The following is a 141,083-nucleotide window of genomic DNA, read 5'->3' on the forward strand; positions in this document are numbered from 1 at the left end:
GTAGATTTTTGGGTGATTTGTCAAGCACTGTATATATATATATATATATATGTGTATGTATGTGTATGTATATGTATGTGTATGTATATATATGTGTGTGTGTGTATGTGTATATATATGTGTATGTATGTGTATGTATGTGTGTGTGTGTGTATGTATGTATGTATATATATATGTATGTATGTATATATGTGTGTGTGTGTATGTGTATATATATATGTATGTATGTATGTATGTGTATGTATGTATGTATATATATATGTATGTATGTATGTATATGTGTGTGTGTGTGTGTATATATGTGTGTGTGTGTGTGTGTGTGTGTGTGTGTGTATATATATGTGTATGTGTGTGTGTGTGTGTGTGTGTGTGTGTGTGTGTATGTATGTGTGTGTGTGTGTGTGTGTGTGTGTGTGTGTGTGTGTATATATATATACACAGATTGATTTTACCAGATGGAGGTCTGGGAAAAACGAGACAGCACACAGCCAGGGAAATCCAAAGATATTGTATTCAAGATAAATACATGGCACTGCATCCAACGTTTCGGTCATCAAAGTGTGACCTTCCTCAGGGACGTGCAGTGTGTGAATGCTAGTGCACCACCTTATATACCCACATCTATCAAACCATAATTAAAAAATAATCATGCTCCATCTGGTAAAATCAATCTGTGTATGTGCATATATGAGATAAGCATCAGTGGATCATTTGTTTACAGTGTGCCAACTGCCCTCTGTATGTATGTATGTATATATATATATATATATATGTATATGTATATATGTATATAATACATTCATACAGTGGCAGGACGGCCTCGCGGCGGGGTCAGTAGGACGCTAGACACGATGGGAAACGTTCAACTATAGTGGTTTATTAGCCACAACCAAAATAAGTACGGGTGCACTGTCCCTTTAAGAAACTACTTTCTTGAAATTAAAGCCTATTCCCGTTAGGGAAACTAACTCACTTCTTGAGCCCTTACTAACAGGGCAGCAGCTAATCCGGTTATGCCCAAAACATATGCTACACAAAGGATAACCAATAAGTATAAGAATAAAGTCTTATCTGTTTTGCAGCTCCAACAGCAACACGGTTCCAGGGAGCAGGCTGTGTCCAGCCTCGCAGCAATCTTTATCCTGGGTTGGGGTCCCAGCTGGTCCCAGCAGCAAAGCTCCTCGCAGGACTGGGGGACCAGAGCAACAGCTATGGCTTCCTAGCCGGGAGAAGTCTCTCCACCCTCACATGGAAAAACAAGCTCACCTTGTGTGAGCAACTTCCTACTTTTTAAAGCACTTGTTTCACTGATGAGTTCAGCCCCTGTTTAATCAGTCTTCAGCTGCTGCTCTTTCTCTGAGGAGATTAACGCTCTGTGTACTGGCTGCAGCGTCTCTCCATTCACTGTTCCAGCCTACTGAGTCAGTGACTCTGTCACAATACATACATACATACATACATACATACATACATACATACACACACACACACACTTGTGTGATAAAGAAAGTACACCCTCTTTGAATTCTATGGTTTTACATATCAGGACATAATAACAATCATCTGTTCCTTAGCAGGCCTTAAAATTAGTTAAATACAACCTCAGATGAACAACAACACATGACATATTACACCGTGTCATGATTTATTTAACAAAAATAAAGCCAAAATGGAGAAGCCATGTGTGAAAAACTAAGTTCACCCTTACTGCTTCCATGGGAATTAAGATGCTAAGTAGCAGACAGGTGCTGCTAATCAAAAGGGGTGGACTCACCCCTCATCTCTCGCCCATTCCCCCGGGATGCTTGCCCCAACTTCCCAACACTGGGACCCAAGCTCCACTAATCTACCCATGGTCACCCCACTGCCCCACCCCACTGACGGTTACCCCAACCCCCCACTCCACCCCAGGAGAAGGGGAATGAGATAGGACACCGGGAAACGGGGAGTGGGGGGAGAGGGGTGAGAGTGATGGGACACCAGGGAGAGGGGGTGAGATGGGACACTGGAGAGAGAGGGGTTGAGATGGGACACTGGAGAGAGAGGGGTTGAGATGGGACACGGGGGTGAGATGGGACACGGGGGGAGAGATGGGACACTGGGGAGAGAGGGGGTGAGATGCGACACCGGAGAGAGGGGGAGGGGGGTGGGTGAGAGAGATGGGACACCGGGGAGAGAGGGGGTGAGATGGGACACCGGGGAGAGAAGGGGTGAGATGGGACACTGGAGAGAGAGGGGGTGAGATGGGACACGGGGTGAGATGGGACACGGGGGTGAGATGGGACACTGGGGAGAGAGGGGGTGAGATGGGACACGAGGGGGCGAGATGGGACACGAGGGGTGAGATGGGATACTGGGGAGAGGGGTTGAGATGGGACACGAGGGGGCAAGATGGGACACTGGGAGAGAGGGGGTGAGATGGGACACTGGGGAGAGAGGGGGTGATATGGGACACTAGGGAGAGAGGGGGTGATATGGGACACTAGGGAGAGAGGGGGTGAGATGGGACACTGGGGAGAGAGGGGGTGAGATGGGACACGAGGGGGCGAGATGGGACACGAGGGGGCGAGATGGGACATGAGGGGGCGAGATGGGACACTGGGGAGAGAGGGGGTGAGATGTGACACGAGGGGGTGAGATGGGACACAAAGGGGCGAGATGGGACACGAGGGGGCGAGATGGGACACAAGGGGGCGAGATGGGACACTGGGGAGAGAGGGGACACGAGGGGGCAAGATGGGACACTGGGGAGAGAGGGGGTGAGATGGGACACGAGGGGGTGAGATGGGACACAAAGGGGCGAGATGGGACACGAGGGGGCAAGATGGGACACAAGGGGGCAAGATGGGACACTGGGGAGAGAGGGGACACGAGGGGGCAAGATGGGACACTGGGGAGAGGGGGTGAGATGGGACACGGGGGTGAGATGGGACACGGGAGAGAGGGAGAGGGGGGGAGAGATGGGACACGGGGGAGCGAGGGCGAGGGGGGGAGAGATGGGACACGGGGGAGAGAGGGAGAGGGGGGGAGAGATGGGACACGGGGGAGAGGGAGAGGGGGGGAGAGATGGGACACGGGGGAGAGGGAGAGGGGGGGAGAGAGGGGGGGAGAGAGGGGGGGAGATGGGACACCGGGGAGAGGGGGGTGGGTGAGAGAGATGGGACACCGGGGAGAGAGGGGGTGAGATGGGACACTGGGGAGAGAAGGGGTGAGATGGACACTAGGAGAGAGGGGGTGAGATGGGACACTGGGGAGAGAGGGGTGAGATGGGACACAGGGGTGAGATGGGACACGGGGGTGAGATAGGACACTGGTGAGAGAGGGGGTGAGATGGGACACGAGGGGGCAAGATGGGACACGAGGGGGCAAGATGGGACACTGGGGAGAGAGGGGGTGAGATGGGACACGAGGGGGCGAGATGAGACACGAGGGGGCAAGATGGGACACTGGGGAGAGAGGGGATGAGATGGGACACTGGGGAGAGAGGGGGGATGAGATGGGACACTGGAGAGAGAGAGGGGATGAGATGGGACACCGGGGAGAGGGGGGTGAGAGAGATGGGACACTGGGGAGAGAGGGGGTGAGATGGGACACTGGGGAGAGAGGGGGCGAGATGGGACACGAGGGGGCGAGATGGGACACGAGGGGGCGAGATGGGACACGAGGGGGCGAGATGGGACACTGGGGAGAGAGGGGGTGAGATGGGACACCGGGGAGAGGGGTGGGGGGTGAGAGAGATGGGACACTGGGGAGAGAGGGGGTGAGATGGGACACTGGGGAGAGAGGGGGTGAGATGGGACACCGGGGAGAGGGGGGGGTGAGAGAGATGGGACACTGGGGAGAGAGGGGGTGAGATGGGACACTGGGGAGAGAGGGGTGAGATGGGACACTGGGGAGAGAGGGACTGAGATGGGACACTGGGGAGAGGGGGTGAGATGGGACACTGGGGAGAGGGGGTGAGATGGGACACTGGGGAGAGGGGGTGAGATGGGACACTGGGGAGAGAGGGGGCGAGATGGGACACTGGGGAGAGAGAGGATGATATGGGACACTGGGGAGAGAGGGGGTGACATGGGACACTGGGGAGTGAGGGGATGAGATGGGACACTGGGCCACCCCCCCCCCCCCCTGTGTCTGCCCACCTCGTTAACCTGTGCCTGCCGAGCTCGTTACCTTGTGCCTGCCCACATCGTTACCTTGTGCCTGCCCCCCCTCGTTACCCTGTGCCTGCCCACATCGTTACCTTGTGCCTGCCCCCCCTCGTTACCCTGTGCCTGCCCCCCCCTAGTTACCCTGTGCCTACCCCCCCTCGTTACCCTGTGCCTGCCCCCCTCCTTACCCTGTGCCTGCCTGTGACGGGGGAGGGGTGCCAACCATGTAATAAAGGGGTCATCCCCATTAGGCACCCCCTTCCACCGTCTGGGAACTGAGGGGTTAACCAGAAATGTACTGATAATACATATGTTCCCCTGCTTCACAACCAAAAGGTACGTCCCTTGGTTATCCTATTCCCACATTTAGAGGGAATTAATGTATGATTATTCCCCTGGCTCATGGCAAACTGTTGTATTTGCTAGATGTGTATATTGTTACAATTCTTGGAGTGGCATCCCCGGTTGGGGTCAAGTGAGCGGCTAACCGCTAAGGCAATGAAGGGGTTAACCACCCGTGCCAGGTTTATTGTGGGTAGCAGGGGTGGGTGAAGGGGTATTTGGCCCTTGGTGGGTGTTTAGGCCTTGCGAGGGGACTGCGGGTGGAGTTAACCCCTTCATTACCTTAGCGGTTAATACTGCTAAGGTAATGAAGGGGTTAACCCCTCCCGCTACCCACCCGCAAGGTCTAAACACCCATCCTTGGGGCTAATACCCCCTTCACCCACAATAAAAACACTACACACTACAGCCCCACTACCCACCTCCTAGGCCCCCAATAAACATTACTATATCAAATACACTCCCCTCATCCCGTCCCCTAACACATGCAGTACAGTAATGGGCAAAATTACTATTATCCATATATGGATAATAATGCATTTGCCCATTTAAAATAAAATAAGCAGAATTAATAAATTAAATACATCTTGCACTCACCCCTGCCAGGCACCCACGATGAAGGCCGTCCTCATCCTCACCCTGTCCCTGCCCTCCGGTGCTGAAAAAAATACACAAGAATAGAAAGAGCCAATCTAATGTCCCCTAACCCCTTAATCACCTTAGCGGTTAGTAACCGCTAGAGTAATTAATGGGTTAACCCACCCTCACCCACTACCCACCCAGGAGTCCTAACCACCCTTCTCCAGATATGGATAATAGATTATTTGCCCATTATTAAACACATAAACCAGCATAAAGTAAATAAAAACCGTTCTACTTACCACAGCAATATGATGGATGTCCACGTCAGAATACAGCAGGTGTCCTCCGTTGCCACAAAAATACATAGCAAATACATTCTAATGTCCCCTAACGCCTTAATTACCTTATTGGTTAATAACCGCGAAAGTAACTAAGGAGTTAACCCAACCTGCCCCGATACCCACCCACAAGGCCTAACCACCCACCCCAGGCAACTACCCTACCATATGGGCATGATTAACCAATATACAAAGAAATGGTTAAGGATTACCAAAACATGCAAAAATAAAAACATCACATTGCAAAAATAAACACAACACATCTCAAAATCCAAACACCACATAGCAAAATCAAAATCCAAACACCACATAGCAAAATCAAAATCAAAACATCAAATATCAAAGCAAAATTAAAACATTACAGTGCCAAATATGAAACACAGCAGATCTCCAAATAAAATCATGATATAGCCAATTGTAAAACCCACCAAATCCCAAAATCAAAACATCACATAGCCAATTAAATATCTAACAAATGCTTTTTAATAGTGGCTTCTTTTTGGTAGTTAGATTTTGGTTGAAGATGTTACTTTGAACATTTATTTCAGAAGTGTTTGGTTTTGGGATTTTTATAGTGAATTGTGTAATTGATTTTAGATTGGATTAATTGATGGTAATTTATTTCGGTTTACTTCTTACTTTGTTTTTATTTTATTATTGTTTGGATGGCATTGTATATTTTTTGTATTTGTTTCTTTTAGTTTGAACATTGATTGGCATAGTGTATGCACAGATTAATTGCATCATGCACACACTGTTACAATTCAATTGTTTGATTGGCATTTGTTAGATATTTAATTGGCTATGGGATGTTTTGATTTTGATTTGCTATATGATGTTTTGATTTTGCTATGTGGTGTTTTGATTTTGCAATGTTTTGATTTTGGCATGTTTTGTTAATCCTTAACCATTTCTTTGAATATTGGTTAATCATGCCCATATTATATATTATATATATATAAAATATATATATATATATATATATATATATATATATATATATATATATATATATATATATATATATATATGAACAACAAGAAAAGAAAGCGCCCGATCCTAGTGCAGCATGAAAAAATACAATTTAATAAAAATGAATATGAATAAAACCAACAAATGCGAACTCACAAACACAGGATAAATAAATGCATATAATGAGTATACTCATTCGCCAACCGCCCACGTTGTGCCTTGGATGGCGCGCCCTCTCTCTGTCTGTCTGGGTTTTCTCAGCTCTGCTGAACCGACATCCAGCAGGGGATACAGGAAAAAGCTCACCACAATGTGACCCGGAAGTCCTCCACAATGTTAGTGTATCCGGATATGAGGTCTGTAGTCCGTGACCCCGCGATGCAGGGGCTGATCAGAGAAGTCTCTCTGCACTCCCAAAGGCAGTCCGTAATGAGGTGGGCAGTGAGGATAGAGTCAAAATATATATCACAGTGTGACAGCAGCTAAAAAACGCTCTTCTCTACGCGTTTCTTCACATAAAGTGATTTCATCAGGAGATATCTGACCAGTCTATGTCAGAACATATTTATAGTGATGAGTCAATCAACCACTTGGTAGCTTAATTAGTATAAACACATGTGTGATGACAATTAAAGGAACAAACATTAATTGAAGACAATGAGTGTCCTGTTCATAGTGCACAACACCTTGCAATATCAATTAGTTATATAATTAAAAATTGGCAGATCCATAATGTTATCAAATGCCTAAAACAAGTGTAAACATGTAGTATATATAAACAATATTGCATGAATATACTATTATGATAAAATTCATTCAGGACTGCATTCAATATATTTATGGGTGTGTGAGTACTAAGAAATAATCACCAATTTATACATACACCCAATAATGATTACTGAGAACTCAATTGGATATCCTTATTAGTGGGAATACTTGCAGCCCTGAATGTTCTCATCTATGTCAGATTGATGAATGCACAGATAAAACAATGATGTGTTCTTATTTAGAATCCTAATTGTCTGGATTCCCTAACCAACCTGTGTCAGTATATATGGGACCTCAGACATGGGCTAATAGGATCTGTAGCATGATAATTAATGAATATTCATTTAGAAGAAATGAATAACCTGGAGGAAATAATTGGGGATAAAATATATATATATATATATATATATATATATATATATATATATTATATATATATATACATACCGGCACCCCATAACGGGGCCTGTATCTCGGGAAGCACCCCCTGCACATCTACACTATGAATAACATTTTATTTAAAAATATTTTTTTTCTAGCAAAATTTGTGCAGAGAGAGTGGCGGATCTCTCTGCTGCAGGCAGTTGTCGCCACGGAGCCCTTTACGGCAGGCAGACTGTCTCGCCACCGGCTACTCGCAACCAGAACAGGTTGCTCTCACAGGTATTCGGACCATCCTGCATACCGTGAGAGCAACTCACCAAAAACATGGCGAGTTCAAACCCCTGCCGAAAGTGCTTTTTTGCCGCTTACTGCACGACCCCCATAGTGTATAGTACAGCACCCCAAACGCACCTCAACAAACATGACATTCGTTATCACTCAATATGCCGTTTTGTCTCACTATTAACGCCCACCATTGGCATATGATAATTGGAAAAGGTTGGCTATCCCTTGAGTCCTGACGAAACATAATTCTGTCCTCTCTCTGGTTTTCTGGACAATTTACCCAATTATCTGAGCAGGCTTCTCACCCCTGCTTTACTAAGCAGTTATGTTCTGGGATCAACCTCCAGAAACCTGCTTATAGTCCCAAGGTTCAATGATGAATCAGGCCGTTCTTCCTTCTTGTATCGATCCCCCAGTGCCGGAATAATTTACCCGAGTCTCTCAAATCCGCCTCCCAAGTCCCTTCAAGACCGCAGCTGCTTCCTACTTTAAACACGCTTGTAACTGTGACTTGTAATGCGGTCACCTTAACCGTGTGCCTGGGACATGCATGAAAAATGAGAGCACCTCTCAATGGTAAAGTATAGACAACGCGACAGAAGAAAGACAGCACGTGAGGCAGAGAGTGGGTGGTCTGTCCCAGGAGCCGAGCCGGAACAACGGCCTGACCGGAAATCAGGCGCCAACCTTGGAGATCGTATCCCTGCGGCCGCCACCTCCCCAAGTCAACAGCCTGTCCCGGGGGCCCCTGCCCATCGCGCGTCACTCACCTTGAGCTTCTTGTTGAGTTTGCAGCAGTATCTGTAGAGCAGCGCAAGGTTCAGAGGCCCAAAATCTGCGTAGAAGCTGAGAATACAAAGACGCGTCACAGCGTAACTATAACATCTCTTACCACAGAGAGACGCAAAGCCTCACAGCGTTACTATATCATCTCTTACCTCCGAGAGACGCAAAGCCTCACAGCGTTACTATATCATCTCTTACCACAGAGAGACGCAAAGCCTCACAGCGTAACTATAACATCTCTAACCGCCGAGAGACGCAAAGCCTCACAGCGTTACTATAACATCTTACCTCCGAGAGACGCAAAGCCTCACAGCGTTACTATAACATCTCTTACCTCCGAGAGACGCAAAGCCTCACAGCGTTACTATAACATCTCTTACCTCCGAGAGACGCAAAGCCTCACAGCGTTACTATATCATCTCTTACCTCCGAGAGACGCAAAGCCTCACAGCGTTACTATAACATCTCTTACCTCAGAGAGACACAAAGCCTCACAGCGTTACTATAACATCTCTTACCACCAAGAGACGCAAAGCCTCACAGCGTTACTATAACATCTCTTACCTCCTAGAGACGCAAAGCCTCACAGCGTTAGGCTAAGGCCCCGCTCCCTCAGTCAGCGCGCCCGCACTGCAGACAGGCGGCGCGCTGACAGGCACAGACCGCGATATGCGGTCTGTAGGGAGCCGTGAGCCGGAGCGGGTGGCAGTGGGAGGGGGGGGGCGTGGTTTGAACGGAGGGACCCGCTACTCCCCCCTCCCTCCACGGGCTCGGGCTCCCGGGCTGCAGGAGGGAGCTGCTGCGGGCTGCTGGAAGGTAAGCAGCTCCCTCCCCTTTCCCCCACAAATGCCCTCCTCACACACACACACACACACACACACACACACACACACACCACCCCCTACCTTGTGTAGGAAGCTGTCTGACAGCTCACGCCCCCGCCGCTGATAGGCTCATCAGCGCACCACGTGACGCGTCACCGCTCGGGATCACTATTTTCTTGCATCCCCTGGCGGCTGACACGTCACAGCACGTTGTGAGCCGTGCAGCAAGGGGGGACTGGGACCGGCTCAGAAGGATTCCCCTGCTGGTGGGAAACGCTCACACGGCCGCCCGCGCCGCCGGGCGCAGCAGGTCCCAGCCCGTATTATAACATCTCTTACCTCAGAGAGACGCAAAGCCTCACAGCGTTACTATAACATCTCTTACCTCCGAGACGCAAAGCCTCACAGAGTTACTATAACATCTCTTACCTCCGAGAGACGCAAAGCCTCACAGCGTTACTATAACATCACTTACCTCAGAGAGACGCAAAGCCTCACAGCGTTACTATAACATCTCTTACCTCAGAGAGACGCAAAGCCTCACAGCGTTACTATAACATCTCTTACCTCAGAGAGACGCAAAGCCTCACAGCTTTACTATAACATCTCTTACCTCCGAGAGATGCAAAGCCTCACAGCGTTACTATAACATCTCTTACCTCCGAGAGACGCAAAGCCTCACAGCGTTACTATAACATCACTTACCTCCGAGAGACGCAAAGCCTCACAGCGTTACTATAACATCTGTTACCTACCAGAGACGCAAAGCCTCACAGCGTTACTATAACATCTCTTACCTCCGAGAGACGCAAAGCCTCACAGCGTTACTATAACATCTCTTACCTCCGAGAGACGCAAAGCCTCACAGCGTAACTATAACATCTCTTACCACAGAGAGACGCAAAGCCTCACAGCGTTACTATAATATCTCTTACCTCCGAGAGACGCAAAGCCTCACAGCTTTACTATAACATCTCTTACCGCCGAGAGACGCAAAGCCTCACAGCGTAACTATAACATCTCTTACCGCCGAGAGACGCAAAGCCTCACAGCGTTACTATAACATCTCTTACCGCCGAGAGATGCAAAGCCTCACAGCGTTACTATAACATCTCTTACCTCAGAGAGACGCAAAGCCTCACAGCGTTACTATAATATCTCTTACCTCCGAGAGATGCAAAGCCTCACAGCGTTACTATAACATCTGTTACCTCAGAGAGACGCAAAGCCTCACAGCGTAACTATAATATCTCTTACCGCCGAGAGACGCAAAGCCTCACAGCGTTACTATAACATCTCTTACCGCCGAGAGACACAAAGCCTCACAGCGTTACTATAACATCTCTTACCTCCGAGACGCAAAGCCTCACAGCGTTACTATAACATCTCTTACCGCCGAGAGACGCAAAGCCTCACAGCGTTACTATAACATCTCTTACCGCCGAGAGACGCAAAGCCTCACAGCGTTACTATAACATCTCTTACCTCAGAGACGCAAAGCCTCACAGCGTTACTATAACATCTCTTACCTCCGAGAGACGCAAAGCCTCACAGCGTTACTATAACATCTCTTACCTCCGAGAGAAGCAAAGCCTCACAGCGTTACTATAACATCTCTTACCGCCGAGAGACGCAAAGCCTCACAGCGTTACTATAACATCTCTTACCTCCGAGAGACGCAAAGCCTCACAGCGTTACTATAACATCTCTTACCTCCGAGAGACGCAAAGCCTCACAGCGTTACTATAACATCTCTTACCTCCGAGAGACGCAAAGCCTCACAGCGTTACTATAACATCTCTTACCGCCGAGAGACGCAAAGCCTCACAGCGTTACAATAACATCTCTTACCTCGGAGAGACGCAAAGCCTCACAGCGTTACTATAACATCTCTTACCGCCGAGAGATGCAAAGCCTCACAGCGTTACTATAACATCTCTTACCTCAGAGAGACGCAAAGCCTCACAGCGTTACTATAACATCTCTTACCACCAAGAGACGCAAAGCCTCACAGCGTTACTATAACATCTCTTACCTCCGAGAGACGCAAAGCCTCACAGCGTTACTATAATATCTCTTACCTCCGAGAGACGCAAAGCCTCACAGCGTTACTATAACATCTCTTACCTCAGAGAGACGCAAAGCCTCACAGCGTTACTATAACATCTCTTACCGCCGAGAGACGCAAAGCCTCACAGCGTAACTATAACATCTCTTACCTCCGAGAGACGCAAAGCCTCACAGCGTTACTATAACATCTCTTACCGCCGAGAGACGCAAAGCCTCACAGCGTTACTATAACATCTCTTACCGCCGAGAGACGCAAAGCCTCACAGCGTTACTATAACATCTCTTACCTCCGACAGACGCAAAGCCTCACAGCGTTACTATAACATCTCTTACCGCCGAGAGACGCAAAGCCTCACAGCGTTACTATAACATCTCTTACCGCCGAGAGACGCAAAGCCTCACAGCGTTACTATAACATCTCTTACCTCAGAGAGACGCAAAGCCTCACAGCGTTACTATAACATCTGTTACCTCAGAGAGACGCAAAGCCTCACAGCGTTACTATAACATCTCTTACCTCAGAGAGACGCAAAGCCTCACAGCGTTACTATAACATCTGTTACCTACCAGAGACGCAAAGCCTCACAGCGTTACTATAACATCTCTTACCTCCGACAGACGCAAAGCCTCACAGCGTTACTATAACATCTCTTACCTCAGAGAGACGCAAAGCCTCACAGCGTTACTATAACATCTCTTACCACCGAGAGACGCAAAGCCTCACAGCGTAACTATAATATCTCTTACCTCCGAGAGACGCAAAGCCTCACAGCGTTACTATAACATCTCTTACCTCCGAGACGCAAAGCCTCACAGCGTTACTATAACATCTCTTACCTCAGAGAGACGCAAAGCCTCACAGCGTTACTATAACATCTCTTACCTCAGAGAGACGCAAAGCCTCACAGCGTTACTATAACATCTCTTACCTCAGAGAGACGCAAAGCCTCACAGCGTTACTATAACATCTCTTACCTCAGAGAGACGCAAAGCCTCACAGCGTTACTATAACATCTCTTACCTCCGAGACGCAAAGCCTCACAGCGTTACTATAACATCTCTTACCTCAGAGAGACGCAAAGCCTCACAGCGTTACTATAACATCTCTTACCTCCGAGAGACGCAAAGCCTCACAGCGTTACTATAACATCTCTTACCGCCGAGAGACGCAAAGCCTCACAGCGTTACTATAACATCTCTTACCTCAGAGAGACGCAAAGCCTCACCGCGTTACTATAACATCTCTTACCTCAGAGAGACGCAAAGCCTCACAGCGTTACTATAACATCTCTTACCTCAGAGAGACGCAAAGCCTCACAGCGTTACTATAACATCTCTTACCTCCGAGAGACGCAAAGCCTCACAGCGTTACTATAACATCTCTTACCTCCGAGAGACGCAAAGCCTCACAGCGTTACTATAACATCTCTTACCTCAGAGAGACGCAAAGCCTCACAGCGTTACTATAACATCTCTTACCTCCGAGAGACGCAAAGCCTCACAGCGTTACTATAACATCTCTTACCTCCGACAGACGCAAAGCCTCACAGCGTTACTATAACATCTCTTACCTCAGAGAGACGCAAAGCCTCACAGCGTTACTATAACATCTCTTACCACCGAGAGACGCAAAGCCTCACAGCGTTACTATAACATCTCTTACCTCCGAGAGACGCAAAGCCTCACAGCGTTACTATAACATCTGTTACCTCAGAGAGACGCAAAGCCTCACAGCGTTACTATAACATCTCTTACCACCGAGAGACGCAAAGCCTCACAGCGTTACTATAACATCTCTTACCTCCGAGAGACGCAAAGCCTCACAGCGTTACTATAACATCTCTTACCACCGAGAGACGCAAAGCCTCACAGCGTTACTATAACATCTCTTACCGCCGAGACACGCAAAGCCTCACAGCGTTACTATAACATCTCTTACCTCCGAGAGACGCAAAGCCTCACAGCGTTACTATAACATCTCTTACCACCGAGAGACGCAAAGCCTCACAGTGTTACTATAACATCTCTTACCGCCGAGAGACGCAAAGCCTCACAGCGTAACTATAATATCTCTTACCTCCGAGAGACGCAAAGCCTCACAGCGTTACTATAACATCTCTTACCTCAGAGAGACGCAAAGCCTCACAGCGTTACTATAACATCTCTTACCTCAGAGAGACGCAAAGCCTCACAGCGTTACTATAACATCTCTTACCGCCGAGAGACGCAAAGCCTCACAGCGTTACTATAACATCTCTTACCTCCGAGAGACGCAAAGCCTCACAGCGTTACTATAACATCTCTTACCTCCGAGAGACGCAAAGCCTCACAGCGTTACTATAACATCTCTTACCTCAGAGAGACGCAAAGCCTCACAGCGTTACTATAACATCTCTTACCTCAGAGAGACGCAAAGCCTCACAGCGTTACTATAACATCTCTTAGCTCAGAGAGACGCAAAGCCTCACAGCGTTACTATAACATCTCCTACCTCCGAGAGACGCAAAGCCTCACAGCGTTACTATAACATCTCTTACCGCCGAGAGACGCAAAGCCTCACAGCGTTACTATAACATCTCTTACCTCCGACAGACGCAAAGCCTCACAGCGTTACTATAACATCTCTTACCACCGAGAGACGCAAAGCCTCACAGCGTTACTATAACATCTCTTACCTCCGAGAGACGCAAAGCCTCACAGCGTTACTATAACATCTCTTAACTCAGAGAGACGCAAAGCCTCACAGCGTTACTATAACATCTCTTAACTCAGAGAGATGCAAAGCCTCACAGCGTTACTATAACATCTCTTACCTCCGAGACGCAAAGCCTCACAGCGTTACTATAACATCTCTTACCTCAGAGAGACGCAAAGCCTCACAGCGTTACTATAACATCTCTTACCTCCGAGAGACGCAAAGCCTCACAGCGTTACTATAACATCTCTTACCTCAGAGAGACGCAAAGCCTCACAGCGTTACTATAACATCTCTTACCTCAGAGAGACGCAAAGCCTCACAGCGTTACTATAACATCTCTTACCTCAGAGAGACGCAAAGCCTCACAGCGTTACTATAACATCTGTTACCTCGGAGAGACGCAAAGCCTCACAGCGTTACTATAACATCTCTTACCTCAGAGAGACGCAAAGCCTCACAGCGTTACTATAACATCTCTTACCTCAGAGAGACGCAAAGCCTCACAGCGTTACTATAACATCTCTTACCTCCGAGAGACGCAAAGCCTCACAGCGTTACTATAACATCTCTTACCTCCGAGAGACGCAAAGCCTCACAGCGTTACTATAACATCTCTTACCTCAGAGAGACGCAAAGCCTCACAGCGTTACTATAACATCTCTTACCTCAGAGAGACGCAAAGCCTCACAGCGTTACTATAACATCTCTTACCTCAGAGAGACGCAAAGCCTCACAGCGTTACTATAACATCTGTTACCTCGGAGAGACGCAAAGCCTCACAGCGTTACTATAACATCTCTTACCTCCGAGAGACGCAAAGCCTCACAGCGTTACTATAACATCTCTTACCTCCGACAGACGCAAAGCCTCACAGCGTTACTATAACATCTCTTACCTCAGAGAGACGCAAAGCCTCACAGCGTTACTATAACATCTCTTACCTCAGAGAGACGCAAAGCCTCACAGCGTTACTATAACATCTGTTACCTCAGAGAGACGCAAAGCCTCACAGCGTTACTATAACATCTCTTACCTCCGAGAGACGCAAAGCCTCACAGCGTTACTATAACATCTCTTACCACCGAGAGACGCAAAGCCTCACAGTGTTACTATAACATCTCTTACCGCCGAGAGACGCAAAGCCTCACAGCGTAACTATAATATCTCTTACCTCCGAGAGACGCAAAGCCTCACAGCGTTACTATAACATCTCTTACCTCAGAGAGACGCAAAGCCTCACAGCGTTACTATAACATCTCTTACCTCAGAGAGACGCAAAGCCTCACAGCGTTACTATAACATCTCTTACCGCCGAGAGACGCAAAGCCTCACAGCGTTACTATAACATCTCTTACCTCCGAGAGACGCAAAGCCTCACAGCGTTACTATAACATCTCTTACCTCCGAGAGACGCAAAGCCTCACAGCGTTACTATAACATCTCTTACCTCAGAGAGACGCAAAGCCTCACAGCGTTACTATAACATCTCTTACCTCAGAGAGACGCAAAGCCTCACAGCGTTACTATAACATCTCTTAGCTCAGAGAGACGCAAAGCCTCACAGCGTTACTATAACATCTCCTACCTCCGAGAGACGCAAAGCCTCACAGCGTTACTATAACATCTCTTACCGCCGAGAGACGCAAAGCCTCACAGCGTTACTATAACATCTGTTACCTCGGAGAGACGCAAAGCCTCACAGCGTTACTATAACATCTCTTACCTCCGACAGACGCAAAGCCTCACAGCGTTACTATAACATCTCTTACCACCGAGAGACGCAAAGCCTCACAGCGTTACTATAACATCTCTTACCTCCGAGAGACGCAAAGCCTCACAGCGTTACTATAACATCTCTTAACTCAGAGAGACGCAAAGCCTCACAGCGTTACTATAACATCTCTTAACTCAGAGAGATGCAAAGCCTCACAGCGTTACTATAACATCTCTTAACTCCGAGAGACGCAAAGCCTCACAGCGTTACTATAACATCTGTTACCTCCGAGAGACGCAAAGCCTCACAGCGTTACTATAACATCTCTTACCTCCGAGAGACGCAAAGCCTCACAGCGTTACTATAACATCTCTTACCGCCGAGAGACGCAAAGCCTCACAGCGTTACTATAACATCTGTTACCGCCGAGAGACGCAAAGCCTCACAGCGTTACTATAACATCTCTTACCGCCGAGAGACGCAAAGCCTCACAGCGTTACTATAACATCTCTTACCTCTGAGAGACGCAAAGCCTCACAGCGTTACTATAACATCTGTTACCTCGGAGAGACGCAAAGCCTCACAGCGTTACTATAACATCTCTTACCTCCGACAGACGCAAAGCCTCACAGCGTTACTATAACATCTCTTACCGTCGAGAGACGCAAAGCCTCACAGCGTTACTATAACATCTCTTACCGCCGAGAGACGCAAAGCCTCACAGCGTAACTATAATATCTCTTACCACCGAGAGACGCAAAGCCTCACAGCGTTACTATAACATCTCTTAGCTCAGAGAGACGCAAAGCCTCACAGCTTTACTATAACATCTCTTACCGCCGAGAGACGCAAAGCCTCACAGCGTTACTATAACATCTCTTACCTCCGAGAGACGCAAAGCCTCACAGCGTTACTATAACATCTCTTACCTCCGACAGACGCAAAGCCTCACAGCGTTACTATAACATCTCTTACCGTCGAGAGACGCAAAGCCTCACAGCGTTACTATAACATCTCTTACCTCCGAGAGACGCAAAGCCTCACAGCGTTACTATAACATCTCTTACCTCAGAGAGACGCAAAGCCTCACAGCGTTACTATAACATCTCTTACCTCAGAGAGACGCAAAGCCTCACAGCGTTACTATAACATCTCTTACCTCAGAGAGACGCAAAGCCTCACAGCGTAACTATAACATCTGTTACCTCGGAGAGACGCAAAGCCTCACAGCGTTACTATAACATCTCTTACCTCAGAGAGACGCAAAGCCTCACAGCGTAACTATAACATCTGTTACCTCAGAGAGACGCAAAGCCTCACAGCGTTACTATAACATCTGTTACCTCGGAGAGACGCAAAGCCTCACAGCGTTACTATAACATCTCTTACCTCAGAGAGACGCAAAGCCTCACAGCGTTACTATAACATCTCTTACCTCAGAGAGACGCAAAGCCTCACAGCGTTACTATAACATCTCTTACCACCGAGAGACGCAAAGCCTCACAGCGTTACTATAACATCTCTTACCTCAGAGAGACGCAAAGCCTCACAGCGTTACTATAACATCTCTTACCTCAGAGAGACGCAAAGCCTCACAGCGTTACTATAACATCTCTTACCTCAGAGAGACGCAAAGCCTCACAGCGTTACTATAACATCTGTTACCTCGGAGAGACGCAAAGCCTCACAGCGTTACTATAACATCTCTTACCTCCGAGAGACGCAAAGCCTCACAGCGTTACTATAACATCTCTTACCTCCGACAGACGCAAAGCCTCACAGCGTTACTATAACATCTCTTACCTCAGAGAGACGCAAAGCCTCACAGCGTTACTATAACATCTCTTACCACCGAGAGACGCAAAGCCTCACAGCGTTACTATAACATCTCTTACCTCCGAGAGACGCAAAGCCTCACAGCGTTACTATAACATCTCTTACCGCCGAGAGACGCAAAGCCTCACAGCGTTACTATAACATCTCTTACCGCTGAGACGCAAAGCCTCACAGCGTTACTATAACATCTCTTACCTCCGAGAGACGCAAAGCCTCACAGCGTTACTATAACATCTGTTACCTCAGAGAGACGCAAAGCCTCACAGCGTTACTATAACATCTCTTACCTCCGAGAGACGCAAAGCCTCACAGCGTTACTATAACATCTCTTACCTCCGACAGACGCAAAGCCTCACAGCGTTACTATAACATCTCTTACCTCCGAGAGACGCAAAGCCTCACAGCGTTACTATAACATCTCTTACCTCAGAGAGACGCAAAGCCTCACAGCGTTACTATAACATCTCTTACCTCCGAGAGACGCAAAGCCTCACAGCGTTACTATAACATCACTTACCTCCGAGAGACGCAAAGCCTCACAGCGTTACTATAACATCTCTTACCTCAGAGAGACGCAAAGCCTCACAGCGTTACTATAACATCTCTTACCTCAGAGAGACGCAAAGCCTCACAGCGTTACTATAACATCTCTTACCGCCGAGAGACGCAAAGCCTCACAGCGTTACTATAACATCTCTTACCTCCGAGAAACGCAAAGCCTCACAGCGTTACTATAACATCTCTTACCTCCGAGAGACGCAAAGCCTCACAGCGTTACTATAACATCTCTTACCTCAGAGAGACGCAAAGCCTCACAGCGTTACTATAACATCTCTTACCTCAGAGAGACGCAAAGCCTCACAGCGTTACTATAACATCTCTTAGCTCAGAGAGACGCAAAGCCTCACAGCGTTACTATAACATCTCCTACCTCCGAGAGACGCAAAGCCTCACAGCGTTACTATAACATCTCTTACCGCCGAGAGACGCAAAGCCTCACAGCGTTACTATAACATCTGTTACCTCGGAGAGACGCAAAGCCTCACAGCGTTACTATAACATCTCTTACCTCCGACAGACGCAAAGCCTCACAGCGTTACTATAACATCTCTTACCACCGAGAGACGCAAAGCCTCACAGCGTTACTATAACATCTCTTACCTCCGAGAGACGCAAAGCCTCACAGCGTTACTATAACATCTCTTAACTCAGAGAGATGCAAAGCCTCACAGCGTTACTATAACATCTCTTAACTCCGAGAGACGCAAAGCCTCACAGCGTTACTATAACATCTGTTACCTCCGAGAGACGCAAAGCCTCACAGCGTTACTATAACATCTCTTACCTCTGAGAGACGCAAAGCCTCACAGCGTTACTATAACATCTGTTACCTCGGAGAGACGCAAAGCCTCACAGCGTTACTATAACATCTCTTACCTCCGACAGACGCAAAGCCTCACAGCGTTACTATAACATCTCTTACCGTCGAGAGACGCAAAGCCTCACAGCGTTACTATAACATCTCTTACCGCCGAGAGACGCAAAGCCTCACAGCGTAACTATAATATCTCTTACCACCGAGAGACGCAAAGCCTCACAGCGTTACTATAACATCTCTTAGCTCAGAGAGACGCAAAGCCTCACAGCTTTACTATAACATCTCTTACCGCCGAGAGACGCAAAGCCTCACAGCGTTACTATAACATCTCTTACCTCCGAGAGACGCAAAGCCTCACAGCGTTACTATAACATCTCTTACCTCAGAGAGACGCAAAGCCTCACAGCGTTACTATAACATCTCTTACCACAGAGAGACGCAAAGCCTCACAGCGTTACTATAACATCTGTTACCTCCGAGAGACGCAAAGCCTCACAGCGTTACTATAACATCTCTTACCTCCGAGAGACGCAAAGCCTCACAGCGTTACTATAACATCTCTTACCTCAGAGAGACGCAAAGCCTCACAGCTTTACTATAACATCTCTTACCGCCGAGAGACGCAAAGCCTCACAGCGTAACTATAATATCTCTTACCACCGAGAGACGCAAAGCCTCACAGCGCAACTATAATATCTCTTACCACCGAGAGACGCAAAGCCTCACAGCGCAACTATAACATCTCTTATCACCGAGAGACGCAAAGCCTCACAGCGTAACTATAACATCTCTTACCTCCGAGAGACGCAAAGCCTCACAGCGTTACTATAACATCTCTTACCTCAGAGAGACGCAAAGCCTCACAGCGTTACTATAACATCTCTTACCACCGAGAGACGCAAAGCCTCACAGCGTTACTATAACATCTCTTACCTCAGAGAGACGCAAAGCCTCACAGCGTTACTATAACATCTCTTACCTCCGACAGACGCAAAGCCTCACAGCGTTACTATAACATCTCTTACCGCCGAGAGACGCAAAGCCTCACAGCGTTACTATAACATCTCTTACCGCCGAGAGACGCAAAGCCTCACAGAGTTACTATATCATCTGTTACCTCAGAGAGACGCAAAGCCTCACAGCGTTACTATAACATCTCTTACCGCCGAGAGACGCAAAGCCTCACAGCGTTACTATAACATCTCTTACCTCCGAGAGACGCAAAGCCTCACAGCGTTACTATAACATCTGTTACCTCAGAGAGACGCAAAGCCTCACAGCGTTACTATAACATCTCTTACCTCCGAGAGACGCAAAGCCTCACAGCGTTACTATAACATCACTTACCGCCGAGAGACGCAAAGCCTCACAGCGTTACTATAACATCTCTTACCTCAGAGAGACGCAAAGCCTCACAGCGTTACTATAACATCTCTTACCTCCGAGAGACGCAAAGCCTCACAGCGTTACTATAACATCTCTTACCTCCGAGAGACGCAAAGCCTCACAGCGTTACTATAACATCTCTTACCTCCGAGAGACGCAAAGCCTCACAGCGTTACTATAACATCTCTTACCTCAGAGAGACGCAAAGCCTCACAGCGTTACTATAACATCTGTTACCTCAGAGAGACGCAAAGCCTCACAGCGTTACTATAACATCTCTTACCTCCGAGAGACGCAAAGCCTCACAGCGTTACTATAACATCTCTTACCGCCGAGAGACGCAAAGCCTCACAGCGTAACTATAATATCTCTTACCTCCGAGAGACGCAAAGCCTCACAGCGTTACTATAACATCTCTTACCTCCGAGACGCAAAGCCTCACAGCGTTACTATAACATCTCTTACCTCAGAGAGACGCAAAGCCTCACAGCGTTACTATAACATCTCTTACCTCCGAGAGACGCAAAGCCTCACAGCGTTACTATAACATCTCTTATCTCAGAGAGACGCAAAGCCTCACAGCGTTACTATAACATCTCTTACCACCGAGAGACGCAAAGCCTCACAGCGTTACTATAACATCTCTTACCTCCGAGAGACGCAAAGCCTCACAGCGTTACTATAACATCTGTTACCTCAGAGAGACGCAAAGCCTCACAGCGTTACTATAACATCTCTTACCACCGAGAGACGCAAAGCCTTACAGCGTTACTATAACATCTCTTACCGCCGAGACACGCAAAGCCTCACAGCGTTACTATAACATCTCTTACCGCCGAGAGACGCAAAGCCTCACAGCGTTACTATAACATCTGTTACCTACCAGAGACGCAAAGCCTCACAGCGTTACTATAACATCTCTTACCGCCGAGACACGCAAAGCCTCACAGCGTTACTATAACATCTGTTACCTACCAGAGACGCAAAGCCTCACAGTGTTACTATAACATCTCTTACCGCCGAGAGACGCAAAGCCTCACAGCGTAACTATAATATCTCTTACCTCCGAGAGACGCAAAGCCTCACAGCGTTACTATAACATCTCTTACCGCCGAGAGACGCAAAGCCTCACAGCGTTACTATAACATCTCTTACCTCCGAGAGACGCAAAGCCTCACAGCGTTACTATAACATCTCTTACCGCCGAGAGACGCAAAGCCTCACAGCGTTACTATAACATCTGTTACCTCCGAGAGACGCAAAGCCTCACAGCGTTACTATAACATCTCTCACCTCAGAGAGACGCAAAGCCTCACAGCGTTACTATAACATCTCTTACCTCAGAGAGACGCAAAGCCTCACAGCGTTACTATAACATCTCTTACCTCAGAGAGACGCAAAGCCTCACAGCGTTACTATAACATCTCTTACCTCAGAGAGACGCAAAGCCTCACAGCGTTACTATAACATCTCTTACCTCCGAGACGCAAAGCCTCACAGCGTTACTATAACATCTCTTACCTCCGAGACGCAAAGCCTCACAGCGTTACTATAACATCTCTTACCTCCGAGAGACGCAAAGCCTCACAGCGTTACTATAACATCTCTTACCTCCGAGAGACGCAAAGCCTCACAGCGTTACTATAACATCTCTTACCTCAGAGAGACGCAAAGCCTCACAGCGTTACTATAACATCTCTTACCTCAGAGAGACGCAAAGCCTCACAGCGTTACTATAACATCACTTACCGCCGAGAGACGCAAAGCCTCACAGCGTTACTATAACATCTCTTACCTCAGAGAGACGCAAAGCCTCACAGCGTTACTATAACATCTCTTACCTCCGAGAGACGCAAAGCCTCACAGCGTTACTATAACATCTCTTACCTCCGAGAGACGCAAAGCCTCACAGCGTTACTATAACATCTCTTACCTCCGAGAGACGCAAAGCCTCACAGCGTTACTATAACATCTCTTACCTCCGAGAGACGCAAAGCCTCACAGCGTTACTATAACATCTCTTACCTCAGAGAGACGCAAAGCCTCACAGCGTTACTATAACATCTGTTACCTCAGAGAGACGCAAAGCCTCACAGCGTTACTATAACATCTCTTACCTCCGAGAGACGCAAAGCCTCACAGCGTTACTATAACATCTCTTACCGCCGAGAGACGCAAAGCCTCACAGCGTAACTATAATATCTCTTACCTCCGAGAGACGCAAAGCCTCACAGCGTTACTATAACATCTCTTACCTCCGAGACGCAAAGCCTCACAGCGTTACTATAACATCTCTTACCACCGAGAGACGCAAAGCCTCACAGCGTTACTATAACATCTCTTACCTCCGAGAGACGCAAAGCCTCACAGCGTTACTATAACATCTGTTACCTCAGAGAGACGCAAAGCCTCACAGCGTTACTATAACATCTCTTACCACCGAGAGACGCAAAGCCTTACAGCGTTACTATAACATCTCTTACCGCCGAGACACGCAAAGCCTCACAGCGTTACTATAACATCTCTTACCGCCGAGAGACGCAAAGCCTCACAGCGTTACTATAACATCTGTTACCTACCAGAGACGCAAAGCCTCACAGCGTTACTATAACATCTGTTACCTACCAGAGACGCAAAGCCTCACAGCGTTACTATAACATCTGTTACCTACCAGAGACGCAAAGCCTCACAGCGTTACTATAACATCTCTTACCGCCGAGACACGCAAAGCCTCACAGCGTTACTATAACATCTCTTACCTCCGAGAGACGCAAAGCCTCACAGCGTTACTATAACATCTCTTACCGCCGAGAGACGCAAAGCCTCACAGCGTTACTATAACATCTCTTACCTCCGAGAGACGCAAAGCCTCACAGCGTTACTATAACATCTCTTACCGCCGAGAGACGCAAAGCCTCACAGCGTTACTATAACATCTGTTACCTACCAGAGACGCAAAGCCTCACAGCGTTACTATAACATCTCTTACCGCCGAGAGACGCAAAGCCTCACAGCGTAACTATAATATCTCTTACCTCCGAGAGACGCAAAGCCTCACAGCGTTACTATAACATCTCTTACCGCCGAGAGACGCAAAGCCTCACAGCGTTACTATAACATCTCTTACCTCCGAGAGACGCAAAGCCTCACAGCGTTACTATAACATCTCTTACCGCCGAGAGACGCAAAGCCTCACAGCGTTACTATAACATCTCTTACCTCCGAGAGACGCAAAGCCTCACAGCGTTACTATAACATCTCTCACCTCAGAGAGACGCAAAGCCTCACAGCGTTACTATAACATCTCTTACCTCAGAGAGACGCAAAGCCTCACAGCGTTACTATAACATCTCTTACCTCAGAGAGACGCAAAGCCTCACAGCGTTACTATAACATCTCTTACCTCAGAGAGACGCAAAGCCTCACAGCGTTACTATAACATCTCTTACCTCCGAGACGCAAAGCCTCACAGCGTTACTATAACATCTCTTACCTCCGAGACGCAAAGCCTCACAGCGTTACTATAACATCTCTTACCTCCGAGAGACGCAAAGCCTCACAGCGTTACTATAACATCTCTTACCTCCGAGAGACGCAAAGCCTCACAGCGTTACTATAACATCTCTTACCTCAGAGAGACGCAAAGCCTCACAGCGTTACTATAACATCTCTTACCTCAGAGAGACGCAAAGCCTCACAGCGTTACTATAACATCTCTTACCTCAGAGAGACGCAAAGCCTCACAGCGTTACTATAACATCTCTTACCTCAGAGAGACGCAAAGCCTCACAGCGTTACTATAACATCTCTTACCGCCGAGAGACGCAAAGCCTCACAGCGTTACTATAACATCTCTTACCTCCGAGAGACGCAAAGCCTCACAGCGTTACTATAACATCTCTTACCTCCGAGAGACGCAAAGCCTCACAGCGTTACTATAACATCTCTTACCTCAGAGAGACGCAAAGCCTCACAGCGTTACTATAACATCTCTTACCTCAGAGAGACGCAAAGCCTCACAGCGTTACTATAACATCTCTTAGCTCAGAGAGACGCAAAGCCTCACAGCGTTACTATAACATCTCCTACCTCCGAGAGACGCAAAGCCTCACAGCGTTACTATAACATCTCTTACCGCCGAGAGACGCAAAGCCTCACAGCGTTACTATAACATCTGTTACCTCGGAGAGACGCAAAGCCTCACAGCGTTACTATAACATCTCTTACCTCCGAGAGACGCAAAGCCTCACAGCGTTACTATAACATCTCTTAACTCAGAGAGATGCAAAGCCTCACAGCGTTACTATAACATCTCTTAACTCCGAGAGACGCAAAGCCTCACAGCGTTACTATAACATCTGTTACCTCCGAGAGACGCAAAGCCTCACAGCGTTACTATAACATCTCTTACCTCTGAGAGACGCAAAGCCTCACAGCGTTACTATAACATCTGTTACCTCGGAGAGACGCAAAGCCTCACAGCGTTACTATAACATCTGTTACCTCCGAGAGACGCAAAGCCTCACAGCGTTACTATAACATCTCTTACCTCCGACAGACGCAAAGCCTCACAGCGTTACTATAACATCTCTTACCGTCGAGAGACGCAAAGCCTCACAGCGTTACTATAACATCTCTTACCGCCGAGAGACGCAAAGCCTCACAGCGTAACTATAATATCTCTTACCACCGAGAGACGCAAAGCCTCACAGCGTTACTATAACATCTCTTAGCTCAGAGAGACGCAAAGCCTCACAGCTTTACTATAACATCTCTTACCGCCGAGAGACGCAAAGCCTCACAGCGTTACTATAACATCTCTTACCTCAGAGAGATGCAAAGCCTCACAGCGTTACTATAACATCTCTTACCACCGAGAGACGCAAAGCCTCACAGCGTTACTATAACATCTCTTACCTCAGAGAGACGCAAAGCCTCACAGCGTTACTATAACATCTCTTACCTCAGAGAGACGCAAAGCCTCACAGCGTTACTATAACATCTCTTACCGCCGAGAGACGCAAAGCCTCACAGCGTTACTATAACATCTCTTACCTCAGAGAGACGCAAAGCCTCACAGCGTTACTATAACATCTGTTACCTCCGAGAGACGCAAAGCCTCACAGCGTTACTATAACATCTCTTACCTCAGAGAGACGCAAAGCCTCACAGCTTTACTATAACATCTCTTACCGCCGAGAGACGCAAAGCCTCACAGCGTAACTATAATATCTCTTACCACCGAGAGACGCAAAGCCTCACAGCGTAACTATAATATCTCTTACCACCGAGAGACGCAAAGCCTCACAGCGCAACTATAATATCTCTTACCACCGAGAGACGCAAAGCCTCACAGCGCAACTATAACATCTCTTATCACCGAGAGACGCAAAGCCTCACAGCGTAACTATAACATCTCTTACCTCCGAGAGACGCAAAGCCTCACAGCGTTACTATAACATCTCTTACCTCAGAGAGACGCAAAGCCTCACAGCGTTACTATAACATCTCTTACCTCCGAGAGACGCAAAGCCTCACAGCGTTACTATAACATCTCTTACCTCCGAGAGACGCAAAGCCTCACAGCGTTACTATAACATCTCTTACCTCAGAGAGACGCAAAGCCTCACCGCGTTACTATAACATTTCTTACCTCCGAGAGACGCAAAGCCTCACAGCGTTACTATAACATCTCTTACCTCAGAGAGACGCAAAGCCTCACCGCGTTACTATAACATTTCTTACCTCCGAGAGACGCAAAGCCTCACAGCGTTACTATAACATTTCTTACCTCCGAGAGACGCAAAGCCTCACAGCGTTACTATAACATCTCTTACCTCAGAGAGACGCAAAGCCTCACAGCTTTACTATAACATCTCTTACCGCCGAGAGACGCAAAGCCTCACAGCGTTACTATAACATCTCTTACCTCCGAGAGACGCAAAGCCTCACAGCTTTACTATAACATCTCTTACCTCAGAGAGACGCAAAGCCTCACAGCTTTACTATAACATCTCTTACCTCGGAGAGACGCAAAGCCTCACAGCGTTACTATAACATCTTACCTCCGACAGACGCAAAGCCTCACAGCGTTACTATAACATCTCTTACCTCCGAGAGACGCAAAGCCTCACAGCGTTACTATAACATCTTACCTCCGACAGACGCAAAGCCTCACAGCGTTACTATAACATCTCTTACCGCCGAGAGACGCAAAGCCTCACAGCGTTACTATAACATCTCTTACCGCCGAGAGACGCAAAGCCTCACAGAGTTACTATATCATCTGTTACCTCAGAGAGACGCAAAGCCTCACAGCGTTACTATAACATCTCTTACCGCCGAGAGACGCAAAGCCTCACAGCGTTACTATAACATCTCTTACCTACGAGAGACGCAAAGCCTCACAGCGTTACTATAACATCTCTTACCTCCGAGAGACGCAAAGCCTCACAGCGTTACTATAACATCACTTACCGCCGAGAGACGCAAAGCCTCACAGCGTTACTATAACATCTCTTACCTCCGAGAGACGCAAAGCCTCACAGCGTTACTATAACATCTCTTACCTCCGAGAGACGCAAAGCCTCACAGCGTTACTATAACATCTCTTACCTCAGAGAGACGCAAAGCCTCACAGCGTTACTATAACATCTCTTACCTCCGAGAGACGCAAAGCCTCACAGCGTTACTATAACATCTCTTACCGCCGAGAGACGCAAAGCCTCACAGCGTAACTATAATATCTCTTACCTCCGAGAGACGCAAAGCCTCACAGCGTTACTATAACATCTCTTACCACCGAGAGACGCAAAGCCTTACAGCGTTACTATAACATCTCTTACCTCCGAGAGACGCAAAGCTTCACAGCGTTACTATAATATCTCTTACCGCCGAGAGACGCAAAGCCTCACAGCGTAACTATAACATCTCTTACCGCCGAGACACGCAAAGCCTCACAGCGTTACTATAACATCTCTTACCGCCGAGAGACGCAAAGCCTCACAGCGTTACTATAACATCTGTTACCTACCAGAGACGCAAAGCCTCACAGCGTTACTATAACATCTGTTACCTACCAGAGACGCAAAGCCTCACAGCGTTACTATAACATCTGTTACCTACCAGAGACGCAAAGCCTCACAGCGTTACTATAACATCTCTTACCGCCGAGACACGCAAAGCCTCACAGCGTAACTATAACATCTGTTACCTACCAGAGACGCAAAGCCTCACAGCGTTACTATAACATCTCTTACCTCAGAGAGACGCAAAGCCTCACAGCGTTACTATAACATCTCTTACCACCGAGAGACGCAAAGCCTCACAGCGTTACTATAACATCTCTTACCTCAGAGAGACGCAAAGCCTCACAGTGTTACTATAACATCTCTTACCACCGAGAGACGCAAAGCCTCACAGCGTTACTATAACATCTCTTACCTCAGAGAGACACAAAGCCTCACAGCGTTACTATAACATCTCTTACCCCCGAGAGACGCAAAGCCTCACAGCGTTACTATAACATCTCTTACCGCCGAGAGACGCAAAGCCTCACAGCGTTACTATAACATCTCTTACCTCCGAGAGACGCAAAGCCTCACAGCGTTACTATAACATCTCTTACCTCAGAGAGACGCAAAGCCTCACAGCGTTACTATAACATCTCTTACCGCCGAGAGACGCAAAGCCTCACAGCGTTACTATAACATCTCTTACCTCCGAGAGACGCAAAGCCTCACAGCGTTACTATAACATCTCTTACCTCCGAGAGACGCAAAGCCTCACAGCGTTACTATAACATCTCTTACCGCCGAGAGACGCAAAGCCTCACAGCGTAACTATAATATCTCTTACCTCCGAGAGACGCAAAGCCTCACAGCGTTACTATAACATCTCTTACCCCCGAGAGACGCAAAGCCTCACAGCGTTACTATAACATCTCTTACCGCCGAGAGACGCAAAGCCTCACAGCGTAACTATAATATCTCTTACCTCCGAGAGACGCAAAGCCTCACAGCGTTACTATAACATCTCTTACCGCCGAGAGACGCAAAGCCTCACAGCGTTACTATAACATCTCTTACCTCCGAGAGACGCAAAGCCTCACAGCGTTACTATAACATCTGTTACCTCCGAGAGACGCAAAGCCTCACAGCGTTACTATAACATCTCTCACCTCAGAGAGACGCAAAGCCTCACAGCGTTACTAAAACATCTCCTACCTCAGAGAGACGCAAAGCCTCACAGCGTTACTATAACATCTCTTACCTCAGAGAGACGCAAAGCCTCACAGCGTTACTATAACATCTCTTACCTCAGAGAGACGCAAAGCCTCACAGCGTTACTATAACATCTCTTACCTCAGAGAGACGCAAAGCCTCACAGCGTTACTATAACATCTCTTACCTCCGAGACGCAAAGCCTCACAGCGTTACTATAACATCTCTTACCTCCGAGACGCAAAGCCTCACAGCGTTACTATAACATCTCTTACCTCCGAGAGACGCAAAGCCTCACAGCGTTACTATAACATCTCTTACCTCAGAGAGACGCAAAGCCTCACAGCGTAACTATAACATCTCTTACCTCCGAGAGACGCAAAGCCTCACAGCGTTACTATAACATCTCTTACCTCAGAGAGACGCAAAGCCTCACAGCGTTACTATAACATCTCTTACCTCAGAGAGACGCAAAGCCTCACAGCGTTACTATAACATCTCTTACCTCAGAGAGACGCAAAGCCTCACAGCGTTACTATAACATCTGTTACCTCGGAGAGACGCAAAGCCTCACAGCGTTACTATAACATCTCTTACCTCCGACAGACGCAAAGCCTCACAGCGTTACTATAACATCTCTTACCTCCGAGAGACGCAAAGCCTCACAGCGTTACTATAACATCTCTTACCACCGAGAGACGCAAAGCCTCACAGCGTTACTATACAGTAACATCTCTTACCTCAGAGAGACGCAAAGCCTCACAGCGTTACTATAACATCTGTTACCTCAGAGAGACGCAAAGCCTCACAGCGTTACTATAACATCTCTTACCTCCGAGAGACGCAAAGCCTCACAGCGTTACTATAACATCTCTTACCTCAGAGAGATGCAAAGCCTCACAGCGTTACTATAACATCTCTTACCGCCGAGAGACGCAAAGCCTCACAGCGTTACTATAACATCTGTTACCTCGGAGAGACGCAAAGCCTCACAGCGTTACTATAACATCTCTTACCTCCGAGAGACGCAAAGCCTCACAGCGTTACTATAACATCTGTTACCTCGGAGAGACGCAAAGCCTCACAACGTTACTATAACATCTCTTACCACCGAGAGACGCAAAGCCTCACAGCGTTACTATAACATCTCTTACCTCCGAGACGCAAAGCCTCACAGCGTTACTATAACATCTCTTACCTCCGACAGACGCAAAGCCTCACAGCGTTACTATAACATCTCTTACCTCCGAGAGACGCAAAGCCTCACAGCGTTACTATAACATCTCTTACCGCCGAGAGACGCAAAGCCTCACAGCGTTACTATAACATCTCTTACCTCAGAGAGACGCAAAGCCTCACAGCGTTACTATAACATCTCTTACCTCAGAGAGACGCAAAGCCTCACAGCTTTACTATAACATCTCTTACCGCCGAGAGACGCAAAGCCTCACAGCGTAACTATAATATCTCTTACCACCGAGAGACGCAAAGCCTCACAGCGTTACTATAACATCTCTTACCTCAGAGAGACGCAAAGCCTCACAGCTTTACTATAACATCTCTTACCTCCGAGAGACGCAAAGCCTCACAGCGTTACTATAACATCTCTTACCGCCGAGAGACGCAAAGCCTCACAGCGTTACTATAACATCGGTTACCTCAGAGAGACGCAAAGCCTCACAGCGTTACTATAACATCTCTTACCTCAGAGAGACGCAAAGCCTCACAGCGTTACTATAACATCTCTTACCACAGAGAGACGCAAAGCCTCACAGCGTTACTATAACATCTCTTACCTCAGAGAGACGCAAAGCCTCACAGCGTTACTATAACATCTCTTACCTCAGAGAGACGCAAAGCCTCACAGCTTTACTATAACATCTCTTACCGCCGAGAGACGCAAAGCCTCACAGCGTAACTATAATATCTCTTACCACCGAGAGACGCAAAGCCTCACAACGTTACTATAACATCTCTTATCACCGAGAGACGCAAAGCCTCACAGCGTTACTATAACATCTCTTACCTCCGAGAGACGCAAAGCCTCAGAGCGTTACTATAACATCTCTTACCTCAGAGAGACGCAAAGCCTCACAGCGTTACTATAACATCTCTTACCTCCGAGAGACGCAAAGCCTCACAGCGTTACTATAACATCACTTACCGCCGAGAGACGCAAAGCCTCACAGCGTTACTATAACATCTCTTACCTCAGAGAGACGCAAAGCCTCACAGCGTTACTATAACATCTCTTACCTCAGAGAGACGCAAAGCCTCACAGCGTTACTATAACATTTCTTACCTCCGAGAGATGCAAAGCCTCACAGCGTTACTATAACATCTCTTACCTCAGAGAGACGCAAAGCCTCACAGCGTTACTATAACATCTCTTACCTCAGAGAGACGCAAAGCCTCACAGCTTTACTATAACATCTCTTACCGCCGAGAGACGCAAAGCCTCACAGCGTAACTATAATATCTCTTACCGCCGAGAGACGCAAAGCCTCACAGCGTTACTATAACATCTCTTACCGCCGAGAGACGCAAAGCCTCACAGCGTAACTATAATATCTCTTACCACCGAGAGACGCAAAGCCTCACAGCGCAACTATAATATCTCTTACCACCGAGAGACGCAAAGCCTCACAGCGTAACTATAATATCTCTTACCACCGAGAGACGCAAAGCCTCACAGCTTTACTATAACATCTCTTACCGCCGAGAGACGCAAAGCCTCACAGCGTTACTATAACATCTCTTACCGCCGAGAGACGCAAAGCCTCAAAGCGATACTATAACATCTCTTACCACCGAGAGACGCAAAGCCTCACAGCGTTACTATAACATCTCTTACCTCAGAGAGACGCAAAGCCTCACAGCGTTACTATAACATCTCTTACCGCCGAGAGACGCAAAGCCTCACAGCGTTACTATAACATCTGTTACCTACCAGAGACGCAAAGCCTCACAGCGTTACTATAACATCTCTTACCACCGAGAGACGCAAAGCCTCACAGCGTTACTATAACATCTCTTACCGCCGAGAGACGCAAAGCCTCACAGCGTTACTATAACATCTCTTACCTCCGAGAGACGCAAAGCCTCACAGCGTTACTATAACATCTCTTACCGCCGAGAGACGCAAAGCCTCACAGCGTTACTATAACATCTCTTACCACCGAGAGACGCAAAGCCTCACAGCGTTACTATAACATCTCTTACCGCCGAGAGACGCAAAGCCTCACAGCGTTACTATAACATCTCTTACCTCAGAGAGACGCAAAGCCTCACAGCGTTACTATAACATCTCTTACCTCAGAGAGACGCAAAGCCTCACAACGTTACTATAACATCTCTTACCTCAGAGAGACGCAAAGCCTCACAGCGTTACTATAACATCTCTTACCTCAGAGAGACACAAAGCCTCACAGCGTTACTATAACATCTCTTACCCCCGAGAGACGCAAAGCCTCACAGCGTTACTATAACATCTGTTACCTACCAGAGACGCAAAGCCTCACAGCGTTACTATAACATCTCTTTCCTCCGAGAGACGCAAAGCCTCACAGCGTTACTATAAGATCTCTTACCTCCGAGACGCAAAGCCTCACAGCGTTACTATAACATCTCTTACCACCGAGAGACGCAAAGCCTCACAGCGTTACTATAACATCTCTTACCTCCGAAAGACGCAAAGCCTCACAGCGTTACTATAACATCTCTTACCTCCGAGAGACGCAAAGCCTCACAGCGTTACTATAACATCTCTTACCTCCGAGAGACGCAAAGCCTCACAGCGTTACTATAACATCTCTTTCCACCGAGAGACGCAAAGCCTCACAGCGTTACTATAACATCTGTTACCGCCGAGAGACGCAAAGCCTCACAGCGTTACTATAACATCTCTTACCTCAGAGAGACGCAAAGCCTCACAGCGTTACTATAACATCTCTTACCGCCGAGAGACACAAAGCCTCACAGCGTTACTGTAACATCTCTTACCTCAGAGAGACGCAAAGCCTCACAGCGTTACTATAACATCTGTTACCGCCAAGAGACGCAAAGCCTCACAGCGTTACTATAACATCTCTTACCTCAGAGAGACGCAAAGCCTCACAGCGTTACTATAACATCTCTTACCGCCGAGAGACGCAAAGCCTCACAGCGTTACTATAACATCTCTTACCTCAGAGAGACGCAAAGCCTCACAGCGTTACTATAACATCTCTTACCTCAGAGAGACGCAAAGCCTCACAGCGTTACTATAACATCTCTTACCTCAGAGAGACGCAAAGCCTCACAGCGTTACTATAACATCTCTTACCTCCGAGAGACGCAAAGCCTCACAGCGTTACTATAACATCTCTTACCTCAGAGAGACGCAAAGCCTCACAGCGTTACTATAACATCTCTTACCTCAGAGAGACGCAAAGCCTCACAGCGTTACTATAACATCTCTTACCGCCGAGAGACACAAAGCCTCACAGCGTTACTATAACATCTCTTACCGCCGAGAGACGCAAAGCCTCACAGCGTTACTATAACATCTCTTACCGCCGAGAGACGCAAAGCCTCACAGCGTTACTATAACATCTCTTACCTCAGAGAGACGCAAAGCCTCACAGCGTTACTATAACATCTCTTACCACCAAGAGACGCAAAGCCTCACAGCGTTACTATAACATCTCTTACCGCCGAGAGACGCAAAGCCTCACAGCGTTACTATAACATCTCTTACCTCCGAGAGACGCAAAGCCTCACAGCGTTACTATAACATCTCTTACCTCCGAGAGAAGCAAAGCCTCACAGCGTTACTATAACATCTCTTACCGCCGAGAGACGCAAAGCCTCACAGCGTTACTATAACATCTCTTACCTCAGAGAGACGCAAAGCCTCACAGCGTTACTATAACATCTCTTACCGCCGAGAGACACAAAGCCTCACAGCGTTACTATAACATCTCTTACCGCCGAGAGACGCAAAGCCTCACAGCGTTACTATAACATCTCTTACCGCCGAGAGACGCAAAGCCTCACAGCGTTACTATAACATCTCTTACCGCCGAGAGACGCAAAGCCTCACAGCGTTACTATAACATCTCTTACCTCCGAGAGACGCAAAGCCTCACAGCGTTACTATAACATCTCTTACCTCCGAGAGAAGCAAAGCCTCACAGCGTTACTATAACATCTCTTACCGCCGAGAGACACAAAGCCTCACAGCGTTACTATAACATCTCTTACCGCCGAGAGACGCAAAGCCTCACAGCGTTACTATAACATCTCTTACCTCCGAGAGACGCAAAGCCTCACAGCGTTACTATAACATCTCTTACCTCAGAGAGACGCAAAGCCTCACAGCTTTACTATAACATCTCTTACCTCAGAGAGACGCAAAGCCTCACAGCGTTACTATAACATCTCTTACCGCCGAGAGACACAAAGCCTCACAGCGTTACTATAACATCTCTTACCGCCGAGAGACGCAAAGCCTCACAGCGTTACTATAACATCTCTTACCACCGAGAGACGCAAAGCCTCACAGCGTTACTATAACATCTCTTACAACCGAGAGACGCAAAGCCTCACAGCGTTACTATAACATCTCTTACCTCCGAGAGACGCAAAGCCTCACAGCGTTACTATAACATCTCTTACCTCCGAGAGAAGCAAAGCCTCACAGCGTTACTATAACATCTCTTACCGCCGAGAGACACAAAGCCTCACAGCGTTACTATAACATCTCTTACCGTCGAGAGACGCAAAGCCTCACAGCGTTACTATAACATCTCTTACCGCCGAGAGACGCAAAGCCTCACAGCGTAACTATAATATCTCTTACCACCGAGAGACGCAAAGCCTCACAGCGTTACTATAACATCTCTTAGCTCAGAGAGACGCAAAGCCTCACAGCTTTACTATAACATCTCTTACCGCCGAGAGACGCAAAGCCTCACAGCGTTACTATAACATCTCTTACCTCAGAGAGATGCAAAGCCTCACAGCGTTACTATAACATCTCTTACCTCAGAGAGACGCAAAGCCTCACAGCGTTACTATAACATCTCTTACCTCAGAGAGACGCAAAGCCTCACAGCGTTACTATAACATCTCCTACCTCCGAGAGACGCAAAGCCTCACAGCGTTACTATAACATCTCTTACCTCCGAGAGACGCAAAGCCTCACAGCGTTACTATAACATCTCTTACCTCAGAGAGACGCAAAGCCTCACAGCGTTACTATAACATCTCTTACCACAGAGAGACGCAAAGCCTCACAGCGTAACTATAACATCTCTTACCTCCGAGAGACGCAAAGCCTCACAGCGTTACTATAACATCTCTTACCTCAGAGAGACGCAAAGCCTCACAGCTTTACTATAACATCTCTTACCGCCGAGAGACGCAAAGCCTCACAGCGTAACTATAATATCTCTTACCACCGAGAGACGCAAAGCCTCACAGCGCAACTATAATATCTCTTACCACCGAGAGACGCAAAGCCTCACAGCGCAACTATAACATCTCTTATCACCGAGAGACGCAAAGCCTCACAGCGTAACTATAACATCTCTTACCTCCGAGAGACGCAAAGCCTCACAGCTTTACTATAACATCTCTTACCTCAGAGAGACGCAAAGCCTCACAGCGTTACTATAACATCTCTTACCTCCGAGAGACGCAAAGCCTCACAGCGTTACTATAACATCTCTTACCTCCGAGAGACGCAAAGCCTCACAGCGTTACTATAACATCTCTTACCTCAGAGAGACGCAAAGCCTCACCGCGTTACTATAACATTTCTTACCTCCGAGAGACGCAAAGCCTCACAGCGTTACTATAACATCTCTTACCTCAGAGAGACGCAAAGCCTCACCGCGTTACTATAACATTTCTTACCTCCGAGAGACGCAAAGCCTCACAGCGTTACTATAACATCTCTTACCTCAGAGAGACGCAAAGCCTCACAGCGTTACTATAACATCTCTTACCTCAGAGAGACGCAAAGCCTCACAGCGTTACTATAACATCTCTCACCTCAGAGAGACGCAAAGCCTCACAGCTTTACTATAACATCTCTTACCTCAGAGAGACGCAAAGCCTCACAGCTTTACTATAACATCTCTTACCGCCGAGAGACGCAAAGCCTCACAGCGTTACTATAACATCTCTTACCTCCGAGAGACGCAAAGCCTCACAGCTTTACTATAACATCTCTTACCTCAGAGAGACGCAAAGCCTCACAGCTTTACTATAACATCTCTTACCTCGGAGAGACGCAAAGCCTCACAGCGTTACTATAACATCTTACCTCCGACAGACGCAAAGCCTCACAGCGTTACTATAACATCTCTTACCTCCGAGAGACGCAAAGCCTCACAGCGTTACTATAACATCTCTTACCTCCGACAGACGCAAAGCCTCACAGCGTTACTATAACATCTCTTACCGCCGAGAGACGCAAAGCCTCACAGCGTTACTATAACATCTCTTACCGCCGAGAGACGCAAAGCCTCACAGAGTTACTATATCATCTGTTACCTCAGAGAGACGCAAAGCCTCACAGCGTTACTATAACATCTCTTACCGCCGAGAGACGCAAAGCCTCACAGCGTTACTATAACATCTCTTACCTCCGAGAGACGCAAAGCCTCACAGCGTTACTATAACATCTCTTACCTCAGAGAGACGCAAAGCCTCACAGCGTTACTATAACATCTCTTACCTCCGAGAGACGCAAAGCCTCACAGCGTTACTATAACATCACTTACCGCCGAGAGACGCAAAGCCTCACAGCGTTACTATAACATCTCTTACCTCCGAGAGACGCAAAGCCTCACAGCGTTACTATAACATCTCTTACCTCCGAGAGACGCAAAGCCTCACAGCGTTACTATAACATCTCTTACCTCAGAGAGACGCAAAGCCTCACAGCGTTACTATAACATCTCTTACCTCAGAGAGACGCAAAGCCTCACAGCGTTACTATAACATCTCTTACCTCAGAGAGACGCAAAGCCTCACAGCGTTACTATAACATCTCTTACCGCCGAGAGACGCAAAGCCTCACAGCGTTACTATAACATCTCTTACCTCCGAGAGACGCAAAGCCTCACAGCGTTACTATAACATCTGTTACCTCAGAGAGACGCAAAGCCTCACAGCGTTACTATAACATCTCTTACCTCCGAGAGACGCAAAGCCTCACAGCGTTACTATAACATCTCTTACCGCCGAGAGACGCAAAGCCTCACAGCGTTACTATAACATCTCTTACCGCCGAGAGACGCAAAGCCTCACAGCGTTACTATAACATCTCTAACCTCAGAGAGACGCAAAGCCTCACAGCGTTACTATAATATCTCTTACCTCCGAGAGACGCAAAGCCTCACAGCGTTACTATAACATCTCTTACCTCCGAGACGCAAAGCCTCACAGCGTTACTATAACATCTCTTACCACCGAGAGACGCAAAGCCTCACAGCGTTACTATAACATCTCTTACCTCCGAGAGACGCAAAGCCTCACAGCGTTACTATAACATCTGTTACCTCAGAGAGACGCAAAGCCTCACAGCGTTACTATAACATCTCTTACCACCGAGAGACGCAAAGCCTTACAGCGTTACTATAACATCTCTTACCTCCGAGAGACGCAAAGCTTCACAGCGTTACTATAATATCTCTTACCGCCGAGAGACGCAAAGCCTCACAGCGTAACTATAACATCTCTTACCGCCGAGACACGCAAAGCCTCACAGCGTTACTATAACATCTCTTACCGCCGAGAGACGCAAAGCCTCACAGCGTTACTATAACATCTGTTACCTACCAGAGACGCAAAGCCTCACAGCGTTACTATAACATCTGTTACCTACCAGAGACGCAAAGCCTCACAGCGTTACTATAACATCTGTTACCTCCGAGAGACGCAAAGCCTCACAGCGTTACTATAACATCTCTCACCTCAGAGAGACGCAAAGCCTCACAGCGTTACTATAACATCTCCTACCTCAGAGAGACGCAAAGCCTCACAGCGTTACTATAACATCTCTTACCTCAGAGAGACGCAAAGCCTCACAGCGTTACTATAACATCTCTTACCTCAGAGAGACGCAAAGCCTCACAGCGTTACTATAACATCTCTTACCTCCGAGAGACGCAAAGCCTCACAGCGTTACTATAACATCACTTACCTCCGAGAGACGCAAAGCCTCACAGCGTTACTATAACATCTCTTACCGCCGAGAGACGCAAAGCCTCACAGCGTTACTATAACATCTCTTACCTCCGAGAGACGCAAAGCCTCACAGCGTTACTATAACATCTCTTACCTCCGAGAGACGCAAAGCCTCACAGCGTTACTATAACATCTCTTACCTCCGAGAGACGCAAAGCCTCACAGCGTTACTATAACATCTCTTACCTCCGAGAGACGCAAAGCCTCACAGCGTTACTATAACATCTCTTACCGCCGAGAGACGCAAAGCCTCACAGCGTTACTATAACATCTCTTACCTCAGAGAGACGCAAAGCCTCACAGCGTTACTATAACATCTCTTACCTCAGAGAGACGCAAAGCCTCACAGCTTTACTATAACATCTCTTACCTCAGAGAGACGCAAAGCCTCACAGCTTTACTATAACATCTCTTACCGCCGAGAGACGCAAAGCCTCACAGCGTAACTATAATATCTCTTACCGCCGAGAGACGCAAAGCCTCACAGCGTTACTATAACATCTCTTACCTCAGAGAGACGCAAAGCCTCACAGCGTTACTATAACATCTCTTACCGCCGAGAGACGCAAAGCCTCACAGCGTAACTATAACATCTCTTACCACCGAGAGACGCAAAGCCTCACAGCGTAACTATAATATCTCTTACCACCGAGAGACGCAAAGCCTCACAGCGTAACTATAATATCTCTTACCACCGAGAGACGCAAAGCCTCACAGCTTTACTATAACATCTCTTACCGCCGAGAGACGCAAAGCCTCACAGCGTTACTATAACATCTCTTACCACCGAGAGACGCAAAGCCTCACAGCGTTACTATAACATCTCTTACCTCCGAGAGACGCAAAGCCTCACAGCGTTACTATAACATCTCTTACCTCAGAGAGACGCAAAGCCTCACAGCGTTACTATAACATCTCTTACCGCCGAGAGACGCAAAGCCTCACAGCGTTCCTATAACATCTCTTACCTCAGAGAGACGCAAAGCCTCACAGCGTTACTATAACATCTCTTACCGCCGAGAGACGCAAAGCCTCACAGCGTTACTATAACATCTCTTACCACAGAGAGACGCAAAGCCTCACAGCGTTACTATAACATCTCTTACCGCCGAGAGACGCAAAGCCTCACAGCGTTACTATAACATCTCTTACCTCAGAGAGACGCAAAGCCTCACAGCGTTACTATAACATCTCTTACCGCCGAGAGACGCAAAGCCTCACAGCGTTCCTATAACATCTCTTACCTCAGAGAGACGCAAAGCCTCACAACGTTACTATAACATCTCTTACCTCAGAGAGACGCAAAGCCTCACAGCGTTACTATAACATCTCTTACCTCAAAGACGCAAAGCCTCACAGCGTTACTATAACATCTCTTACCACAGAGAGACGCAAAGCCTCACAGCGTTACTATAACATCTCTTACCTCAGAGAGACGCAAAGCCTCACAGCGTTACTATAACATCTCTTACCGCCGAGAGACGCAAAGCCTCACAGCGTTACTATAACATCTCTTACCGCCGAGAGACGCAAAGCCTCACAGCGTTACTATAACATCTGTTACCTCAGAGAGACGCAAAGCCTCACAGCGTTACTATAACATCTCTTACCGCCGAGAGACGCAAAGCCTCAAAGCGTTACTATAACATCTCTTACCACCGAGAGACGCAAAGCCTCACAGCGTTACTATAACATCTCTTACCTCAGAGAGACGCAAAGCCACACAGCGTTACTATAACATCTCTTACCACCGAGAGACGCAAAGCCTCACAGCGTTACTATAACATCTCTTACCGCCGAGAGACGCAAAGCCTCACAGCGTTACTATAACATCTCTTACCGCCGAGAGACGCAAAGCCTCACAGCGTTACTATAACATCTCTTACCACCGAGAGACGCAAAGCCTCACAGCGTTACTATAACATCTCTTACCGCCGAGAGACGCAAATCCTCACAGCGTTACTATAACATCTCTTACCTCAGAGAGACGCAAAGCCTCACAGCGTTACTATAACATCTCTTACCTCAGAGAGACGCAAAGCCTCACAGCGTTACTATAACATCTCTTACCTCAGAGAGACGCAAAGCCTCACAACGTTACTATAACATCTCTTACCTCAGAGAGACGCAAAGCCTCACAGCGTTACTATAACATCTCTTACCTCAGAGAGACACAAAGCCTCACAGCGTTACTATAACATCTCTTACCCCCGAGAGACGCAAAGCCTCACAGCGTTACTATAACATCTCTTACCTCAGAGAGACGCAAAGCCTCACAGCGTTACTATAACATCTGTTACCTACCAGAGACGCAAAGCCTCACAGCGTTACTATAACATCTCTTTCCTCCGAGAGACGCAAAGCCTCACAGCGTTACTATAAGATCTCTTACCTCCGAGACGCAAAGCCTCACAGCGTTACTATAACATCTCTTACCACCGAGAGACGCAAAGCCTCACAGCGTTACTATAACATCTCTTACCTCCGAAAGACGCAAAGCCTCACAGCGTTACTATAACATCTCTTACCTCCGAGAGACGCAAAGCCTCACAGCGTTACTATAACATCTCTTACCTCCGAGAGACGCAAAGCCTCACAGCGTTACTATAACATCTCTTACCTCAGAGAGACGCAAAGCCTCACCGCGTTACTATAACATCTCTTACCTCAGAGAGACGCAAAGCCTCACAGCGTTACTATAACATCTGTTACCGCCGAGAGACGCAAAGCCTCACAGCGTTACTGTAACATCTCTTACCTCAGAGAGACGCAAAGCCTCACAGCGTTACTATAACATCTGTTACCGCCGAGAGACGCAAAGCCTCACAGCGTTACTATAACATCTCTTACCTCAGAGAGACGCAAAGCCTCACAGCGTTACTATAACATCTCTTACCTCCGAGAGACGCAAAGCCTCACAGCGTTACCATAACATCTCTTACCTCAGAGAGACGCAAAGCCTCACAGCGTTACTATAACATCTCTTACCGCCGAGAGACACAAAGCCTCACAGCGTTACTGTAACATCTCTTACCTCAGAGAGACGCAAAGCCTCACAGCGTTACTATAACATCTGTTACCGCCAAGAGACGCAAAGCCTCACAGCGTTACTATAACATCTCTTACCTCAGAGAGACGCAAAGCCTCACAGCGTTACTATAACATCTCTTACCGCCGAGAGACGCAAAGCCTCACAGCGTTACTATAACATCTCTTACCTCAGAGAGACGCAAAGCCTCACAGCGTTACTATAACATCTCTTACCGCCGAGAGACACAAAGCCTCACAGCGTTACTATAACATCTCTTACCGCCGAGAGACGCAAAGCCTCACAGCGTTACTATAACATCTCTTACCGCCGAGAGACGCAAAGCCTCACAGCGTTACTATAACATCTCTTACCTCAGAGAGACGCAAAGCCTCACAGCGTTACTATAACATCTCTTACCACCAAGAGACGCAAAGCCTCACAGCGTTACTATAACATCTCTTACCGCCGAGAGACGCAAAGCCTCACAGCGTTACTATAACATCTCTTACCTCCGAGAGACGCAAAGCCTCACAGCGTTACTATAACATCTCTTACCTCCGAGAGAAGCAAAGCCTCACAGCGTTACTATAACATCTCTTACCGCCGAGAGACACAAAGCCTCACAGCGTTACTATAACATCTCTTACCTCCGAGAGACGCAAAGCCTCACAGCGTTACTATAACATCTCTTACCTCAGAGAGACGCAAAGCCTCACAGCTTTACTATAACATCTCTTACCGCCGAGAGACGCAAAGCCTCACAGCGTTACTATAACATCTCTTACCTCAGAGAGACGCAAAGCCTCACAGCTTTACTATAACATCTCTTACCGCCGAGAGACGCAAAGCCTCACAGCGTTACTATAACATCTCTTACCGCCGAGAGACGCAAAGCCTCACAGCGTTCCTATAACATCTCTTACCTCAGAGAGACGCAAAGCCTCACAGCGTTACTATAACATCTCTTACCGCCGAGAGACACAAAGCCTCACAGCGTTACTATAACATCTCTTACCGCCGAGAGACGCAAAGCCTCACAGCGTTACTATAACATCTCTTACCTCCGAGAGACGCAAAGCCTCACAGCGTTACTATAACATCTCTTACCTCAGAGAGACGCAAAGCCTCACAGCTTTACTATAACATCTCTTACCGCCGAGAGACGCAAAGCCTCACAGCGTTACTATAACATCTCTTACCGCCGAGAGACGCAAAGCCTCACAGCGTTCCTATAACATCTCTTACCTCAGAGAGACGCAAAGCCTCACAGCGTTACTATAACATCTCTTACCGCCGAGAGACACAAAGCCTCACAGCGTTACTATAACATCTCTTACCGCCGAGAGACGCAAAGCCTCACAGCGTTACTATAACATCTCTTACCGCCGAGAGACGCAAAGCCTCACAGAGTTACTATAACATCTCTTACCGCCGAGAGACGCAAAGCCTCACAGCGTTACTATAACATCTCTTACCTCCGAGAGACGCAAAGCCTCACAGCGTTACTATAACATCTCTTACCTCAGAGAGACGCAAAGCCTCACAGCTTTACTATAACATCTCTTACCTCCGAGAGACGCAAAGCCTCACAGCGTTACTATAACATCTCTTACCTCCGAGAGACGCAAAGCCTCACAGCGTTACTATAACATCTCTTACCGCCGAGAGACGCAAAGCCTCACAGCGTTACTATAACATCTCTTACCGCCGAGAGACGCAAAGCCTCACAGCGTTACTATAACATCTCTTACCTCAGAGAGACGCAAAGCCTCACAGCGTTACTATAACATCTCTTACCTCCGAGAGAAGCAAAGCCTCACAGCGTTACTATAACATCTCTTACCGCCGAGAGACACAAAGCCTCACAGCGTTACTATAACATCTCTTACCGCCGAGAGACGCAAAGCCTCACAGCGTTACTATAACATCTCTTACCTCCGAGAGACGCAAAGCCTCACAGCGTTACTATAACATCTCTTACCTCAGAGAGACGCAAAGCCTCACAGCTTTACTATAACATCTCTTACCGCCGAGAGACGCAAAGCCTCACAGCGTTACTATAACATCTCTTACCTCAGAGAGACGCAAAGCCTCACAACGTTACTATAACATCTCTTACCTCAGAGAGACGCAAAGCCTCACAGCGTTACTATAACATCTCTTACCTCAGAGAGACGCAAAGCCTCACAGCGTTACTATAACATCTGTTACCTACCAGAGACGCAAAGCCTCACAGCGTTACTATAACATCTCTTTCCTCCGAGAGACGCAAAGCCTCACAGCGTTACTATAAGATCTCTTACCTCCGAGACGCAAAGCCTCACAGCGTTACTATAACATCTCTTACCACCGAGAGACGCAAAGCCTCACAGCGTTACTATAACATCTCTTACCTCAGAGAGACGCAAAGCCTCACAGCGTTACTATAACATCTCTTACCTCCGAAAGACGCAAAGCCTCACAGCGTTACTATAACATCTCTTACCTCCGAGAGACGCAAAGCCTCACAGCGTAACTATAACATCTCTTACCTCCGAGAGACGCAAAGCCTCACAGCGTTACTATAACATCTCTTACCTCAGAGAGACGCAAAGCCTCACAGCTTTACTATAACATCTCTTACCTCCGAGAGACGCAAAGCCTCACAGCGTTACTATAACATCTCTTACCTCAGAGAGACGCAAAGCCTCACAGCGTTACTATAACATCTCTTACCTCAGAGAGACGCAAAGCCTCACAGCGTTACTATAACATCTCTTTCCACCGAGAGACGCAAAGCCTCACAGCGTTACTATAACATCTGTTACCGCCGAGAGACGCAAAGCCTCACAGCGTTACTGTAACATCTCTTACCTCAGAGAGACGCAAAGCCTCACAGCGTTACTATAACATCTCTTACCTCAGAGAGACGCAAAGCCTCACAGCGTTACTATAACATCTCTTACCGCCGAGAGACGCAAAGCCTCACAGCGTTACTATAACATCTCTTACCTCCGAGAGACGCAAAGCCTCACAGCGTTACTATAACATCTCTTTCCTCAGAGAGACGCAAAGCCTCACAGCGTTACTATAACATCTCTTACCACCGAGAGACGCAAAGCCTCACAGCGTAACTATAACATCTCTTACCGCCGAGAGACACAAAGCCTCACAGCGTTACTATAACATCTCTTACCACAGAGAGACGCAAAGCCTCACAGCGTTACTATAACATCTCTTACCACCGAGAGACGCAAAGCCTCACAGCGTTACTATAACATCTCTTACCTCAGAGAGACGCAAAGCCTCACAGCGTTACTATAACATCTCTTACCTCCGAGAGACGCAAAGCCTCACAGCGTTACTATAACATCTCTTACCTCCGAGAGACGCAAAGCCTCACAGCGTTACTATAACATCACTTACCACAGAGAGACGCAAAGCCTCACAGCGTTACTATAACATCTCTTACCACCGAGAGACGCAAAGCCTCACAGCGTTACTATAACATCACTTACCACAGAGAGACGCAAAGCCTCACAGCGTTACTATAACATCTCTTACCACCGAGAGACGCAAAGCCTCACAGCGTTACTATAACATCTCTTACCTCCGAGAGACGCAAAGCCTCACAGCGTTACTATAACATCTCTTACCGCCGAGAGACGCAAAGCCTCACAGCGTTACTATAACATCTCTTACCTCCGAGAGACGCAAAGCCTCACAGCGTTACTATAACATCTCTTACCGCCGTGACAGTGTGCGGGTGGGGTGGGCAGTGTGCGGGTGGGGTGGGCAGTGTACGGGTGAGGGGATAGTGTACAGGTGGGGGACAGGACAGTGTGCAGGTGAGGGGACAGTGTGCGGGTGGGGGGTGAAATTGTGCGGGTGGGAGGTGACATTGTGCGGGTGGGGGGTGACATTGTGCGGGTGGGGGGTGAAATTGTGCGGGTGGGAGGTGACATTTTGCGGGTGGGGGGTGACAGTGTGTGGGTGGGGGATGAAATTGTGCGGGTGGGAGGTGACATTGTGCAGGTACGGGGGACAGTGTGCGGATACGGGGGACAGTGTGCGGGTAGGGGGACAGTGTGTGGGTAGGGGGACAGTGTGCGGGTTGGGGGGACAGTGTGCGGGTGGGGGGGACAGTGTGCAGCTGCAGAGGGTTGTGTGGGGGTGGGAATGGTACAGTGTGGGGGTGGGAGGACAGTGTGCGGGTAGGAGGACAGTGTGCGGGTAGGAGGACAGTGTGCGGTTTTGGGGAACAGTGTGCCGGTGGGCAGGGACATGGTGGGATTGCGGGGGATAGTGTGGGGGTGGGGGGACAGTGTGCGGGTGGGATGGCCAGTGTGGGGTGGGGGTACAGTGTGCGGGTGGGGTGGGCAGTGTGGGGTTAGGGGACGAGACAGTGTGGGGCTGGGGGACGAGACAGTGTGGGGCTGGGGGACGAGACAGTGTGGGGCTGGGGGACGAGACAGTGTGGGGCTGGGGGACGAGACAGTGTGGGGTTGGGGGACGAGGTAGTGGGGATGGGGGACGGGACAGTGTGGGGGTGTGGTACAGTGTGGGGGGGTGGGACGGGACAGTGTGGGGGTGGGGGACGGACAGTGTGGGGGTGGGGGACGGACAGTGTGGGGGTGGGGGACGGACAGTGTGGGGGTGGGGGACGGACAGTGTGGGGGTGGGGGACGGACAGTGTGGGGGTGGGGGACGGACAGTGTGGGGGTGGGGGACGGACAGTGTGGGGGTGGGGGACGGACAGTGTGGGGGTGGGGGACGGACAGTGTGGGGGTGGGGGACGGACAGTGTGGGGGTGGGGGACGGACAGTGTGGGGGTGGGGGACGGACAGTGTGGGGGTGGGGGACGGACAGTGTGGGGGTGGGGGACGGACAGTGTGGGGGTGGGGGACGGACAGTGTGAGGGTGGGGGACAGGACAGTGTGGGGGACAGGACAGTGTGGGGGTGGGTTGAGGGAACAGTGTGCGGATGCATTGGGGGAACAGTGTGCGGATGGGGGGGGCAGTGTGCGGATGGGGGGGGACAGTGTGCGGGTGGGTGGGACAGTGTGCGGGTGGGGGGGGACAGTGTGCAGGTGGGGGAGACAGTGTGAGCGGGGGATAGTGTGGGAGGGTGGGACAGTGTGGGTGTAACAGGGGATTTATCCCTGTTCAGAAATGTGCCTCTAATCCAGTAGTGTGGTGGTTAACTGCTGGTAGACAATTAACCAACACCACCTGGCTGATTACAGGTGTCAGAAAAGCCTCCCCCTGAGACAGGAAGGGAGACTCCTGAGCTCACACGTGGGCTGAAACAGGAAGGGACAGAGAGGTCTTGAGCAGCTAGCTGTATACTGACAGCCAGACAACAAGACAACAAGGGGGAGAACACTTCTAAAACCTGAAAGCTGAATGTGCCTTAGGACAAAAAGGCTACACCAGGAAAGCAGAAAAGGATTCCCCCCCTACAGCTACCAGAGAGACAGATAAGACTTTACTTTCTAAGACTGTTGTATATCTGCACATATCAAAATATATGTTTGGGGCTGGGAAACATGCTAATCTAAAGGGAGAAGGGGACTGCATATATTTAACTAGAAATTTCACCTTAAAACCAGTCTCTATTGCGTACCTCTGCGCACGTCTCTTACATATGGTGTCGGAAGTTGGGATGAGAGGTGGCCCTTGAAGTTCAAAGGGGCCCCGGAGACTGCTTGTGAAAATGTTTGTGCTTTTGCCTGCATAGTTCCTGCAAACAGTCTGAGCAACAAAACCAAAGAAACACATCCAGGCAGCAAAACTGCACTGCCTGTGAAAAATGTTGTGCTTATTTTCCTGCATATAGTTCCTGCAAACAGCCTGAGCAACAAAGCAAAGAATCACATGCAGCAGGGATCAGAATTAAAGGGGTACACATCCAGGCAGGAAATCTACACTGCACTGAAGAAAACCACAGATGGACTCTTTTCCCCAATCCCAAGAGGAGAGAGAGACTGCTGAAGCAGGTAAACCTTACTTGCCTATCACAATAATGTGTAATATGGTTGTGGAAAGGGGGCTTTGCCTTCCAGCCGTAGTCAGGGTTCAAGAAGTGAATTAGCGCTCCAGAGGAGCTAGGCTTTGTTTATTGTTTTCTTAAAAAAAAAATTTTTGCGCTGAAGCAGTAAAGTAAAGTAAAGGCTGCCACATCGCATAGGACTACCAGCTGTGAATGGAGTATATACAAAAAAGTGTGAAAATTGATGCAAGACTGTGCTGAAGCAGGGAAACTTTTACAGACGGTGACCAATGCAAGGTACTGATTCTGGGAATTTAAAATGGCTGCCCAGCTGAAGTCAAATACAGACTCTGCAAAAATGGGGAAGAAAATGTGTTCCTGGTGTAAAGAACACCACCACACGGAGCAGTGTCCCTACAGGCCTTATTCAGATGTTGAGAATGAATGCATGCACAGTACTGCTAATATTGTAAAACATACCAAGGGAAGGAAAAAAGTCTACAGAGAGGCCTGTGAGAGCTGCGACCTCTACAAGCAAAATATGCCCACCTGTAGGACTACCACAATTGGGGGTTCTAGCAAATAGTGATAACAGTTGCAATAGCGCCTCCTGAGGTCGGGAAGAAAAATACACCTGATAGCCCCAAAATGGAGGACAAGATGCGGCATTCCTGTAATGAACCCTACCCCACGGAAGAGTGGCCCTTCCAGTCCGATAAGGAGGAAGACATCTCTTACGGGGAACCCAAACCGAATCACACGCACAAAACACCCCAAGAATGGTGGGGGTGCCTGAACTCGGTACGAACTGAAAAGACCGCTCACCATGATGACGAATGTGATTGGCAGGAGGAAGAGCGGGAACAGCAGATCGCTGAATATTTACGCCACCTAACGCAACTGCAAGGAAAACATGGCGGATACAGTGAAGCTGCTGAAGTTTCAAATAAAGACGGAGACCCCAGTATCCCTGATGGGACGGAGTCATCCAAAACAAAAAGGCGGAAAAAGAAAAGCAGGTCTTCACTTATCGTGGAAGGAATAGACACGTCCGCAGAACCCGCGGAGAAAAAGGGGGACCGAGATGCCCTGCAGCCTAGAGAAAATGGATGATTCGTCATGCGGATGACAGAATATCCAGAGGGCCCAAGGCAGAAGTCGTGTAACCCAAAGAAGTGTCTGTCCGGTGCCAACAGTGAGGAACCCGTAACCAACCATCCCAGGGAAGCGGAGCCAGAACCAGTGAGTGACGATTTCTTGACCAGCCCTGAAGATGCCCTGAAAAATGCCAGGCATGACTGTGATATGCTCTGTGAACAATTGAAAATAGAGAGAGAAGATAATGCTGAGCTACAGAAGACGGTGCTCGCAATTTACTCGGCGGCCAAGACTGAGCTAGTCACTGCAAACACTACTAATGCCACCATGGTGGAAAAGCAGAGTCAATCCAATAGAATGATTGCTAATCTGAAGCAGAAGTATGAGGAGGCACTGAAGGAGATTGCAGTCTTTCAGCAGGAGGTTCGCAAGTGCCATAAAGAGGTGGAAGTCTCTCAAAAAGAAGTTGACACTCTCCGCATAGAACTGAATGCCACACACCAAGAAGTTTGCAAGTGCCATAAAGAGGTGGAAGTCTCTCAAAATGAGGTTGACACTCTCTGCATAGAACTGAATGCCACATACCAGGAGGTCAACAGTGTCCGGGCAGAGGTGGACATATCCCAGAAGGAGGTTCACACTCTCCGCACAGCACTGGATGCCTCACACCAAGAGATCAGCAGTTGCCGCACAGAACTGGAAGTCTCTAAAAAGGAACTTCACAATCTCACTGAGGAACTGGACATCTCTCAAAAAACTATCCACAGTCTTAATATGGATCTTAAAGTCTCTCAGAAGGAGCTTCAGACCCTCAACCTAGAGATGGAAGTCTCACGCCAGGAGACCAGGACTCTCAAAGCCGAAGTGTGTAAATGGAAGGGGGACTACAAGGAGGCCCTGAATATTACAGAGACTGCTAAAAGAGACAATTTAAGACTAAAAGAAGAAAAATCTGATTTGACAGACCACATCAATGAAAAGAATGAAAAGCTGCACGAGCTTGAAAAAATAAAGACATTTTGGAGGATGAAAAGTTTGAAGTAGAGCACCGAATGCAGAACCAACTGCAAGGTCTGCGTACACACCTCCAGAAAGCCGAGGAGAAGCAGCGAACTCTGCAGGAAGAAAATCTGCAGGCTGCTAAGGAAATACAAGTGCTGCAGGAACGTCTGATTACCCAGTGTGTCCTCGCAAAGCAGCAGGATAAACTGGCGGCTACCCTGACCATCACCAAAGCATCGCTAGAGGCTAAGCTTAGAGGCCAGGTGACGCGGTACAAGAGGGAGCGCAAAAAGGTCCAGAAACTGAGACGAGTATCTGCGGCCCAAGCGAAAAAGTTCACAGTGCTCCACAAAATAATGAATGATAGGTGGAAGCAATATCAGAGAAAGCACAGGGAAGAAATAAAGACCCTGAAAGGAGAATGGCAGGAAACACTCAAGAAACAGAGTGAGACTCTGCAGATCAGTAACTTAAAGATGACTCCAATATGGAAAAAGGTATTGGCTCTGCCCAAGCATCGGTATCCCACAATAACTAATGCCCATGAGGACAAGGGTACAGTGAGAGCTGGGGACACCACTCACCTTCAAAACAAGATTACGAAGTTTGAGCCACCTAAGAAAGCACTAGCCAAACCTGCAACCGCCCAACAGGCAACAAACAGAGGTAGGAGTGCAGAATCAAAGCCAGAAGAATCCTTAGCTGAGGAAGCTGAAAAGATCGGACATTCTCTGGAAATGGAGCTGGAATCACAACTCAATCCCAAAGAAGCTGAACTGGCAACTACATTGAATGGGAAAAGTGCAGGAAGACAGCTTCAAGAACTGAGGGCTCAGGTGGCTGTTCTTGGGCGCTCTTGTGATACCATGAAATTGACATTTGGTGCTAAAGTGGAGTACATGGGAAAGATGGCGAGAGAAAGCGATTTGCATAAACGCTCTGCGACTGTCGTCATACAGTCTGCCTACAAAAGAGGAGCGCACGACACAGGGGAAAGCTCATGACCACGTGGTCAGTAGAAAGACTGGTCTTGGAAAAAGTTCTCATTGAGCAACTGAGGACTGCTGATCTCAAGCACCTTCTGGGGGAGACACTACTAAACTGGAGGAAGGGCTCCAATCCCAGCGGGACTAAGGGTTCTCCTCCTCCATCCCCTCTCATTCAAGTCACTGAGATCTCAAATGAGAGTGGAAGGATGGGCTTCGGCCGTGGCAAGCCCGAGCTTCCCACAAACAGGGGAGGTATGTAACAGGGAATATGGAGAATATGGGAATCTGTCCTGCGCTTCCGTGTGCAGAGTGGCAGTCTGAAATTGTGTCAGACACTGGGGCAGCGCATGAGGGAGCTCCGCTTGGCCACAGAATTGACCGGTGCAGGGGGCTGTTGGTAACTTACCTCACCTGCATCTCCGGTCTGGGGCCTGCTCTCCTCGGCTGCTCCTGCGTGCCACCGTCAGAAGAGTTACTAGAAACAATGGCGGATTCCGGCGCAACTGCGCATGTCTGACTCAGAGAGGCTGCTGGGATCTTCAAAAAACTTTATTCATGGAACACACAAGGGCTAGCACCGCATTCTCCCCCTCAACGCGTTTCACCCTTAGGAGAAGCCCTACTCCTAAGGGTGAAACGCGTTGAGGGGGAGAATGCGGTGCTAGCCCTTGTGTGTTCCATGAATAAAGTTTTTTGAAGATCCCAGCAGCCTCTCTGAGTCAGACATGCGCAGTTGCGCCGGAATCCGCCATTGTTTCTGTTTGAGGTATGTAACAGGGGACTTATCCATGTTCAGAAATGTGCCTCTAATCCAGCAGTGTGGTGGTTAACTGCTGGTAGACAATTAACCAACACCACAGTGTGGGGGTGGGGGACGGGACAGTGTGGGACAGTGTGGGGGTCAGGGACGGGACAGTGTGGGGGTGGGGGACGGGACAGTGTGGGGGTGGGGGACGGGACAGTGTGGGGGTGGGGGTGGGGGACGGGACAGTGTGGGGTGGGGGGAGAGTGTGCGGGTGGGGGGGACAGTGTGAGGGGGGCAGTGTGTGGTGGTGGGGGACAGTGTGTGGTGGGGGGGTGGGGGACGTGACAGTGTGGGGGTGGGGGACGGGACAGTGTGGGAGTGGGGGACGGGACAGTGTGGGGATGGAGGACGGGACAGTGTGGGGGTGGGGGACGGGACAGTGTGGGGGTGGGGGACGGGACAGTGTGGGGGTGGGGGACGGGACAGTGTGGGGGTGGGGGACGGGACAGTGTGGGGGTGGGGGACGGGATAGGATGGGGTGGGGGAACAGTGTGCGGGTGGGGGGAGAGTGTGAGGGGGGATAGTGTGGTGGTGTGGTACAGTGTGGGGGACGGCAGTGTGGGGGACAGGACAGTGTGGGGGTGGGGGACGGGACAGTGTAGGGTGGGGGATGGGACAGTGTGGGGGTGGGGGACGGGGCAGTGTAGGGGTGGGAGACGGCGCAGGGTGGGGGTGGGGTAGGAGAACAGTGTGTGGGTGGGGGGGACAGTGTGTGGGGGTGGGGGACGGGACAGTGTGTGGGGGTGGGGGACGGGACAGTGGGTGGGGGTGGGGGACGGGACAGTGTGGGGGTGGGGGAAGGGACAGTGTGGGGGTGGGGGACGGGACAGTGTGGGGGTGGGGGACGGGACAGGACAGTGTGGGGGTGGGGGACGGGACAGGACAGTGTGGGGGTGGGGGACGGGACAGGACAGTGTGGGGGTGGGGGACGGGACAGGACAGTGTGGGGGTGGGAGACGGGACAGTGTGGGGGTGGGAGACGGGACAGTGTGGGGGTGGGGACGGGATAGGGTCGGGTGGGGGAACAGTGTGCGGGTGGGGGGACAGTGTGAGGAGGGATGGTGTGGAAAAGTGTGGGGGACGGGACAGTGTGGGGGTGGGGGACGGGACAGTGTGGGGGTGGGGATGGGACAGTGTGGGGGTGGGGGACGGGACAGTGTGGGTGTGGGGACGGGATAGGGTGGGGTGGGGGAACAGTGTGCGGGTGGGGGGACAGTGTGAGGGGGGATAGTGTAGTGGTGTGGTACAGTGTGGGGGACGGCAGTGTGGGGGACGGGACAGTGTGGGGGTGGGGGCGGGATAGGGTGGGGGAACAGTGTGCGGGTGGGGGGACAGTGTGAGGGGGGATAGTGTGGTGGTGTGGAACAGTGTGGGGGACGGCAGTGTGGGGGACGGGACAGTGTAGGGTGGGAGACGGGACAGTGTAGGGTGGGAGACGGGACAGTGTGGGGGTGGGAGACGGGACAGTGTGGGGGTGGGGGACAGGGCAGTGTGGGGGTGGGGTAGGGGAACAGTGTGTGGGTGGGTGGGACAGTGTGTGGGTGGTGGGGGACAGTGTGTGGGTGGTGGGGGACAGTGTGTGGGTGGTGGGGGACAGTGTGTGGGTGGTGGGGGACAGTGTGTGGGTGGTGGGGGACAGTGTGTGGGTGGTGGGGGACAGTGTGTGGGTGGTGGGGGACAGTGTGTGGGTGGTGGGGGACAGTGTGTGGGTGGTGGGGGACAGTGTGTGGGTGGTGGGGGACAGTGTGTGGGTGGTGGGAGACAGTGTGTGGGTGGTGGGGGACAGTGTGTGGGTGGTGGGGGACAGTGTGTGGGTGGTGGGGGACAGTGTGTGGGTGGTGGGGGACAGTGTGTGGGTGGTGGGGGACAGTGTGTGGGTGGTGGGGGACAGTGTGTGGGTGGTGGGGGACAGTGTGTGGGTGGTGGGGGACAGTGTGTGGGTGGTGGGGGACAGTGTGTGGGTGGTGGGGGACAGTGTGTGGGTGGGGGGGACAGTGTGTGGGTGGGGGGACAGTGTGGGGGCGGGACAGTGTGGGGGGCGGGACAGTGTGGGGGGCGGGACAGTGTGGGGGGCGGGACAGTGTGCGGGTGGGGGGGCAGTGTGCGGGTGGGGGGGCAGTGTGCGGGTGGGTGGGACAGGGTGGGGGTGGGTGGGACAGGGTGGGGGTGGGTGGGACAGGGTGGGGGTGGTGGGGACTGTGTTCCTGGTGGTGGGGGGCGCGGCTGGAAAGAATGGGCACAGGTGGTCAAGGAGGGATGACGGGGCGCGGGAGGGAGTGCGTGCAAATGCTGCTTTAAACATTTTTTTATTGGATCAACATGAGACAGTCACACAGGGGGCCCCAAAGATATCCCTACACAGGGGGGCGAGGGAGGGCTCCTAACATGTTCTTACACGGGGCGGGGGGTCTCCTAACATGTTCTTACACACGGGGGGGTCGAGGGGGTCTCCTGACATGTTCTTACACGGGGCGGGGGGCTCCTAACATGTTCTTACACGGGGCGGGGGGTCCCCTGACATGTTCTTACACGGGGCGGGGGGTCTCCTTACATGTTCTTACACGGTGCGGGGGTCCCCTGACATGTTCTTACACGGGCGGGGGTCCCCTGACATGTTCTTACACGGGCGGGGGTCTCCTGACATGTTCTTACACGGGGCGGGGGTCTCCTGACATGTTCTTACACGGGGCGGGGGTCTCCTGACATGTTCTTACACGGGGCGGGGGGTCCCCTGACATGTTCTTACACGGGGCGGGGGGTCTCCTTACATGTTCTTACACGGGGCGGGGGTCTCCTGACATGTTCTTACACGGGGCGGGGGTCTCCTGACATGTTCTTACACGGGGCGGGGGTCTCCTGACATGTTCTTACACGGGGCGGGGGTCCCCTGACATGTTCTTACACGGGGCGGGGGGTCTCCTGACATGTTCTTACACGGGGCGGGGGTCTCCTGACATGTTCTTACATGGGGCGGGGGTCCCCTGACATGTTCTTACACGGGGCGGGGGTCCCCTGACATGTTCTTACACGGGGCGGGGGTCCCCTGACATGTTCTTACACGGGGCGGGGGTCCCCTGACATGTTCTTACACGGGGCGGGGGGTCTCCTGACATGTTCTTACACGGGGCGGGGGGTCTCCTGACATGTTCTTACACGGGCGGGGGTCTCCTGACATGTTCTTACACGGGGCGGGGGTCTCCTGACATGTTCTTACACGGGGCGGGGGTCTCCTGACATGTTCTTACACGGGCGGGGGTCGAGGGGGTCTCCTGACATGTTCTTACACGGGGCGGGGGTCCCCTGACATGTTCTTACACGGGGCGGGGGTCCCCTGACATGTTCTTACACGGGCGGGGGTCTCCTGACATGTTCTTACACGGGGCGGGGGTCTCCTGACATGTTCTTACATGGGGCGGGGGTCTCCTGACATGTTCTTACACGAGCGGGGGTCCCCTGACATGTTCTTACACGGGGGGTCGAGGGGGTCTCCTGACATGTTCTTACACGGGGCGGGGGTCCCCTGACATGTTCTTACACGGGGCGGGGGTCCCCTGACATGTTCTTATACGGGCGGGGGTCTCCTGACATGTTCTTACACGGGGCGGGGGTCTCCTGACATGTTCTTACACGGGGCGGGGGTCTCCTGACATGTTCTTACACGGGGCGGGGGTCCCCTGACATGTTCTTACACGGTGCGGGGGTCTCCTGACATGTTCTTACACGGGGCGGGGGTCTCCTGACATGTTCTTACACGGGGCGGGGGTCTCCTGACATGTTCTTACACGGGGCGGGGGTCCCCTGACATGTTCTTACACAGGGCGGGGGTCCCCAGACATGTTCTTACACAGGGCGGGGGTCCCCAGACATGTTCTTACACGGGGCAGGGGTCTCCTGACATGTTCTTACACAGGGCGGGGGTCCCCTGACATGTTCTTACACGGGGCGGGGGTCCCCTGACATGTTCTTACACGGGGCGGGGGTCCCCTGACATGTTCTTACACGGGGCGGGGGTCCCCTGACATGTTCTTACACGGGGCGGGGGTCCCCTGACATGTTCTTACACGGGGCGGGGGTCCCCTGACATGTTCTTACACGGGGCGGGGGTCCCCTGACATGTTCTTACACGGGGCGGGGGTCCCCTGACATGTTCTTACACGGGGCGGGGGGTCTCCTGACATGTTCTTACACGGGCGGGGGTCCCCTGACATGTTCTTACACGGGGTTTAGACGTTAGACTTGCAGCACACCGGGTATTGTTTAGAATCTGACCCTACACGAGCTGCAGCCGGAGGATCGCTGGGCAGAAGAGGTGCAGATTATCCCCGTGTTACTTCTCATGGGAACTTCCTGCCCCGATTATTTCACATCGACCTTCCCCCCATAACACACATGAAAAGCAGAGGTAACTCTCAGTGTATTACTTCCTGGCAACACATTTTATAAATAAATAAATATCCCTAAAACAAACATGAAAAGGGTTGTTACTTCTAATACTGCATACGTTTTATACAGCAACACTTAGAGTGTGAGCTCTTCGGGGCAGGCGCCCCTTTTCCTAGTGTTACTTCTATGCCTGAAGCGCTTATTCCCACTGTGTGTTATATTATTGTGTCCCGTGTGTTACTGCTGTGACGCGCTGTGTACATAACGATATACACACACTGTGTGTTATATTACTGTGTCCCGTGTGTTACTGCTGTGACGCGCTGTGTACATAACGATATACACACACTGTGTGTTATATTATTGTGTCCCGTGTGTTACTGATGTGACGCGCTGTGTACATAACGATATACACACTGTGTGTTATATTATTGTGTCCCGTGTGTTACTGCTGTGACGCGCTGTGTACATAACGATATACACACTGTGTGTTATATTATTGTGTCCCGTGTGTTACTGCTGTGACGCGCTGTGTACATAGAGATATACACACTGTGTGTTATATTATTGTGTCCCGTGTGTTACTGCTGTGACGCGCTGTGTACATAGAGATATACACACTGTGTGTTATATTATTGTGTCCCGTGTGTTACTGCTGTGACGCGCTGTGTACATAGAGATATACACACTGTGTGTTATATTATTGTGTCCCGTGTGTTACTGCTGTGACGCGCTGTGTACATAACGATATACACACACTGTGTGTTATATTACTGTGTCCCGTGCGTTACTGCTGTGACGCGCTGTGTACATAACGATATACACACTGTGTGTTATATTACTGTGTCCCGTGTGTTACTGCTGTGACGCGCTGTGTACATAGAGATATACACACTGTGTGTTATATTACTGTGTCCCGTGTGTTACTGCTGTGACGCGCTGTGTACATAACGATATACACACTGTGTGTTATATCTTTGTGTCCCGTGTGTTACTGCTGTGACGCGCTGTGTACATAACGATATACACACTGTGTGTTATATCTTTGTGTCCCGTGTGTTACTGCTGTGACGCGCTGTGTACATAAAGATATACACACTGTGTGTTATATCTTTGTGTCCCGTGTGTTACTGCTGTGACGCGCTGTGTACATAAAGATATACACACTGTGTGTTATATCTTTGTGTCCCGTGTGTTACTGCTGTGACGCGCTGTGTACATAAAGATATACACACTGTGTGTTATATCTTTGTGTCCCGTGTGTTACTGCTGTGACGCGCTGTGTACATAAAGATATACACACTGTGTGTTATATCATTGTGTCCCGTGTGTTACTGCTGTGACGCGCTGTGTACATAAAGATATACACACACTGTGTGTTATATTACTGTGTCCCGTGTGTTACTGCTGGGACACGGTGTGTACATAACGATACACACACTGTGTGTTATATTACTGTGTGCCGTGTGTTACTGCTGTGACGCGCTGTGTACATAAAGATATACACATACTGCAGCCAGGGATTCTGGGTAATGGCATGCAAATGAGCACACATTGTCATCTTTTGCTTCTTGTTCATTTTAACACGAACCCCTATAAGCGTACGCCTGCCGCATTACACAGTGTTTCAGCACAGCCTGGGTTACAGAAGTGCAGAGCCAGTAACCTACTCACAGACAGCTCTTTTGGTTACACTGGCTTTGCAACACGAGGCTGGTACATGGGTATAACTGGACACAGCATAAGTTATGGTGTGTAAAGGTGACAAAGACACTGCATCGTACAGTGTGCAGCAGCGAATAGAGATCCCACTTGTGGGCCCATCTCAGACAGCGCTGCAGCACGGGCGTCTTATCCCTTATTTTGTACCTGGGTGTATATATTACAAATAAAGACAGTATTCGGGAGAAACAAGGCCACACTTACTTCTCATACACGAGCTCCTCGTCCGTACAGAAGTAGTGAGTATTTATGGTGCTTTTTGGTTTATTCCTCAAGGTGGCAAAATATAAGCGATCTGAAAGGGAAATATGGGAAGGCTCATATTACTCGACCTCTCTGCAGCATTTGACACCGTGGACCACCCTCTTCTCCTTCACATTCTCCATACTCTTGGTATTCGGAACAAAGCTCTATCCTGGATCTCATCCTACCTCTCCCATCATACTTTCAGTGTCTCTTCTGCTAACACCTCCTCCTCTATCGATCTCTCTGTGGGGGTACCCCAGGACTCTGTCCTGGGACCTCTTCTCTTTTCTCTGTACACACTCTCTCTAAGTGACCTAATAACATCTTTTGGGTTTAATTATCACCTCTATGCTGACGACACACAAATATACTTTTCAACACCTGACCTTACACCTGCTGTACAAACCAAAGTTTCTGAATTTCTCTCTGCTATATCATCCTGGATGGCCTTCCGACGCCTTAAACTCAACATGGCTAAAACAGAGCTCCTCATACTTCCTCCCAAACCTGGCCCTACTACCTCCTTCCACATTACTGTTGGAACTACGATCATCCACCCAGTAGCCCAAGCACGCTGCCTAGGGGGACACACTCGACTCTTCTCTCACATTCGCCCCTCATATTCAAAACATTTCTAAAACCTGTCGCTTTTTCCTCCGCAATATAACAAAGATACGCCCTTTCCTCTGTTGCTCGCCTGCTAAAACTCTGACTCAGGCCCTCATTCTCTCCCGTCTTGATTACTGTAACCTCCTGCTGTCCGGCCTTCCTGCCTTTCACCTGTCTCCCCTACAATCTATCCTAAACGCTGCTGCCAGAGTCACGCTACTCTTTCCTAGATCTGTCTCAGCATCTCCCCTCCTGAAATCCCTCTCCTGGCTTCCGATCAAATCCCGCATCTCACACTCCATTCTTCTCCTCACTTTTAAAGCTTTACACTCTTCTGTCTCTCCTTATATCTCAGCCCTAATTTCTCGCTATGCACCATCCAGACTCTTGCGTTCTTCTCAAAGATGTCTTCTTTCTACCCCCTTTGTATCTAAAGCCCTCTCCCGCCTTAAACCTTTCTCACTGACTGCCCCACACCTCTGGAATGCCCTTCCCCTCAGTACCCGACTAGCACCCTCTCTATCCACCTTAGGACACACTTGCTTAAAGAAGCATATGAATAGCACTGTGGATATTCTGAACACATGATACATAAAGCTTGGCCCCCTGCAGACGCACTTACCAGAACTCCCTCCTACTGTCTCTGTACATTACTTCTACATACCAATTAGATTGTAAGCTCCTTGGGGCAGGGACTCCTCTTCCTTAATGTTACGTTTATGTCTGAAGCGCTTATTTCCATGACCTGTTATTTATATTATCTGTTATTTATTTGATTACCACATGTATTACTACTGTGTACACTGTGTGCTGTGTGTTATATTGTATCGTGTATAAGAGTTACTCTGTATCACCGTGTTATATACAGGGTGTGCTGTGTGTTATATTGTATCGTGTATAAGAGTTACTCTGTATCACCGTGTTATATACAGGATGTGCTGTGTGTTATATACAGGATGTGCTGTGTGTTATATTGTATCGTGTATAAGAGTTACTCTGTATCACCGTGTTATATACAGGATGTGCTGTGTGTTATATACAGGATGTGCTGTGTGTTATATTGTATCGTGTATAAGAGTTACTCTGTATCACCGTGTTATATACAGGATGCGCTGTGTGTTATATACAGGATGTGCTGTGTGTTATATACAGGGTGTGCTGTGTGTTATATACAGGATGTGCTGTGTGTTATATTGTATCGTGTATAAGAGTTACTCTGTATCACCGTGTTATATACAGGATGTGCTGTGTGTTATATACAGGATGTGCTGTGTTATATTGTATCGTGTATAAGAGTTACTCTGTATCACCGTGTTATATACAGGATGTGCTGTGTGTTATATACAGGATGTGCTGTGTGTTATATTGTATCGTGTATAAGAGTTACTCTGTATCACAGTGTTATATACAGGATGTGCTGTGTGTTATATACAGGATGTGCTGTGTGTTATATACAGGGTGTGCTGTGTGTTATATACAGGATGTGCTGTGTGTTATATTGTATCGTGTATAAGAGTTACTCTGTATCACCGTGTTATATACAGGGTGTGCTGTGTGTTATATACAGGATGTGCTGTGTGATATTGTATCGTGTATAAGAGTTACTCTGTATCACCGTGTTATAAACAGGGTGTGCTGTGTGTTATATACAGGATGTGCTGTGTGTTATATTGTATCGTGTATAAGAGTTACTCTGTATCACCGTGTTATATACAGGGTGTGCTGTGTGTTATATACAGGATGTGCTGTGTGATATTGTATCGTGTATAAGAGTTACTCTGTATCACCGTGTTATATACAGGGTGTGCTGTGTGTTATATACAGGATGTATACACTGATCCATCCTCCCTTATGAGTGTCGCTTTGCAATAAGAATAATACTCCGTGTCCCCACCTCCAGCCTGCCTAATAAAGCAGGAATTAGTAACACTGTGTACAGCACCTGGGTGTGTATTACCCAGGTTACCCCTTAACCCTGTCACTGCTGGAGCTCAGTGTGTGCAAGGACAGGGAGAGAGGTCAGCGTGTGACAGGCCGGTGACACAGAGGGTTATAACCCGCCCTGAGACCCCAGTTTGGGGCGAGAGGGGCAGACGTCCCACCCACAAGGTGTCATAGTCCCCTTATAAATATCTAATCACTAGCACAGCAACTATTTCCCAGCTCTGCTTCCCACATAAACATGAGTCTGCTTCCAGCCCACGCCATTCTCATTTTATCCGGGGGTGACCGGTCTTCCCCTTTATCTCTTTGGCTGACGATGGCAGAACAATTCGATTATATTAAACAGCCGGGATTAGCCCTCTCTCCTTAGATCCACGCGAGATCCCAAACGCAGAAAAGATAGTGAAAACCCGCTAGGCATTTGGTTGCCACGGCGACGTGAAAAGTTTAAAAACCCTTTGTACTCGCAGCCCTCAAACGCGGTAGTGTCAGCAGTGCGGGGGCGCCGGAAACACACTGCTATATCGCGCCTCTGCCCCGCAGAGCTGACTATCTAATTACTGTATCATGCCGGAGGCGCAGGGGGAGAAAGGGATTCGCGGGAGCTGCCACAATAGGGTCTCCCCCACGTTAGAGGCTGCGGCATTCACACTGAGCTCCTGCTCCTTCGGAGGGGTGCGGGGTGCGGGGAAAGTTCTAAAGTTGGGGTGCTGGCCACGGCCGGAGGTTTTCAGGGGACGTGTGATTAAAGGGTTAATGAGGTTGTGAGGTTTATTGGGGGATGTGCGATGAAAGAGTTATGAGGTTTGGGGGGGATCGTTTTTGGAAAGGGGTCCCTGATCGTCTCGTAACTGGGGATCTGGCTCTGCGGATATTTCGAGGTACTTGAGATATATACGTAGAATGAAAGGTAGATGGATGTGTGTGTTGTATATATATATATATATATACATATATGGGATGCATGTGAAGTGTGTGTATATAGGGTGTGTACACGGGATGTACATAATATACATGGGATGTATATAATATATGGGATGTGTATAGGGCATATATATGGGATGTATATCGTGTGTGTGTGTGTGTGTCTATATATGGGTTGTACACAGGGTATATATATATCTATATGATGATGTACATAGGGTGTGCATATAATATACATGGGATTTATAGAGTGTGTGTATATGGGATATAAATAATATATATGTAATGTATACAGGGTGTGTATGATATATGGGATGCATATAATATATGTGGTATGTATATAAAGTGTATATATGGGATGTATACAATACATGTGGGTGTATATATGGGATGTATACAATATATATTGGCTATATATATGTGGGGTGTATATAGGATGTATATAATTTACATGGGATATATATAGGGGTATATATAGGTCTCCTCTTACCCTTGATAAACTCTGCTGCGCTGATCAGCTCCTGATTCTCCATCCTTCAAATCACAGGGAGGAAACCATCCCGATCCCTCCTACCCCTTCTATACCGCTACCTGCCCCCCTACACTTCTACCTACCCCTCCTGTCATGTTACTCTCTCATACTGTCCCTTATACCTCTCCCCCTTCTTCCTCTATCCCCCTCTCCTCCCCCCTCTTCCTTTCTCTCCCCTCTTTTCTCCCTCTCTCCCCTCTCTTTCTCCCTTCCCTCTCTCTCTTCCCTCTTTCTCTCTTCCCCTCTCTTCCCCTCTCTTCCCCTCTCTTCCCCTCTTCCCTCTCCGCCTCTTTCTCTCTCCCCTCTTCGCTCGCTCCCTCTTCCCTTTCTTTCTCCCTCTCTCTCTCTTCTGTTAAAGTCGCAGCTCTTGGTAACCGGCAGCCAATCAGAGGGTGGGATCCGTTACTAAGGCTTTGTTTCGTCTGACCAATGAGGGAGGGGCAGGCGGTTCTGTGTGTTAACCCCTTCTGTGCCAGACTGCTGGGGACAAGAGGCACGCACATGAATGGGGAATTGTATATTACTATCTTATTACTATTATTCCTCCTCCTACTAATATTATTACAACTTTTATTATTGCTATTACTATTCTTGCACTACTAATATTATTATTACTAATATGGATACTATAATATTAGTAATAATAATACTACTACTAATAATATTACTATTAGTAGTAATCATTATTATAATAATAATAATAATAATAATAAAAGCAACAATAACAATAGTAATGAGAATAATAATGCGAATAGTAATAATAAGAAGCAGACGTAGAACAGCAATACCAATAATATTAAGAAAAGTAATAAGAATAATGGTAATATTAGTAATCATAATAAGAAGAATAGTATTACTAATATAATTACTACTATTATTATTATTACGGTATTATTATCATTACTAATATTATAATAATTTGTAATATTATTACTACTGTTCTTATTACTATTATTATTAATTATTATTATTAATAATATTATTACTACTAATATTATTATAATAATTATTGCTATTCTTATAACTATTATTATTCATATTATTATTGGTGTAGTTAATATTATTCTGAATATTCTAATTATTATATTTATTCTGACTATTCTAATTATTATTATTAACAACAATATCACCACCAATAAATGAGCCAGTTGGAATAGTACAAATGACAATGTTATACTAATAATTTCAGAAATTATGTTTATTATTAGAGCTCTTTTCTAACGAATTATACAAATATCAACATCTGTGAGGTTTAGAAAGCTCTGTGCATGTGAAGAAGAGACCTGTGAGGTTTGGAAAGCTCTGTACATGTGAAGAAGAGACCTGTGAGGTTTGGAAAGCTCAGTGCATGTGAAGAAGAGACCTGTGAGGTTTGGAAAGCTCTGTACATGTGAAGCAGAGACCTGTGAGGTTTGGAAAGCTCTGTACATGTGAAGCAGAGACCTGTGAGGTTTGGAAAGCTCTGTACATGTGAAGGAGAGACCTGTGAGGTTTGGAAAGCTTTGTACATGTGAAGAAGAGACCTGTGAGGTTTGGAAAGCTCTGTACATGTGAAGCAGAGACCTGTGAGGTTTGGAAAGCTCTGTACATGTGAAGGAGAGACCTGTGAGGTTTGGGAAGCTCTGTACATGTGAAGGAGAGACCTGTGAGGTTTGGAAAGCTCTGTGCATGTGAAGAAGAGACCTGTGAGGGTTGGAAAGCTCTGTACATGTGAAGCAGAGACCTGTGAGGTTTGGAAAGCTCTGTACATGTGAAGCAGAGACCTGTGAGGTTTGGAAAGTTCTGTACATGTGAAGGGGAGACCTGTGAGGTTTGGAAAGCTTTGTACATGTGAAGAAGAGACCTGTGAGGTTTGGAAAGCTCTGTACATGTGAAGCAGAGACCTGTGAGGTTTGGAAAGCTCTGTACATGTGAAGGAGAGACCTGTGAGGTTTGGGAAGCTCTGTACATGTGAAGAAGAGACCTGTGAGGTTTGGAAAGCTCTGTACATGTGAAGCAGAGACCTGTGAGGTTTGGAAAGCTCTGTACATGTGAAGGAGAGACCTGTGAGGTTTGGGAAGCTCTGTACATGTGAAGGAGAGACCTGTGAGGTTTGGGAAGCTCTGTACATGTGAAAGAGAGACCTGTGAGGTTTGGGAAGCTCTGCACAGACCTAGGCGGATTGCACACGTTTCCGGGATTACGGCAGCTGTCAGATCTCCGCTCTGATATTGTGACGCAGTAATTTACGCCTGTACGATATAACGTGTTATAAAACATCCCACAGGATTCCACAGACTTGGCAACATTTTGAGAAACAACATTTTGTACATAGACAAATTACACAGAAATATGCAATTTTAAGTACAATTAATACTAACCCTGTAGGACTCCTTAGACTGCGGCCCCCGTGCCTTCTCCAACGCCTCGGCGTGCGCTGCGCGAACAAGCACCGCCCCTCAATGGGGCAGGGCCCAGTAAGCACCTTCGCGCTGATTGTGCAGCCGCGCTGATTGTGCAGCCGCGCTGATTCTGCAGCCGCGCTGATTCTGCAGCCGCGCTGATTCTGCAGCCGCGCTGTGCGACAAGATTTTCCAAACACATTCAAAATGCATTTACAATTTGCGACGGAGGGGTGGCCACGCCCCCGCCGGCGGTTCAGCCAATAAGGGTGAACCAGCCGTGGGAGGTCATGGTCACGCCCCTGGAAAACCCCAGCCACGCCCCCGTCACAATCTCTTGCATCTTCTGCCAGATCGCGGTGCAACGCGGGCTATCCCCACCACCCCCCGCACCGAGCGGGACCGCGGTCCTGACAGCAAACACTTCTTTTAATCAAAAAGGCAGAATCAACGTTTCAGTTCTGTTAGGACCAGTATGTCAGGCCCAGAATGTTAAGCTTCCATTTTGTCTGGTCATAACTAGTTAAGATTCTGTAGTCAGCCTTTTGCTGAAATATACGTTCTGGAGCGTGGGTGAAGGAATAACGGATTTTCCTTTCAAGTTCCTACTCAGGGTTGCCACGTTCAACTGACGGCCAACATGTTGCCATCACAACGGGACCCTATGTAACGTCCCGCTTCGTCAAGTTGCCACAACGTGGCACCGCATGACGTTGTGACATCATGTAGCTTTCTCATTGTCATGGCAACGGGTGTCACGTGATGCTGTTATGTCACATGACGTTCCCGTTGGCATATCATTTGACGCCGCGCAGCCATATAGCCAGTAGTTGCAGGGGGAGATGCCGGGAGACGTTGCCGTTGTGGGCACTGTTGCTGCGTTAATGGTACATGGAATTGTATATTACCTTACGTCATCTTAATATATAAAATCGAATGGTTGGTACTAGGTGCGGTGAATCTGATTGGCCAGAGGCTGAGGACCAATCAGATTGGTGGGTCTGACGTCACCCAACTGCAACTCTCTTCCCCCTCGGCCACACACACACACACAACTCTCTCCTCCCCCCCCCATCACACTCACCTCCCTCCACTCACCTCCCCCCCACTCACCTCCCTCCACTCACCTCCCCCCCACTCACCTCCCTCCACTCACCTCCCTCCCTCCCCGCGCTCCACTCACCTCCCTCCCCGGCGCTCCACTCACCTCCCCCCGGCGCTCCACTCACCTCCTCCCCGTTCCACTCACCTCCCCCCCCTCCCCGGCGTTCCACTCACCTCCCCCCCCTCCCCGGCGTTCCACTCACCTCTCCCCCCTCCCCGGCGTTTCACTCACCTCTCCCCCCTCCCCGGCGTTCCACTCACCTCCCCGGCATTCCACTCACCTCCCCGGCGTTCCACTCACCTCCCCGGCGTTCCACTCACCTCCCCGGCGTTTCACTCACCTCCCCCCCTCCCCGGCGTTCCACTCACCTCCCCCCCTCCCCGGCGTTCCACTCACCCCCCCCTCCCCGACGTTCCACTCACCCCCCCCCTCCCCGGCGTTCCACTCACCCCCCCCCTCCCTCCCCGGCGTTCCTCTCACCTCCCCCCCTCCCCGGCGTTCCACTCACCTCCCCCCCTCCCGGCGGGGGGACAGGCAGCCTGCAGCTGCCACGCGGTGCCTAAGATGGCGGCGGCCGGAAGGACCCCCTTCCTCCCTCGCGGAGTAACTAAGATGGCGGCGGCCGGAAGAAGAGGTGACGTGTGTGTGTCACTGTGTGTGTGTGTGTGTGTGTGTGTGTGACACTGTGTGTGTGTGACACTGTGTGTGTGTGTCACACTGTGTGTGTGTGTGTGTGTGTCACACTGTGTGTGTGTGTGACACTGTGTGTGTGGGACACTGTGTGTGTGTGGGACACTGTGTGTGTGTGTGTCACTGTGTGTGTGTCAGACACTGTAGGGTGGGGACCGAAGCTACGCATGGGGGGGGCAGGAGCGGAGAGAGAGGGGGGAGCGGAGAGAGAGGGGGGAGCGGAGAAACATACAGGGGGAGTGGAGAGGAGGGACCCGGAAATTTTAAGCAACCCCCCCCCCCTCCTGTCCACTGCCCCTCCCCTCCTGTCCACTGTCCCCCCCCCTCCTGTCCACTGTCCCCCCTCCTGTCCATTGTCTCCCCCCCTCCTGTCCACTGTCTCCCCCCTCCTGTCCACTGTCTCCCCCTCCTGTCCACTGTCTCCCCCCTCCTGTCCACTGTCACCCCCCCTGTCCACTGTCTCCCCCCCCTGTCCACTGTCTCCCCCCTCCTGTCCACTGTCTCCCCCCTCCTGTCCACTGTCTCCCCCCTCCTGTCCACTGTCACTCCCCCCTGTCCACTGTCCCCCCACCTGTCCACTGTCCCCCCCTCCTGTCCACTGTCACCCCCCCCATGTCCACTGCCTCCCCCCTGTCCACTGCCCCCCCTCCTGTCCACTGTCACCCCCCCGTCCACTGCCCCCCCTGTCCACTGTCGTCCCCCCTCCTGTCCACTCTCCCCCCCTCCTGTCCACTCTCCCTCCCTCCTGCGGAAGGAGAGAGAGGGGGGAGCGGAGAAACATACAGGGGGAGCGGAGAGGAGGGACACGGAAATTTTAAGCAACCCCCCCTCCTGTCCGCTGCCCCCCCCTCCTGTCCACTGTCCCCCCCCTCCTGTCCACTGTCCCCCCCCCTCCTGTCCACTGTCTCCCCCCCTCCTGTCCACTGTCTCCCCCCTCCTGTCCACTGTCTCCCCCCTCCTGTCCACTGTCTCCCCCCTCCTGTCCACTGTCTCCCCCCTCCTGTCCACTGTCTCCCCCCTCCTGTCCACTGTCCCCCCCCTCCTGTCCACTGTCCCCCCCTCCTGTCCACTGTCACCCCCCCTCCTGTCCACTGTCTCCCCCCTCCTGTCCACTGTCTCCCCCCTCCTGTCCACTGTCTCCCCCTCCTGTCCACTGTCTCCCCCCTCCTGTCCACTGTCACCCCCCCTGTCCACTGTCTCCCCCCCCCCTGTCCACTGTCTCCCCCCTCCTGTCCACTGTCTCCCCCCTCCTGTCCACTGTCTCCCCCCTCCTGTCCACTGTCACTCCCCCCTGTCCACTGTCCCCCCACCTGTCCACTGTCCCCCCCTCCTGTCCACTGTCACCCCCCCCATGTCCACTGCCTCCCCCCTGTCCACTGCCCCCCCTCCTGTCCACTGTCACCCCCCCGTCCACTGCCCCCCCTGTCCACTGTCGTCCCCCCTCCTGTCCACTCTCCCCCCCTCCTGTCCACTCTCCCTCCCTAATGCGGAAGGAGAGAGAGGGGGGAGCGGAGAAACATACAGGGGGAGCGGAGAGGAGGGACACGGAAATTTTAAGCAACCCCCCCTCCTGTCCGCTGCCCCCCCCTCCTGTCCACTGTCCCCCCCCTCCTGTCCACTGTCCCCCCCCCTCCTGTCCACTGTCCCCCCCCCTCCTGTCCACTGTCTCCCCCCTCCTGTCCACTGTCTCCCCCCTCCTGTCCACTGTCTCCCCCCTCCTGTCCACTGTCTCCCCCCTCCTGTCCACTGTCTCCCCCCTCCTGTCCACTGTCCCCCCCCTCCTGTCCACTGTCCCCCCCTCCTGTCCACTGTCACCCCCCCTCCTGTCCACTGTCTCCCCCCTCCTGTCCACTGTCTCCCCCCTCCTGTCCACTGTCTCCCCCCTCCTGTCCACTGTCACCCCCCCCTGTCCACTGTCTCCCCCCTCCTGTCCACTGTCTCCCCCCTCCTGTCCACTGTCACCCCCCCCTGTCCACTGTCCCCCCACCTGTCCACTGTCCCCCCCTTCTGTCCACTGTCACCCCCCCCTGTCCACTGCCCCCCCCTCCTGTCCACTGTCACCCCCCCCGTCCACTGCCTCCCCCTGTCCACTGTCGTCCCCCCTCCTGTCCACTCTCCCCCCCTCCTGTCCACTCTCCCCCCTCCTGCGGAGGGAGAGAGAGGGGGGAGCGGAGAAACATACAGGGTGAGTGGAGAGGAAGGACCCGGAAATTTTAAGCAACCCCCCCCTCCTGTCCGCTGCCCCCCCCCTCCTGTCCACTGTCCCCCCCTCCTGTCCACTGTCCCCCCCCTCTCCTGTCCACTGTCCCCCCCCTCCTGTCCACTGTCTCCCCCCTCCTGTCCACTTTCTCCCCCCTCCTGTCCACTGTCTCCCCCCTCCTGTCCACTGTCACCCCCCCTGTCCACTGTCTCCCCCCTCCTGTCCACTGTCCCCCCCCCCTCCTGTCCACTGTCCCCCCCCTCCTGTCCACTGTCCCCCCCTTCCTGTCCACTGTCCCCCCTCCTGTCCACTGTCACCCCCCTCCTGTCCACTGTCTCCCCCCTAATGTCCACTGTCTCCCCCCTCCTGTCCACTGTCTCCCCCCTCCTGTCCACTGTCTCCCCCCTCCTGTCCACTGTCACCCCCCCTGTACACTGTCCCCCCACCTGTCCACTGTCCCCCCACCTGTCCACTGTCCCCCCCCTCCTGTCCACTGTCGTCCCCCCTCCTGTCCACTCTCCCCCCCTCCTGTCCACTCTCCCCCCCTCCTGCGGAGGGAGAGAGAGGGGGGAGCGGAGAAACATACAGGGTGAGTGGAGAGCAGGGACCCGGAAATTTTAAGCAACCCCCCCCTCCTGTCCGCTGTCCCCCCCCTCCTGTCCACTGTCCCCCCCCTCTTGTCCATTGTCCCCCTCCTCCTGTCCACTGCCCCCCCCCTCCTGTCCACTGTCTCCCCCCTCCTGTCCACTGTCTCCCCCCTCCTGTCCACTGTCTCCCCCCTCCTGTCCACTGTCTCCCCCCTCCTGTCCACTGTCACCCCCCGCTGTCCACTGTCTCCCCCCTCCTGTCCATTGTCTCCCCCCTCCTGTCCACTGTCACCCCCCGCTGTCCACTGTCTCCCCCCTCCTGTCCACTTTCTCCCCCCTCCTGTCCACTGTCTCCCCCCTCCTGTCCACTGTCACCCCCCCTGTCCACTGTCCCCCCACCTGTCCACTGTCCCCCCCTCCTGTCCACTGTCACCCCCCCATGTCCACTGCCTCCCCCCTGTCCACTGCCCCCCCTCCTGACCACTGTCACCCCCCCGTCCACTGCCCCCCCCTGTCCACTGTCGTCCCCCCTCCTGTCCACTCTCCCCCCCTCCTGTCCACTCTCCCCCCCTCCTGTCCACTCTCCCCCCTCCTGTCCACTCTCCCCCCTCCTGTCCACTCTCCCCCCTCCTGTCCACTCTCCCCCCCTCCTGTCCACTCTCCCCCCCCTCCTGTCCACTCTCCCCCCCCTCCTGTCCACTCTCCCCCCCCTCCTGTCCACTCTCCCCCCCTCCTGTCCACTCTCCCCCCTCCTGTCCACTCTCCCCCCCTCCTGTCCACTCTCCCCCCCCTCCTGTCCACTCTCCCCCCCTGTCCACTCTCCCTCCTCCTGTCCACTCTCCCCCCCTCCTGTCCACTCTCCCCCCTCCTGTCCACTGCCCCCCTCCTGTCCACTGTCCCCCCTCCTGTCCACTGTCCCCCCTCCTGTCCACTGTCCCCCCCTCCTGTCCACTGTCCCCCCCTCCTGTCCACTGTCCCCCCCTCCTGTCCACTGTCCCCCCCCTCCTGTCCACTGTCACCCCCCCTCCTGTCCACTGTCACCCCCCTCCTGTCCACTGTCACCCCCCCTCCTGTCCACTGTCCCGTCCCCTTCCTGTCCACTGTCCCGTCCCCCTCCTGTCCACTGTCCCGTCCCCCTCCTGTCCACTGTCCCGTCCCCCTCCTGTCCACTGTCCCGTCCCCCTCCTGTCCACTGTCCCGTCCCCCTCCTGTCCACTGTCCCGTCCCCCTCCTGTCCACTGTCCCCTTCCTCCTGTCCACTGTCCCCGTCCCCTCCTGTCCACTGTCCCCGTCCCCACCTGTCCACTGTCCCCGTCCCCTCCTGTCCACTGTCCCCGTCCCCTCCTGTCCACTGTCCCCGTCCCCTCCTGTCCACTGTCCCCGTCCCCTCCTCTCCACTGTCGTCCCGTCCCCTTCTGTCCACTGTCGTCCCGTCCCCTCCTGTCCACTGTCGTCCCGTCCCCTCCTGTCCACTGTCCCCGTCCCCTCCTGTCCACTGTCCCCGTCCCCTCCTGTCCACTGTCCCCGTCCCCTCCTGTCCACTGTCCCCGTCCCCTCCTGTCCACTGTCCCCGTCCCCTCCTGTCCACTGTCCCTGTCCCCTCCTCTCCACTGTCGTCCCGTCCCCTTCTGTCCACTGTCGTCCCGTCCCCCCCCGTCCACTGCCTCCCCCTGTCCACTGTCGTCCCCCCTCCTGTCCACTCTCCCCCCCTCCTGTCCACTCTCCCCCCTCCTGCGGAGGGAGAGAGAGGGGGGAGCGGAGAAACATACAGGGTGAGTGGAGAGGAGGGACCCGGAAATTTTAAGCAACCCCCCCCTCCTGTCTGCTGCCCCCCCCCTCCTGTCCACTGTCCCCCCCTCCTGTCCACTGTCCCCCCCTCCTGTCCACTGTCCCCCCCCCCTCCTGTCCACTGTCTCCCCCCTCCTGTCCACTGTCTCCCCCCTCCTGTCCACTGTCTCCCCCCTCCTGTCCACTGTCACCCCCCCTGTCCACTGTCTCCCCCCTCCTGTCCACTGTCCCCCCCCTCCTGTCCACTGTCCCCCCCCCTCCTGTCCACTGTCCCCCCCTCCTGTCCACTGTCACACCCCCTCCTGTCCACTGTCTCCCCCCTAATGTCCACTGTCTCCCCCCTCCTGTCCACTGTCTCCCCCTCCTGTCCACTGTCACCCCCCCTGTCCACTGTCTCCCCCCTCCTGTCCACTGTCTCCCCCCTCCTGTCCACTGTCACCCCCCCTGTCCACTGTCCCCCCACCTGTCCACTGTCCCCCCACCTGTCCACTGTCCCCCCCCTCCTGTCCACTGTCGTCCCCCCTCCTGTCCACTCTCCCCCCCTCCTGTCCACTCTCCCCCCCTCCTGCGGAGGGAGAGAGAGGGGGGAGCGGAGAAACATACAGGGTGAGTGGAGAGGAGGGACCCGGAAATTTTAAGCAACCCCCCCTCCTGTCCGCTGTCCCCCCCCTCCTGTCCACTGTCCCCCCCCCTCTTGTCCATTGTCCCCCTCCTCCTGTCCACTGTCCCCCCCCTCCTGTCCACTGTCTCCCCCCTCCTGTCCACTGTCTCCCCCCTCCTGTCCACTGTCTCCCCCCTCCTGTCCACTGTCTCCCCCCTCCTGTCCACTGTCACCCCCCGCTGTCCACTGTCTCCCCCCTCCTGTCCATTGTCTCCCCCCTCCTGTCCACTGTCACCCCCCGCTGTCCACTGTCTCCCCCCTCCTGTCCACTGTCTCCCCCCTCCTGTCCACTGTCTCCCCCCTCCTGTCCACTGTCACCCCCCCTGTCCACTGTCCCCCCACCTGTCCACTGTCCCCCCCTCCTGTCCACTGTCACCCCGCCATGTCCACTGCCTCCCCCCTGTCCACTGCCCCCCCTCCTGTCCACTGTCACCCCCCCGTCCACTGCCCCCCCCTGTCCACTGTCGTCCCCCCTCCTGTCCACTCTCCCCCCCTCCTGTCCACTCTCCCCCCCTCCTGTCCACTCTCCCCCCTCCTGTCCACTCTCCCCCCCTCCTGTCCACTCTCCCCCCTCCTGTCCACTCTCCCCCCCTCCTGTCCACTCTCCCCCCCCTCCTGTCCACTCTCCCCCCCCTCCTGTCCACTCCCCCCCCCCTCCTGTCCACTCTCCCCCCCTCCTGTCCACTCTCCCCCCTCCTGTCCACTCTCCCCCCCTCCTGTCCACTCTCCCCCCCTCCTGTCCACTCTCCCCCCCTGTCCACTCTCCCCCCTCCTGTCCACTCTCCCCCCCTCCTGTCCACTCTCCCCCCTCCTGTCCACTGCCCCCCTCCTGTCCACTGTCCCCCCTCCTGTCCACTGTCCCCCCCTCCTGTCCACTGTCCCCCCCTCCTGTCCACTGTCCCCCCCTCCTGTCCACTGTCCCCCCCTCCTGTCCACTGTCACCCCCCTCCTGTCCACTGTCACCCCCCCTCCTGTCCACTGTCACCCCCCTCCTGTCCACTGTCACCCCCCCTCCTGTCCACTGTCCCGTCCCCCTCCTGTCCACTGTCCCGTCCCCCTCCTGTCCACTGTCCCGTCCCCCTCCTGTCCACTGTCCCGTCCCCCTCCTGTCCACTGTCCCGTCCCCCTCCTGTCCACTGTCCCGTCCCCCTCCTGTCCACTGTCCCCTTCCTCCTGTCCACTGTCCCCGTCCCCTCCTGTCCACTGTCCCCGTCCCCTCCTGTCCACTGTCCCCGTCCCCTCCTGTCCACTGTCCCCGTCCCCTCCTGTCCACTGTCCCCGTCCCCTCCTGTCCACTGTCCCCGTCCCCTCCTCTCCACTGTCGTCCCGTCCCCTTCTGTCCACTGTCGTCCCGTCCCCTCCTGTCCACTGTCGTCCCGTCCCATCCTGTCCACTGTCGTCCCGTCCCCTCCTGTCCACTTTCCATGTCCCCTCCTGTCCACTGTCCCTGTCCCCTCCTGTCCACTGCCCCCGTCCCCTCCTGTCCACTGTCCCGTCCCCTCCTGTCCACTGTCATGTCCCCTCCTGTCCACTGCCCCCGTCCCCTCCTGTCCACTGTCCTGTCCCCTCCTGTCTACTGCCCCCGTCCCCTCCTGTCTACTGCCCCCGTCCCCTCCTGTCCACTGTCCGTCCCCTCCTGTCCACTGTCCCCCCCTCCTGTCCACCCCCTTCTGTTCACTGTCCCCCCCTCCTGTCCACTGTCCCCCCCCTCCTGTCCACTGTCCCCCCCCCTCCTGTCCACTGTCCCCCCCTCCTGTCCACTCTTCCCCCCCTCCTGTCCACTCTCCCCCCCCCTCCTGTCCACTCTCCCCCCCCGTCCACTGTCCCTCCCGTCCAATGTCCACTGTCCCTCCCGTCCAATGTCCACTGTCCCCCCCTCCTCCTGTCCACTGTCCCCCCTCCCCTCCACCCCCCCCCTCCCCTCTCCCCCCTTCCCCCCCCCTTTCCTCCCCTCTCCCCCCCCCCCCTTTTCCTAGCGGGAAATTTAACTCACGGGCAACGCCGGGTCTCTCAGCTAGTTTCTATTATTTATAACTAACATGATGACAATTGTTGCAGACAGTCGTCGCTGATCAATATTAATTTATTACAATGGTTTATCTCGGTTTGCTTCACTTGAGTTAATTTAACAAAGAATCCCACGTATGGAAAGACAACCTGGGTGTTGAGGCGACACCTCGGGGGAGCGGGTTGCAGGGGACACTGGAAGGAATAAGCTGTTTAATCAGACTCTTGATGGTCATAATTCTATCAGGAGTAATCCTGCATCGTGCTGATACTGTCTCTAGTTCTGCGTAATGTTAGCGTGTTAAGTCAGAAAGGCATTGTTGTTGTCATGTCAGATATAAGGTATTTGTTATTTTCGAGACAGGGGTTCTAGTGAAAATGCCACTATGTCATTTAGCCACGCAGTGATTTTTCTCTAGGCTTATAATGCCGTGTATTTTCACTGAATTTACTTAATCTTGGTATTGAGCCCCGACATGCAGCCGCCGACACACATCTAGCGGAGGACAGATTAGGATTAAATGTTGGGTATCGGCACAACTCTTCTGCTCCGTGCCGCTCTAGCATCTGGCTTCTTATGGGCTCCAAACTAAACCCCTTCTCTTCCCCAACTGGCTTATTATGTTATTGTAACCAAATCCCTGCTGTGTTTAAATGAAGGGGATCCGCAGTTTTACTATTAGCCGGTTTCTGCTCCGTCTGCCATTACTTTGTGATCCTACTTATCCCTTTTTCTATATTACTTTTAGCGGTTAGAGGGTTGGCGATGGCTCCGCTGTGGGTGGTAGAGCTGTACAGCGGGATCGGGGCCATGCACTGCAGGCTGACAGTTACCAGCAGCGTGCGCTCACAGCGCTGCATGACCCTGCTGCAAGCATGCGCTCAGATTTCTACGAGGCACGCACTCATAGCTGTAGGAGCAGCACTGCTCCACCACAGCCGTCCTCTGCCGCCCGGCCCCTGCTTAATTCACGACAGAAAATGTGCGTGTCATTGCCGCGCAGCCCGCCCACACAGAGATTTCAGGGACCAACCCGTAGCCCGGAGATGGAGAAGTCTCCGGGTCAAACCCAGAGAGGTGGCAACCCCGTTCCTACTGTACATGGGAGTGCATCGTTACTAACATTATTCTGTGCACTTTGAATCTCTCTCTCCTCTCTACCCTCTCTCTCCTTCCCCCTCTCGCTCTCTCTCCTCTCTCCCCCCTCTGTCTTCTCTCTCCCCTCTCTCTTTTTGTTACATTCCTTATAATTCTGATACGATGTCTCCGTCAAATCTGACTTCAAGAATCTAACCGCCTGCCGCGTCTTTTCCATTTCCTCCCCTACCTGTTTATTTAGCCACATTGGTTTTGACTTATTTGGTTGATACTTGTAGCCCTGGTTCCCCTGTAACTTAAGGGACGACTGGTACTTACTTAACCTGCTAGCTCACAGGAGGGCCTGAGCCTCCACCACTTGGAGCCTGGGGTGGTAGTGCGATCTCCTTGTTGCAGCGCCTCCACTTGAGAGGGATCCCAGCGTAGCGGGATAGCCCCTCACCGGTACAATGTACCAAGTAATTACACACACGTTATGGTATAACAGTATTTACTAGGCACCTAATCAGCATGACAAATACAATGCAAAGCATACACTATGTAGATGGACATTTATATCCCTGCAGGGTATTTCCCTTGTACTTGGAGTGCAGGGGCACCAGAGCCCTAGTATCCTTCCCACAATGTCACTTGCACCCACGTATGAGGTGTAGCGCTAGCCTGTGGACTGTTGGTTCACTTGTTGATATACCTGCCCGGGTGCTCCAGACCCCGGGGGTAGCTGAACAACAGTCAACTGGCAGTCTGCTCCAACGACGCCTTCTGCCTCCTCATGGGGTGGCCTCCAGCAGGAGCGTCCCACCATAGATAGTCTCTGAACGTAGGTGGTCTGATCCCAGACCACAAGTTATGCGTCACCGCGTGGTGTAGACACTGTGTCCCTGATACTGCACAACACAGGGAAAGGGTCCCTAACTATGGGCTTCCCTATACAGCTGCAGGTGCCTACTGTGAGTCAGGGACAAACCGGGGCCTACAGGGGAAAGCTGGCCTAGTACCAGGGCTACTGGCACCAGGTACCTTACCTCCCTCTTCTGTACCCTGCTCCTGACTGACTACCTCTCACGCTGAGCACGCCAAATGTATCTAACTGTTTGCCGAGATCCTGGCAGACCTATTGGCTGGGCTGGTGTTGCAGGGTACATGCAACTACACACGCAGGTTTTTTGACGAGGCTTATTTATTTAGCCTTGAAAAATATACAGCACACAAAACAAAAATAGCTTCCATCAGCAACAAAAGGAAAATGGCTTTTCTTCAGCAGACAGACAAAAACAGTTTCTCTTTAGCAGACAGTGTATATGGCAGTTCTCCTTTTCTATGCAGGGGACAGACAGTTCACAATTCATCTACTTTTCTAATCAGACCTTGTATCAGGAAACTCTTTAGCAATCTCTTTAGCAGCTTACTCCTCAACAGCCAGCCTCCATGTGTCTACAGCCTGGGTTTTAACACACCTTGATTAGGCAGCTGGGATCCAACTAATTGTCCTGAGGTTCCCAGCTGAAGTTAACCTCTTCAGTGCTGCACTGCAGACTAGACATAGGTTTTCCAGGCATATAACTGGTGGCTTTTGTTTACCCTGTCACAGCTGGCCTATGTGTTGTGCAGCCCCTGGGGCTGCTGGAAATCGTAGTTCCCTGGCGGAGCTTCAGAGTGTAATGGCCGCTGTTCCTAATGTACTGCGCATGCACAGGATGCAGTAAGATGGCCGCCTAACTCTAGGTACCTTCTGCGTATGCACGATCTGCTACTGCGCATGCGTGACATAAATCAAAATGGCGGCGCCCTCAGCAGAGCGCCAGCGACCCACTCGCCCGCTCCCTGCTACCAGCCCCCATCGGAGCCTTCCTGCAGCCGTCCCCCTCACGTAGCCCGGAGGTAAGAGGGGGACCTGGCTACATACTTATTACCCAAGGGTATACACTGATAAGTGTGCTTTTCTAACCATGTTTTAAAGACTGCCCATTTATCTTCTACATTTTCCCTGCAAAAACATAATCCCATTGTATTACTTGTAGATTAGACCTCAGTTTATTAAAATCTGCCTTTCTAAAGTTTAAGGTCTTTGTTGAACCCAAGTAATCTGTTTTTTGATCATTTAGTTCAAATGAGACCATGTTATGATCACTGTTACCCAAATGTTCCAGGACTTGAATATTTGTTATTACTTCTACATTGTTTGATATGACCAAATCCAGTATTGCCCCTCTCCTGGTTAGTTCCTTAATAATTTGGTTCATATAATTGTCTTTAAGCACCCCCAAAAAACTTTCCTTTGCCCCAGTCTATGTCTGGATAATTAAAATCCCCCATTATGCAAACATGACCCAGTTTTGATGCCTTGTTCATTTGCAAAAGTATTTTAGCTTCCTCAATCTCACAGATATTTGGTGGTTTATAGCATATTCCCACAAACATTTTCTTTATACTTTTACCTCCACTGCTAATTTCTATCCACAAAGTCTCTACATTTTCATAATTCCCTTCATAAACATCATCCCTTATAATAGGTTTTAGATCCGGTTTAACACATAAACATACTCCACCTCCTCTTCTATTTGATCGATCCTTCCGAAAAAGGAATAACCCTCTAAATTAACTGCCCAGCTATGAGTTTCATCCCACCATGTTTCAGTAATGTCTACAATATCATACTGCTCCCTTGCAGCTATTAATTCAAGCTCCCCCATTTTATCTGTCAGGCTTCTTGCATTAGCAAGCATGCATTTAAGTTTTTTTTCAGCCTGTACTATTATCTTATTTGCTCCTTCCTTTCTGCTCCCACTTGGTTTAGTCTTTAGAAGTTTTCTAGTATTATCTGTATTTACTATGGGTGTCTCACTGCTTGTCAAACTCGCACTTGCCCCCATTCTACCTCCATTACCCATTGTATCCTCCTCTATTCTATTTAGTTTATCTGTTTCATTCCCCTCCCCCCTTTATCCTAGTTGAAACTCTCCAATCTTTTTAACATTCTCCTCCCTAGCACAGAAGATCCCTCTTCATTGAGGTGCAATCCGTCCCTAGAATATAGATGGCACCTCTCAGAAAAGGAGTCCCAGTGCTCTAAAAACCCAAACCCCTCCTTCCTGCACCACTTTCTTAGCCATGCATTAACCTCCCTAATCTCTGACTGTCTGCCTGCGATAGCGCATGGCACTTGTAGTATTTCAGAAAATACTACCTTGGAGGTCCTTGCCTTAAGCTTTCGGCCTAGATCCCTGAAATCAGCTTTAAACCCCTTTCAAACCCTTAAACCCCTTTCAAGATTGCCAATGTCCCTCAATATTGCAAGTTGCCTCTTCAGATTAGCAATCTCTGACTCTAATGAGACCACCCGCTCACACTTCCCACAGCGACACCAAACAAACTGGAAGGCATGATGCAGAAGTCTCAGTAGGTACCCGAACCTCTGACATGGTGCGAGACGCCGGAAGACACAATCCATGGCACTGTTGTCCCCAGGCTGTCACTTGATTGGTCGCCCAATCGATCTTGGGGTTGTGGTGCCGCAGCCAGGGAAGTCCTACAATCATTGGAGTCGAGGGAGAGCAAATCACATAGAATGATAGTGACTCTTTGTAAAATGCCCCGACCGTGACCAGCAAAGGATTAGTCTCGAGAGTGATAGTCCCAGGTGTCAGAGGTCTTCCATCAAAAGCCACTACTGGTAACGAACTAAATCTCCCTAGTACGTAGAGGAAGGGAGTGAAGTTTCGCAAATGCGTGGTCTATGAAGTTCCCTGCGGCTCCTGAATCCACAAAAGCCTGAGTGAAAATGAATGCTGGTCCCCAGGGAGTGAAACTGACAGGAGGAGCCGTGAAGGTTATGATGAAGGAAGAATAGAAGAAATGTCCAGAGAATATTCCTCTATCTTCACTGGGCATTGGGGTTTTCCTAATTTAGGACAGTTTCGGACACGGTGACCTTTGAGCCCACAGTACAGGCACAGCCCCCTGACACATCTCCTGGTTTTCTCCTGCTCAGGTAATTTGGTATGACCTAGTTGCATCGGTTCCTCCTCAGGGAGAGGGGTAGAAAGAGGGGTCTGAAAGTGGGAGGCAAGCCGAATTGTTGGGGTTTTTGGAGACTGAGCTCGGTCTGCCGTTCTCCTATCCTGAGGTCCATTCTGATACAGAGGGCAATCAGTTCCTCCAGCTCCTTGGGAAGATCACAGCAAGTCCTTTCGTCCTTTAAACGCTCAGAAATCCCCTGCCAAAATACTGCCACCAGAGATTCATAATTCCAGCCCGTCTCCGCAGCAAGGGTTCGGAACTCAATGGCATACAGTAGTGGCATGTGGTACGGATTCCTTGTCTAAGTCGCAGGAGTGAAGCTGAAGAGGAGGAGACGCGACCGGGCGCGTCAAATACTATTTGAAATGCCTGGAGAAAGGCAACGGAGTCGCTGATCAGTGGGGATTCTCTTTCCCACAGAGGGGAAGACCAGGCCAAGGTCTTATCAGTTAGTAGGGAAATTACATAGGCTACCCTGGAGGACTGGAGTTCGAACTGAGTCGAGCATTGGTTCAGAAACCCTCTACAAGCAATAGGGTCCCCTCCATTATGCAGAGGCGTCGGGATCCGTGGTTGCCTGGGCATAGGGGGTGATGGGGCTGGTGCCGGAGAAGCTTCCGGTAAGGGCAGTGCAAGGGTAGAACCCACCTGGAGTGTGTCCAGCTGGGTAAAAATGTCCGGAATTCGGCTTGAAATAAGTGCCAGCTGTTGGTTTTGCAGGGCGAGGCGTCTCATGATCTCCAAGTAGTTTCCCTTGGAGAGATACGGCTAGCTCTACCTCAGCAGGGTCCATGTGTAAGGAATCCGCTCCTGGGTTTGGCTGAAACCTACTCCTTACAGAACTATGCAGTTTCTAGACAACTCCCCCTTGTTTCTGCAATCAGTATCACCTGTGCTTGCAATCACTGCAGCTCTGTCTCTGTGCTCCGTCATTGGAAGAATGCCCTCACACCCCTGTCCTTTGATTGGCTCCCTGCCCATACTGGGCTCTCCCTTTCCCTCGCTGCTGAGCATAAACCAAAATTCACTTGGATGTAACTGTGTTTGCCACAAACACTCCTGCCTTACCCATTCCTTGTTCCAGTGGCCTGCTGCATATCCTCTTTGCAGAGGCCTGCTTCCTGGTTCCTGTGCTGAAGCGCTGTATCCCCAGTGCTAACCTGTGGAGTTCCTAGGCCGGCCTGCATTCTCCCCTTGCAGAAGCCTTCATCATGGATCGTTCCCGCTCCTCGCGCAGAGGCCATACCGGTGCTGCAGCTGCTACGCTGAAGCGCTTCGCACCAGCCTTCCTGTTGCCGAATCCCAGCTTGGATATCGATTACCCTGCCGTCTCCAACCCTGAGCCCGGCTTGTCTATGGATTACCCTGCCTTCTCCAACCCTGAACCGGCTACGTCTGACCACGGAATCCGCACTCCGCACTCGGCTTCGCGGCCTAAGGTCGGTGTATATACATCCCCACTTCAGCCCCGCGGTCCGGTCCCGGTTTGTGGTGAGCACGTCCGTTACACCATGTTTGGCCAAGCAAAATGTGACGGTGCTCGTCTCAAATCAGTGGGCGGACCCGCAGGGCTGAGGTAGGGATGCAAATAAACCGACCACAACCAGGGGACAGAGTCCTGTAAGAGTATCCGTAGTCAGTATGGAAGCAGGAGTCAGGTCTGGCCGCAGAGTTGCAAAGTCCAGGAGACAGGCGGCAGTCGGGGCAGGCGGAAGGCAGCGAGGTCGGGGTCACGTCCAGGATCAGCAACAGGAATTCAAAACAGGCAAGAGGGTAAGGCATAACTACAAAGACCGACAGGAGCTGCAAACACACAGAACTTTGCTCTGTGACTCGCTATGGTAACTGCAGCCTTATGAAGCAGGCTGCCAGTCCCCAAAATGGCCACAGAGAGCAGAAAGGGCAGGGGAGACAGAAAACCAGGGCCGTAGTGAAAACCCGGCACGGATCAAGCAGCATCCTTACAACTACTCCTTCTGGTGACCAGCTTCCATCCTACCACCCTTAAAAAAGGACATCCCTATATGCAACTTGTCAGGGTGGTACAGATCAACGCTTTGAGTAACATGAGTAAAAAGTTTTCTGACCGGGATATCATCCAGGTGAAGTTAGAGCAGCTACTGAAAAAGCTAGGTCACTAAAACAGAGTGACTTATTGACACTAAAGAACAAGAAGGATACCAATTTGGACAGGTCATGTTTTACTAGCATTTACTCAACTGCATCCCAAACAAATCATTAAAAAAACACTGCTCCAATTCTAGGACAATACCTAATGGTAAAATGACTGTTTAGCTACGACTAGTGGTAGAAACCTCAGGGACTGGTTGGTAAAAATGTGCGTTACTGAGGCCAGGTCTCCAGGACCAACAGCTTGGCTGAGTAGTACAAATTAAGCAGAAAAAGGCTCGTGCTGTGTCAATTGTAAGCCCATTATGGCAGGTTCTACATTTAACCACCCACACACAGGAAGGATCATCAAAACTGGATATAGGTTTACGTGTGACTCCCAATATGTGGTCTACAGTGGCGGCCGCCTTTAGTCTAAATCGGCTAGATCCGCGGCTCTCAGATAATCTTAGTCAGGTGCGTATTTTTTTTTGTCCGGAGTGAATTGCGTTATTTTAGCGCTCGTGATATTAGCATTTTATTCTCGCTGTCTGCAATACTGCAATGCCGTGTAAAAACTCAGGGGGCGTTTGCGTGCTGTTGTCTTGGAAGTCTAATACCATCGCGGTTCAACCTACATCAGTACACAGTCTGTGTGCGCGCGCAGTAATTGTAAATTTGCATATTTAAAGTATACATGCATTTGCAGTGCTGTACTGTACAGTATGTCTCATTTGAAAATTGTTGAAACGCATAGGCGTGTACAGTACTGTAACAGTGTCACATTTCGGCATATACAGCGCTCTCCCCTCGCTCAGGATAATTAACTGCACTGCAGAGTATTTCAACTTCTTATCTTCTCTACAATGCAATACATCTCTCCCACACCATTCCTTTGAACGTGTGTCTGGTTTCAATCACATTCCTGCTTGACAGCAGGTGATTACTGCGCATGCGCCTGTAACTTCGCCCACCACTGCTTGCTTGAGTGAGTGACAAAAAAAAAAAATTATTATAATTTTTTAATTGTCATTTTCTCCACAAGCCTGCAAAAACAATCTTGATATTACGATACTCAATCTGTGCTGTAGCTTTTGACTGCGACCCTGTGCGTTTGACTGCACATGGTTGATTTGTGTGCTTTTTACGTCCTGTATTTGGGGGTGTAGGGATCATATTATTACGATGAACTGCCTTTTGAAATTAAAGTATTTGAACTTCATGCAGCTGTACCCTGTAGCCCCCTCCCCCATGAACACACACAAGGCTCGCTCAAGGATTTGAACCTCCACAGAGTCATTAATTTTCTGAAGCTTGACATTGTGTTTTTAATCCGTCCATAGCCGAGCATCAATCACCTCACTGCGCCTGCGTGTAATCCTCTTTGAGATGGGAGATAGCTAATTACTGCACATGACTCGCCCAACCCCCCCCCTCCACAGAGTCATTAATTTTCTGAAGCTTGACATTGTGTTCTTAATCTGTCCCTAGCCGAGCGTCAATCACCTCGCTGCGCCTGCGTGTAATCCTCTTTGAGATGGGAGCTAGCTGATTACTGCGCATGGCTCACGCAACCCCTCCCCCCCCCCCAACCCTTTGAGGCTTTGTTTACGGTAACGCTTTGGAAAATCCCTTCTCGAATTTGATATGTAAATCTGATTTGCACAGCATTGTGAGAATTAAGAGTAAAAAAAACCATTAACTGATTCATGTTGTTTTGTCATTCATTCTTTTTCTTTGGTGTAGGGGGTTGTCAATGAATATGATTAGCAAGAATGCAGGCTGCAGGTATCCATGCGTGGACAGACAGTAAGGGTTGTCACTGACGGTGGGACCGTTATTGGAAGCCGGTGCTGGTGCTGGCGCATTGCTTGCCAGCGACTGTCATTTCTTAGTTGGTTTTAACACGACCTTTCGCCTTTTGCCGTCTGCATGATCATAGATACAGGAAAAAGCCGGTGATACACACCAATACCCTCCAATAAATTCGGGATCAATACGATAAAAACATGGATCGCTACATAACCTTTTCCTTATTGCACGCTTCCACACATAAGGAGCTGGCGAAAATTTGTAAAAGTCATAGATTTCGATAAAATACTGATAAATTTGAACAACTGTTGCCATCTTATCATCTGTTGCAATAATCGCGGCCCATATTAAATAAGCGTACGTTCTGTCGGGTTTTTGGAAAGCGGGCTGCACTTGAACACTCATGGTGGCGGGTCTCTGGAGAATAACAGAAACTGGTCTTTGTCTTTCTTTAATATGAAAAGCCAAAATTGATACATTATTGTAACCTCTTCCTTCAGTCTCAAGGCCAATTTACAATATCCCACTGTGGTATCTTTTTTACACGAAACACCTGCAAGTCGACACATTACTGAAGCGCATGCGCATTACAATTAATGAATATCTGCCATCTGGCGGACACGCGAAGAATTGCAACCTATTAAATCCGAACCATTCTCAATAAACGCATGAACCGCGCATGACCCGCAGCTGAGAACGCAACATGAATGCGGCATGCACCCGGTGAAGTGCGTCGCATTCGGGGGGAAATCCAGGAAAAATGCGGTGATGTTTTAGAATAAACGGGGCCGCAGCAGTATATGATCAAATACCCTTGTGACCTCAGAGGTAAAACTCATCTAAAACTAAGAGAAAGGATTGCCCAACATAGGTCCTCTATCACGTCAGCGCTACAATCTCCCTCTGGTATGGCGGATCTGAAACACCCACTGCAAGCCGCCATCAGCATTCAAATGCACCCCTATTGGTCAGGCATCCAACCTAGCAGAGGAGGAGATCGGGACGAATGCTTCAGCAGAGAGAGGCATGGATTTTTTCACTTATGACTCCCACAGGGACTTAACGAGGACTTTAACTTCTCCTGTTTCCTATGATATGTGTGGCGTGGGTATACAGACTTGTGCTTGTGTTTAACTTTCCAACTTTCTATTAGCCTTCCACTGCAGCGTTGGGATGCCACCTTCAAAACAATTCAGTGGCATCAACAAATGACATACACTCCAATGAAGCATGATGGGATACTGTTACCCTTTGGGTTTACTTCGCCGAATCACTAACGTTACCCTGCTGATATGAGGTATCTGCATTGAGAGTTATACACTCTAACAGTGCGTTGTGGGATTATTACACTATTATCGCCCAGATTACTTGAGATAACTCATTTTTATTCCATGTGCGACCTATTTACATGCTATTATTTATGACGTACCGCATCCACTTAGATTGTAAGCTCTTCGGGGCAGGGACTCCTTTTCCTATTATTTTATATCTGAAGCGCTTATTCCCATTATGTGTTGTAACATTGTCACGTATACGCTGTAAAGCACTATGTACCTGGATAGTACTATATACATAAAGATATACATACATAGATCCCTTATACATTTCTCGAGTACTCTGCGATTCAACTAAGTTTACTATATATAAAGCAGGAGTACAGTACCACCACATACTTCTTCTGTGACTAAACCAATATAACCTCCCGGCGTGAACTTGCACTGACATCATTTGTAAGAGGATGCTCACACCAAGTACCAAATACTCCCACATTGCACTGAAGGATTATAGCAGGAACTATTACCCAGAGAGCGAGAAGCAGCAATAACTGTGGGTGATGTCATTAGACATACCTTTATAGAAGGATTTATGGTGCTTATAAGAATGTTACAGACTGCACCTCTGCTCAGTTTCAGGGGCTAACATATTAAACCCATATAGTCATATACGGGTTATGGCTCAGCATGTGTATATGGGCTTCTCTAATATGTGACTGCTTCTTATATAAAGCAGACAGTATAGTAATGTGCAAATTAAAGCAGGATTTATTGTGTGCGATTCATGCCTGGAAATATATATATATATATATCACAAAAAGACAAAAAATGATACAGCGCCTCTAATATATCCTAAACAAAGCTGTGAAAAATTATCCTAAATGTGATAGCACTCAATGGGGTGGTATGAAGTAAGCTAATAAAATACTATAAACCATATATTTCAAAGATACAAAATATTGGTGGCTATAACAACAATTGTAATAAAAAATTGTAATACAAAATAATAAAAATCGTTTCCATAATAAAAAAATAATAGTTTGAACTAAAAAACCTTTAAAAAGTCCTTTGAAAAAATACAGTCCTGTTCCGAAATAAATGTCACCAGGTGATTTGCAGGCCGTTTCAAGGGTTCACTACTCCCTGAGATACCTATGAAAAAGAAAACAGGCGCACACCTAGTGCATTAACGTAATAACAAATGTTTATAGACCATTAAAATCAACAAATGCCCACTCACAAGAGTACAGGTAAAAATAGCGGGTATGAGATTGGCTCTCATGTGCTAGAAGTGCCGTCAGGATAGAGTAATGGCGTCCACTCGCGTCTCTCCTTCGTGTATTCAGGTACAGGAAGTGACGTCTCTCCGAACCGGCGCCCGACACAGGAAGTCCCTCCGGAAACCAGCAACAGCAACACCAGGTTCTTAGTGCCAGCAATAAAATCACGGGGGAGCAGGAACCAATGTTCTTTGACCAGCAGTGATTCCCTGATGAAGTCATCATAGATGACGAAACGCGTAGGGCGTGGTCTGTGAGAAGCTGTCACTTGCCCAAGATCATTTGCCACTGCCCGTCAAAGAACATTGGTTCCTGCTCCCCCGTGATTTTATTGCTGGCACTAAGAATCTCATACCCGCTATTTTTACCTGTACTCTTATGAGTGGGCATTTGTTGATTTTAATGGTCTATAAACATTTGTTATTACGTTAATGCACTAGGTGTGCGCCTGTTTTCTTTTTTCTTTTTCATATATATATATATATATATATACTCTGCTCCCCCGTGGTCAACATTTACCATTGTATTTATATATTTTTTCTACTAGCATGTTGGTTACATTCTAGGTATATAGTTACTATTTTCTCTGAATGTCACACTCTAGATCAGGACTGGCCAACTTCAGTCCTCAAAGGCCACCAACAGGTCAGGTTTCAAGGATATCCCTGCTACAGCACAAGTGCCTCATAATGACTGAGCTACCTGTGCTAAAGCAGGGATATCTGTAAAACCTGACCTGTTGGTGGCCCTTGAGGACTGAAGTTGGCCACTCTTAGTCAGATCATTGTGGAATACCTTATCACTATTGAGATACCATAGGAACATATACCCTTTGTTCCTGCAGTAGACTCTATTGAACCATTATGTTCATTATTTCTGGCTCTTAACCCAGAATGTAATGGATGGCAGTAAGACTCAGCCAGTACCGGCCTTAGTTTTATCCTAGAATGGCCTCGTTAGGTAGTGAAAATGTAAGTAATTGTGGGCAGCAGCCAGGCTGGAAGTACAATGAGCTTAGTTTGTGATAAACCCAATGATAAAAACAATAATTGAGGACGAGACATGTGTCTTTGCCCAACTCCTGCTCCCAACCAACTTGTCTGCAGCCCCATTAGGTACAGTAGAACTCCCAGAACGATACGTCCACCTGTGGAGTCACCGTCGTGTTGAACCTTCACCAATGGAAGATGACACTGCATGTCCATCACTTGATGACTATTTGAGCGCAGTGCTGACCCTCTCACCCTGGGATTGGGACTCTCGCCCTTTTTCCATATTAGGGAATTTCCTGACTTCTCGGGTGATGCAGGATGAACCTAATTAGTCACTAATTCGCGGGTCTCTAGACGTGTTGCTACATGACAAAACCCCTTAAAAAACCTGCATCTCCAAGACCAACGTTGTTTATTTCGTTTTGTATTGTTACGACATGTCCATGTTAAAATGGCCACGAAGCAAAGCGTAACACTGAGGGCTCATTTGCATGTCATTACCCGGAATCCCTGGCTGCAGTGGAAGCACAGTGTGCTAAGAGATAATGGGGAAGGGCAGGGTCGCAGACCTGCCTGAGACGTGAATGGGCTCACACGTGAGATTTTTATTTGCTGTACCACATGATCCAAACATGGACAGTGACCGGGATATTGGGATCTGTAATATAAACTCCAGGCAGAACTGCCGTGATTGTTTCAGGAGGATAGGTATTGCCCGGGATTTGGGGGACAGCTGCAGACAATTTGGGCTCTTACAGTTTTCACCCGGTCCCTTCCTGGAAAGCACAAGTATCAAATGGTGTGATATATGTGACAATACAAAGTATATTTGTAGGTATCAGACGCATCAATGGATACAGTCCTATATACAGTAGGTTACTGTCTATTCTGAACCACTTCAGCCCACATCTGCAATGCCCCAAAGGCGGACGTCTGAAAGGGTCCCCAAGAGCTTCTCCCCTCTGGTTAACATCTGCGCTTGCTTACTGCTATGTGTTCCGTCAGTCCCACCCTCTGCCATTTTTATTGCCCTGGACAGAGGACTTTCAGAATACGGCTGAATTCATTCAGAATCCCTTCAGCCCACATCTGCGTCGCCCCAACGGTGGCAGCCAAAGGGTGTCAGACGTTTGCTGCCATTGGCTGATATTACAGATGCTCTGCAGAAACCGACACACACCAACCTCCGCACCCCCTGTGCCCTATGTTTCCATTTCCTCTTCCTTATAGAGTGTAAGCTCCTCGCGGCAGAGCCCCCCCCCCCACCTACTGTACCAATGTACAGGTGTACTTGCGCTACCCCCCTTGTGTGGTGATGGTGCACGGTGGGGACCTTCCTGGCTATGACCAGGGAATTGTGTAGGTCTTTTAGTATCAGATCAAACACAAAAATAGGAGCGCATGGAGAGAAAGTGCGAGAGACCGAAATTAGTACATAAATCTTTATATGACAAAATAAGACATAAAATATCACAAAAAGTACATCAAAATGAAGGCCAAATGACACTACATTGAGAATAAGATCACATAGATCAAAAACGCCCGTGACACACACTGAGGACCGGGTGCTGACACCCACAACCTCACATTAGGAGTGAATCCCTAGGTGGAAATAAGAGAGAGAGTCCAAGACTGCACAGATGGTAAATCACAGACCTTAGGGCTCAAAATTCTCCTAACGGCGTCCTCGTGGTGTCTCTAGGCTGCAGCACGGAAGTCCGGCGTCACGGACGTAACGTCGCTGCGTATGACGTCACCTACGCATTTCGTGTCGAATGACACTTCTTCAGGGGCTGGTCATGTGATCTCATGGTGATGTTTAAATACCTATGCAGGCTAATACTTCAACCAATGAGAATCACCGTCTGGGTAAAATAGCTCAACCTTCCAATCAGTTACATAAAAACGACCCTCGACTAACTACACATGTTACACAAAAAAAAACCACACATCAAAATAACACGCATAAATTTCACATATAAAACACTTATAAATTAATATATAAAAAAGATTTGATCCGCCTTCTAGTAGCAGAGCCGCGTCCGTGGTCCCACAATGCGGGGTCTGCAAAATCCCCTCTCGCCTCACAGGTGATGGTCCGCCTCGTGGGGGAGCTCCAGCAGGAGTGTCTCCCGTAATGTCTACAGGGGTCTGGGCCTGGTCCTAGACCGCAGGGGAGCATCTTTATCTGGGGCCTTCCCTACAATACTGTTCCTGGTGTGAATCTGGGCCTAACTGGGGCCTGCTGGGGAAGTCTGGCCTAGTGCAGGGTCTACATGAACCCTGGACCCTACCTCTTCCCTTGCTGCCTCCGTCGGACTGACTCGCAATCTCTCCTCCTCCCTGCATCTGCCCGTTAGGATGCTGGGACATGTAGTCCCACTGTACTGTCTCTGCGGAGCCGCCTAAGATGGCCACCACATTACCTTGCGCATGCGCGACGTATTGCACTGCGCATGCGCAAGCCCTAAGATGGCGGACCCCACACACCGGGTCCGCCGCGGAGCTCCGGTGCTCCGATCAACTCTGCAGCCTTCCTCCCCGCACCGGAGGTAAGAGGGGAGCTCAGCTACAGATACATCGCATGGTGTGGTATAGATACATCGCATGGCGTGGTATAGATACATCGCTTGGTGCGGTATAGATACTGCTTGGCGTGGTATGGATACATTGCATGGTGTGGTATAGATACATTGCATGGTGTGGTATAGATACATTGCATGGTGTGGTATAGATACATCGCATGGTGTGGTATAGATACATCGCATGGTGTGGTATAGATACATCGCATGGTGTGGTATAGATACATTGCTTGGCGTGGTATAGATACATTGCTTGGCGTGGTATAGATACATTGCATGGTGTGGTATAGATACATCGCATGGCGTGGTATAGATACATCGCATGGCGTGGTATAGATACATTGCTTGGCGTGTTATAGATACATCGCATGGCGTGGTATAGATACATTGCATGGTGTGGTATAGATACATTGCATGGTGTGGTATAGATACATCGCATGGTGTGGTATACATACATCGCATGGTGTGGTATAGATACATCGCATGGTGTGGTATAGATATATCGCATGGCGTGGTATACAGTAGATACATTGCTTGGCGTGGTATAGATACATCGCATAGTGTGGTATAGATACATCGCATGGCGTGGTATAGATACATCGCATGGTGTGGTATAGATACATTGCATGGTGTGGTATAGATACATTGCATGGTGTGGTATAGATACATTGCATGGCGTGGTATAGATACATCGCATGGCGTGGTATAGATACATCGCATGGCGTGGTATAGATACATCGCATGGCGTGGTATAGATATATCGCATGGTGTGGTATAGATACATCGCATGGGGTGGTATAGATACATCGCATGGGGTGGTATAGATACATCGCATGGTGTGGTATAGATACATCGCATGGTGTGGTATAGATACATCGCATGGTGTGGTATAGATACATCGCTTGGCGTGGTATAGATACATCGCTTGGCGTGGTATAGATACATCGCATGGCGTGGTATAGATATATCGCATGGTGTGGTATAGATACATCGCATGGTGTGGTATAGATACATTGCATGGCGTGGTATAGATACATCGCTTGGTGTGGTATAGATACATCGCATGGTGTGGTATAGATACATTGCTTGGCGTGGTATAGATACATTGCATGGCGTGGTATAGATACATCGCTTGGCGTGGTATAGATACATTGCTTGGCGTGGTATAGATACATTGCTTGGCGTGGTATAGATACATCGCATGGCGTGGTATAGATACAGCGCATGGCGTGGTATAGATACATCTCATGGTGTGGTATAGATACATCGCATGGTGTGGTATAGATACATCGCATGGCGTGGTATAGATACACCGCATGGCGTGGTATAGATACATCGCATGGTGTGGTATAGATACATTGCTTGGTGTGGTATAGATACATCGCATGGTGTGGTATAGATACATCGCATGGTGTGGTATAGATACTGCGCATGGTGTGGTATAGATACATTGCTTGGCGTGGTATAGATACATCGCATGGTGTGGTATAGATACATTGCATGGCGTGGTATAGATACATCGCATGGCGTGGTATAGATACATCGCATGGCGTGGTATAGATACATCGCATGGCGTGGTATAGATATATCGCATGGTGTGGTATAGATACATCGCATGGGGTGGTATAGATACATCGCATGGTGTGGTATAGATACATCGCATGGTGTGGTATAGATACATTGCTTGGCGTGGTATAGATACATTGCTTGGCGTGGTATAGATACATCGCATGGCGTGGTATAGATATATCGCATGGTGTGGTATAGATACATCGCATGGGGTGGTATAGATACATCGCATGGTTTGGTATAGATACATCGCATGGTGTGGTATAGATACATTGCTTGGCGTGGTATAGATACTGCTTGGTGTGGTATAGATACATTGCATGGTGTGGTATAGATACATCGCATGGTGTGGTATAGATACATCGCATGGCGTGGTATAGATACATCGCATGGTGTGGTATAGATACATCGCATGGCGTGGTATAGATACATTGCTTGGCGTGGTATAGATACATCGCATGGTGTGGTATACATACATCGCATGGCGTGGTATAGATACATCGCATGGTGTGGTATAGATACATTGCATGGCGTGGTATAGATACATTGCATGGCGTGGTATAGATACATCGCATGGCGTGGTATAGATACATCGCATGGCGTGGTATAGAAACATCGCATGGCGTGGTATAGATATATCGCATGGTGTGGTATAGATACATCGCATGGGGTGGTATAGATACATCGCATGGTGTGGTATAGATACATCGCATGGTGTGGTATAGATACATTGCTTGGCGTGGTATAGATACTGCTTGGTGTGGTATAGATACATTGCATGGTGTGGTATAGATACATCGCATGGTGTGGTATAGATACATCGCATGGCGTGGTATAGATACATCGCATGGTGTGGTATAGATACATCGCATGGCGTGGTATAGATACATTGCTTGGCGTGGTATAGATACATCGCATGGTGTGGTATACATACATCGCATGGCGTGGTATAGATACATCGCATGGTGTGGTATAGATACATCGCATGGCGTGGTATAGATACATTGCATGGCGTGGTATAGATACATCGCATGGCGTGGTATAGATACATCGCATGGCGTGGTATAGATACATCGCATGGCGTGGTATAGATACATCGCATGGCGTGGTATAGATATATCGCATGGTGTGGTATAGATACATCGCATGGGGTGGTATAGATACATCGCATGGTGTGGTATAGATACATCGCATGGCGTGGTATATGTACATCGCATGGCGTGGTATAGATATATCGCATGGTGTGGTATAGATACATCGCATGGGGTGGTATAGATACATCGCATGGTGTGGTATAGATACATCGCATGGTGTGGTATAGATACATTGCTTGGCGTGGTATAGATACATTGCTTGGTGTGGTATAGATACATTGCTTGGCGTGGTATAGATACATCGCATGGTGTGGTATAGATACATCGCATGGCGTGGTATAGATACAACGCATGGTGTGGTATAGATACATCGCATGGTGTGGTATAGATAAATCGCATGGTGTGGTATAGATACATCTCATGGTGTGGTATAGATAAATCGCATGGTGTGGTATAGATACATCTCATGGTGTGGTATAGATACATTGCTTGGCGTGGTATAGATACATCGCATGGTGTGGTATAGATACATCGCATGGCGTGGTATAGATACATCGCATGGCGTGGTATAGATACATCGCATGGTGTGGTATAGATACATCGCTTGGCGTGGTATAGATACATCGCATGGTGTGGTATAGATACATTGCATGGCGTGGTATAGATACATTGCATGGCGTGGTATAGATACATTTCATGGTGTGGTATATATACATCGCATGGCGTGGTATAGATACATCGCATTGTGTGGTATAGATACATCGCTTGGCGTCGTATAGATACATCGCATGGCGTGGTATAGATACATCGCATGGTGTGGTATAGATACATCGCATGGCGTGGTATAGATACTGCACATGGTGTGGTATAGATACATCGCATGGTGTGGTATAGATACATTGCTTGGCGTGGTATAGATACATTGCTTGGCGTGGTATAGATACATCGCATGGCGTGGTATAGATATATCGCATGGTGTGGTATAGATACATCGCATGGGGTGGTATAGATACATCGCATGGTTTGGTATAGATACATCGCATGGTGTGGTATAGATACATTGCTTGGCGTGGTATAGATACTGCTTGGTGTGGTATAGATACATTGCATGGTGTGGTATAGATACATCGCATGGTGTGGTATAGATACATCGCATGGCGTGGTATAGATACATCGCATGGTGTGGTATAGATACATCGCTTGGCGTGGTATAGATACATCGCATGGTGTGGTATAGATACATCGCATGGTGTGGTATAGATACATCGCATGGTGTGGTATAGATACATTGCATGGCGTGGTATAGATACATCGCATGGTGTGGTATAGATACATCGCATGGTGTGGTATAGATACATCGCATGGTGTGGTATAGATACATCGCATGGTGTGGTATAGATACATCGCATGGTGTGGTATAGATACATCGCATGGCGTGGTATAGATACATCGCATGGTGTGGTATAGATACATCGCATGGTGTGGTATAGATACATCGCATGGTGTGGTATAGATACATCGCATGGTGTGGTATAGATACATCGCATGGTGTGGTATAGATACATCGCATGGCGTGGTATAGATACATCGCATGGTGTGGTATAGATACATTGCTTGGCGTGGTATAGATACATTGCTTGGCGTGGTATAGATACATCGCATGGTGTGGTATAGATACATCGCATGGCGTGGTATAGATACAACGCATGGTGTGGTATAGATACATCGCATGATGTGGTATAGATACATAGCATGGCGTGGTATAGATACATCGCATGGCGTGGTATAGATACATCGCATGGTGTGGTATAGATACATTGCTTGGCGTGGTATAGGTACTGCTTGGTGTGGTATAGAAACATCGCATGGCGTGGTATAGATATATCGCATGGTGTGGTATAGAAACATCGCATGGTGTGGTATACATACATCGCATGGCGTGGTATAGATACATCGCATGGTGTGGTATAGATACATTGCATGGTGTGGTATAGATACATTGCATGGCGTGGTATAGATACATCGCATGGCGTGGTATAGATACATCGCATGGCGTGGTATTGAAACATCGCATGGCGTGGTATAGATATATCGCATGGTGTGGTATAGATACATCGCATGGGGTGGTATAGATACATCGCATGGTGTGGTATAGATACATCGCATGGTGTGGTATAGATACATTGCTTGGCGTGGTATAGATACATTGCTTGGCGTGGTATAGATACATCGCTTGGCGTGGTATAGATACATCGCATGGCGTGGTATAGATATATCGCATGGTGTGGTATAGATACATCGCATGGGGTGGTATAGATACATCGCATGGTGTGGTATAGATAAATCGCATGGTGTGGTATAGATACATTGCTTGGCATGGTATAGGTACTGCTTGGTGTGGTATAGATACATCGCATGGTGTGGTATAGATACATCGCATGATGTAGTATAGATACATAGCATGGCGTGGTATAGATACATCGCATGGTGTGGTATAGATACAGCGCATGGCGTGGTATAGATAAATCGCATGGCGTGGTATAGATACATCGCATGGCGTGGTATAGATACATCGCATGGTGTGGTATAGATACATCGCTTGGCGTGGTATAGATACATCGCATGGTGTGGTATAGATACATCGCATGGTGTGGTATAGATACATCGCATGGTGTGGTATAGATACATTGCATGGCGTGGTATAGATACATCGCATGGTGTGGTATAGATACATCGCATGGTGTGGTATAGATACATCGCATGGTGTGGTATAGATACATCGCATGGTGTGGTACTGCACCGACACACTTTATTCGAGCAAATACCCGGTATGTACCTGGCAGATACCTGGAATGCGCCGCTCCTCACCTCTGACAAGCCCCGTTGCATTTGCCTTCCCAGCCTGGGTTCATGCCTGGCTGACGGGCGGCTGATCTGTTAAATGATAATGATTAGGATTTAATAGGCTGCAATGCTTCGCGTGTCTACCAGATGGCATAAATTCATGAATTGTAATGCAGTATATATATATGTACTGTGCAGTATTGCAGCCAGCGGGAATAAAATGCTTCAATCCCTGCCGGAAAATACCTCAATGCACTCGGGCAGAAAACAGTCACAAACCTCAATACACCCGGGTATACCCGAATTCGTGGGACTAGCCGAGCTCGAATAAAGTGTGTCGCCAGTGTATAGATACATCGCATGGTGTGGTATAGATACATCGCATGGCGTGGTATAGATACATCGCATGGTGTGGTATAGATACATCGCATGGTGTGGTATAGATACATCGCATGGTGTGGTATAGATACATCGCATGGTGTGGTATAGATACATCGCATGGTGTGGTATAGATACATTGCATGGCGTGGTATAGATACATCGCATGGTGTGGTATAGATACATTGCTTGGCGTGGTATAGATACATTGCTTGGCATGGTATAGATACATCGCATGGTGTGGTATAGATACATCGCATGGCGTGGTATAGATACAACGCATGGTGTGGTATAGATACATCGCATGGTGTGGTATAGATAAATCGCATGGTGTGGTATAGATACATCTCATGGTGTGGTATAGATACATTGCTTGGCGTGGTATAGATACATTGCTTGGCGTGGTATAGATACATCGCATGGTGTGGTATAGATACATCGCATGGCGTGGTATAGATACATCGCATGGTGTGGTATAGATACATCGCATGGCGTGGTATAGATAAATCGCATGGTGTGGTATAGATACATCTCATGGTGTGGTATAGATACATTGCTTGGCGTGGTATAGATACAATGCTTGGTGTGGTATAGATACATTGCTTGGCGTGGTATAGATACATTGCTTGGCGTGGTATAGATACATCGCATGGTGTGGTATAGATACATCGCATGGCGTGGTATAGATACAACGCATGGTGTGGTATAGATACATCGCATGGTGTGGTATAGATAAATCGCATGGTGTGGTATAGATACATCTCATGGTGTGGTATAGATACATTGCTTGGCGTGGTATAGATACATTGCTTGGCGTGGTATAGATACATTGCATGGTGTGGTATAGATACATCGCATGGCGTGGTATAGATACATCGCATGGCGTGGTATAGATACATCGCATGGTGTGGTATAGATACATCGCTTGGCGTGGTATAGATACATCGCATGGTGTGGTATAGATACATTGCATGGCGTGGTATAGATACATTGCATGGCGTGGTATAGATACATTTCATGGTGTGGTATATATACATCGCATGGCGTGGTATAGATACATCGCATGGTGTGGTATAGATACATCGCTTGGCGTGGTATAGATACATCGCATGGCGTGGTATAGATACATCGCATGGTGTGGTATAGATACATCGCATGGCGTGGTATAGATACTGCACATGGTGTGGTATAGATACATTGCATGGCGTGGTATAGATACATCGCATGGTGTGGTATAGATACATTGCTTGGCGTGGTATAGATACATTGCTTGGCGTGGTATAGATACATCGCATGGTGTGGTATAGATACATCGCATGGCGTGGTATAGATACAACGCATGGTGTGGTATAGATACATCGCATGGTGTGGTATAGATAAATCGCATGGTGTGGTATAGATACATCTCATGGTGTGGTATAGATACATTGCTTGGCGTGGTATAGATACATTGCTTGGCGTGGTATAGATACATCGCATGGTGTGGTATAGATACATCGCATGGCGTGGTATAGATACATCGCATGGCGTGGTATAGATACATCGCATGGTGTGGTATAGATACATCGCTTGGCGTGGTATAGATACATCGCATGGTGTGGTATAGATACATTGCATGGCGTGGTATAGATACATTGCATGGCGTGGTATAGATACATTTCATGGTGTGGTATATATACATCGCATGGCGTGGTATAGATACATCGCATGGTGTGGTATAGATACATCGCTTGGTGTGGTATAGATACATCGCATGGCGTGGTATAGATACATCGCATGGTGTGGTATAGATACATCGCATGGCGTGGTATAGATACTGCACATGGTGTGGTATAGATACATCGCATGGTGTGGTATAGATACATTGCTTGGCGTGGTATAGATACATTGCTTGGCGTGGTATAGATACATTGCATGGCGTGGTATAGATATATCGCATGGTGTGGTATAGATACATCGCTTGGGGTGGTATAGATACATCGCATGGTTTGGTATAGATACATCGCATGGTGTGGTATAGATACATTGCTTGGCGTGGTATAGATACTGCTTGGTGTGATATAGATACATTGCATGGTGTGGTATAGATACATCGCATGGTGTGGTATAGATACATCGCATGGCGTGGTATAGATACATCGCATGGTGTGGTATAGATACATCGCATGGCGTGGTATAGATACATTGCTTGGCGTGGTATAGATACATCGCATGGTGTGGTATACATACATCGCATGGCGTGGTATAGATACATCACATGGCGTGGTATAGATACATCGCATGGTGTGGTATAGATACATTGCATGGTGTGGTATAGATACATTGCATGGCGTGGTATAGATACATCGCATGGCGTGGTATAGATACATCGCATGGCGTGGTATAGAAACATCGCATGGCGTGGTATAGATATATCGCATGGTGTGGTATAGATACATCGCATGGGGTGGTATAGATACATCGCATGGTGTGGTATAGATACATCGCATGGCGTGGTATAGATACATCGCATGGCGTGGTATAGATATATCGCATGGTGTGGTATAGATACATCGCATGGGGTGGTATAGATACATCGCATGGTGTGGTATAGATACATCGCATGGTGTGGTATAGATACATCGCATGGTGTGGTATAGATACATCGCATGGTGTGGTATAGATACATTGCATGGCGTGGTATAGATACATCGCATGGTGTGGTATAGATACATTGCTTGGCGTGGTATAGATACATTGCTTGGCGTGGTATAGATACATCGCATGGTGTGGTATAGATACATCGCATGGCGTGGTATAGATACAACGCATGGTGTGGTATAGATACATCGCATGGTGTGGTATAGATAAATCGCATGGTGTGGTATAGATACATCTCATGGTGTGGTATAGATACATTGCTTGGCGTGGTATAGATACATTGCTTGGCGTGGTATAGATACATCGCATGGTGTGGTATAGATACATCGCATGGCGTGGTATAGATACATCGCATGGCGTGGTATAGATACATCGCATGGTGTGGTATAGATACATCGCTTGGCGTGGTATAGATACATCGCATGGTGTGGTATAGATACATTGCATGGCGTGGTATAGATACATTGCATGGCGTGGTATAGATACATTTCATGGTGTGGTATATATACATCGCATGGCGTGGTATAGATACATCGCATGGTGTGGTATAGATACATCGCATGGTGTGGTATAGATACATTGCTTGGCGTGGTATAGATACATTGCTTGGCGTGGTATAGATACATCGCTTGGCGTGGTATAGATACATCGCATGGCGTGGTATAGATATATCGCATGGTGTGGTATAGATACATCGCATGGGGTGGTATAGATACATCGCATGGTGTGGTATAGATAAATCGCATGGTGTGGTATAGATACATTGCTTGGCGTGGTATAGGTACTGCTTGGTGTGGTATAGATACATCGCATGGTGTGGTATAGATACATCGCATGGTGTGGTATAGATACATAGCATGGCGTGGTATAGATACATCGCATGGTGTGGTATAGATACAGCGCATGGCGTGGTATAGATACATCGCATGGCGTGGTATAGATACATCGCATGGCGTGGTATAGATACATCGCATGGTGTGGTATAGATACATAGCATGGCGTGGTATAGATACATCGCAAGGTGTGGTATAGATACATCGCATGGCGTGGTATAGATACATCGCATGGTGTGGTATAGATACATCGCATGGTGTGGTATAGATACATCGCATGGTGTGGTATAGATACATCGCATGGTGTGGTATAGATACATCGCATGGTGTGGTATAGATACATTGCTTGGCGTGGTATAGATACATCGCTTGGCGTGGTATAGATACATCGCTTGGCGTGGTATAGATACATCGCATGGCGTGGTATAGATATATCGCATGGTGTGGTATAGATACATCGCATGGGGTGGTATAGATACATCGCATGGTGTGGTATAGATAAATCGCATGGTGTGGTATAGATACATTGCTTGGCGTGGTATAGGTACTGCTTGGTGTGGTATAGATACATCGCATGGTGTGGTATAGATACATTGCTTGGCGTGGTATAGGTACTGCTTGGTGTGGTATAGATACATCGCATGGTGTGGTATAGATACATCGCATGGCGTGGTATAGATACATCGCATGGTGTGGTATAGATACAGCGCATGGCGTGGTATAGATACATCGCATGGCGTGGTATAGATACATCGCATGGCGTGGTATAGATACATCGCATGGTGTGGTATAGATACATCGCTTGGCGTGGTATAGATACATCGCATGGTGTGGTATAGATACATCGCATGGTGTGGTATAGATACATCGCATGGTGTGGTATAGATACATTGCATGGCGTGGTATAGATACATCGCATGGTGTGGTATAGATACATCGCATGGTGTGGTATAGATACATCGCATGGTGTGGTATAGATACATCGCATGGTGTGGTATAGATACATTGCATGGCGTGGTATAGATACATCGCATGGTGTGGTATAGATACATTGCATGGTGTGGTATAGATACATCGCATGGTGTGGTATAGATACATCGCATGGTGTGGTATAGATACATCGCATGGTGTGGTATAGATACATCGCATGGCGTGGTATAGATACATCGCATGGTGTGGTATAGATACATTGCTTGGCGTGGTATAGATACATTGCTTGGCGTGGTATAGATACATCGCATGGTGTGGTATAGATACATCGCATGGCGTGGTATAGATACAACGCATGGTGTGGTATAGATACATCGCATGGTGTGGTATAGATAAATCGCATGGTGTGGTATAGATACATCTCATGGTGTGGTATAGATACATTGCTTGGCGTGGTATAGATACATTGCTTGGCGTGGTATAGATACATCGCATGGTGTGGTATAGATACATCGCATGGTGTGGTATAGATACATCGCATGGCGTGGTATAGATACATCGCATGGGGTGGTATAGATACATCGCATGGTGTGGTATAGATACATCGCTTGGCGTGGTATAGATACATCGCATGGTGTGGTATAGATACATTGCATGGCGTGGTATAGATACATTGCATGGCGTGGTATAGATACATTTCATGGTGTGGTATATATACATCGCATGGCGTGGTATAGATACATCGCATGGTGTGGTATAGATACATCGCTTGGCGTGGTATAGATACATCGCATGGCGTGGTATAGATACATCGCATGGTGTGGTATAGATACATCGCATGGCGTGGTATAAATACTGCACATGGTGTGGTATAGATACATCGCATGGCGTGGTATAGATACATCGCATGGCGTGGTATAGATACATCGCATGGTGTGGTATAGATACATTGCATGGCGTGGTATAGATACATCGCATGGTGTGGTATAGATACATTGCTTGGTGTGGTATAGATACATCGCATGGTGTGGTATAGATACATTGCATGGCGTGGTATAGATACATCGCATGGCGTGGTATAGATACATTGCATGGCGTGGTATAGATAAATCGCATGGCGTGGTATAGATACATCGCATGGCGTGGTATAGATACATCACATGGCGTGGTATAGATATATCGCATGGTGTGGTATAGATACATCGCATGGGGTGGTATAGATACATCGCATGGGGTGGTATAGATACATCGCATGGTGTGGTATAGATACATCGCATGGTGTGGTATAGATACATTGCTTGGCGTGGTATAGATACATTGCTTGGCGTGGTATAGATACATCGCATGGCGTGGTATAGATATATCGCATGGTGTGGTATAGATACATCGCATGGGGTGGTATAGATACATCGCATGGTTTGGTATAGATACATCGCATGGTGTGGTATAGATACATTGCTTGGCGTGGTATAGATACTGCTTGGTGTGGTATAGATACATTGCATGGTGTGGTATAGATACATCGCATGGTGTGGTATAGATACATCGCATGGCGTGGTATAGATACATCGCATGGTGTGGTATAGATACATCGCATGGCGTGGTATAGATACATTGCTTGGCGTGGTATAGATACATCGCATGGTGTGGTATACATACATCGCATGGCGTGGTATAGATACATCGCATGGTGTGGTATAGATACATTGCATGGCGTGGTATAGATACATTGCATGGCGTGGTATAGATACATCGCATGGCGTGGTATAGATACATCGCATGGCGTGGTATAGAAACATCGCATGGCGTGGTATAGATATATCGCATGGTGTGGTATAGATACATCGCATGGGGTGGTATAGATACATCGCATGGTGTGGTATAGATACATCGCATGGCGTGGTATAGATACATCGCATGGCGTGGTATAGATATATCGCATGGTGTGGTATAGATACATCGCATGGGGTGGTATAGATACATCGCATGGTGTGGTATAGATACATCGCATGGTGTGGTATAGATACATTGCTTGGTGTGGTATAGATACATTGCTTGGCGTGGTATAGATACATCGCATGGCGTGGTATAGATATATCGCATGGTGTGGTATAGATACATCGCATGGGGTGGTATAGATACATCGCATGGTTTGGTATAGATACATCGCATGGTGTGGTATAGATACATTGCTTGGCGTGGTATAGATACTGCTTGGTGTGGTATAGATACATTGCATGGTGTGGTATAGATACATCGCATGGTGTGGTATAGATACATCGCATGGTGTGGTATAGATACATTGCTTGGTGTGGTATAGATACATTGCTTGGCGTGGTATAGATACATCGCATGGCGTGGTATAGATATATCGCATGGTGTGGTATAGATACATCGCATGGGGTGGTATAGATACATCGCATGGTTTGGTATAGATACATCGCATGGTGTGGTATAGATACATTGCTTGGCGTGGTATAGATACTGCTTGGTGTGGTATAGATACATTGCATGGTGTGGTATAGATACATCGCATGGTGTGGTATAGATACATTGCATGGCGTGGTATAGATACATCGCATGGTGTGGTATAGATACATCGCATGGCGTGGTATAGATACATTGCTTGGCGTGATATAGATACATCGCATGGTGTGGTATACATACATTGCATGGCGTGGTATAGATACATCGCATGGTGTGGTATAGATACATTGCATGGTGTGGTATAGATACATCGCATGGCGTGGTATAGATACATCGCATGGCGTGGTATAGAAACATCGCATGGCGTGGTATAGATATATCCCATGGTGTGGTATAGATACATCGCATGGGGTGGTATAGATACATCGCATGGTGTGGTATAGATACATCGCATGGTGTGGTATAGATACATTGCTTGGCGTGGTATAGATACATTGCTTGGCGTGGTATACATACATCGCTTGGCGTGGTATAGATACATCGCATGGCGTGGTATAGATATATCGCATGGTGTGGTATAGATACATCGCATGGGGTGGTATAGATACATCGCATGGTGTGGTATAGATAAATCACATGGTGTGGTATAGATACATTGCTTGGCGTGGTATAGGTACTGCTTGGTGTGGTATAGATACATCGCATGGTGTGGTATAGATACATCGCATGGTGTGGTATAGATACATAGCATGGCGTGGTATAGATACATCGCATGGTGTGGTATAGATACAGGGAATGGCGTGGTATAGATACATCGCATGGCGTGGTATAGATACATCGCATGGCGTGGTATAGATACATCGCATGGTGTGGTATAGATACATCGCTTGGCGTGGTATAGATACATCGCATGGTGTGGTATAGATACATCGCATGGTGTGGTATAGATACATCGCATGGTGTGGTATAGATACATCGCATGGCGTGGTATAGATACATCGCATGGTGTGGTATAGATACATCGCATGGTGTGGTATAGATACATCGCATGGTGTGGTATAGATACATCGCATGGTGTGGTATAGATACATCGCATGGTGTGGTATAGATACATCGCATGGCGTGGTATAGATACATCGCATGGTGTGGTATAGATACATCGCATGGTGTGGTATAGATACATCGCATGGTGTGGTATAGATACATCGCATGGTGTGGTATAGATACATCGCATGGTGTGGTATAGATACATCGCATTGCGTGGTATAGATACATCGCATGGTGTGGTATAGATACATTGCTTGGCGTGGTATAGATACATTGCTTGGCGTGGTATAGATACATCGCATGGTGTGGTATAGATACATCGCATGGCGTGGTATAGATACATCGCATGGCGTGGTATAGATACATCGCATGGTGTGGTATAGATACATCGCTTGGCGTGGTATAGATACATCGCATGGTGTGGTATAGATACATTGCATGGCGTGGTATAGATACATTGCATGGCGTGGTATAGATACATTTCATGGTGTGGTATATATACATCGCATGGCGTGGTATAGATACATCGCATGGTGTGGTATAGATACATCGCTTGGCGTGGTATAGATACATCGCATGGCGTGGTATAGATACATCGCATGGTGTGGTATAGATACATCGCATGGCGTGGTATAGATACTGCACATGGTGTGGTATAGATACATCGCATGGCGTGGTATAGATACATCGCATGGCGTGGTATAGATACATCGCATGGTGTGGTATAGATACATTGCATGGTGTGGTATAGATACATCGCATGGTGTGGTATAGATACATTGCTTGGTGTGGTATAGATACATCGCATGGTGTGGTATAGATACATCGCATGGTGTGGTATAGATACATTGCATGGCGTGGTATAGATACATTGCTTGGCGTGGTATAGATACATCGCATGGTGTGGTATAGATACATCGCATGGCGTAGTATAGATACATCGCATGGTGTTGTATAGATACATCGCATGGCGTGGTATAGATACATCGCTTGGCGTGGTATAGATACATCGCAATGTGTGGTATAGATAAATCGCATGGCGTGGTATAGATACATTTCATGGTGTGGTATAGATACATTGCATAGCGTGGTATAGATACATTTCATGGTGTGGTATAGATACAGCGCATGGTGTGGTATAGATACATCGCTTGGCGTGGTATAGATACATCGCATGGTGTGGTATAGATACATCGCATGGCGTGGTATAGATACATTGCATGGTGTTTTATAGATACATTTCATGGTGTGGTATAGATACAGCGCTTTGCGTGATATAGATACATTGCATGGTGTTGTATAGATACATCGCATGGCGTGGTATAGATACATCGCTTGGCGTGGTATAGATACATTTCATGGTGTGGTATAGATACATCGCATGGCGTGGTATAGATACATCGCATGGTGTGGTATAGATACATTGCTTGGTGTGGTATAGATACTGCGCATGGTGTGGTATAGATACATCGCATGGCGTGGTATAGATACATCGCATGCCGTGGTATAGATACATTGCTTGGCGTGGTATAGATAAATCGCATGGTGTGGTATAGATACATCGCTTGGCGTGGTATAGATACATCGCATGGTGTGGTATAGATACATCGCATGGCGTGGTATAGATACATCGCATGGCGTGGTATAGATACATCGCATGGCGTGGTATAGATACATCGCATGGTGTGGTATAGATACATCGCATGGTGTGGTATAGATACATCGCATGGCGTGGTATAGATACATCGCATGGCGTGGTATAGATACATTTCATGGTGTGGTATAGATACATCGCTTGGCGTGGTATAGATACATCGCATGGTGTTGTATAGATACATCGCATGGCGTGGTATAGATACATTTCATGGTGTGGTATAGATACATCGCTTGGCGTGGTATAGATACATCGCATGGTGTTGTATAGATACATTGCTTGGCGTGGTATAGATACATTGCATGGTGTGGTATAGATACATCGCATGGTGTGGTATAGATACATCGCATGGTGTGGTATAGATACATCGCATGGTGTGGTATAGATACATCGCTTGGCGTGGTATAGATACATTGCATGGTGTGGTATAGATACATCGCTTGGCGTGGTATAGATACATCGCATGGCGTGGTATAGATACATCGCATGGTGTGGTATAGATACATTTCATGGTGTGGTATAGATACATCGCATGGTGTGGTATAGATACATCACATGGTGTGGTATAGATACATCGCATGGTGTGGTATAGATACATCGCATGGTGTGGTATAGATACATAGCATGGCGTGGTATAGATACATCGCATGGTGTGGTATAGATACAGGGAATGGCGTGGTATAGATACATCGCATGGCGTGGTATAGATACATCGCATGGCGTGGTATAGATACATCGCATGGTGTGGTATAGATACATCGCTTGGCGTGGTATAGATACATCGCATGGTGTGGTATAGATACATCGCATGGTGTGGTATAGATACATCGCATGGTGTGGTATAGATACATCGCATGGCGTGGTATAGATACATCGCATGGTGTGGTATAGATACATCGCATGGTGTGGTATAGATACATCGCATGGTGTGGTATAGATACATCGCATGGTGTGGTATAGATACATCGCATGGTGTGGTATAGATACATCGCATGGCGTGGTATAGATACATCGCATGGTGTGGTATAGATACATCGCATGGTGTGGTATAGATACATCGCATGGTGTGGTATAGATACATCGCATGGTGTGGTATAGATACATCGCATGGTGTGGTATAGATACATCGCATTGCGTGGTATAGATACATCGCATGGTGTGGTATAGATACATTGCTTGGCGTGGTATAGATACATTGCTTGGCGTGGTATAGATACATCGCATGGTGTGGTATAGATACATCGCATGGCGTGGTATAGATACATCGCATGGCGTGGTATAGATACATCGCATGGTGTGGTATAGATACATCGCTTGGCGTGGTATAGATACATCGCATGGTGTGGTATAGATACATTGCATGGCGTGGTATAGATACATTGCATGGCGTGGTATAGATACATTTCATGGTGTGGTATATATACATCGCATGGCGTGGTATAGATACATCGCATGGTGTGGTATAGATACATCGCTTGGCGTGGTATAGATACATCGCATGGCGTGGTATAGATACATCGCATGGTGTGGTATAGATACATCGCATGGCGTGGTATAGATACTGCACATGGTGTGGTATAGATACATCGCATGGCGTGGTATAGATACATCGCATGGCGTGGTATAGATACATCGCATGGTGTGGTATAGATACATTGCATGGTGTGGTATAGATACATCGCATGGTGTGGTATAGATACATTGCTTGGTGTGGTATAGATACATCGCATGGTGTGGTATAGATACATCGCATGGTGTGGTATAGATACATTGCATGGCGTGGTATAGATACATTGCTTGGCGTGGTATAGATACATCGCATGGTGTGGTATAGATACATCGCATGGCGTAGTATAGATACATCGCATGGTGTTGTATAGATACATCGCATGGCGTGGTATAGATACATCGCTTGGCGTGGTATAGATACATCGCAATGTGTGGTATAGATAAATCGCATGGCGTGGTATAGATACATTTCATGGTGTGGTATAGATACATTGCATAGCGTGGTATAGATACATTTCATGGTGTGGTATAGATACAGCGCATGGTGTGGTATAGATACATCGCTTGGCGTGGTATAGATACATCGCATGGTGTGGTATAGATACATCGCATGGCGTGGTATAGATACATCGCATGGTGTTGTATAGATACATTTCATGGTGTGGTATAGATACAGCGCTTGGCGTGGTATAGATACATTGCATGGTGTTGTATAGATACATCGCATGGCGTGGTATAGATACATCGCTTGGCGTGGTATAGATACATTTCATGGTGTGGTATAGATACATCGCATGGCGTGGTATAGATACATCGCATGGTGTGGTATAGATACATTGCTTGGTGTGGTATAGATACTGCGCATGGTGTGGTATAGATACATCGCATGGCGTGGTATAGATACATCGCATGCCGTGGTATAGATACATTGCTTGGCGTGGTATAGATAAATCGCATGGTGTGGTATAGATACATCGCTTGGCGTGGTATAGATACATCGCATGGTGTGGTATAGATACATCGCATGGCGTGGTATAGATACATCGCATGGCGTGGTATAGATACATCGCATGGCGTGGTATAGATACATCGCATGGTGTGGTATAGATACATCGCATGGTGTGGTATAGATACATCGCATGGCGTGGTATAGATACATCGCATGGCGTGGTATAGATACATTTCATGGTGTGGTATAGATACATCGCTTGGCGTGGTATAGATACATCGCATGGTGTTGTATAGATACATCGCATGGCGTGGTATAGATACATTTCATGGTGTGGTATAGATACATCGCTTGGCGTGGTATAGATACATCGCATGGTGTTGTATAGATACATTGCTTGGCGTGGTATAGATACATTGCATGGTGTGGTATAGATACATCGCATGGTGTGGTATAGATACATCGCATGGTGTGGTATAGATACATCGCATGGTGTGGTATAGATACATCGCTTGGCGTGGTATAGATACATTGCATGGTGTGGTATAGATACATCGCTTGGCGTGGTATAGATACATCGCATGGCGTGGTATAGATACATCGCATGGTGTGGTATAGATACATTTCATGGTGTGGTATAGATACATCGCATGGTGTGGTATAGATACATCACATGGTGTGGTATAGATACATCGCATGGTGTGGTATAGATACATCGCATGGTGTGGTATAGATACATCGCATGGTGTGGTATAGATACATCGCATGGTGTGGTATAGATACATTGCTTGGCGTGGTATAGATACATTGCATGGTGTGGTATAGATACTGCGCATGGTGTGATATAGATACATTGCTTGGCGTGGTATAGATACATCGCTTGGCGTGGTATAGATACATCGCATGGCGTGGTATAGATACATTGCATGGTGTGGTATAGATACATCGCTTGGCGTGGTATAGATACATCGCATGGCGTGGTATAGATACATCGCTTGGCGTGGTATAGATACATCGCATGGTGTGGTATAGATACATTGCATGGCGTGGTATAGATACATCGCTTGGCGTGGTATAGATACATTGCTTGGCATGGTATAGATACATCGCATGGCATGGTATAGATACATCGCTTGGCGTGGTATAGATACATTGCTTGGCGTGGTATAGATACAGTACATTGCATTGTGTGGTATAGATACATCGCTTGGCGTGGTATAGATACATCGCATGGTGTGGTATAGATACATTGCATATCGTGGTATAGATACATCGCATGGTGTGGTATAGATACATCGCTTGGCGTGGTATAGATACATTGCTTGGCATGGTATAGATACATTGCATTGTGTGGTATAGATACATCGTTTGGCGTGGTATAGATACATCGCATGGTGTGGTATAGATACATTGCATGGCGTGGTATAGATACATCGCATGGTGTGGTATAGATACATTGCATGGCGTGGTATAGATACATTGCATGGCGTGGTATAGATACATCGCATGGTGTGGTATAGATACATTGCATGGCGTGGTATATATAGATGGTGGCTGGATGTTTCTCTAGCTTTTTATTGCCTTGGATCGGAGTTGAGGGAACTTTGTTGAGAGAGAAAAAAAATCAGCATTTTACCTCAAATTCAGAGGCTCCCGCCCCTTCTCCAGCTTGTATATATGAACCTTTTCCCTGCTGGAGGCCCCCCTGCCGGCTCCCGCTGACGTGCTGGGGGTCTCTCTGATATAGAGTCGGTGTCACAGATTCACAGAAAAAGTGTTTTATTTTTTATAGTGCTATTTTATTTTTACCCAGAATCCCCAAACATTCCCATTTCAGGGCCTGCTGGCAGAGAAGGGGTTAATTCAAAGGAATAGTAACCAACTGAACACAACCCCCTAATATCTCCGGAGGGAGGGATGCCTGGCGCTTCCCTGGAGACTGTTGAGATGGAGATGGCTTGGGACAAGCTGTGAGTGACTCTGCTGGGCGGAGGGGAGGAGAGATAGGTATTTGCAGCAGAAAGGGAGGGGGGATAATGCCACTTTATAGATCGGTGAGACATCACCTAGAGTAAGGTGTTCAATTCCTCATCTCTAGAAGAGCTTAAATAATTGGAGATTGCGCTAAAAAAAAAAAGGACTACGAAGATGGTGAAAGATCTGCAGTTAAACTCTTATCAGAAAAGAGTAAAGGATCTGAATATGTGCCGCTTACAGGGGAGAGGGGAGATTAACTGTTTCTATATGTTGCTATTGTATATGTATGTGTGTCTGGTGTAGCGACGTGCCCCTTGTGTAATAGTTCTGTTTCTATATGTGGCAGTTTCTATCATATCCCCCTCCTCTAGGAGTATAATGAGAGAGAGTTGGGGGGTTAGAGGGGAGTATAATGAGAGAGGGTTGGGGGTTAGAGGGGAGTATAAAGAGAGAGGGTTGGGGGTTAGAGGGGAGTATAATGAGAGAGGGTTGGGGGTTAGAGGGGAGTATAATGAGAGAGGGTTGGGGGTTAGAGGAGAGTATAATGAGAGAGGGTTGGGGGTTAGAGGGGAGTATAATGAGAGAGGGTTGGGGGTTAGAGGGGAGTATAATGAGAGAGGTTTGGGGGTTAGAGGGGAGTATAATGAGAGAGGTTTGGGGGTTAGAGGGGAGTATAATGAGAGAGGGTTGGGGGTTAGAGGGGAGTATAATGAGAGGGGGGTGGGGGTTAGAGTAAGAGGGGAGTATAATGAGAGAGGTTTGGGGGTTAAAGGGGAGTATAATGAGAAAAGTTTGGGGGTTAGTGGGGAGTATAATGAGAGAGGGTTGGGGGTTAGAGGGGAGTATAATGAGAGAGGGTTGGGGGTTAGAGGGGAGTATAATGAGAGAGGTTTGGGGGTTAGAGGGGAGTATAATGAGAGAGGGTTGGGAGTTCAAGGGGAGTATAATGAGAGGGGGTTGGGGGTTAGAGGGGAGTATAATGAGAGAGGGTTGGGGGTTAGAGGGGAGTATAATGAGAGGGGGTTGGGGGTTAGAGGGGAGTATAATGAGAGAGGGTTGGAGGTTAGAGGGGAGTATAATGAGAGGGGGTTGGGGGTTGGAGGGGAGTATAATGAGAGAGGGTTGGGGGTTAGAGGGGAGTATAATGAGAGAGGGTTGGGGGTTGGAGGGGAGTATAATGAGAGGGGTTTGGGGGTTAGAGGGGAGTATAATGAGAGAGGGTTGGGGGTTAGAGGGGAGTATAATGAAAGAGGGTTGGGGGTTAGAGGGGAGTATAATGAGAGAGGGTTGGGGGTTAGAGGGGAGTATAATGAGAGAGGGTTGGGGGTTAGAGGGGAGTATAATGAGAGAGGGTTGGGGGTTAGAGGGGAGTATAATGAGAGAGGGTTGGGGGTTAGAGGGGAGTATAATGAGAGGGGGGTGGGGGTTAGAGTAAGAGGGGAGTATAATGAGAGAGGTTTGGGGGTTAAAGGGGAGTATAATGAGAAAAGTTTGGGGGTTAGTGGGGAGTATAATGAGAGAGGGTTGGGGGTTAGAGGGGAGTATAATGAGAGAGGGTTGGGGGTTAGAGGGGAGTATAATGAGAGAGGTTTGGGGGTTAGAGGGGAGTATAATGAGAGAGGGTTGGGAGTTCAAGGGGAGTATAATGAGAGGGGGTTGGGGGTTAGAGGGGAGTATAATGAGAGAGGGTTGGGGGTTAGAGGGGAGTATAATGAGAGGGGGTTGGGGGTTAGAGGGGAGTATAATGAGAGAGGGTTGGAGGTTAGAGGGGAGTATAATGAGAGGGGGTTGGGGGTTGGAGGGGAGTATAATGAGAGAGGGTTGGGGGTTAGAGGGGAGTATAATGAGAGAGGGTTGGGGGTTGGAGGGGAGTATAATGAGAGGGGTTTGGGGGTTAGAGGGGAGTATAATGAGAGAGGGTTGGGGGTTAGAGGGGAGTATAATGAAAGAGGGTTGGGGGTTAGAGGGGAGTATAATGAGAGAGGGTTGGGGGTTAGAGGGGAGTATAATGAGAGAGGGTTGGGGGTTAGAGGGGAGTATAATGAGAGAGGGTTGGGGGTTAGAGGGGAGTATAATGAGAGGGGGTTGGGGGTTAGAGGGGAGAATAATGAGAGAGGTTTGGGGGTTAGAGGAGAGTATAATGAGAGAGGGTTGGGGGTTAGAGGGGAGTATAATGAGAGAGTGTTGGGGGTTGGAGGGGAGAATAATGAGAGAGGTTTGGGGGTTAGAGTAAGAGGGGAGTATAATGAGAGAGGGTTGGAGGTTAGAGGGGAGTATAATGAGAGAGGGTTGGAGGTTAGAGGGGAGTATAATGAGAGAAGGTTGGGGGTTAGAGGGGAGTATAATGAGAGAGGGTTGGGGGTTAGAGGGGAGTATAATGAGAGGGTTGGGGGTTAGAGGGGAGTATAATGAGAGAGGTTTGGGGGTTAGAGGCGAGTATAATGAGAGAGGTTTGGGGGTTAGAGGGGAGTATAATGAGAGAGGTTTGGAAGTTATAGGGGAGTATAATGAGAGAGTGTTGGGGGTTAGAGAGGAGTATAATGAGAGGGGGTTGGGGGTTAGAGTAAGAGGGGAGTATAATGAGAGAAGGTTGGGTGTTAGAGGGGAGTATAATGAGAGGGGGTTGGGGGTTAGAGGGGAGTATAATGAGAGAGGGTTGGGGGTTAGAGGGGAGTATAATGAGAGGGGGTTGGGGGTTAGAGTAAGAGGGGAGTATAATGAGAGAGGGATGGGGGTTAGAGGGGAGTATAATGAGAGGGGGTTGGGGGTTAGAGGGGAGTATAATGAGATTGGTTGGGGGTTAGAGGGGAGTATAATGAGATTGGTTGGGGGTTAGAGGGGAGTATAATGAGAGGGGGTTGGGGGTTAGAGGGGAGTATAATGAGAGGGGGTTGGGGGTTAGAGTGGAGTATAATGAAAGGGGGTTGGGGGTTAGAGTAAGAGGGGAGTATAATGAGAGAGGGTTGGGGGTTAGAGGGGAGTATAATGAGAGGGGGTTGGGGGTTAGAGGGGAGTATAATGAGATTGGTTGGGGATTAGAGGGGAGTATAATGAGAGGGGGTTGGGGGTTAGAGGGGAGTATAATGAGAGGGGGTTGGGGGTTAGAGGGGAGTATAATGAGAGAGTGTTGGGGGTTAGAGGGGAGTATAATGAGAGGGGGTTGGGGGTTAGAGTAAGAGGGGAGTATAATGAGAGAGGGTTGGGGGTTAGAGGGGAGTATAATGAGAGAGGTTTGGGGGTTAGAGGGGAGTATAATGAGAGGGGGTTGGTGGTTAGAGGGGAGTATAATGAGAGAGGTTTGGGGGTTAGAGGGGAGTATAATGAGAGAGGGTTGGGGGTTAGAGGGGAGTATAATGAGAGAGGGTTGGGGGTTAGAGGGGAGTATAATGAGAGAGGTTTGGGGGTTAGAGGGGAGTATAATGAGAGGGGGTTGGGGGTTAGAGGGGAGTATAATGAGAGAGGTTTGGGGGTTAGAGGGGAGTATAATGAGAGAGGGTTGGGGGTTAGAGGGGAGTATAATGAGAGAGGGTTGGGGGTTAGAGGGGAGTATAATGAGAGGGTTGGGGGTTAGAGGGGAGTATAATGAGAGAGGTTTGGGGGTTAGAGGGGAGTATAATGAGAGAGGGTTGGGGGTTAGAGGGGAGTATAATGAGAGGGGGTTGGGGGTTAGAGGGGAGTATAATGAGAGGGGGTTGGGGGTTAGAGGGGAGTATAATGAGAGAGGTTTGGTGGTTAGAGGGGAGTATAATGAGAGAGGGTTGGGGGTTAGAGTGGGAGAGGAGTAGAATGAGAGGGGGTTGGGGGTTACAGTAAGAGAGGAGTAGAATGAGAGAGGGTTGGGGGTTACAGTAAGAGGGGAGTATAATGAGAGAGGGTTGGGGGTTATAGTAAGGGGAGTATAATGAGAGGGGGTTGGGGTTAGAGGGGAGTATAATGAGAGGGGGTTGGGGGTTAGAGGGGAGTATAATGAGAGAGGTTTGGGGGTTAGAGGGGAGTATAATGAGAGGGGGTTGGTGGTTAGAGGGGAGTATAATGAGAGAGGTTGGGGGTTAGAGGGGAGTATAATGAGAGAGGGTTGGGGGTTAGAGGGGAGTATAATGAGAGAGGGTTGGGGGTTAGAGGGGAGTATAATGAGAGAGGTTTGGGGGTTAGAGGGGAGTATAATGAGAGGGGGTTGGGGGTTAGAGGGGAGTATAATGAGAGAGGTTTGGGGGTTAGAGGGGAGTATAATGAGAGAGGGTTGGGGGTTAGAGGGGAGTATAATGAGAGAGCGTTGGGGGTTAGAGGGGAGTATAATGAGAGGGTTGGGGGTTAGAGGGGAGTATAATGAGAGAGGTTTGGGGGTTAGAGGGGAGTATAATGAGAGAGGGTTGGGGGTTAGAGGGGAGTATAATGAGAGGGGGTTGGGGGTTAGAGGGGAGTATAATGAGAGGGGGTTGGGGGTTAGAGGGGAGTATAATGAGAGAGGTTTGGTGGTTAGAGGGGAGTATAATGAGAGAGGGTTGGGGGTTAGAGTGGGAGAGGAGTAGAATGAGAGGGGGTTGGGGGTTACAGTAAGAGAGGAGTAGAATGAGAGAGGGTTGGGGGTTACAGTAAGAGGGGAGTATAATAAGAGAGGGTTGGGGGTTATAGTAAGGGGAGTATAATGAGAGAGGGTTGGGGGTTAGAGGGGAGTATAATGAGAGAGGGTTTGGGGTTAGAGTAGGAGGAGAGTATAATGAGAGAGGGCTGGGGGTTATAGTAAGAGAGGAGTATAATGAGAGAGGGTTGGGGGTTATAGTAAGGGGAGTATAATGAGAGAGGTTTGGGGGTTAGAGAGGAGTATAATGAGAGAGGGTTGGTGGCTAGAGAGGAGTATTATGAGAGAGTGTTGGGGGTTAGAGTAGGAGGGGAGTATAATGAGAGAGGGTTGGGGGTTATAGTAAGAGAGGAGTATAATGAGAGAGGTTTGGGGGTTAGAGAGGAGTATAATGAGAGAGGGTTGGGGGTTAGAGAGGAGTATAATGAGAGAGGGTTGGGGGTTAGAGTAGGAGGGGAGTATAATGAGAGAGGGTTGGGGGTTATAGTAAGAGAGGAGTATAATGAGATAGGTTTGGGGGTTAGAGAGGAGTATAATGAGAGAGGGTTGGGGGTTAGAGAGGAGTAAAATGAGAGAGGGTTGGGGGTTCGAGTAGGAGGGGAGTATAATGAGAGAGTGTTGGGGGTTAGAGGGGAGTATAATGAGGGTTGGGGGTTAGAGTATAATGAGAGAGGTTTGGGGGTTAGAGGGGAGTATAATGAGAGAGGGTTGGGGGTTATAGTAAGGGGAGTATAATGAGAGAGGTTTGGGGGTTAGAGAGGAGTATAATGAGAGAGGGTTGGTGGCTAGAGAGGAGTATTATGAGAGAGTGTTGGGGGTTAGAGTAGGAGGGGAGTATAATGAGAGAGGGTTGGGGGTTATAGTAAGAGAGGAGTATAATGAGAGAGGTTTGGGGGTTAGAGAGGAGTATAATGAGAGAGGGTTGGGGGTTAGAGAGGAGTATAATGAGAGAGGGTTGGGGGTTAGAGTAGGAGGGGAGTATAATGAGAGAGGGTTGGGGGTTATAGTAAGAGAGGAGTATAATGAGAGAGGTTTGGGGGTTAGAGAGGAGTATAATGAGAGAGGGTTGGGGGTTCGAGTAGGAGGGGAGTATAATGAGAGAGTGTTGGGGGTTAGAGGGGAGTATAATGAGGGTTGGGGGTTAGAGTATAATGAGAGAGGGTTGGGGGTTGGAGGGGAGTATAATGAGAGGGGGTTGGGGGTTAGAGGGGAGTATAATGAGAGAGGTTTGGGGGTTAGAGGGGAGTATAATGAGAGAGGTTTGGGGGTTAGAGGGGAGTATAATGAGAGAGGTTTGGGGGTTAGAGGGGAGTATAATGAGAGAGGGTTGGGGGTTAGAGTAAGAGAGGAGTAGAATGAGAGAGGGTTGGGGGTTACAGTAAGAGGGGAGTATAATGAGAGAGGGTTGGGGGTTATAGTAAGGGGAGTATAATGAGAGAGGGTTGGGGGTTAGAGGGGAGTATAATGAGAGAGGGTTGGGGGTTAGAGGGGAGTATAATGAGAGGGGGTTGGGGGTTAGAGGGGAGTATAATGAGAGAGGGTTGGGGGTTAGAGGGGAGTATAATGAGGGTTGGGGGTTAGAGTATAATGAGAGAGGGTTGGGGGTTAGAGGGGAGTATAATGAGAGAGGATTGGGGGTTATAGTAAGAGAGGAGGATAATGAGAGAGGGTTGGGGTTGGAGGGGAGTATAATGTGAGGGGGTTGGGGGTTAGAGGGGAGTATAATGAGAGAGGTTTGGGGGTTAGAGGGGAGTATAATGAGAGAGGTTTGGGGGTTAGAGGGGAGTATAATGAGAGAGGTTTGGGGGTTAGAGGGGAGTATAATGAGAGAGGGTTGGGGGTTATAGTAAGGGGAGTATAATGAGAGAGGTTTGGGGGTTAGAGAGGAGTATAATGAGAGAGGGTTGGTGGCTAGAGAGGAGTATTATGAGAGAGTGTTGGGGGTTAGAGTAGGAGGGGAGTATAATGAGAGAGGGTTGGGGGTTATAGTAAGAGAGGAGTATAATGAGAGAGGTTTGGGGGTTAGAGAGGAGTATAATGAGAGAGGGTTGGGGGTTAGAGAGGAGTATAATGAGAGAGGGTTGGGGGTTAGAGTAGGAGGGGAGTATAATGAGAGAGGGTTGGGGGTTATAGTAAGAGAGGAGTATAATGAGAGAGGTTTGGGGGTTAGAGAGGAGTATAATGAGAGAGGGTTGGGGGTTCGAGTAGGAGGGGAGTATAATGAGAGAGTGTTGGGGGTTAGAGGGGAGTATAATGAGGGTTGGGGGTTAGAGTATAATGAGAGAGGGTTGGGGGTTGGAGGGGAGTATAATGAGAGGGGGTTGGGGGTTAGAGGGGAGTATAATGAGAGAGGTTTGGGGGTTAGAGGGGAGTATAATGAGAGAGGTTTGGGGGTTAGAGGGGAGAATAATGAGAGAGGTTTGGGGGTTAGAGGGGAGTATAATGAGAGAGGGTTGGGGGTTAGAGTAAGAGAGGAGTAGAATGAGAGAGGGTTGGGGGTTACAGTAAGAGGGGAGTATAATGAGAGAGGGTTGGGGGTTATAGTAAGGGGAGTATAATGAGAGAGGGTTGGGGGTTAGAGGGGAGTATAATGAGAGAGGGTTGGGGGTTAGAGGGGAGTATAATGAGAGAGGGTTGGGGGTTAGAGGGGAGTATAATGAGAGAGGGTTGGGGGTTAGAGGGGAGTATAATGAGAGAGGGCTGGGGGTTATAGTAAGAGAGGAGTATAATGAGAGAGGGTTGGGGGTTATAGTAAGGGGAGTATAATGAGAGAGGTTTGGGGGTTAGAGAGGAGTATAATGAGAGAGGGTTGGTGGCTAGAGAGGAGTATTATGAGAGAGTGTTGGGGGTTAGAGTAGGAGGGGAGTATAATGAGAGAGGGTTAGGGGTTATAGTAAGAGAGGAGTATAATGAGAGAGGTTTGGGGGTTAGAGAGGAGAATAATGAGAGAGGGTTGGGGGTTAGAGAGGAGTATAATGAGAGAGGGTTGGGGGTTAGAGTAGGAGGGGAGTATAATGAGAGAGGGTTGGGGGTTATAGTAAGAGAGGAGTATAATGAGAGAGGTTTGGGGGTTAGAGAGGAGTATAATGAGAGAGGGTTGGGGGTTCAAGTAGGAGGGGAGTATAATGAGAGAGTGTTGGGGGTTAGAGGGGAGTATAATGAGGGTTGGGGGTTAGAGTATAATGAGAGAGGGTTGGGGGTTGGAGGGGAGTATAATGAGAGGGGGTTGGGGGTTAGAGGGGAGTATAATGAGAGAGGTTTGGGGGTTAGAGGGGAGTATAATGAGAGAGGTTTGGGGGTTAGAGGGGAGTATAATGAGAGAGGTTTGGGGGTTAGAGGGGAGTATAATGAGAGAGGGTTGGGGGTTAGAGTAAGAGAGGAGTAGAATGAGAGAGGGTTGGGGGTTACAGTAAGAGGGGAGTATAATGAGAGAGGGTTGGGGGTTAGAGGGGAGTATAATGAGAGAGGGTTGGGGGTTAGAGGGGAGTATAATGAGAGAGGGTTGGGGGTTAGAGGGGAGTATAATGAGAGAGGGTTGGGGGTTAGAGGGGAGTATAATGAGAGGGGGTTGGGGGTTAGAGGGGAGTATAATGAGAGAGGGTTGTGGGTTAGAGGGGAGTATAATGAGAGAGGGTTGGGGGTTAGAGGGGAGTGTAATGAGAGGGGGATGGGGGTTAGAGGGGAGTATAATGAGAGTGGTTTGGGGGTTAGAGGGGAGTATAATGAGAGAGGTTTAGGGGTTAGAGGGGAGTATAATGAGAGGGGGTTGGGGGTTAGAGGGGAGTAAATGAAAGAGGGTTGGGGGTTAGAGGGGAGTATAATGAGAGAGGGTTGGGGGTTAGAGTAAGAGGGGAGTATAATGAGAGAGGGTTGGGGTTAGTGTAAGAGAGGAGTATAATGAGAGAGGTTTGGGGTTAGAGGGGAGTATAATGAGAGAGGGTTGGGGGTTAGAGGGGAGTATAATGAGAGGGTTGGGGGTTAGAGTAAGGGGAGTATAATGAGAGAGGGTTGGGGGTTAGAGTAGGAGGGGAGTATAATGAGAGAGGGTTGGGGGTTAGAGGGGAGTATAATGAGAGAGGGTTGCGGGTTAGAGGGGAGTATAATGAGAGGGTTGGGGGTTAGAGGGGAGTATAATGAGAGGGGGTTGGGGGTTAGAGGGGAGTATAATGAGAGAGGGTTGGGGGTTAGAGAGGAGTAAAATGAGAGAGGGTTGGGGGTTCGAGTAGGAGGGGAGTATAATGAGAGAGTGTTGGGGGTTAGAGGGGAGTAAATGAAAGAGGGTTGGGGGTTAGAGGGGAGTATAATGAGAGAGGGTTGGGGGTTAGAGTAAGAGGGGAGTATAATGAGAGAGGGTTGGGGGTTATAGTAAGAGAGGAGTATAATGAGAGAGGTTTGGGGGTTAGAGAGGAGTATAATGAGAGAGGGTTGGGGGTTAGAGAGGAGTATAATGAGAGAGGGTTGGGGGTTAGAGTAGGAGGGGAGTATAATGAGAGAGGGTTGGGGGTTATAGTAAGAGAGGAGTATAATGAGAGAGGTTTGGGGGTTAGAGAGGAGTATAATGAGAGAGGGTTGGGGGTTCGAGTAGGAGGGGAGTATAATGAGAGAGTGTTGGGGGTTAGAGGGGAGTATAATGAGGGTTGGGGGTTAGAGTATAATGAGAGAGGTTTGGGGGTTGGAGGGGAGTATAATGAGAGGGGGTTGGGGGTTAGAGGGGAGTATAATGAGAGAGGTTTGGGGGTTAGAGGGGAGTATAATGAGAGAGGTTTGGGGGTTAGAGGGGAGTATAATGAGAGAGGTTTGGGGGTTAGAGGGGAGTATAATGAGAGAGGGTTGGGGGTTAGAGTAAGAGAGGAGTAGAATGAGAGAGGGTTGGGGGTTACAGTAAGAGGGGAGTATAATGAGAGAGGGTTGGGGGTTATAGTAAGGGGAGTATAATGAGAGAGGGTTGGGGGTTAGAGGGGAGTATAATGAGAGAGGGTTGGGGGTTAGAGGGGAGTATAATGAGAGGGGGTTGGGGGTTAGAGGGGAGTATAATGAGAGAGGGTTGGGGGTTAGAGGGGAGTATAATGAGGGTTGGGGGTTAGAGTATAATGAGAGAGGGTTGGGGGTTAGAGGGGAGTATAATGAGAGAGGATTGGGGGTTATAGTAAGAGAGGAGGATAATGAGAGAGGGTTGGGGTTGGAGGGGAGTATAATGTGAGGGGGTTGGGGGTTAGAGGGGAGTATAATGAGAGAGGTTTGGGGGTTAGAGGGGAGTATAATGAGAGAGGTTTGGGGGTTAGAGGGGAGTATAATGAGAGAGGTTTGGGGGTTAGAGGGGAGTATAATGAGAGAGGGTTGGGGGTTATAGTAAGGGGAGTATAATGAGAGAGGTTTGGGGGTTAGAGAGGAGTATAATGAGAGAGGGTTGGTGGCTAGAGAGGAGTATTATGAGAGAGTGTTGGGGGTTAGAGTAGGAGGGGAGTATAATGAGAGAGGGTTGGGGGTTATAGTAAGAGAGGAGTATAATGAGAGAGGTTTGGGGGTTAGAGAGGAGTATAATGAGAGAGGGTTGGGGGTTAGAGAGGAGTATAATGAGAGAGGGTTGGGGGTTAGAGTAGGAGGGGAGTATAATGAGAGAGGGTTGGGGGTTATAGTAAGAGAGGAGTATAATGAGAGAGGTTTGGGGGTTAGAGAGGAGTATAATGAGAGAGGGTTGGGGGTTCGAGTAGGAGGGGAGTATAATGAGAGAGTGTTGGGGGTTAGAGGGGAGTATAATGAGGGTTGGGGGTTAGAGTATAATGAGAGAGGGTTGGGGGTTGGAGGGGAGTATAATGAGAGGGGGTTGGGGGTTAGAGGGGAGTATAATGAGAGAGGTTTGGGGGTTAGAGGGGAGTATAATGAGAGAGGTTTGGGGGTTAGAGGGGAGAATAATGAGAGAGGTTTGGGGGTTAGAGGGGAGTATAATGAGAGAGGGTTGGGGGTTAGAGTAAGAGAGGAGTAGAATGAGAGAGGGTTGGGGGTTACAGTAAGAGGGGAGTATAATGAGAGAGGGTTGGGGGTTATAGTAAGGGGAGTATAATGAGAGAGGGTTGGGGGTTAGAGGGGAGTATAATGAGAGAGGGTTGGGGGTTAGAGGGGAGTATAATGAGAGAGGGTTGGGGGTTAGAGGGGAGTATAATGAGAGAGGGTTGGGGGTTAGAGGGGAGTATAATGAGAGAGGGCTGGGGGTTATAGTAAGAGAGGAGTATAATGAGAGAGGGTTGGGGGTTATAGTAAGGGGAGTATAATGAGAGAGGTTTGGGGGTTAGAGAGGAGTATAATGAGAGAGGGTTGGTGGCTAGAGAGGAGTATTATGAGAGAGTGTTGGGGGTTAGAGTAGGAGGGGAGTATAATGAGAGAGGGTTAGGGGTTATAGTAAGAGAGGAGTATAATGAGAGAGGTTTGGGGGTTAGAGAGGAGAATAATGAGAGAGGGTTGGGGGTTAGAGAGGAGTATAATGAGAGAGGGTTGGGGGTTAGAGTAGGAGGGGAGTATAATGAGAGAGGGTTGGGGGTTATAGTAAGAGAGGAGTATAATGAGAGAGGTTTGGGGGTTAGAGAGGAGTATAATGAGAGAGGGTTGGGGGTTCAAGTAGGAGGGGAGTATAATGAGAGAGTGTTGGGGGTTAGAGGGGAGTATAATGAGGGTTGGGGGTTAGAGTATAATGAGAGAGGGTTGGGGGTTGGAGGGGAGTATAATGAGAGGGGGTTGGGGGTTAGAGGGGAGTATAATGAGAGAGGTTTGGGGGTTAGAGGGGAGTATAATGAGAGAGGTTTGGGGGTTAGAGGGGAGTATAATGAGAGAGGTTTGGGGGTTAGAGGGGAGTATAATGAGAGAGGGTTGGGGGTTAGAGTAAGAGAGGAGTAGAATGAGAGAGGGTTGGGGGTTACAGTAAGAGGGGAGTATAATGAGAGAGGGTTGGGGGTTAGAGGGGAGTATAATGAGAGAGGGTTGGGGGTTAGAGGGGAGTATAATGAGAGAGGGTTGGGGGTTAGAGGGGAGTATAATGAGAGAGGGTTGGGGGTTAGAGGGGAGTATAATGAGAGGGGGTTGGGGGTTAGAGGGGAGTATAATGAGAGAGGGTTGTGGGTTAGAGGGGAGTATAATGAGAGAGGGTTGGGGGTTAGAGGGGAGTGTAATGAGAGGGGGATGGGGGTTAGAGGGGAGTATAATGAGAGTGGTTTGGGGGTTAGAGGGGAGTATAATGAGAGAGGTTTAGGGGTTAGAGGGGAGTATAATGAGAGGGGGTTGGGGGTTAGAGGGGAGTAAATGAAAGAGGGTTGGGGGTTAGAGGGGAGTATAATGAGAGAGGGTTGGGGGTTAGAGTAAGAGGGGAGTATAATGAGAGAGGGTTGGGGTTAGTGTAAGAGAGGAGTATAATGAGAGAGGTTTGGGGTTAGAGGGGAGTATAATGAGAGAGGGTTGGGGGTTAGAGGGGAGTATAATGAGAGGGTTGGGGGTTAGAGTAAGGGGAGTATAATGAGAGAGGGTTGGGGGTTAGAGTAGGAGGGGAGTATAATGAGAGAGGGTTGGGGGTTAGAGGGGAGTATAATGAGAGAGGGTTGCGGGTTAGAGGGGAGTATAATGAGAGGGTTGGGGGTTAGAGGGGAGTATAATGAGAGGGGGTTGGGGGTTAGAGGGGAGTATAATGAGAGAGGGTTGGGGGTTAGAGAGGAGTAAAATGAGAGAGGGTTGGGGGTTCGAGTAGGAGGGGAGTATAATGAGAGAGTGTTGGGGGTTAGAGGGGAGTAAATGAAAGAGGGTTGGGGGTTAGAGGGGAGTATAATGAGAGAGGGTTGGGGGTTAGAGTAAGAGGGGAGTATAATGAGAGAGGGTTGGGGTTAGTGTAAGAGAGGAGTATAATGAGAGAGGTTTGGGGTTAGAGGGGAGTATAATGAGAGAGGGTTGGGGGTTAGAGGGGAGTATAATGAGAGGGTTGGGGGTTAGAGTAAGGGGAGTATAATGAGAGAGGGTTGGGGGTTAGAGTAGGAGGGGAGTATAATGAGAGAGGGTTGGGGGTTAGAGGGGAGTATAATGAGAGAGGGTTGCGGGTTAGAGGGGAGTATAATGAGAGGGTTGGGGGTTAGAGGGGAGTATAATGAGAGGGGGTTGGGGGTTAGAGGGGAGTATAATGAGAGAGGGTTGGGGGTTAGAGAGGAGTAAAATGAGAGAGGGTTGGGGGTTCGAGTAGGAGGGGAGTATAATGAGAGAGTGTTGGGGGTTAGAGGGGAGTATAATGAGGGTTGGGGGTTAGAGTATAATGAGAGAGGGTTGGGGGTTAGAGGGGAGTATAATGAGAGAGGATTGGGGGTTATAGTAAGAGAGGAGGATAATGAGAGAGGGTTGGGGTTGGAGGGGAGTATAATGTGAGGGGGTTGGGGGTTAGAGGGGAGTATAATGAGAGAGGTTTGGGGGTTAGAGGGGAGTATAATGAGAGAGGTTTGGGGGTTAGAGGGGAGTATAATGAGAGAGGTTTGGGGTTTAGAGGGGAGTATAATGAGAGAGGGTTGGGGGTTATAGTAAGGGGAGTATAATGAGAGAGGTTTGGGGGTTAGAGAGGAGTATAATGAGAGAGGGTTGGTGGCTAGAGAGGAGTATTATGAGAGAGTGTTGGGGGTTAGAGTAGGAGGGGAGTATAATGAGAGAGGGTTGGGGGTTATAGTAAGAGAGGAGTATAATGAGAGAGGTTTGGGGGTTAGAGAGGAGTATAATGAGAGAGGGTTGGGGGTTAGAGAGGAGTATAATGAGAGAGGGTTGGGGGTTAGAGTAGGAGGGGAGTATAATGAGAGAGGGTTGGGGGTTATAGTAAGAGAGGAGTATAATGAGAGAGGGTTGGGGGTTATAGTAAGAGAGGAGTATAATGAGAGAGGTTTGGGGGTTAGAGAGGAGTATAATGAGAGAGGGTTGGGGGTTCGAGTAGGAGGGGAGTATAATGAGAGTGTGTTGGGGGTTAGAGGGGAGTATAATGAGGGTTGGGGGTTAGAGTATAATGAGAGAGGGTTGGGGGTTGGAGGGGAGTATAATGAGAGGGGGTTGGGGGTTAGAGGGGAGTATAATGAGAGAGGTTTGGGGGTTAGAGGGGAGTATAATGAGAGAGGTTTGGGGGTTAGAGGGGAGTATAATGAGAGAGGTTTGGGGGTTAGAGGGGAGTATAATGAGAGAGGGTTGGGGGTTAGAGTAAGAGAGGAGTAGAATGAGAGAGGGTTGGGGGTTACAGTAAGAGGGGAGTATAATGAGAGAGGGTTGGGGGTTATAGTAAGGGGAGTATAATGAGAGAGGGTTGGGGGTTAGAGGGGAGTATAATGAGAGAGGGTTGGGGGTTAGAGGGGAGTATAATGAGAGAGGGTTGGGGGTTAGAGGGGAGTATAATGAGAGAGGGTTGGGGGTTAGAGGGGAGTATAATGAGAGAGGGCTGGGGGTTATAGTAAGAGAGGAGTATAATGAGAGAGGGTTGGGGGTTATAGTAAGGGGAGTATAATGAGAGAGGTTTGGGGGTTAGAGAGGAGTATAATGAGAGAGGGTTGGTGGCTAGAGAGGAGTATTATGAGAGAGTGTTGGGGGTTAGAGTAGGAGGGGAGTATAATGAGAGAGGGTTAGGGGTTATAGTAAGAGAGGAGTATAATGAGAGAGGTTTGGGGGTTAGAGAGGAGTATAATGAGAGAGGGTTGGGGGTTAGAGAGGAGTATAATGAGAGAGGGTTGGGGGTTAGAGTAGGAGGGGAGTATAATGAGAGAGGGTTGGGGTTATAGTAAGAGAGGAGTATAATGAGAGAGGTTTGGGGGTTAGAGAGGAGTATAATGAGAGAGGGTTGGGGCTTCAAGTAGGAGGGGAGTATAATGAGAGAGTGTTGGGGGTTAGAGGGGAGTATAATGAGAGAGGGTTGGGGGTTAGAGGGGAGTATAATGAGAGGGGGTTGGGGGTTAGAGTAAGAGGGGAGTATAATGAGAGAGGGTTGGGGGTTAGAGGGGAGTATAATGAGAGGGGGTTGGGGGTTAGAGGGGAGTATAATGAGATTGGTTGGGGATTAGAGGGGAGTATAATGAGAGGGGGTTGGGGTTAGAGGGGAGTATAATGAGAGGGGGTTGGGGGTTAGAGGGGAGTATAATGAGAGAGTGTTGGGGGTTAGAGGGGAGTATAATGAGAGGGGGTTGGGGGTTAGAGTAAGAGGGGAGTATAATGAGAGAGGGTTGGGGGTTAGAGGGGAGTATAATGAGAGAGGTTTGGGGGTTAGAGGGGAGTATAATGAGAGGGGGTTGGTGGTTAGAGGGGAGTATAATGAGAGAGGTTTGGGGGTTAGAGGGGAGTATAATGAGAGAGGGTTGGGGGTTAGAGGGGAGTATAATGAGAGAGGGTTGGGGGTTAGAGGGGAGTATAATGAGAGAGGTTTGGGGGTTAGAGGGGAGTATAATGAGAGGGGGTTGGGGGTTAGAGGGGAGTATAATGAGAGAGGTTTGGGGGTTAGAGGGGAGTATAATGAGAGAGGGTTGGGGGTTAGAGGGGAGTATAATGAGAGAGGGTTGGGGGTTAGAGGGGAGTATAATGAGAGGGTTGGGGGTTAGAGGGGAGTATAATGAGAGAGGTTTGGGGGTTAGAGGGGAGTATAATGAGAGAGGGTTGGGGGTTAGAGGGGAGTATAATGAGAGGGGGTTGGGGGTTAGAGGGGAGTATAATGAGAGGGGGTTGGGGGTTAGAGGGGAGTATAATGAGAGAGGTTTGGTGGTTAGAGGGGAGTATAATGAGAGAGGGTTGGGGGTTAGAGTGGGAGAGGAGTAGAATGAGAGGGGGTTGGGGGTTACAGTAAGAGAGGAGTAGAATGAGAGAGGGTTGGGGGTTACAGTAAGAGGGGAGTATAATGAGAGAGGGTTGGGGGTTATAGTAAGGGGAGTATAATGAGAGGGGGTTGGGGTTAGAGGGGAGTATAATGAGAGGGGGTTGGGGGTTAGAGGGGAGTATAATGAGAGAGGTTTGGGGGTTAGAGGGGAGTATAATGAGAGGGGGTTGGTGGTTAGAGGGGAGTATAATGAGAGAGGTTTGGGGGTTAGAGGGGAGTATAATGAGAGAGGGTTGGGGGTTAGAGGGGAGTATAATGAGAGAGGGTTGGGGGTTAGAGGGGAGTATAATGAGAGAGGTTTGGGGGTTAGAGGGGAGTATAATGAGAGGGGGTTGGGGGTTAGAGGGGAGTATAATGAGAGAGGTTTGGGGGTTAGAGGGGAGTATAATGAGAGAGGGTTGGGGGTTAGAGGGGAGTATAATGAGAGAGTGTTGGGGGTTAGAGGGGAGTATAATGAGAGGGTTGGGGGTTAGAGGGGAGTATAATGAGAGAGGTTTGGGGGTTAGAGGGGAGTATAATGAGAGAGGGTTGGGGGTTAGAGGGGAGTATAATGAGAGGGGGTTGGGGGTTAGAGGGGAGTATAATGAGAGGGGGTTGGGGGTTAGAGGGGAGTATAATGAGAGAGGTTTGGTGGTTAGAGGGGAGTATAATGAGAGAGGGTTGGGGGTTAGAGTGGGAGAGGAGTAGAATGAGAGGGGGTTGGGGGTTACAGTAAGAGAGGAGTAGAATGAGAGAGGGTTGGGGGTTACAGTAAGAGGGGAGTATAATGAGAGAGGGTTGGGGGTTATAGTAAGGGGAGTATAATGAGAGAGGGTTGGGGGTTAGAGGGGAGTATAATGAGAGAGGGTTTGGGGTTAGAGTAGGAGGAGAGTATAATGAGAGAGGGCTGGGGGTTATAGTAAGAGAGGAGTATAATGAGAGAGGGTTGGGGGTTATAGTAAGGGGAGTATAATGAGAGAGGTTTGGGGGTTAGAGAGGAGTATAATGAGAGAGGGTTGGTGGCTAGAGAGGAGTATTATGAGAGAGGTTGGGGGTTAGAGGGGAGTATTATGAGAGAGGGTGGGGGGTAGAGAGTGGGAGTATAATGGAGAGGTTGGGGGTTAGAGGGGAGTATAATGAGAGAGGGTTGGGGGTTAGAGGGAGTATAATGAGAGAGGGTTGGGGGGTTAGAGGAGGGAGTATAATGAGAGAGGGTGGGGGTTATGTAGAGGGGAGTATAATGAGTAGTATAATGAGAGAGGGTTGGGGGTTAGAGAGGAGTAAAATGAGAGAGGGTTGGGGGTTCGAGTAGGAGGGGAGTATAATGAGAGAGTGTTGGGGGTTAGAGGGGAGTATAATGAGGGTTGGGGGTTAGAGTATAATGAGAGAGGGTTGGGGGTTAGAGGGGAGTATAATGAGAGAGGATTGGGGGTTATAGTAAGAGAGGAGGATAATGAGAGAGGGTTGGGGTTGGAGGGGAGTATAATGTGAGGGGGTTGGGGGTTAGAGGGGAGTATAATGAGAGAGGTTTGGGGTTAGAGGGGAGTATAATGAGAGAGGTTTGGGGTTAGAGGGGAGTATAATGAGAGAGGTTTGGGGGTTAGAGGGGAGTATAATGAGAGAGGGTTGGGGGTTATAGTAAGGGGAGTATAATTAGAGAGGTTTGGGGTTAGAGAGGAGTATAATGAGAGAGGGTTGGTGGCTAGAGAGGAGTATTATGAGAGAGTGTTGGGGGTTAGAGTAGGAGGGGAGTATAATGAGAGAGGGTTGGGGGTTAGAGAGGAGTATAATGAGAGAGGTTGGGGTTAGAGAGGAGTATAATGAGAGAGGTTTGGGGGTTAGAGAGGAGTATAATGAGAGAGGGTTGGGGGTTAGAGAGGAGTATAATGAGAGAGGGTTGGGGTTAGAGTAGGAGGGGAGTATAATGAGAGAGGGTTGGGGGTTATAGTAAGAGAGGAGTATAATGAGAGAGGTTTGGGGGTTAGAGAGGAGTATAATGAGAGAGGGTTGGGGGTTCGAGTAGGAGGGGAGTATAATGAGAGAGTGTTGGGGGTTAGAGGGGAGTATAATGAGGGTTGGGGTTAGAGTATAATGAGAGAGGGTTGGGGGTTGGAGGGGAGTATAATGAGAGGGGGTTGGGGGTTAGAGGGGAGTATAATGAGAGAGGTTTGGGGGTTAGAGGGGAGTATAATGAGAGAGGTTTGGGGTTAGAGGGGAGTATAATGAGAGAGGTTTGGGGGTTAGAGGGGAGTATAATGAGAGAGGGTTGGGGTTAGAGTAAGAGAGAGTAGAATGAGAGAGGGTTGGGGTTACAGTAAGAGGGGAGTATAATGAGAGAGGGTTGGGGGTTATAGTAAGGGGAGTATAATGAGAGAGGGTTGGGGGTAAGAGGGAGTATAATGAGAGAGGGTTGGGGGTTAGAGGGGAGTATAATGAGAGAGGGTTGGGGGTTAGAGGGGAGTATAATGAGAGAGGGTTGGGGTTAGAGGGGAGTATAATGAGGGTTGGGGGTTAGAGTATAATGAGAGAGGGTTGGGGTTAGAGGGGAGTATAATGAGAGAGGATTGGGGGTTATAGTAAGAGAGGAGGATAATGAGAGAGGGTTGGGGTTGAGGGGAGTATAATGTGAGGGGGTTGGGGGTTAGAGGGGAGTATAATGAGAGAGGTTTGGGGGTTAGAGGGGAGTATAATGAGAGAGGTTTGGGGGTTAGAGGGGAGTATAATGAGAGAGGTTTGGGGGTTAGAGGGGAGTATAATGAGAGAGGGTTGGGGGTTATAGTAAGGGGAGTATAATGAGAGAGGTTTGGGGTTAGAGAGGAGTATAATGAGAGAGGGTTGGTGGCTAGAGAGGAGTATTATGAGAGAGTGTTGGGGGTTAGAGTAGGAGGGGAGTATAATGAGAGAGGGTTGGGGGTTATAGTAAGAGAGGAGTATAATGAGAGAGGTTTGGGGGTTAGAGAGGAGTATAATGAGAGAGGGTTGGGGGTTAGAGAGGAGTATAATGAGAGAGGGTTGGGGGTTAGAGTAGAAAGGGGAGTATAATGAGAGAGGGTTGGGGGTTATAGTAAGAGAGGAGTATAATGAGAGAGGTTTGGGGGTTAGAGAGGAGTATAATGAGAGAGGGTTGGGGGTTCGAGTAGGAGGGGAGTATAATGAGAGAGTGTTGGGGGTTTGAGGGGAGTATAATGAGGGTTGGGGGTTAGAGTATAATGAGAGAGGGTTGGGGGTTGGAGGGGAGTATAATGAGAGGGGGTTGGGGGTTAGAGGGGAGTATAATGAGAGAGGTTTGGGGGTTAGAGGGGAGTATAATGAGAGAGGTTTGGGGTTAGAGGGAGTATAATGAGAGAGGTTTGGGGGTTAGAGGGGAGTATAATGAGAGAGGGTTGGGGGTTAGAGTAAGAGAGGAGTAGAATGAGAGAGGGTTGGGGGTTACAGTAAGAGGGGAGTATAATGAGAGAGGGTTGGGGGTTATAGTAAGGGGAGTATAATGAGAGAGGGTTGGGGGTTAGAGGGGAGTATAATGAGAGAGGGTTGGGGGTTAGAGGGGAGTATAATGAGAGAGGGTTGGGGGTTAGAGGGGAGTATAATGAGAGAGGGTTGGGGTTAGAGGGGAGTATAATGAGAGGGTTGGGGGTTAGAGGGGAGTATAATGAGAGAGGTTTGGGGGTTAGAGGGGAGTATAATGAGAGAGGGTTGGGGTTAGAGGGGAGTATAATGAGAGGGGTTGGGGGTTAGAGGGGAGTATAATGAGAGGGGGTTGGGGGTTAGAGGGGAGTATAATGAGAGAGGTTTGGTGGTTAGAGGGGAGTATAATGAGAGAGGGTTGGGGTTAGAGTGGGAGAGGAGTAGAATGAGAGGGGGTTGGGGGTTACAGTAAGAGAGGAGTAGAATGAGAGAGGGTTGGGGGTTACAGTAAGAGGGAGTATAATGAGAGAGGGTTGGGGGTTATAGTAAGGGGAGTATAATGAGAGGGGGTTGGGGTTAGAGGGGAGTATAATGAGAGGGGGTTGGGGGTTAGAGGGGAGTATAATGAGAGAGGTTTGGGGGTTAGAGGGGAGTATAATGAGAGGGGGTTGGTGGTTAGAGGGGAGTATAATGAGAGAGGTTTGGGGGTTAGAGGGGAGTATAATGAGAGAGGGTTGGGGGTTAGAGGGGAGTATAATGAGAGAGGGTTGGGGTTAGAGGGAGTATAATGAGAGAGGTTTGGGGGTTAGAGGGGAGTATAATGAGAGGGGTTGGGGTTAGAGGGAGTATAATGAGAGAGGTTGGGGGTTAGAGGGGAGTATAATGAGAGAGGGTTGGGGGTTAGAGGGGAGTATAATGAGAGAGGGTTGGGGGTTAGAGGGAGTATAATGAGAGGGTTGGGGGTTAGAGGGGAGTATAATGAGAGAGGTTTGGGGGTTAGAGGGGAGTATAATGAGAGAGGGTTGGGGGTTAGAGGGGAGTATAATGAGAGGGGGTTGGGGGTTAGAGGGGAGTATAATGAGAGGGGGTTGGGGGTTAGAGGGGAGTATAATGAGAGAGGTTTGGGTGGTTAGAGGGGAGTATAATGAGAGAGGGTTGGGGGTTAGAGTGGGAGAGGAGTAGAATGAGAGGGGTTGGGGGTTACAGTAAGAGAGGAGTAGAATGAGAGAGGGTTGGGGGTTACAGTAAGAGGGGAGTATAATGAGAGAGGGTTGGGGGTTATAGTAAGGGGAGTATAATGAGAGAGGGTTGGGGGTTAGAGGGGAGTATAATGAGAGAGGGTTTGGGGTTAGAGTAGGAGGAGAGTATAATGAGAGAGGGCTGGGGGTTATAGTAAGAGAGGAGTATAATGAGAGAGGGTTGGGGGTTATAGTAAGGGGTTATAGTAAGGGGAGTATAATGAGAGAGGTTTGGGGGTTAGAGAGGAGTATAATGAGAGAGGGTTGGTGGCTAGAGAGGAGTATTATGAGAGAGTGTTGGGGGTTAGAGTAGGAGGGGAGTATAATGAGAGAGGGTTGGGGGTTATAGTAAGAGAGGAGTATAATGAGAGAGGTTTGGGGGTTAGAGAGGAGTATAATGAGAGAGGGTTGGGGGTTAGAGAGGAGTATAATGAGAGAGGGTTGGGGGTTAGAGTAGGAGGGGAGTATAATGAGAGAGGGTTGGGGGTTATAGTAAGAGAGGAGTATAATGAGATAGGTTTGGGGGTTAGAGAGGAGTATAATGAGAGAGGGTTGGGGGTTAGAGAGGAGTAAAATGAGAGAGGGTTGGGGGTTCGAGTAGGAGGGGAGTATAATGAGAGAGTGTTGGGGGTTAGAGGGGAATATAATGAGGGTTGGGGGTTAGAGTATAATGAGAGAGGGTTGGGGGTTAGAGGGGAGTATAATGAGAGAGGATTGGGGGTTATAGTAAGAGAGGAGGATAATGAGAGAGGGTTGGGGTTGGAGGGGAGTATAATGTGAGGGGGTTGGGGGTTAGAGGGGAGTATAATGAGAGAGGTTTGGGGGTTAGAGGGAGTATAATGAGAGAGGTTTGGGGGTTAGAGGGGAGTATAATGAGAGAGGTTTGGGGGTTAGAGGGGAGTATAATGAGAGAGGGTTGGGGGTTATAGTAAGGGGAGTATAATTAGAGAGGTTTGGGGGTTAGAGAGGAGTATAATGAGAGAGGGTTGGTGGCTAGAGAGGAGTATTATGAGAGAGTGTTGGGGGTTAGAGTAGGAGGGGAGTATAATGAGAGAGGGTTGGGGGTTATAGTAAGAGAGGAGTATAATGAGAGGTTTGGGGGTTAGAGAGGAGTATAATGAGAGAGGGTTGGGGGTTAGAGAGGAGTATAATGAGAGAGTGTTGGGGGTTAGAGTAGGAGGGGAGTATAATGAGAGAGGGTTGGGGGTTATAGTAAGAGAGGAGTATAATGAGAGAGGTTTGGGGGTTAGAGAGGAGTATAATGAGAGAGGGTTGGGGGTTAGAGAGGAGTATAATGAGAGAGGGTTGGGGGTTAGAGTAGAAGGGGAGTATAATGAGAGAGGGTTGGGGGTTATAGTAAGAGAGGAGTATAATGAGAGAGGTTTGGGGGTTAGAGAGGAGTATAATGAGAGAGGGTTGGGGGTTCGAGTAGGAGGGGAGTATAATGAGAGAGTGTTGGGGGTTTGAGGGGAGTATAATGAGGGTTGGGGGTTAGAGTATAATGAGAGAGGGTTGGGGGTTGGAGGGGAGTATAATGAGAGGGGGTTGGGGGTTAGAGGGGAGTATAATGAGAGAGGTTTGGGGGTTAGAGGGGAGTATAATGAGAGAGGTTTGGGGGTTAGAGGGGAGTATAATGAGAGAGGTTTGGGGTTAGAGGGGAGTATAATGAGAGAGGGTTGGGGGTTAGAGTAAGAGAGGAGTAGAATGAGAGAGGGTTGGGGGTTACAGTAAGAGGGGAGTATAATGAGAGAGGGTTGGGGGTTATAGTAAGGGGAGTATAATGAGAGAGGGTTGGGGGTTAGAGGGGAGTATAATGAGAGAGGGTTGGGGGTTAGAGGGGAGTATAATGAGAGAGGGTTGGGGTTAGAGGGGAGTATAATGAGAGAGGGTTGGGGGTTAGAGGGGAGTATAATGAGAGGGTTGGGGGTTAGAGGGGAGTATAATGAGAGAGGTTTGGGGGTTAGAGGGGAGTATAATGAGAGAGGGTGGGGGTTAGAGGGGAGTATAATGAGAGGGGGTGGGGGTTAGAGGGGAGTATAATGAGAGGGGGTTGGGGGTTAGAGGGGAGTATAATGAGAGAGGTTTGGTGGTTAGAGGGGAGTAGAATGAGAGAGGGTGGGGGTGGTAGAGTGGGAGAGGAGTAGAATGAGAGGGGGTGGGGGGTTACAGGAAGAGAGGAGTAGAATGAGAGAGGGTGGGGGGTACAGTAAGAGGGGAGTATAATGAGAGAGGGTGGGGGGATAGGTAAGGGGAGTATAATGAGAGGGGGTGGGGTTAGAGGGGAGGAGAAGGAGAGGGGGGGGGGGTAGAGGGGAGGAGATGAGAGAGGGGGGGGGGTGAGAGGGGAGGAGAATGAGAGGGGGGGGGGGTAGAGGGGAGTGATAGGAGAGTGGGGGGGGGGGAGTGGGGAGGAGAATCGCGCGCGGGGCCGCCGCCGCCGGGGGGGGGGGGTGAGAGGGTGACGCCCCGCGTACCCCCAATACCGCGCGCAGGAGACGCCCCGCGTACCACCTACCCCCGCGCTGGAGTCGCCCCGCGAACCCCTATCCGCGCGCAGGAGTCGCCCCGCGTACCCCCTACCCCCGCGCTGGTGACGCCCGCGATCCCCTACCCCCGCGCTGGAGTCGCCCCGGTCGTGTACCCCCTTCCCGCGCGCAGGAGTCGCCCCGCGGTCGGGTACCCCCTATCCCGCGCGCTGGCGACGCCGCGCGGTCGGGATCCCCCTTCCCCCGCGCTGGCGACGCCGCGCCCACGCGTACCCCCTACCCGCGCGCAGGAGTCGCCCCGCGTATCCACCATACCGCGCGCCTGGAGACGCCCCGCGTTCCCCCTACCCCCGCGCTGGTGACGCCCCGCGTTCCCCCTTCCCCCCGCGCTGGTGTCGCCCCGCGATCCCCATCCCGCGCGCTGGAGACGCCCCGCGTACCCCCTTCCGCGCGCTGGTGTCGCCCCGCGTTCCCCCTTCCCGAGCTGGTGACGCCCCGCGTTCCCCCTTCCCGCGCGCAGGTGTCGCCCCGCGTTCCCCCTACCCGCGCGCTGGTGTCGCCCCGCGTTCCCCCTTCCCGCGCGCTGGTGTCGCCCGCGTTCCCCTTACCCGCGCGCTGGAGTCGCCCCGGTCGAGTTCCCCCTTCCCGCGCGCTGGTGTCGCCCCGCGGTCGGGTACCCCCTTCCCGCGCGCTGGCGACGCCGCGCGGTCGCGTACCCCTTCCCGCGCGCTGGTGACGCCCCGCGTACCCCTTTCCGCGCGCAGGAGACGCCCCGCGAACCCCCCTACCGCGCGCAGGTGTCGCCCCGCGTTACCCCCTATCCGCGCGCAGGTGACGCCCCGCGTTCCCCACTTCCACCCGCGCTGGAGACGCCCCGCCTTCCCCATCCCGCGCGCAGGAGACGCGATCCCCCCTTCCCGCTGGTGTCGCCCCGCATACCCCCTTCTCGCGCGCTGGTGTCGCCCCGCCGACGCGTTCCCCCTTCCCGCGCGCTGGTGTCGCCGCGCGTACCCCATTCCGCGCGCAGGTGTCGCCGCGCGGACGTGTTCCCCCTTCCCGCGCGCAGGTGTCGCCCCGGCGTACGCGATCCCCCCTTCCCGCGCGCTGGTGTCGCCGCGCGTTCCCCTTCCCGCGCGCTGGTGTCGCCGCGCGTTCCCCCTTTCCGCGCGCTGGAGTCGCCGCGCGGTCGTGATCCCCCTTCCCGCGCGCAGGTGTCGCCCCGCCGTCGCGTTCCCCCTTCTCGCGCGCTGGTGTCGCCGCGCGTTCCCCAACCCGCGCGCAGGTGTCGCCGCGCGATCCCCCTATCCGCGAGCAGGAGTCGCCGCGCGGTCGTGTATCCCCCTTCCCGCGCGCTGGAGACGCCCCGCCGTCGCGTACCCCCTTCTCGCGAGCAGTTGTCGCCGCGCGAGCACTCCATTCCCGCGCGCTGGTGACGCCGCGCGTTCCCCCTTTCCGCGCGTTGGTGTCGCCCCGGTCGTGTACCCCACTACCCGCGCGCTGGTGTCGCCCCGCGTTCCCTCCCCTTACCGCGCGCTGGTGTCGCCCCGCGATCCCCACCTTTCCGCGCGCTGGAGTCGCCCCGCGTTCCCCCTTTACGCGCGCTGGTGTCGACCCGCGTACCCCCTTCCCCAGCTCTGGTGTCGCCCCGCCTTCCCCTTCCCGCGCGCAGGAGCCGCCGCGCGGTCGTGTTCCCACTTGCCGCGCGCTGGTGTCGCCCCGCGTACCACCTTACCCGCGCGCTGGTGTCGCGATACCCCTTCCCGCTGGAGTGGCCCCGCGTACCCCCTTCTCGCGCGCTGGAGTCGCCCCGCCGTCGCGTACCCCCTTCCCGCGCGCTGGGGTCGCCGCGCGTTCCCCCTTCCCGCGCGCTGGTGTCGCCGCGCGTTCCCCACTTTCCGTGCGCTGGTGTCGCCGCGCGGTCGTGTTCCCCCTACCCGCGCGCTGGAGTCGCCCCGCCGTCGCGTTCCCCCTTCCCGCGCGCTGGTGTCGCCGCGCGTACCCCTTTCCCGCGCGCTGGTGACGCCGCGCGTTCCCCCTTTCCGCGCGCTGGTGTCGCCGCGCGGTCGTGTACCCCCATTCCCGCGCGCTGGTGTCGCCCCGCCGTCGCGTTCCCCCTTCTCGCGCGCTGATGTCGCCGCGCGTGCCACCTACCCGCGCGCTGGAGTCGCCGCGCGTACCCCCATTCCGCGCGCTGGTGACGCCCCGGTCGTGTTCCCCCTTCCCGCGCGCTGGTGTCGCCGCGCGGTCGTGTTCCCCCCAGCCCGCGCGCTGGTGTCGCGCCGCCGTCGCGTTCCCCATACCCGCGCGCTGGTGACGCCCCGCGTACCCCCCTTCCCGCGCGCTGGTGTCGCCCCGGTCGTGTTCCCCCTACCCGCGCGCTGGTGTCGCCCCGCGGTCGGGTTCACCCCCTTACCGCGCGCAGGCGTCGCCGCGCGGTCGGGTTACCCCTTCCCCCGCGCTGGCGTCGCCGCGCCCTCGCGTTCCCCCATACCGCGCGCTGGTGTCGCCCGCGTTCCTCCTTACCGCGCGCTGGTGTCGCCCCGCGTTCCCCCTTACCCCGCGCTGGTGACGCCCCGCGTTCCCCCTTACCCCCGCGCAGGTGTCGCCCCGCGTTCCCCCTATCCCGCGCGCTGGTGTCGCCCCGCGATCCCCCATTTCCGCGCGCTGGTGTCGCCCCGCGTTCCCACCTTCCCGAGCTGGTGTCGCCCCGCGTTCCCCCTACCCGCGCGCTGGTGTCGCCCCGCGTTCCCCCCTTCCCGCGCGCTGGTGTCGCCCCGCGTACCCCCTTACCGCGCGACTGGTGTCGCCCCGCGTACCCCCATTCCCCGCGCTGGTGTCGCCCCGCGATCCCCCTTACCGCGCGCTGGTGACGCCCCGCGTTCCCCCTTCCCGCGCGCAGGTGTCGCCCCGCGTTCCCCCTACCCGCGCGCTGGTGTCGCCCCGCGTACCCCACTTTCCGCGCGCTGGTGTCGCCCCGCGTACCTCCTTCCCCCGCGCAGGTGACGCCCCGCGTTCCCCCTATCCGCGCGCTGGAGTCGCCCCGCGTTCCCCCTTCCCCCGCGCTGGTGTCGCCCCGCGTTCCCCATACACCCCGCGCATGGTGTCGCCCCCGGTCGTGTTCCCCCCTTCCCCGCGCGCTGGTGTCGCACCGCGGTCGGGTTCCCCCCTTCCCGCGCGCTGGCGTCGCCGCGCGGTCGGGATCCCCCCTTCCCCCGCGCTGGCGTCGCCGCGCCCTCGCGTTCCCCCCTTCCCGCGCGCTGGTGACGCCCCGCGTACCTCCATTTCCGCGCGCTGGTGTCGCCCCGCGAAACCCCTTACCCCCGCGCAGGTGTCGCCCCGCGATCCCCCTATCCCCCGCGCTGGTGTCGCCCCGCGTACCCACATCCCGCGCGCTGGTGACGCCCCGCGTACCCCCTTACCGCGCGCTGGTGTCGCCCCGCGTTCCCCCTTCCCGCGCTGGTGTCGCCCCGCGTACCCCCTTCCCGCGCGCAGGTGTCGCCCCGCGTATCCCCCTTCCCGCGCGCTGGTGTCGCCCCGCGTTCCCCCTTCCCGCGCGCTGGTGTCGCACCCGACGTTCCCCACTTCCCCGCGCGCTGGTGTCGCCCCGGTCGTGTTCCCCCATTCCCGCGCGCTGGTGTCGCCCCGCGGTCGGGTACCCCCTATCCCGCGCGCAGGCGTCGCCGCGCGGTCGCGTACCCCCTTCCCGCGCGCTGGTGTCGCCCCGCGTTCCCCCTATTCCGCGCGCTGGTGTCGCCCCGCGTTCCCCCTTTCCGCGCGCTGGTGTCGCCACCGCGTTCCCCCTTTCCCGCGCGCAGGTGTCGCCCCGCGTTCCCCCTTCACCCCGCGCATGGTGTCGCCCCGCCTTCCCCCCTTCCCGCGCGCTGGTGTCGCGTACCCCCCTACCCGCTGGAGACGCCCCGCATACCCCCATCTCGCGCGCAGGTGTCGCCCCGCCGTCGCGTTCCCCCTACCCGCGCGCTGGTGTCGCCGCGCGTACCCACCATTCCCGCGCGCTGGTGTCGCCGCGCGGTCGTGTTCCCCCATTCCCGCGCGCAGGTGACGCCCCGGCGTCGCGTTCCCCCTTCCCGCGCGCTGGTGTCGCCGCGCGTACCCCCTTCCCGCGCGCTGGTGTCGCCGCGCGTTCCCCTTTCCGCGCGCTGGTGTCGCCGCGCGGTCGTGTATCCCCCTACCCGCGCGCTGGAGACGCCCCGCCGTCGCGTTCCCCCTTCTCGCGCGCTGTTGTCGCCGCGCGTGCCTCCCTTCCCGCGCGCTGGTGTCGCCGCGCGTTCCCCCTAACCGCGCGCTGGTGTCGCCCCGGTCGTGTTCCCCCTTCCCGCGCGCAGGTGTCGCCCCGCGTTCCCCCTTTCCGCGCGCTGGTGTCGCCCCGCGTTCCCCCCTTACCGCGCGCTGGAGTCGCCCACGCGTACCCCCTTTCCGCGCGCTGGTGTCGCCCCGCGTTCCCCCCTACCCCCGCTCTGGTGTCGCCCCGCCATCCCCTCTCCCCGCGCGCTGGTGCCGCCGCGCGGTCGTGTTCCCCCTTGCCGCGCGCTGGTGTCGCCCCGCGTTCCCCCTTACCCGCGCGCTGGAGTCGCGTTCCCCACTTCCCGCTGGTGTCGCCCCGCGTTCCCCCATCCCGCGCGCTGGTGTCGCCCCGCGTCCCCCACTTCCCGCGCGCTGGTGTACGCCCCGCGTATCCCCCTTCCCGCGCGCAGGTGTCGCCCCCGCGGTCCCCCCCTATCCCGCGCGCTGGTGTCGCCCCGGTCGAGTTCCCCCATCCCGCGCGCTGGTGACGCCCCGCGGTCGGGTACCCCACTACCCGCGCGCTGGCGTCGCCGCGCGGTCGCGTACCCCCAACCCGCGCGCTGGTGTCGCCCCGCGTTCCCCATTCCGCGCGCAGGTGTCGCCCCGCGTTCCCCCTTACCGCGCGCTGGTGTCGCCCCGCGATCCCCCATTCCGCGCGCTGGTGTCGCCCCGCGTTCCCACCTTACCCCGCGCTGGTGTCGCCCCGCCTACCCCTTCCCGCGCGCTGGTGTCGCGATCCCCCTTACCCGCAGGTGACGCCCCGCGTTCCCCCTACTACGCGCGCTGGTGTCGCCCCGCCGTCGCGTACCCCCTTCCCGAGCGCAGGTGTCGCCGCGCGTACCCCCATACCCGCGCGCAGGAGTCGCCGCGGTCGTGTTCCCCCATCCCGCGCGCTGGAGTCGCCCCGCCGTCGCGTACCCCCTTCCCGCGCGCTGGTGTCGCCGCGCGTTCCCCCATACCCGCGCGCTGGAGTCGCCGCGCGTACCCCCTTTCCGCGCGCTGGTGTCGCCGCGCGATCCCCCATACCCGCGCGCTGGAGTCGCCGCGCGTACCCCCTTCCCCGCGCGCAGGTGACGCCCCGCCGACGCGTTACCCCATACTCGCGCGCTGTTGTCGCCGCGCGTGCCACCTTCCCGCGCGCTGGTGACGCCGCGCGTACCCCACTTACCGCGCGTAGGAGTCGCCCCGGACGTGTACCCCCATCCCGCGCGCAGGAGACGCCCCGCGTTCCCCCATTCCGCGCGCTGGTGTCGCCCCGCGTTCCCCCTATCCGCGCGCTGGTGTCGCCCCGCGTTCCCCCTATCCGCGCGCTGGTGTCGCCCCGCGTTCCCCCTTCCCCCGCTCAGGTGTAGCCCCGCCTACCCCCTTCCCGCGCGCAGGTGCCGCCGCGCGGTCGTGTTCCCCCTTGCCGCGCGCTGGTGTCGCCCCGCGTACCCCCAACCCGCGCGCATGGTGACGCGTACCCACCATTCCCGCTGGAGTCGCACCGCGTTCCCCCCTTCATCGCGCGCAGGAGTCGCCCCGCCGTCGCGTTCCCCCATCCCGCGCGAAGGGGTCGCCGCGCGTTCCCCCCTACCCGCGCGCTGGTGTCGCCGCGCGTAACCCCCAATACCGTGCGCAGGAGTCGCCGCGCGGTCGTGTACCCCCTTCCCGCGCGCATGGTGTCGCCCCGCCGACGCGTACCCCCTTCCCGCGCGCTGGAGTCGCCGCGCGTTCCCCCTTCCCGCGCGCTGGTGTCGCCGCGCGTTCCCCCTATTCCGCGCGCTGGTGTCGCCGCGCGGTCGAGTATCCCCCATCCCGCGCGCAGGAGTTGCCCCGCCGTCGCGTTCCCCTACACGCGCGCAGATGTCGCCGCGCGAGCCTCCTACCCGCGCGCTGGTGTCGCCGCGCGTATACCCCAATTCCGCGCGACTGGTGATCGCCCCGGTCGAGTACCCCCTACCCGCGCGCAGGAGTCGCCGCGAGGCTCGTGTACCCCTGCCCGCGCGCTGGTGTCGCGCCGCGTCGCGTCCCCATTCCCGCGCGCTGGTGTCGCCACGGTTCCCCCATCCCGCGCGCAGGTGTCGCCCCGGACGTGTACCCCCCTTCCCGCGCGCTGGAGTCGCCCCGCGGACGGTAACCCCCAACCCGCGCGCTGGAGTCGCACGCGGTGACGGGTAACCCCCAACCCCGCGCATGGCGTCGCCGCGCCCACGCGATCCACCTACCCGCGCGCTGGTGACGCCCCGCGATACCACCTAACCGCGCGCAGGAGACGCCCCGCGTACCCCCTAACCCCCGCGCATGGAGACGCCCCGCGACCCCCAACCCCCGCGCTGGTGTACGCCCCGCGTACCCCCAACCCGCGCGCATGGTGTCGCCCCGCGTACCCCCATTCCCGCGCGCTGGAGACGCCCCGCGTTCCCCAATCCCCGCGCAGGTGTCGCCCCGCGTAACCCCATCACTCGCTCATGTGTCGCCCCGCGATCCCCCATCCCCCGCGCTGGTGTAGCCCCGCGTACCCCCTAACCGCGCGATGGTGTCGACCGCGTCACTTAACCACCCGGGGCCCTCGAACCCCAACCCCCTCTCAGTATACGCCCGCGATCCCCCAACCCGCGCGCATGGTATACTCCCCGCGAACCCCCTACCCGACTCTCATTATACTCCCCGGCTACCCCCCAACCCTCGCTCAGTGTACTCCCCGCTTAACCCCAACCTCTCGCTGGTGACTCCCCGCTAACCACCAACCCCCTCTCCTGTACGCCCCGCGTACCCCCTAACCTCGGTAACCCCTCTACCCCACCCGCTCTTGTACGCCCCTCGACCCCAACCCCCGCGCAGGTGTCGCCCCTGTCGTGTTCCCCCAATCCCGCGCGCAGGTGTAGCCCCGCGTACTGTAACCCCCAACCCGCTCGCAGGCGACGCCGCGCGGTCGGTACCCCCAACCCCCGCGCATGCGTACGCCGCGCCCCTCGCGTTCCCCATCCCGCGCGCTGGGTCGCCCGCGAACCTCCTATCCGCGCTGGTGTCGCCCGCGATCCCCCTACCCCCGCGCAGGTGATCGCCCCGCGTAACCCCCAACCCCCTCTCATTATACTCCCCGCTAACCCCCAACCCGCGCGCATTATACTCCCCTCTAACCCCCAAACCTCGCTGATACTCCCCTCTAACCCCCAACCCTCGCTGATACTCCCCTCTAACCCCAACCCGCGCATGATACTCCCCTCGAACCCCCAACCCGCTCTCATGATACTCCCCTCTAACCCCCAAACCTCTCTCATTATACTCCCCTCTAACCCCCAACCCCCTCTCATTATACTCCCCTCTAACCCCCAAACCTCTCTCATTATACTCCCCTCGAACCCCCAACCCTCTCATGACGCCCCTCTTACCCCAACCCTCTCTCATATACTCCCCTCTAACCCCCAACCCTCTCTCATTATACTCCCCTCTAACCACCAACCCCTCTCATTATACTCCCCTCTAACCCCCAACCTCTCTCATGATACTCCCCTCTAACCCCCAACCCCTCTCTCATTATACTCCCCTCTTACTCTAACCCCCAACCCCCCCTCTCATTATACTCCCCTCTAACCCCCAACACTCTCTCATTATACTCCCCCTCTAACCCCCAACCCCTCTCATTATACTCCCCTCTAACCCCCAACCCCCTCTCATTATACTCCCCTCTAATCCCCAACCAATCTCATTATACTCCCCTCTAACCCCCAACCCCCTCTCATTATACTCCCCTCTAACCCCCAACCCTCTCATTATACTCCCTCTTACTCTAACCCCCAACCCCCTCTCATTATACTCCCCTCTAACCCCCAACCCTCTCTCATTATACTCCCCTCTAACCCCAACACTCTCTCATTATACTCCCCTCCTACTTGAAGCCCCAACCCTCTCTCATTATACTCCTCTCTAACCCCAAACCTCTCTCATTATACTCCTCTCTTACTATAACCCCAACCCTCTCTCATTATACTCCCCTCCTACTCTAACCCCAACCCTCTCTCATTATACTCCTCTCTAACCCCCAACCCTCTCTCATTATACTCCTCTCTAACCCCCAACCTCTCTCATTATACTCCTCTCTTACTATAACCCCTAACCCTCTCTCATTATACTCCCCTCCTACTCTAACCCCCAACACTCTCTCATAATACTCCTCTCTAGCCACCAACCCTCTCTCATTATACTCCTCTCTAACCCCCAAACCTCTCTCATTATACTCCCCTTACTATAACCCCCAACCCTCTCTCATTATACTCCTCTCTTACTATAACCCCCAGCCCTCTCTCATTATACTCCCCTCTAACCCCCAACCCTCTCTCATTATACTCCCCTCTAACCCCCAACCCTCTCTCATTATACTCCCCTCTAACCCCCAACCCCTCTCTCATTATACTCCCCTCTAACCCCCAACCCTCTCTCATTATACTCCCCTTACTATAACCCCCAACCCTCTCTCATTATACTCCCCTCTTACTGTAACCCCCAACCCTCTCTCATTCTACTCCTCTCTTACTCTAACCCCCAACCCTCTCTCATTATACTCCCCTCTAACCCCCAAACCTCTCTCATTATACTCCCCTCTAACCCCCAAACCTCTCTCATTATACTCCCCTCTAACCCCCAAACCTCTCTCATTATACTCCCCTCTAACCCCCAACCCCCTCTCATTATACTCCCCTCCAACCCCCAACCCTCTCTCATTATACTCTAACCCCCAACCCTCATTATACTCCCCTCTAACCCCCAACACACTCTCATTATACTCCCCTCCTACTCGAACCCCCAACCCTCTCTCATTATACTCCTCTCTAACCCCCAAACCTCTCTCATTATACTCCTCTCTTACTATAACCCCCAACCCTCTCTCATTATACTCCCCTCCTACTCTAACCCCCAACCCTCTCTCATTATACTCCTCTCTAACCCCCAACCCTCTCTCATTATACTCCTCTCTAACCCCCAAACCTCTCTCATTATACTCCTCTCTTACTATAACCCCCAACCCTCTCTCATTATACTCCCCTCCTACTCTAACCCCCAACACTCTCTCATAATACTCCTCTCTAGCCACCAACCCTCTCTCATTATACTCCTCTCTAACCCCCAAACCTCTCTCATTATACTCCCCTTACTATAACCCCAACCCTCTCTCATTATACTCCCCTCTAAACCCCAAACCTCTCTCATTATACTCCCCTCTAACCCCCAAACCTCTCTCATTATACTCCCCTCTAACCCCCAAACCTCTCTCATTATACTCCCCTCTAACCCCCAACCCCCTCACATTATACTCCCCTCCAACCCCAACCCTCTCTCATTATCCTCCTCTCTTACTATAACCCCCAATCCTCTCTCATTATACTCCCCTCTAACCCCCAACCCTCTCTCATTATACTCTAACCCCCAACCCTCATTATACTCCCCTCTAACCCCCAACACTCTCTCATTATACTCCCCTCCTACTCGAACCCCCAACCCTCTCTCATTTTACTCCTCTCTAACCCCCAACCCTCTCTCATTATACTCCCCTCTAACCCCCAACCCCCTCTCATTATACTCCCCTCTAACCCCCAACCCTCTCATTATACTCCCCTCTAACCCGCAACCCTCTCTCATTATACTCCCCTCTAACCCCCAACCCTCTCTCATTATACTCCCCTCCTACTCTAACCCCCAACCCTCTCTCATTATACTCCCCTTACTCTAACCCCCAACCCTCTCATTATACTCCCCTCTAACCCCCAACCCTCTCTCATTATACTCCCCTCTAACCCCAAACCTCTCTCATTATACTCCTCTCTTACACTAACCCCAACCCTCTCTCATTATACTCCCCTCTTACTCTAACCCCCAACCCTCTCTCATTATACTCCCCTCTAACCCCCAACCCTCTTTCATTTACTCCCCTCTAACCCCCAACACTCTCTCATTATACTCCCCTCCTACTCGAACCCCCAACCCTCTCTCATTTTACTCCTCTCTAACCCCCAACCCTCTCTCATTATACTCCCCTCTAACCCCAACCCCCTCTCATTATACTCCCCTCTAACCCCCAACCCTCTCATTATACTCCCCTCTAACCCGCAACCCTCTCTCATTATACTCCCCTCTAACCCCCAACCCTCTCTCATTATACTCCCCTCCTACTCTAACCCCCAACCCTCTCTCATTATACTCCCCTTACTCTAACCCCCAACCCTCTCATTATACTCCCCCTCTAACCCCCAACCCTCTCTCATTATACTCCCCTCTAACCCCAAACCTCTCTCATTATACTCCTCTCTTACACTAACCCCAACCCTCTCTCATTATACTCCCCTCTTACTCTAACCCCCAACCCTCTCTCATTATACTCCCCTCTAACCCCCAACCCTCTTTCATTTACTCCCCTCTAACCCCCAACCCCCTCTCATTATACTCCCCTCTAACCCCTAAACCTCTCTCATTATACTCCCCTCTAACCCCCAAACCACTCTCATTATACTCCCCTCTAACCCCCATCCCCCTCTCATTACACTCCCCTCTAACCCCCAACCCTCTCTCATTATACTCCCCTCTAACCCACAACC

General features: G+C 50.4%; 1 protein-coding gene across 1 annotated transcript; it reads right to left on the reverse strand.

Moving 5' to 3' along the window:
• Positions 1 to 7,723: 7,723 nt before the first annotated feature.
• On the reverse strand, positions 7,724 to 61,358 carry LOC142486558 (dual specificity protein phosphatase CDC14A-like). Its single transcript, XM_075585135.1, has 3 exons — positions 61,191 to 61,358; positions 57,182 to 57,272; positions 7,724 to 8,668 (listed from the first exon to the last, which is right to left on the reverse strand). Exons 1-3 carry the CDS (start codon positions 61,231 to 61,233, stop codon positions 8,548 to 8,550), a joined length of 255 nt encoding a protein of 84 aa, XP_075441250.1. The 5' UTR covers positions 61,234 to 61,358; the 3' UTR covers positions 7,724 to 8,547.
• Between the last annotated feature and the right edge of the window lie 79,725 nt (positions 61,359 to 141,083).

The sequence above is a fragment of the Ascaphus truei genome, unplaced genomic scaffold (genome assembly GCF_040206685.1).
Source record: "Ascaphus truei isolate aAscTru1 unplaced genomic scaffold, aAscTru1.hap1 HAP1_SCAFFOLD_949, whole genome shotgun sequence".
Lineage (NCBI taxonomy): Eukaryota > Metazoa > Chordata > Amphibia > Anura > Ascaphidae > Ascaphus > Ascaphus truei.

What these genes read in the sequence shown, in the direction of transcription:
- LOC142486558 (XM_075585135.1), bottom strand. Translation starts at nt 61,233, where the DNA reads ATGGAGAATCAGGAGCTGATCAGCGCAGCAGAGTTTATCAAGG. An exon ending in CGCAGCAGAGTTTATCAAGG is followed by an intron (nt 57,273 to 61,190) that starts GTAAGAGGAGAC and finishes TTTCCCTTTCAG; the next exon opens with ATCGCTTATATTTTGCCACC. An exon ending in GAGGAGCTCGTGTATGAGAA is followed by an intron (nt 8,669 to 57,181) that starts GTAAGTGTGGCC and finishes TTGTATTCTCAG; the next exon opens with CTTCTACGCAGATTTTGGGC.